Here is a 127,426-nt window from a genome sequence, read left to right as displayed (position 1 = left end):
GGCTTGTGGAAAAGGCATTTGCCTAGGAGTCTGGAGCTGTGGTGAGAGTAGCATTGTGACCTGTGCAACAGATAGGGTGGGCTTCTGGCCAGGATGGGAAAGGAAAATCAATGAATCACATTATACGTGGGCCGTAGGCAGGACAATTCAGTGTATACAGGTGAGCAGACCTTTGGCTAACATTCTTGCTTGTTATGAGCCATGCCAAAGGGAAGAAGCAGTTTTATCACATGGAACCAAGCTGTCCAGCCACCTTGAGTTGTTTCTGATGGCACCTAAGGAATGGTGACCTTGCACATGTCCCAGTGAGAAGTCTATATCCCATCAACTTCTGGTATGGGAACTGTGTGCTGGGATAACCCCTCGGAAAGATCAGAGAAAATGGAAGGTAAGCATATCATATGCTCACAGATGATGAAGAAGGAAGGCCATTTTGCAGACCTGGACTGTCTCGTTAAGCTGATAGCTGAGAGTCTATATGAGAGTCTGTACATCATGTGAGGTCTGGTTTCACAGCAAGGAAAAGGGTTGTAAGCTCAGCACCCATGGCCTCATCAGCCCAGCCCTGTCTCTGCCCTGTGCCCTTTGGCACTGTCAGCTCTTCTGAGTATGAAAAACAGCGGGTGATGTAGAAGGAACCCAGCCCTTCCTCTGACAGCATTCAGTTCCTTCAAAATGGAAAACATGATTGTAGTTCATCGCCCTTCCTATAACTAGAGGAAATGTTTGGGACACCTGTACACATTTTAATGTTTGCTTGCGTTAATTAATGCCTTAACTGAAAAAGCAAGCAGAAGTTTTCTTTTCCAAGTTGGCCACAAGGTGGAAGCATCAGACAAAAATCTGTTTAATAGCTCCTCTTTTCCTCACCATTTTTTCCCTCATTTGGTTTCAGCAGAAGGACAGATATGCTGACACTCCAAATGCAGAGTAACTGGAGACTTTAGGGAAATAGGAGGTAGAGTAATACGTATGTTGTCCATCAGCTCCAAATGTTTGATTTGGAAGTACCTTGAACTTGTGTACAATAATCATAGCATAAGACCCATGGAAGATGCTCTTGTCTAAAGAATAAAACACATGCTCAAGTTTACTTGTACCAAGAAAAACTGGAACTGCACCATGGTAGACAGAGAAGTTGCCAGGTATATATTTGGCCATAGTTACTCATTTTGTGCTACAGCGTAAAGACCAAACTCAGCAAATCTGGAAGCTTTACTGGCTGCTGCCATGCTGTCTCACTGCCCTGATGGCTCTGTAAATATTAAAATATACTTCTGGAACCATTGTAATGCATGGAGCCAAAACCTCCAAACTCCCAGCAGGAGTCCAGGTTCAAATTTTTATTGCGTTTACAAACTATTCCAAATCCAGCAGCAATCTCATGTATCACACATTTCAGTATCCTGCCTGCAACTAGCAGTGCTGCATTCCACCAGCAGGAGCTTCACCTGCTCCATCATTTCTCCGTGGAAAGGATGTAAGGTTTGTAAGAACAGGGATGTGGTTTGTCAGACCAGCTGATGTAGCTGAAAAAGATACAGACGTAACTCACATTAGGACTTGAGGTCAGATTTGGTATCTGAAGCTGAACTGTACTTCACAGCTGCACTAGATGATCTAATATAAGACATCATTGAACCACCAGAACATTTTGTTTTCACATTTTGACTTGAAAGACTACAATGTGCACTTACTTCTGGGTGTCTGAGACAAGAGCCAGCAGCAATGTGTGTCAGCTGATGCTTGAATCTCAGAAATGCCGATTTAAAGTAAGTTTTAAGCTTTGAAGTCAGATCCACCTTGCTGAAGGTAAGCCAGGTATGGATGTACTACCGGTGATAGCTCTGTGAAAATGTGGCAACTACTAGTAAGTGTGTTTGGGTGTGCTTGTATTTATACAAGCATTGGTGAGCTCTTTGATTGATGGCTTTAAAAGGTAGAGTTTTATTTTGCTCACAGTCTACTTGGCATGCAAAATGATGGGTGCCTTGGTAGGTAAGATTGCTCCTGTCTCGATGTGGGAATGATGGCAATACTTAAAAGCCAATCTTCCATGATAAAAAAAAAGAGTCTGCTATCATCATTTAACCTGGCATTCTCTACGACACAGACCAGAGGGTTTTCCCAAATTAATTCCTGTTTGAACCAGAGGCTGTCATCTAGAAAATAAAAGCAGGCTTTTCTCATCTCTGTGAATCCTTGTGTAAATATCAGGTTTTGCAGCTGCTTACATGTGAGACAAGTGCTATTAGTTCAACACTCTGGGCATAAACCAAACCATGACTTACATTTCCATGCTGTTTGCTCAGAGGAGCTCAGAAACCCGTTAGCCATCCTTTAGAGTCTGGCTGGATGAGCGGGAGAGAGGGATTTCATCAACACATTGCCATCACTTTCAGTTTAGCTCCTCATTGCTATCTTTGGCAGTTTTGGCTACATGTTTATAATACTCTGATGCTCTGTATATGCAACAGGAGCTCCTCTAGCTGGAAGTTAGCGGAGGAGGAAAGGTGCCTTTAGCCAAAAAAGTGGTATGACATTCTGACCCTGAGTGAACTCAGTAAAACATGAAGGTTTTCTCTTTTTTTTCCTAGGAGCTCCTCAGTCTTTTCTGAGCTGCGCCATCCATTTGCATTGAGCAGAGCAGGAGGGATTCTGCTTGATGTTTGTCTTTCACACATGCAAATGAAGTAAGAATAGAATCACAGAATGGCTTGGGTTGGAAGGGACCTCAAAGCTCAACCAGTTCCAATCCCCTACCATGGACAGGACTGCCACCCAACAGATCAGGCTACCCAGAATGACATCCAACTTGGCCTTGAGTGTCTCCAGGGATGGGGCATCCACAGCCTCTCTGGGCAGCTGTGCCAGCATGAATAATAGATAGTGGACCTTCATTACACCAGTCCTCTATTCTCATCCCCTGGACTGGCTGGGAGAGGCACTCTGGCTGCAAGGTGGCTGAGGAGATGCAGTGGCATGGTTTATTCCACTTCTGTATTGCAAAGACAGGGTGAGCAAGGTTCCAAGCACTGCTTGAAGTCACTCCTAAGAATCAGCAGAGCTAATGCATTCCCACTGCCCTTTCCTGGTTCCTTGGCTATTCCTCTCACAGTGAGAAGCCCTCAGAATTAAATACCATGAAAAGTGTTATTGAGAATGTTCAGTGAAACAGCATTTGAAAGAAAATGAGTCTGAAAATGTCAGCATTCCGTAAAAAAAGAAGAAGAAAGAAAAAAAAATAGTGTGAATATATGTTGCTTTACTGTCAAAAACTGAGCAACCCAAACCTGTCCTAAGCTGCCAAAACTAAAACCTTCATATTTTGGCTCGAATATTTTGGTATTCAGATTTTCTCCTGAAAATGCCACGCTCTCTATGGAAAACGTAAGCAGAGGGATTTTTATTTATTTATTTATTTTTCCTAACGAAATCCACTCTTGGCCCCTCTTTCCAAAAAAGATCCCTCTTTCCCTTCTCCTGCTGGGAGCTGCTTGTCTGCTTTGACACCTCGTGCCAGGACTGAGCCCACATCGCTGCAGAGACTAGTGGAAGGAACGGCTGCCAGAGGTTGCTTAAACAGGGACACTCCTGGACAGCATAGAAGTACAAAGGGACAACTGAGCATTTTATCTTGAAGAAACCCCAGAACTTCAGAGAACTGTCAAAGCTTCCACTTTGTCCCAGCCCTGCACTGAGAGGACTCAGAGGGCTTTTTGTTCTGTCTTGATGTTGCTCAGTCCTGTATGTGTCTAAAGACATTCTTGTTGGGATTTGTGCATCGATACCTCTTCTAGGAAGCAGTCTGAGGCATTTTATGGTCCTGTCTGGAAATAAGAATGATGGGTAGGCTAAAAATATCAGATTAGTCCACTGCCCCATTACACATAAGCCAAACAGCTGTCAGGTGGCAACGGCAATGGAGAATCCATTATTTCTGTTGGCAAACTGGGCTGGATTTGAACAGCTGACAACTTATTGTCCTATCAACACTCAAAAAACACTCACTCCTTCTCCCATTTGGCTAGTTTTATGTCACATAGACATGCAGTGGCTAAAATATCAACAAATCATTATTTTTTTCATTCTTATGTTACTGAAACTAAATTAAGACAATGTCCTGAGATTAGATGGTTCATATTTCTGAAAGCATGTATGTACCTGTATCTTCTTTGCTCTTTGAATGGTCAAACATTCCAGATATCAGTTACCTTCTGCAATGAAGACAACTGCATCTTTTTTATTATTTTCCATTTCTTTAAAATACCCACAAGAAAGTCTTATGTGACCCAGAGCCTGAGCTTAGATCAAATCACTTTCATAGAGTCTTGCCTTTTTCAATAACCTGTTTTTTTTCCAGCTTTAGCATTTCTGTGATTGAAAGTGCTCAGAGGATGAACTTGAAGCATAAGAAAATATTATTTTATTGCAAAAGTTACACATCTTCCAAACTTTTCAATATATCAGTGACTGAGTCAAAAGGATTTGCGGAAATTTTGCCTAAAATCTAGACTTGTGGTGTCAGCATATCAACCTTTGCGTGCAGTTTGTGTTCTAAGTCATTCAGTAGGACTGATTCTGAAGAATACATAGACATATAACTATGTATCTACTCATGTCTTTCTAAAAGGTGCATTTTCTCTCCTGAGAAACTATTTTTATGGAATTTGAAGCTATTGCATTGGATGGAGCAGTAGAAGCAAAGGATGTGAGGTAATTCAAGGGCACTAGGGAAGTAGGAGGGGCAGGATCTATCTGCGCAGTGATTTTGATATCTGTGTTCTCCCAACAGTGTGTCCTGTCCGAGGATAAGGCTCCAGATTAGAATTCAACTAGCTCACTTCTATTTTTGTAAAGAGAGTGGCAGAAAGGTCCTTTAGCATGCAACAAACTGAAAGTGGCAGCTGATATTATATATTATATATAATGATATTATATATATTACATTCCCTGCTTCCCTCCCTTTTAACTACGCAAACATATCATTAGGGAAAACATGAAAAGTTGTGTCTTTCTCCTCTCTTGTCCTTGCCCTCAATGAAGCACTGAAGGCTGCATCACCCCGGTGGTATGTCAGTGGTCAGTATTTTGGAAAATCAGTCTGACTCCTCTTCCGTCCCTGCAGGTGCTGTGACTCATTCACATCACCCTGACAGACTCTGAGGCTTTGCTCTGTGCTCACTGCAGTGTTTGGAATCACAGCTTGGTCTTAAGTTTGTAACCTACAGATTTTGAAGTGACATGCAAGTGAGTGATTGTCCAGAAACACAGATAGGTCCCCTCTTTAAAATAGAAGTGTTTTATATAAGGGCTACCCATCGGAGAAGGGAAATAAAAAAAAAAACCAGAAAAAAACAGCATGATAAAAACAATATGCACCTGCACCCTGCTACTATCTCCAGATCCCAAAACCATCACTCTGCAGTTCTTTGTAAACGAGGGTCCATTTCCTTCTTAGCTTCCAGTGTGGACTGATCCTCCAAGGCATGATCTAACAACGACACAGAATATGCTGCATTCTTTCAGTTCCATATGGTCAATTTTTGGGTTGTGTTTGCTTCATGTTACTATGTTGATCTGCAACCAAGAGAGTGAGAAACACATTGTGTGTGAATGGAAGTGAAAATGCTGTGATTCCAGGAACTGGGGCTGTATCACACACTGCAAAGCCATGGCAGAGCATAGTGAAGCAGCACATCACCCTGGCAGCCCAACTCCTCTGCCAGCACAGCAGTTCCACAGGAGTTCATAGGAGATTAGGGACCCCTTCTCTAAGACCTCATTCTCTGGGAAAAATACCAGCAATCTGATGATTTAGTATCATTGTGTGCACAGCTATATGCTTTGGCAGGAAAAAACATTCATTTCTTTCATCTTTTTTAGTCTGGTAGTAACTCTTTAAGGTGTGTTGCTAAAGAATCCATATTTTGCCTGGATAATTGTCTTTAATAATTAGCAGTAATTAGACTAATTCTGAAGGAAAGTTCAAGGGTTATATGCAAAAGAGACCCAGGCACTGCCTTCAGTCTTAATTATTCACATCCATAAAACAGGGAAACAACTCCTACTGGTGTCCCCCATTTTCACAGAGACCAGGTTTATATTCTGGCTCATGTACCATCATTAGCATGCAATAATGTAAATATCCAGGCTGTCTTATCGAGTTGAGCTTCTCATCTGCTTTTTGTCTCCTACAGGTTCAAAGAGCTGTGTGTACACAATCACAGGTGTACATACGGGGTCTGTTTGGGATTTGGCACTTCCTCTTCCACCTCATCCATTCCTTGGGATTCAGAATGGAGCATTTTGTATCTCTGAAGTCCATTTCCTCTTACTGCTCCTTGTCATTTCCCAGTGGGTTGTGCCTGTGTGTGTGAGCACGCAGCTGGGGAGAGGCTGAAGATCAGTATTTGAGTGAGACTTCAAGTTCTTCCCAGGGCACAAGTCCTTCCTGACTTAAATTTGGTGCTTCCAGTTTTGTGATTGCTTTCACTATTTGTTTCTTGGAAAAAAATAAAGAATAAATAAAAAGAGGAATAGAGAACAGCTAAGTAGAAGAGGTAGTAAAAGAGTGGGGATGAATCTCTAGGTACAGAAGATGCTGGAAATGAACTAAAGTCAATCCTGACCCAAAGTCTGAAGTGAAGGAGCTGCTGATGGTAAGGAAATGGCAAAGCTGATGCCAAACAGCAGCTCACAAATCAAGAGAAGATACTAATACACCTGCTTCAGTTTGTACCACACCCTACCTGACATTTAACAGTGATGTTAAATGACACTGAAAATTGAATTTAAAACATACTTTTCTAGACTGATTGTACAAAAAATGGCCACCTGTGCTTTGATGAGGCTGGAACTTTCCATTTTGCAACAGCATGGGACTGGGTCTCCTTGCTCTCTCCAGGAAGACCACGCCCTATCATGGGGCTCTGCAGCTTTGTATGCTAGAGGGATGCTGTCAAAATGATACTGCTTATTTCCTGAAATGAGTTAAAGGTAGCTTGAGGATTACACCTGTCTTTGCCAATATCTGTCATTGGACAATTTCCTGTCTCCAGCTTTGTGCTTTATTTCCTGCTGGTGTCTAAAGGATGCACACTGACAGCAGAAGACAGTGGCTGTTGTGAAACATGGGCGCTGCCTGTGGGGCTGTGAGCAGCAGCGGGACAAACTGGTGATCCCTGGTGAGGATGCTGCCATTGCTTCAATCAGCTGTGTAGTGTGAGAACACTATGTCCATGGCTGGTTTGGCCCTGCTCACTAATTGGGATGAATGTACAGACTGACTAAAGCATGTGCTGAAGGTTTGGGAGAGGCATGTTGAATACCTCCGTCTGCTTGAGGCCACATTTTCTGGCAGGTGCAGAGCCTCCCTTGCTGAAGCTGTTACACTCTGCATGTAAATATTAAATATTTATGACAGCTGATGGTCCCCTGTGTCCCAGCTCCCACCTGGGAGCCCTGATTGCTGCAATGCTCTCCCCAGAGCAATCTGTGTTTGAAAGCAGCACAGAACAAAGCTGGATCCAAAGGAGAGCCTGCAGAAGCCTTTCTGTACCGCACAACATTTTACAAGGCTGTGGCCAGTCTTCTGGGTAAAGGATGTAGGCAAAAACCTCTTTGTACAGGAGAAAGCAGGCCAGAACTGGCCTTTGGCCTTAAGACATGCCAAGCCCACGACACTATGAGGTTTTCCTTTGGGCATAGAGACTTCTCCATCTCTAAGCTACGTAAAAGGGTGGTGAAAAGAAGCCTACACCTTCAGTGGCGATATTAAAACCTCTGTAGCAAGTTTCTAATGTGGCAGCCTTTGGGGGTTTCAGTAGATCAGAAGAGCTGAAAACAAATAAAGGAAATGATTTTGTAAAGGGTGTGCAACATCCAATAGAAAGGGATGATCTAGAAATAGATGCCTTTGTGGCTTTTATCTGCTCAGGTGAGAAGTACTAAAGAATTCTGAGGTCTAGAGATAGCTACAATCAACAAAAATACTGCAGAATCAGGTCCTTCATTCAAATGTTCACAGGCCACAGCAGTAAATATAGTTCAGACACAAATATGTTTTTAGATTAAGAGTGTTCTTTTAAATCCTTTCTCCCCCCACCCCCTCTGTTATGAGAGTGCCAAGTAGTGCCAGTTTGGAAGCAATTTCTGAAATGTGGACATCTGTCTTCTGGGATTTGTACTGAAAACACCATATTTTTTCATATGGCTCACCAAACAAGCCATTCATTAGTAACTAGTTTCAATCTGTAATGACTTCGGGTGTGATTCATCCTTGTAACTCTTGAGTGTTGTACCACTGTCAGTGTGGTGTGTGTGAGCATGCATCTGAGGTGCAGAAGTGAATGTGGCCCTGTTTCTGGTCAGACTAATGATTCTCATGTGATGTTTCACATCTCTTCATCAATCCTCTGAGTCTGAGAAAAAGCTGCAGAGACACATCTACACCATAACATTGCTCTAAAAATAACAGTTAATCTCCTGTTTGGGATGTTAATTTATAGAAGGAAAGGCTTTGGAAAAAGCCCCAAATCTTGTAATTATGCGAGTGGCTTTTTTTTTCTTCTTGAGATATATAACCAGTTCTTCTGTTCTTAGCTTAGAAACCATGTGTTATGTGCTACCCCCAGATCTTTTTAGCACTAGCTACAAGGTATTTCGCACTAGTCCACAAGTAAGAAAAAGCTTTTCATCAGTCTGAGGTATGGTATAAACAACCTCAGGAAGTTTGGAATATGTTGTTAAAACTGTTCTGCAGTATCCTTGTTGCAGGGAGTTTTGGCACTGCAGACTTTTGCACAAGCTCACTATGAAATTCACTCATTGGCTAGCTTATGATCTGTCCCAGTCTCCCACCAGAGATCACTACTTTTATAAGCAGGGCATGAAAAGAGAGTATACATTGCTGTTCTTCTAAAGATTCATCCCTCTTGCTTTCCTCTTATTCTAAACCTCTTCTTTTTCCCAATTTCAGTCCCCTGCACCTTGGTACACCTTTGAGCACTTCCCTGAGCACCATGTCAGGACTGTACTGGCTTTTGGGCCATGTTGCCCTCAACAGGAAGGCTGAAGCACCCATTGCAGGTGTGTGCATCTGTCCAATTGATACCAGGTGTTTTTTCATCTCGGAAGTTGGGGGGGGGGGGGGGAGGGGGAAGGGGATGATGGGCAGAAAAACTGGCAGAAAAATACAGGTACTCTATCATTAATGTTGGAAAAGACTACTAAGATCAGCACTGACCTAGCCTCACTATGCCCACTAATGATGTCCCCCAGTGGCACATCCACACAGTTCTTGAACATCTCCAGGGACAGTGAGTCTACCATCTCCTGTGGTAGCCTGTTCCAAGGCCTCACAACACTTTCTGAAATGAAACTTCTCATAACTATATGAAAGAAGAGCTCCTTGGCTCCCCATTAAAGGGGAACTGCATTTCTTGAGGACATGGCCCTTTTCCAGCCCTGTAGGTAGCCATCTTCATGTCTCAAAAAGAGAGAACTAAAGTCCTACAGAAACTAGGAAGTGTTTAAGTGCCAAATAGGGAAAATCAGGCGCTCAGATATTTCAGGCTTCTACTACTTGATTTCTCTTACATTTAACACACTAAAATGAAGCAAGCCATAAGCAGACCTAGTGCCTGGAGGAGTCTGAAGGTCAACCAAGATGTCAGTCTTGGAAAATAGTCTTAGGCCTCATAGCTGTGGACATAACAAGAACAGTATTTATTATTGCCAAGGAGGTATAAGTATATGCGGTTACAGAAAAATATGAAACTATGGAAACATGAACATTCACAGTGTTATATGAGGAAAAGCGTCAGGCACTTATTTTCTCTGACAGCATAACTTGACCTGACTAGTTCAATACATTCCTACTATGATGTCTGTCCCACTACTGCACTCAGAGAGGTCTTCAAATTCTTCAGGTTTTTGTTAGAGGGCTCCAGCTAAAGCCACCCATCTCTTTAATAACCCCTTCCCTTTGCTCTTTCATCAGTCATGTTCATCAGGTTGAAAGGAGCAAAAGGTCATGAATCACCCCACAGACACAGAAACAGGGATGAATGCAGCCAGACTATGGGCAGAAGAGCACAGCCAGCACCACAACTAAATTTCGCTCAGGCATCCAGTGACGTTATCTGATGTGGCCAGGAGTCCCAGAGCCATACAAACTGGCCTTCATCGCAGCTTCCTGAACTGCCTATCAGTTTGTCAGGCAGCAATGGAGTCACAGAAGAAGAGGGGAAAGACACACATTTAAAAAATGCAGGTCTGGATCTACTTATTCCCTCATAGGAATTGCTTTTTCTTTTCTTTTTTTTTTTTTTTTTTTTTTTTTTTTTTGCTTCCACTGCTATAAATTTCCTAAGAAATCACCCTGCAAAGCCTTCATAGGAATTCAAACCTTTTTGGCTGATGGCACAATAAATAACACATTTCTTCAAGGTCAGATACATCAGAGGTGTTGTTCAAAGCTTTTAAAATAGCTAGCTTAGTGCTAAATCAAAAGTATTTTCTTGACTTGAGTTGCATGAAAGGCTTGAGTTACAAGCCTTATTCCCATTTATTTTAATCAGACACTCCTTCAGTTTGGCTCCCATCATTTCCTGGTTTTGCTTGTTTTGGTGGAAATCAACTTGCACAATGCCCTAAGGTGCACCTACAGTATAACATTAACCTTCCTTAAACAAATAATCCTTGCTCACCCACTACAGGCAGCAGATATTAGAGCAGATGTGGTAGCAACAGGAAGGGAGGACTCTGATAAGCTCAGGTGCAATCAGGTAAAGACATCTGAGAGACTTCCTCTTCTCCTAGGACAGCAACCTGACTTTCGAGTACATTGAAGTGACCATAACACCATGTAGCAATATGTCTTTTCCAAGGAAAACATTTTGTCCCAGTCTAAGAGTGCACTTAATTGATTCCTTCTTGTCCACATGCTTGCTATCAAGGGGCTTCAGGGTTTAATTACTGCCATGTAGTGCAAATGGTTTTTCACAAGAAATTATCACCATAATGTGTGTCTCCTTCACACAAAGAACAAGCAGCCCTTTGCAGAACCCCCAGCTTGGATCTTGCAGCTTATTAGTTCAAAATATCATTTTGGAGAGTGAAAGGGTGAGGGCAAACAGTTGAGGTGGTAAATGACAGAGGTGTGCTGGTGTAGCACAGGTTCTTTTGGAAGGTCCCACAGTCCTCTCTGAGCTGCGGAGCTCACTGGAGGAGGAAAGGGTCTGGCTTGACTCTCAGGTTGGTGTTTACAGGGCAGGCAGGGGAAAAGTGGATGTTTCACTTGAAATGTTTGAAAATGGTTGAGAAATAATGCCTGCAGAAGTCAGTTCTCAGAGTCTATTTCTGTTCATCTGTGATGAAAAGGCAGGCAACAGAATAAAAAATTCTGCAAATCCATTTCCTTTTACTACATCATCACACGGTTCATGAACTGAAAAAAGGAGTCTGAGAAATGCAACTCAGATTCTAAGTGCAATTATTAGGTTTAACTTATTTTTCTGCTCAAACCAATAAGGTCTTTTCCCTTTTCCCTTTTCTTTTTCTTCCTTTTCCTTTTTCTTTTTCTTTTCCTTTTCCTTTTCCTTTTCCTTTTCCTTTTCCTTTTCCTTTTCCTTTTCCTTTTCCTTTTTTTCTTTTTCTTTTTCTTTTTCTTTTTCTTTTTCTTTTTCTTTTTCTTTTTCTTTATCTTTTTCTTTTTCTTTTTCTTTTTCTTTTTCTTTTTCTTTTTCTTTTTCTTTCTCCTTTTCTTTCTCTTCTCTTTCTCTTTTCTTTCTCTTTTTCCTTTTCTCATTGCTCTTTTCTTTCTCTTTCTCTTTTCTGTTTGCTTTCTCTGTTTCTTGTCTCTTCTCTTTTTCTTTTTCTTTTTCTTTTTCTTTTTCTTTTTCTTTTTCTTTTTCTTTTTCTTTTTCTTTTTCTTTTTCTTTTTCTTCTTTCTTTCTTTTTTTCCTTTCTTTTTTTTAAGGATAAGCTGGGTTTTTCCCCCTTTAAAACAATAGTTAAACTCAATGCTCATTTGCTTGGCTAGGAGATTCATAGGAGCGAAATCTAAAAATACAAAAGATAGAAACCAGATTTTGTTATCTAAAATATACATCCTCTCCTGTCGTGCTGGTAACTTAAGTTCACACAGTGTAAACACAGAACTAACAAGCTCTGGTATTGTCATTTGGGTTACAGCTTTTAAATGTAAACTAGCTCCAAGCAGCTCACAAGGCTCTCGGAGAGATCAGGTACATAGATTTCAACACATCTTCAAGTCCACGAGTGTTTGATTGATATAGTACAGTACTCCCGTTCATGTAAATATTTGAAGTTGGAGAAACCTTCTGTTTTAAATTCTGTTAAAAAAAGCCAGTTTAAGCTAACTTCCCACAGCAGAGCAGGCCTTACACACACACAGATACGTGTACTGCTCTGCTTCTTGTACTCAGATCCCACTTGTGAACACGGATTTTGTTTCTAACCACCCTTTGCTGTCAGGAAGGCAGCAGGGCCTGATCCCCAGGATGCTGAGGAGCCCCGAGTGACTTAGGAGATCACTGGGTAGATGTAGCTGCATTGCTCACAAAGTACCCATCACTTTCTGAGTTTTGTGTAATCATTTCCAGGGAACTCAGCCATCATAAGGTGACTGCCATTGCACCAGAGGCCTCGCTGGGCCTGCACACTTGCACATTCGACTCTCGTGGCAGCATTCTTGTTACTCTCACTGCTTCCTAAAAACACAGGACCAAGTTTGTATCTCCTTGTTATAAAGCAGGGATGATGCTGTTTCTGACTAGAGATGGCCTTCATAAATGAACATCTGAAAGAAAGCAAATGAGGACGCTGTTCAGATTCTTGTCAACCCAGGGCATGGGCAGAAGCTTCAAATAAGAAAATCTGGAAGAGAATCGCCAGAAAAGTAAGAATTGCAGCTGATGTTAAAAAAAGATTTCTGAGATGCCTGGTTCAACAAATTCAGAACTGAGAACTATGTGTAAGGAGCTGCAAACAAAGAAAAGATCGTCTAAATGTCACAAAAATCAAAAGGCTGATCTGTAATCAGTGAAGGTAAAAGACACAGTGGAGTACAAGGCATGAGACATGATCAAGCACAAATGTTCTGGAATACTCTTGTCCTCAGGTTTGTACTTTTTCTTGTGGTTTCATAGGTCCTGCATTAGGATGCCCCTATGGCCACCCTTTAGCAGTGAGCATGTCTTCTGGCCACCCGTGGCTCCTACCACAGCACTCATTTGTCTCGGATGGTTGCAAAGATGTTCTAAACCCACTCTTCTAAGGACCTCAAACTTGAGGCAAACAAATCCAAGCAGTGGCAGAAATGAGAGGTGGTTTTTTGGTCAGATCATGTCTGATGCCAACAGAACTTCTGCAGGAGCAGATGAACGATGTGATGTGGGTGTAGTGATGCTGTGTTCAACACAGTGAGGAGATGCTCAGGAACATCATCACCACCTGCATGTCAAAGTCCCATGCCAGAGTGATTTGCAGCTCTCCTCAGCCTTGTACCCTTATGCCAGCCACCATTTTTTCCCAGGAGAAATTGTGCTGGTGGCAGAAAGTCTCAGAAAGGAGTCAGAGGGTCAGAAGAATTGAGCTAAAAAGCTTATGCAGAGGTTGTGTGCCTCCCGACACTCAGTATTGAAAAGAAATGCAAAGACTGCAAAGGGAGGCTGCTTGCACTTGCTTTGTGATCTTTTTGTTTGTTTGTTGTTTTGTTTTGGCTTAAATCTCATTTATGTAGGTGAAGACAGTCCATGAATTGGCTTATTCCTTTCTGCCTGTGGCTTAGTGGTTTAGGTAGTTGAGGCATATATTTTAAGACCATTTTCCTTTGCAGGAAATGGGAAGCTGTGGAAAGCAAAATATCATTTTAGTAAAAATAATACTGCCTAACAAAACTCGAATGATTTAGCATGTGTGTAAAATAGCAGATATACCAGAGAGACTCTCTTGGAAATGGTATTTGGTGAATAAACTTTTTTTTTCCACACTGCATTATTTAAAGTTAGGTGGATCCATCCAGAGAGGCTGACATCCAGAGTAGGCGGATTGTTGCTCATCACTTATTTCTCAGCCGTTGCTCCAAGCATACACAAAACATAAACAAATACTGCACCAGTGTCCCCAGCATCCCTTCCACATCCAGCAGAGCCAACTGTGAGCCATCTCTGCAGGGTTTTTCTCCATATAATATTGAATCGGCGTGGGCAGCATGAAGCCTAAGGAAAGCAGGCGGCTCCTTATCCTCAGGGACAAGTCACAGGTGGCCAAAAAGCAAATTCAAATGTATTAGGTATTCATTATTCACTGCTGAGAATTTTTTCCTTTTCATATGGTAGGAAACTATTTCTCTTAGCAGTGTATTCAGGCAGATGATAGAGAGGACAGTCTGTAGATTTTCTAATTACCCAGAAAGCAGTCTGTCTGCTTCAGTGAGAGTTGTTGGCCACATACAGGTGTCCTATCAGCTTCCTTCTGTTGTCCTGCAGGGTTGCCCCACACCTGTGCAGAGCGGGACAAAAGCAGGGAAGAAGTCTGCAAGCTAATCCTCCATATATGCTGGAATTAAACACTCACAGCAAACTCTCTTGCTTGGTTAATTCCCACCTGAGCGGTGAGTTTGCAGTCGGGCTGCAGGAATGCACCCAGACTTCACAACACCTGTAACTGAATTTTGGACACACGGAGCAATTAGAGAAAGTGCACTAAGTGAAGTATGCTTTAGTTTGCATGTTGCAGAACCTTCCCTTGGCAGATACTTTCACATGTATGTAGTAGGGTGACATTGCTCTGGTACACGCTGTGCACTGTAGCGCTGTCAGAGTGACTTTAAGGCACAGACAGGGACAGGCAAGCAGCCGGTGCTGCACAGGGCTGTGACTATCCCTGGGAGCCCTGAGGCTCTGTCTTGCTTGCCAGGGAAATGAGAGGGGAAGCACTGAATTGCATGGTGCCACAGCAGAAAAGGAATAATAAAGAAGCTGTGAATCCACTGACAAGCCAGGTAACAACACTGAGCATATCTCTGCGATGCAGCTGTCCTAATTTGGGGAAAATATTTACATTTAATCCACATCAAATATATAAAGCACACTGTTGTTTCCTTAGTAGAAAAAGGATGATAATTTTAATGGTGTAGGTGTGAGAGACAACTTCTTGTTCTATTAACAATTTTCCTATATGAAATCTTATAATAATACACTGGTGGGAAAACAGAGCATTACTGTGGCAGGTTGTCTCTCATTCTGGCCAAAGCCTCAGACAAATACAGCTGCCTAAGAGAGCACTTGGCTTACGATTTTGTTTCTCCTGGACATCAACTTAATGTTTTGAAAGAGGAAAAAAAAACATTTGCCTGCTGTTGTCTCATGGATGCCTCATGCCTATTCATTTCATTTTGTTGTTTGTCGTATTCCAAAGCAAATGCATTCTTCTTGACAGCACTTGATTCTTTTCATGCAATGGAAAAAAAAGATGACTGACGGCTGGTGCCTTCTCTTTCCTTGAAAAGAAGCCCAAACCTGCGAAGCTTTATGGCAGTGAGTAATACTCAAAACCAAATGTGATATAGCACAGGAATTATGGACATGAGCAATGCCTGCGAAGTCAGTGTGCGCTTATGAGAATACTCCCGGATCCGAGCAGGAAATGACAAAAATGAAAGTTGAAAGAGGAAAACACTAAGAAAAAGAAATCCTGAATGCCAGACCTTCAAATCTGAGAGTCTATCTACTGCATAGAATTTGAAGGTAAATGGATCACAGGCATAAATGTTACACCTGCGATCATATGCTAAGAATTAATTCCATTTAGCCACTGCAGTATTTGTTTTGTGGGTGTCACCTGATGACTGAAGGTTACTTTATTTCAGTTGTACCTGGGCATAAGCACTGGCTGTGAAAATTATATTTTGGTATTTAAAACACTGAAAGCAAAGGAGATGCAGGCATAAGGATGGTGAGTATCATGCCATGGTTATTTCAGAGTTACTAGTGAAAAATGCCACATCAGTGCCAGTTTGTTGCTTGTAGCAGACATGGGCAGTCATCATCATCACTGAGAGGAGGGCACTGTAAAGAGAAGTACCCAAACATTAACTGAAGATTCAAAGTGACTCTCCAGGGGGTTGGAATAAGATGAACTTAAAGATCCTTTCCAACCCAAGCCATTCAATGATTCCACTATACATACTGTTAGAAGCATCACATAAAACCTGCTGCTTCCGGTGAGACGACATGGTAAAATCTCTCACCAAGATCACTAATGGAAGGGCAGGATCCAAAACCTGCAATCAAGACTACTAAAAGCCATGGCAATGTAGTAGGAGTGATCTCTGAAGTGCAGGACTGTGCTGCATGTGTAGTGTGTGCTGCTTGGTGCCAGCAGGCATGCAGCCGTGCTCTGGACAGGGCTAGCTCTATTCTTGTTAGATGAGTGCCAGGTAATCTTCTGCTCACCTGCTGAGCTGCCTGTATTTTCACAAGGGTGCTGGTGGGGTACCAGTTTGAATAATTAAACTTTTCATTTTACTCATGAGCAAAGCAATTATTTTAAAAACAGAAACCACAAGGGTAGACGTTGGCTTTTCAGTAGCCTTTATTTAGCATTACCGAGCTGTTCAGATTCACTTAGTTATTCAATGCGAGGTCTTTGTTTAAAGCAAAGTGAGAAAACAAAATAATTAGATTTACCCTTTACTAATCCTTCTGAATGGAAGTGATAGAGGATCCCACACGCTTTTGAAATTTTCTTTAAAAATACGAATACAGAAATGTCAATAGCTTTTTATCTTGGCTTCTCTGCTTTGGCTGAGATGCATGCAGAGAGCCTGGAAGATGGGGGAGGGTTGAACCAGATTGGAGCTTCCCCTCCTCTCCTTCCCAGGACCTCTTCTCCCTCTTTGATCTGATAGTTTTGATCTGTGAGGCTTAGGTACCACATAGGTGAAAATGGGCTCTTGCCAGAATAAGACTTGTTCCCCCGAGGTCTTCTGCTACCACAGTGAGATACTGATAATAGGCTTCTCACCTTGGGTTCAGCAGCAGAAAACTGGAACAAGGGATATGTCCGAGTTTGGGTCTCCAGGACAGAGAATCGAGAATGCATTTTTAGCTAGAAAAGATTTTAATGGAAATGTTATTCAGTGTAAAGCAATCTCCCTTAAGAAAAACAGCTTTGTTGCACTAACAGCCCTGTGTTCTTTTTCCATCACAAAAATGTATTATTTTGATATGCACACCAATTTCAGTGCGTGTAATTGGTGTTTCTTATTCTTACTATTCAAGGGACATATTTGTTGCTTTATTTGCGTAATTCAGTCCCAACAATGTAAAACTAAGCTTAGGGTGCAAGGATGCAGGGTTTTTCCTTGGCTGTGTTCAGTTCTGCTTCCAGGTATGGAAGTCTCTGTACCTGATATGTATGTATGAAGAGTGCGGCTATGGAACATTCAATTTGTTGAAAAGCATAGCCATTGATTTGTGACTCTTTTCTTCTGCCATAGTCTCATCCATTGTACTCATGCAAATCAAATCACTTTCTTAGTGAAACAATAGCTTTCGTACAAGCACATGGCATTATTATTACAGCTGCATTTCACAGAAAGTATGGATTTACTTTAGAAATTCATCTTCCACGCTTTTTTTACCTTGAGTAATGAAGAGTTTAGCCCCAAACAAACATTTTTCAAACTAATTTTTGTTAACCCTGAATAGTTCTGGCTGCTTAAGTGTTAGATAATGAGAAATTTTTGTTCATAGGAGCATTCTGCCAATGCTGATGGCATTTGGTTCAGGTCATTGGGAAACTCTGAGGGAAGTTGTTGGTGATATCAGTGTGTGCACAGATGTACTGGGGAAATAATTAAAATAGACTTGTTCCTATAGCTTGGTATAAATTCCAAATTTATAAAGCTTCACTTTCAAAAACTATCCTTCTCGCTGTTTAATGACTGCCAGCCCCTGAATCCCTCTCCCTTAGGCTGGCTCCAAAGTTTCCATGACACCCGATTACAGTACCAGGAGAAGAATGCCTTGCAGATTCAATTAAAGCGTGAGGGAAGAAAGGTGAATAAGATGGGAACCTGCAGCCACCAGGAGAAAAGCTTCCGTGTTTAAAGGGAATCCAGAATAATATACTTAGCAAAGGAAGAATTTTACCATAAATACAAAATAAAGAAATAAATAATGAAATGGAATAGCAGTTGACTGAAAACGAAGCCATTGCGTATTCTCTTCGGTGTGTCATTTCTACAGAGTGTATCTTTTTCAGAAGCCGGCTAGAGCTGAGATGATAATTTGCATGTCAAGCAAACTGTCTTAATTTCCTCATTCTTGTTTCACTTGTAAGTTGTCTGTGGCGGGTATGTGTTCTAACAAACATGTTTGTCAATGAAGAAATCACAGCAAATGCTTGAGTTAATGATAGTGTTCACTGTTAGTTTGGCACTCTGCTCTGGCTCCATTGGCAGTTTTGTCTATAATGATAGCCAGGAACAGGCAAACTAAGGAGCTTGCTTAACAGAAGAACACAACAAGCAGGCTCAGAGGATGCACAGAACATGCAGAGTTCAATATTCCTACTCAATGTCAAATAAATTCTGAATTTGAAGCAATTTCATATTAACAGTTCTGATGTGTGCTCTTTACTTGCATGCACTGCTGGTCAGAAGCGCATACAAAACCTGGTCATATGACTGTAATTTAAATAAACTTGTAGCATTAGCCATTATTGTGTGAAACCTAAATGCACTGCATTTATAATAAATCCATTGAGCTTTTCTAACCCATTAAAAATAAAAATGAGAAAAAAAGGAGTTCTTCCCTTCTCCCCCTTCCACTGAGAATGAAGGGTTTTTGAACTGGGAGACAAATTTACATTGCAGGAGCTTTGAGGTGGTAAAGTTAATGACCTTATTGCTTCTGCTCAATAGCATCCTGTCATCGCAAATGTAAAAAGAGTGATAACAGACTGATCTACAGTCAGTAACACCACAATGGTAAGTAAATACCTTTGCCAAGAACAATTTTAATTACAGGAGTACCGGAATTGTTCAAATGGGGAAAATCTGAAGTGATGAAATGGGAAGGAATTTATTTTATAAAAAGCAAGTTCAAAAAGAGAAGGACAGATTTATAAGGGAAAGAAGGGCAGCAGTTTCAGAAAGTGATTGTAAACCAAGTAACACCTTCTCATTTCAGGGTTCAGTGGAGTTAATAATCTTGTATGTTCTGCTCATTTCTGGATCTTCATGGTCAAGTAGCAAATATCTAAACAAGGCTCTTTGATGTGAAACAACATTAAAATGCATTATATGCACCAGTTTTAATACTGCATCTCACCTATGGCTCCAAAGTCTCAGTCACATTTTTGTGCACATGTCTACAATGTCCTGGCTGACGTGCCATGCTTTTTAGGTTCAAAGCTCCTATCTCTATCAGAAAATGCCTCTTACAGATGGACCTTTGTTTTAATTAAAACAGGTGAATGAGATCTTCATGAATTTGGGGAATTCATCTTGACAATATCAATCTTCTGCAGTTGCATTGCTCAGATTTGAGAAAATGACTAGAGTGAGAGGTCGAACATTGCTCTGTCTATTTGTAACTCCCAGGCAAAAACTCTGCAGGTTTATGGAAGCATAGTTTTTATGTACCATGATACTTGTATCAACAAAGGCAGAACTTTGCAAATGATACAGGTAAGTTGTACTGCCAAAGATCACCAAAGTAAGTCAGGCCTGTTTCAGCCATGCATGGTCCAAATGAGTATCTGGCTCTCCATGTGCAAAATGAGCCTATGGAAGCGTGAAAGTCTTGAGAAGACATTCTAAAACTCATTTAATGTGTGCAGCTCTGCATTTGCTGTACAAAACTCAGTGGTATCTTGAGTCCTACTTGGATAGGACTTGGTACCTACACAATAACTTGTCACAATCAGCATCCCTCAGGTAACAGCTTGACTCTGAGTTTGAGGTAGGTCCAGTCAGTGACAGGCACTGTGAGTTCACTTCCACTCAGTTCAGAAGTTAGAAGTGCATTGGAACAGGCTTATTTCAACCAAAAAGTTTGGGCTTTTTTCAGTTTCAGAAACCAGACACATGATTTAATTCAAGTGCTCCTGCTCCCATGTCTGGGCAGTTTCTCTATTTTTCATCCAGTTGCATCAGGTTTTTCTGCTTAGAGTCTGGTTCAGCATTCCCAGGGTGGGAAAATCACTGCAAGAGATGTTTCAGCATCTCAGTTTTTTCTCCCTTCTGTGCTTCACCAGAGGGCACCTTGTTGGTGCCTTACATCATAGGGTGTGCTTTACGATCAAGATGATTACAGAAATGATGCGTTACAAGGAAATTCCCTTCCAGTGAAGAGAAGACAATGGGTTTCAAATGTTGTGTCATGTTTCACATAGCAGAAAGGCCTGATGTAAACCACTGAAGCATTACACGGGTTCTTAGCCTTAGTATTCATTTACAAGAATGCACCCAACGCTTGATGAATTGCTATTACTGTTAAAAAGACTGATGTACCTTGAGTGGTTTTGAGGTAGAGTTTCAAAAGATTAATTGGGGGGGAAAAAATGCAAAAGGCTGTTCTCTAAATGTAGGTAGGCAATGCATGTAGCTTTGAACAATTGCTATAGTGTTTAGTCTAACTCCCGCTTCTATGAAAACTCCAGCAAAACTAAGCATCCCATCCTTCTCCACACGATTCTACTAAAAACTGAAAGGCATGGAAGAATTAATTATAGATGAAAAGGATATATCTATGAAAGTATTGGGTGCTGAGCAAACATGCCACATATTTTATTTATTTAAAATAGCAAGATCCCATGTCCCTGAGGGCGATAATAAATATTTCACCACACAGATTTTAGGTGAAATTGAAATGCTCTAATTGAAAGTCACTGAGGACTTATCTATTGAAAATCCACCTTCCCAGAGAGTAGCAATGGGTTTCCGTGGAGTGGAAACTCAATTCTGAAATTTACTATTCTCAACAGATACTTATAAAGAAGAACATGTCCTGCAGTCAATCACTGCTTTATCTTCCTTCAAAATCTTAATTTTGTGCACATCTGTATTGGTGCGGATGTACATTAGCAATTACAGTCACTAGCAGCTGTGTGCTTTATAGTGTGCTGTAAAGATTTTTTTTCCTAAAGGCCCTTTGCTCTGCAGCTTGCTACAGCCGAACTGAATGAATCTCTCAGTGTCGTACTGGGCTCAGCCATTGAGAGCCAAGGCTCTTCCTCTGCCTTTACCGATGCTTGTGCATGGAGCATTGTTGCTTCATTTCCATCTTCCACAGATGGATTGCTAGGAAATGTGCGAAACTGCCTTGGGCACCAAGAAAACAGGGGCATCAAGCCAGGACATTACGAGAGTATTTCCAACAGATGCAGCTGCAACATGCTTTGCTCCACACTGAGCCTGACTCTCCTGCCCTGGCCGGGACAGCTCTCCTTTATCAAAGAAACGGGACACATTTCAAGTACAAACAAATTGGGAAATTACAGTAAAAATGCAAAATATAATCTCTCCTTTAAAGCATATTCAGATTCATCTCTCAGTGTTGAGGACCTGTGTTTTTCCACCTTTGAGATGAGTACTTCCATCAGATACCTCCAAGTTAATGCAGAAGTGATAGAAGGCAAAGAGAAGTACAAATACCAACATTAAACAGAGACTGGAATTGGATTTTTTAAAATCCACATTAATTCTTCCTATTTGTCACTTTTTATTTCTCATCATTTGACTAGAGTGATTCTTGTTGATACATTCTGAGAGAAGAAATTGAGAACAGAACAGATGAGCCAGTGCAGCATCATGCTGCAAGGAACAGAAAGGAATTACCCATGCAATCTCAGTACTCAGCAGACCTGAGGCACCTTGCAAAGAGATGAAACCATCCTTATTTGGCTCTAAATTAGAAGTGTGGGAGGCTGCAATCCCTGCTAATAGCGGACTCTTAGAGTTGTACCTGTCCCTGGAGGAAACAGCTGTCTGGGGAATAAAAGAAATCTCACAAACTGACAAAATTACAAATGCTCTCAGAGTTTTAAAGGAATTATTTAAAAGAAATAAATAAAAATCACACTAAAAAGAAATACCTACTATCTAATGCCAAGGGAATTACATGAATGCAATCTACTGCAGTGTAAATCATAACGTAACAAGTTCAGGACATAATTTGTATTGTTTTACAAATATCATCATCAGTGTACTCTCTGCATATTGCAATTCATGTCATCATTCTGCATCTGGAATGAAAAAAAAGCCAACAATATGGAAACAGATGGTATTTCCTCCACCTAGATGAATATTTACATTCCTAGCAACTTAATCTTGAAGAAATACAGGAGAAATAGAAGGGGTACAGGGAACTGACAAAATGAGAGGAGAACAGGGAAAAGTGCACTGATAAGAAAGCTGGGCAAGGGGAAGAAAAAAAAATAAGGAAAATAAACTGGTAAATCCTGTTTTGTGTTACAAGGAAAAGAGAGGGAGCCAATGGAACTGAAAATCAGTAATCACAAGCCTAATTAAATCACCACGCTTTGTCTTTACACAATGCATAATTAATCTATGTCACAGATGTTCTAGAGTCAAGAGAGATTAGATGATTATATACATAATATGAACATCTGCAGCTATGTGATATAGGATGGAAGCCCTTACACCATATGGCATCAACCAGGTACTTACTGCTGGCGTATGGATCAAACTTCTCTTATTAACAGGTTATTTTATATCTCCTTTGCAGTGAGCCTGTGGTATCTTCTAAATAGATGGCAGACAGCCACCACATCAAGTTCCTGAAGTGCTGAACTATTTGGCCTTTGCTGACTTTTACTGTTTATTACACTCTGATTTAATGAGAAGCATATATATATGCATCAACTTCAATAATAAAGTATTTTCCTGAAAGAAAATTAAACATAACTTACTTCTTCATGTGGTTCAATGCAAAGATTGCATTTAAAATGCTTTGATTAAAAATATACGTTAATTCTGCATATATTATACAGATTTAATCATATGGATGCACATCTCTTCCCGCGGAAGGCTGCCTGCCTTTAAGCAGCTTCTGCCTTTGAAAGCTTCTAACTCTGGATGTGACAAAATCATTAGTATTTTCAAAGAATTACAATGAACACTAAAGAGAGAACCCCCACTTCCCACATACAAACTTTCTAGTGATAAAGAGCCTTTTCAGACTGTATAATCCTATTTACTGTTCTTAATTGGAGAACTGTGTTTGTCAAAAAGTACAGAAGTCTTCAGTGGCTTGAAAGTGAGTCTGGCTCATCAGCTCCCAAGGGAAGAAAAGGACTATTTATTTTAACCGTTGAGCCTAAATGCAAACTACACAATAAATCTGTCTATCCAAATACTGACCTATTTCATGTAATGTCGGGGTGAGGCTGGCCTTGCTGTATGAGGCTATTGTTGCCGACAAAAAAAGCAAGCCCTGTTCGGGCACCCCCTTGCAGCTCCAAAAATGGGGATGTATGCTCACCCACCCACCCTCAGCCTGAAAAAGTCTGGAAAGGAACCTCAGTTACCCAGCTCCATCTAGTGTCTGGGAAGGAAATCACTCCTCACAACCTGCCTTCAGCCTTGAGATGAGGTGCCACTGGTTTTCTGTCCTGTTCTGCCTGGAAGCCATGGGAAAACCCAAACTTACATCATTTCTCTCTTGGAGAAGCTCACCTTGGGCAGTGGTGAGCCCAAGGGTCAGTGGACCCTTGGGTATCACTAAAGTATTTCCAAGGTGACCAGGTAGCTCATATGAGGTGGTTATGGACCTCGGCGTGCTCTGCTTGTTGAGACATCTGTACCTACAATGGAAAATATCAATAGCAGAAAGGCACCGTGCCACATCCAAAGGGATTGTAAGTAGGAGGTAGTTTGGAAACTCCTCAGAAATGCCACAAGGTATGGTCTGTCAGAGGAAAGTGCTCCTTGGGCTTCTAGAAAAAAATGTCCAAGGCTGTTTTCTCTATTTTCCCAAAGCAAGGCTGACCTATAGATAGCAGAACCCAGAGAAAACTCAAGAGAATATTATTCTTCAGGTCCCAAGGTAGCCTTTCTGAAGTGGAGGTAGCTTCCCTCTGCAGTTTCCCTGGCTCACAGGTGATGTCTCTGTGACAGCCACTAACAGAATTCCTGAGCAATATGCAGGAGATTGGCTGCCAGTCACATTTCTGCAGTTTGACATGTTTCAACTGTGTATCGTCACATAGAAACAATGTATGAAAAAGAAATCCATGCCACAACCCTGTCTGAGCATTTTGAATACAGTTGAGATTGAGCTGCTTAAATAGAAACACAGTGCGTTTCAAGAGTGAACAAACAATAAGAAAATTCCTGGAAATACTTGTAAAATTGCATTAAAAAATTCTGCTTGGAGCCAGCTAGTTCTCTTTCTGTCCAGCTCAGAGTTTTCTTCCTATTTTTCTCCTTAATACCTCTAAATGTCTAGGTTCACAGTGCACTCCTGCCAAGTTTCCTGGGAGACTGGGGGTCTGGTTTAGCAGAAGCTGTGTGTCCCTGCTCTACTTCTGCAGATGGGCCTTGATACTTCCACGCTGAGACTACTTTCTTCTACATCTTCTCTAGCTAATCTTGCTTTCCGACAGCTCTTTCCTCAAGTCCTAAAAGCAGTCGTAACCCCAAAGAAACAGTTGTGGAGGAGACCTTTGCTTCAGTGTATTCGATTTGCATCATAGCTGGAGAGATGGTTATTGTGGGAAAAACGGGCTGTATGCAAATCCCTGAAATTCAGGAGGCCAACAACCCTGAGAACCAATTACAGACAAGGGAGTTGAGCAACTGCTGCATATGTAATATTTTAGGGGTACATTGCCAGCAAGTTATTTTAAGGTGGCACTGCTCCAGGCCACCAAGTCTCCAGCCATCTTCAAGGGCCCCACTCCTCATGCTGTTTGGGGTCACCCAAAGAAGCCCACATGAAGGAGCCTCTCCACTCCAGTTCCCAGTGGCTTAAAGGTGCCAAATGCCCCATCCTCACCTCCATGCCGCACCACAGGCCTTCAAATGCACAGTTTTTCTGTCAGAGCAATGATATGCAGCACCTTGTCCTTCACCCCATGCACTGTCCCATTGACTTCTTCTCTAAAAGTCTCCTTTAATTAGTCCACAGCTAATCCTATCTATGTCTACATAAATCTAAGGTAAGATAAGCTGCTTAGATTCATTTAATGCCCCATACCTTCTCCCCCCAGTTTCCTCTAAACTCTCTGAGCTGAAAGCTAATTCTGAAGATGATCCATAAAACAAAGTTCTTATGTAGTCCATCTTTGCACATTTCCAGAGCTAACAGTATACCCCTTAAATGTAAAAATCAAAGGGGAACGTTCTTTAAAGCTATAATTTTGCACTCCTTTTCTTTTCCTCTCTGGGATTAAGCTAGCAGACAATATTTAGTCTGCTGAGACAGTAGCATGGGACATTTCAACAAGGAATTTTTTTTTGGCAGGGAATATGGAAGAAATTTGCATATTTTGGCAGCTGGACTTGCATTTAGCTATAGACTGACCTACCATGAGCTTATCAGTGCACAGATGAGGGGCAGTCAGCATTACTAAGCTTTTCTAACTACTGTCTCTGGAGAGATAAACATCGGTATATTCCTTTATCTAGAAAGCTACTGTAGGTATCATGAGACTTATTGACTCATGATCATTAGTAAAGTCACAAACCCACAGTCACATTTATCTCCAGTAAAACATTTTGCCCTCTATGCTATCAAAATATTGCAGAAGTCAAAAGAAATATGTGCATTTTTATCAGAATCTAAAATGTTTAGTAGTAATTACAATTAAGTGAAAACCAGATTGGAAAAAGGCTCACAGTTCTTAAGGTGTTTGAAGTCAACTTGCTTATAGCAAAGATGACCAAGGGTTGTTTTAACAAGGAGTATTATCATTCTTTGTTCATTCTGAGTTTTCTTGAGGACAAAGTTCTTCAAATTTGAAAATGATTATGAAAAACAAAACTACTGGTTGAAGTAATGAAGGAATTGGTTTGAGCTTTTGACCAAAACATGCTCAGAACAATTTTGTCTTTACTGGTCTGATACTGTATTCTTTTTCATTTCTAACCTTCTTGGTTAGAAGCAATGAAAGGGGCATTCTGAATGGGAAGAGAAGTGGCTTTTATGGTATTCTGTTCAGAACAAATGGGGAAGTGTCAGAAATCTAGATAAAATTCAAGTCAGAATGTAGATTTCCAGACAGATTTCTCAAGTATGATTTTTTGGATCAGTGTGGCTAACCTTAAAGTGAATATTTCAGTTTGTTTAAATTCTTTATCCTGTGCCCATTAAAACCGAATGGAGCTTTCGAACCTAGTTTGGATTGGGCTCTAGATCAGAGAATAGCTGTTGGAAAAACTACTTAGCTTTTCTAATCACCATGAAGGGCACATTTGTTGCTATTTTAATAGCTTTTCCAGCTTTTTCATAAAATAATGATGAGATAATGAATTAATCAAAATGATTAAACAATGTAGTGCTCTTATGTTAATGAGAAAAGTGAAATATTGCTGTGGCTGTCCATGTGCCAGCAATCTAGGTGATTCTAGAAACCCCGAGAGACTCAGTCATATTACCAGTATCCTTTATGTAAATCCAAAAACTCAGGAGTATGGCACCATTTCCCGGGTAGCTTCTTTAAGAAGACAGGAGGAGAATCCCCAGCTCTTATTCTCTCCTTGTCAAGAAAACTCACAGCTGGAGATAAGGAAGAGCATCTCCAAGGATGGGAAATAGCATTCCAATAACATCTGGAGGGTCTCTCCTTAAAGAGAAGAGCAGTTGAATGAATGAGAGAAGTAGTGGCAAACATTGGATGATGTTTTACTTCTGACAGCCAAAAGCTTGAGCTGCAGGTCTGATGCCTGACGTTCTCTGGGTGAGTACCAAAAGCAGATGATGGGAAGAAGATTTCTGCTGTGTCTGGGAGAAGGATTCACATCCAGTGCCAGAATGCAGGAAGAGACCTCACCCAATTTCCAGGGGCTCAACCTCTGACTCTGTAGCATTGTATCTCTTTTCCTCAGTTACAGTTCTCCTGTCTAGTCTAGGAAATTACTGAAGCAGAATGTGGTTGAGAAGCCATGAGAGAGTGCTGTGCTCACATCTTGCAGCAGCAAATGGATGGAGCGCTAGGTACCGCTGCTCCTCAGCAGAATGTGTCAGAATGAAATTCTCATTGCTGCAAGTGGCAAAGGGTGAAAACAAGCACTCTGGTACATGTTTGTACACCAGAGGATCAGCTGGTGTTGCACATTGAAGTATCGTAGCACATTCATTTTGTCCTGCTTCATTATTCCCTCAACAAGATTCCAGCACCACTAAGTGCTCAAGGTTCAGGATGTGACTTTGGGATGCTACAAGGAAACTGGAAGTGTCTCTTCAGTGATTAATGTGTTGATTATAATATCTGCCTGCTCAATTTTGCATAATACATGTGAGAGAACTACAGAAGAGGAAGTCAATAGACTTGGATCAATGTGTATGCAAACAGCCAGGTGATGCATGGCTGCCACACTTACACGGATTTGTACAAGACAAGGCCATCGTGGTGCAAAACTGGGCTTGTTCTTTTACGTATGTTTTCAGACCAGTGCTGGGAAACTGGAGCTAGATGAGTGAAATTAATGTTACATTTGGTTTTAAATATGGAAGGGAAAAAAAAAATAAAAAAGAGAAGAACTAATTATATGTTGCTGGCTGGATCTGTGCTTTACAAATTTGCGTTTATGAATTTTTTTTCTCATGATTAGCAATTTCTATTTGAAAGGGTGAGGAAGTGCTTGGAAGAGTGAGTTACTGTTCACCACCGCTGCCAAGTTTCATGTTTTAATTTCAAGTTTCATGATTTTTGATTCATTTCTTCGAACTTAAACTCTTGGAATAAAGTCACTGTAACACTTCCAGCTTTTTTAAAATGCAAAACATGAAGCAATTTCACCTAGAAGTTCTAAAAGGCAAATAAAAAGATTCCAAAATGTGTTACTTGAAGCACACTTCATGATTTTAGGACAGACTGATGAGACCTGGAAGGCACAATTCCTGAGGTTTTAAGGAAATTCTGTGCTTTATTCATATGAAAAATGGTATGTCATTTATACAGGTACTTTTTCAAAGCCAGCTGCAATAGCCAACCAAAGAGAAACATTTGCAATGACAGGTACAACAGAGCTGTTGTTTGTTTTACATTTTCATCAATTTCATTTAAGTTAGCTCTCAATTTTCCTTCTCTTCAGTATGATAAGCTGTATGAAGGAAGGGATCTGGGATGGTGAGAGAACTGCAGTTCAACAAACATGGTTCTTTGCTCTGTCTGTGGACAGGTCATTTTGGACAGATAAATGTTATGGACAAATTATTAAGAAATCTTTGGAATTCTGGAAGTTTTCATTTTGTCAGCATTACTCGGCCAGTTCCCTACTTTCTGCCTCAAGCTCTGCATTCTTACAAATGTGTCCTGCTCAGAGAAATGTTTTTGATCAGAGCTCAGGTTCATCCTGTTGATACATAGACAAGAATTATGGCTTTGTTTTCCCTGGATTTGGGATTTCTTTTCTTCTTCTTTTACAGCTTCAATTTGCCTATGCCAACCAAATATCTTGGCCAGTGATTACCATTAATGTATCAGCCATTACAGTGTAATCAAAGAAATTAATGCAGATTAAGGAGTTTATTGACACAGAAACGTTCCATTCAGTCCTGAAAAAGCTAAATTAATGTAATAGAAAAAGCATTTTCAGGTCATTCCCAATTTCTTGTGGTGCCCTTTCCCATTTCATTAAAGGTGGAAGTGCATTTAGAGTGCAATACGCAAGCATGCCAAAGGAGACATCTGCAAAAAGTAAGATGAAAGGAAAGAATTAAAGGGAAGAAAGAAGAAGGGTTAGAATGTTCTTTTATCTGGGCTGTTTGTGTACTGTGTTTTAAGTCAAATGACTGTTAGGGTTGCAAATATCTGCATTGCATGTCAGGCTGAGGTCAGTCCTTGGTTTCTCACTGTTGTTTTTCTTTAGGTCGTTGTTGATTCATCATGCCAACAAGCTCAGATTTTCTTTTCTTTTATTCTTAAAGGTCAGATGTAGATGTGATATGCTTTACTTCTCCACGTTCTCAGTATAAAATGAGGCTATTCTACTCCCTTCCCTTTCATATCTGTTTCAGCAAGCTTTTCCTCTAACTTTCTGACATTTTTTTCCATAGCAATAGTGTGCTAGCCCTCAAGCTGGATGCTGTGCAAGCATTTGATAAAACGTGATCCCAAGAGCTTGCAGTGTTCGTAAAGCAGGATTATGATACAAGAAACACAGTTGGCAAGCACTTACAAGAAAGCAAAATCCAAGTTTCTTCATTAAGGGATGACCAAAGCAAAAAATGTATGATGTGTATAGATCTCCTCTCTTCTTGCTGCTTCTCTTCTGAAGGCTCAGAAGAGAGGTCACTTAGCGTTGAGTGGGTTTTATTTTGCCACACTTACAGGCATGTCCAGAAGGGTATTGACTTTGAGGGTTTTCTAAAAACATGGCCATGATCTCTAAAGTTTGGGACTTGAAAGAAAGACTATATCGATGAGATAAGAAAATGTGGTAAAACTGTGTAAATACTGAGGTCAGGACAGGTAATATTCACGATCACATAAAGAAAAAGATTGCTCCCCTTGTACTAGGCACATGGGTTTCTGCAGCGTCTGCGGGATCACCAGACCTGAGCCCTTATTTGGAACAGAAAAGTCCCTGAACTCACAGCTAATTAAAGACCCATGTCAAGAAGTCTAGAAATATTAAAGTAAAACAGTCAGGTCTTCTCACCTCTGTTAAATTACAAGGTTTTATGTTTTCCTTTCTTTACAGACTCTTCAGTTACCCTCTTTGTTGTGTGGATGACCCACACAGAGCAACAGGGGAAAACAAGCCAGATAGCAGATATACAAATGACACTATCTGATGCTCAAATCTGAAAAGTCATCTTTTTATACCATTTCTCAGAACAATCTAAGCTCCATGCAGTTCCTGAGAAGTCACACGAGTCTTGTGAGGGCAGCAAGAGCAGAGCTCTCCTGCTGTCCTCTCACCAGGAATGAGGCTAATGGGGGTTCCCAAGGCATTCCCCCAGTTTCTGAACTCCTGCAGCAGCTCTGCAAAGACAGGTGAAGGAAAGAGAGTGAATACAATTTGATATTGCCAATGGAGAGTAGTTCAAAAACATATCACAGAATAGAGAAATAAAAAGGAATTAAATCTTTACAATGACATCCTCAGACTTCACATTCTGTGACTTTGGGTGGCTGCCTTTTTCATCTGCAGCAAAGTTTTCCTTGCTATAACTTACCTTGTTCAGTCTGTAAATACCATGGCAACCACAAGTAGGGATTTTTGACAGAACTGTTTAGGGACTGAACATTTTTCCCTTTTCAGCTTTGGTGTATGTATGTACTGAGGTATGAGCTATACTTTTTGGACAGGGAGGGGGAGATCACAGCACGTACATGCCTTTCTTGTTTACACTGATATTCTTGCCCGCAGTTTGCTTTATGTTGGGCTGCAATATCTACGGCTGAAGTTAAAGGTCACTCTGCACAAAAAATAAAACAAAAGACCAGCCCAGCTCTGAGGATCGCACAGTCTACATACACAAGGCAACCACAGCATGGGAGGATGACTGTGCTGTCATTACTCAAATCACATATGCATGTTTTCAGAGAACACATTTCCAAACCACTGAACTTCAGAACATGATATTTCTTGCTTCAGAATTTCATACAATCATAGAATCAGCAAATTGCTTGAGTTGGGAGGGACCTTAACAGCCATCTAGCCCAACTCCTCTGTAATGAGCAGGGACACCTACAGCTAGACCATGTTGCTCAAAGCCCCATCCAGTCTGACCTTGGATGCCTCCAGGGACAAGACTTCCACTATCTCTTTGGGCAGAGAGTTCCAGCGTGTAACCACCTTTATCGTAAAAAAATGTTTTCCTCACGTATGAATTTATTTGACCTCCTCACTTTATATATTTTTTTCAAAGTGGCTGGAAATGTCGGGCGTCTCTCCACTGGAGTACTCACACAGAGATATTATAAGAAAATCTGGTAGCTGTGGCTGGAGTCGTGTGAATGTTCCTCCAGGTAAGCATCTGGAATTGCTTGGCCTGTTTCACCAACTTTCTGATATCTCCAGCACTGGATATACTTCTCTCATACCAGTTGCTACTGATGGTATTAACACTTCACTGAGCCGAGCAAGATTCACCCCTTTCTTTGGCCTACACTATGCTTACAAGGTGTTGCCAGCATGGACATCAGATAGTAATGTGAAAGAAATAATCAGATTGTAACAGGGTTTGGAGACCAAATGCAGAAAGCTGTCCAGTTAAGTCTGATGAAATTAGATGAGAACATCACTGTTTCCTAGATCAGGCCTTAGCATAGTTTCTATCTGCACATTCACATGTGCTAGCTAAATATGCCAAAGCATATTTCTAAGAAACCCCAAAATAATCATAAAATCAGGATTGTAGAATACTAGGGAATTTCACTGGGAGTCCTTAAATCTTCTGACTGTGCACATACTGCTGCGAGCTTTTGAGCTTTTGGTATTCTTGCAGTACCTTCCTTGTCTTCTTTGGACAGTAAATCTCATCCCTTAGAGATTGCATCACAGAGCATATTCCAGACGGGAATGGAATTGCAGGTATCTGTGCAACCTTGGCATTGTCATTTTGTCTCTTCTATGTGCTCCATCTCCTGCTCTAGGCTCCTAGAAATGTTTCCTCTTCTCCGTTGCTGCAAGAAGTGACTACTCAGGGATGGATTTCTGAACCAAATAAACAAAAAATCCCCAACCCAGCACAAAGCAGGAGGCTGAAATTGCCTGTTTATGATTTCAAAGCCCTGTTATAAGGAAGATTACTGGGCTGCCTGGAAATGCCACGTCTGCTGCTTTCTGCATGCAGGCAAGCGTTTCCTCTGATCACACACTTCTGATTTGTCAGCCATTTCCCCAAAATTGGACAGAGATCCCAAGAGGCAACAAACTCGAAACTAAGCAGGAATGACTGAAACAGAGAAATGAGAGTGGTATGCTTTGTGGTTAGGAATCCCTTAGCTGAAGTTACACCCCAACCTGTTGTATTCTGTTTTCAGTGCTCAAATGTAATCTAAATGGGGAAATACAGGTACCTAAACATAATGCCTCTGTAGATGACTGCGGTTGCTAGAGCCATCTAACTGTGTTGGCAGCTCTGACACAGGATTTATGGGAGGATCTATGCCCTGCTGGAGCAGCAGCTGCAAGCCAGATGGGCTGCTCAGAGCATCTCCAATGACATTAGACAGCTCTTACGCTTAGGCACCTGAATCTCTCTAAATGTTCCTTTCTTGGAAATAAATGCTTTAAAATCCATCCAGCACTGCTTCTAAGTTAATGGTAAAATGGTATAATCAAATACAGATTGGAAAATGACTGAGAAGAGTCACCTCAGGCAGTCTGACACGACTTCTTGCAGTGTGCACTGGGACACAGCCCTTATGAGAGCATACAATTTTTCCTGCAAAACCTATCTCTCATTTGGTTTTTGGAAGCAAGAAACTTACACAAACTTTTCCCTCTTTTAATTACTGTGTATCCTTCAGCCTTTGCAGTGAATACAAAATTATTACTTTCCCCGCACAGAATTAATAGTGAATACTAATGAATACAACCTTACAGCATCTCTCCGTACAAAAAAAAAAAAAAAAAAAGATCTCGGTTCCCAATTACTGTAGCAGTTGTGATGTCAAAATCCTTGAACTGAAAACAGGAACCAGGTAGTGCAGGCAGAACACGTGTGGCTGCGTCTCACAGGACCTCCAGCATGCTGAGAAGTTCACAGAGTCACCAAGGCTGCAAAAGACCTTCAAGATCAACACTGATTAACAAGTTTGACCTATTAATTTGCTTCACAGCCACATGATGTATGCTATGGTAAATTAATGAAGGTTTCAAAGGGTGTGTTATGTCACCTTATCCTAGAAAGGAATACTAACAGAAGGGGTTATAAAGTTCAAGTCATTACATTTACATTTGCACTGTAAGCAAATTAGGAGCAGGAAGACAAAATAATGTGATATGTGAGCTATGATGTAGATAAATGATTCAGCTGAGAGGAGGTGGGCAAGGAGAGGGGACAACAGAAGATGGATGGCTGTGGGAACACTCACTGCTCATCTTCACAGCCAGGACATGTCAGTGAGACATGCTGAAATGTCACAGAGCCTTCTGAAGTGTAGAACACACCATATTTAACGTTTTATTTTATCCTAGAATCTCTGTTTTTGATACTAATGTGATTAGTCCTAAAAGCCAAGTGTGCCTTATACTTAAAAGGCAGGGTGAGCCTCTGGGAAACTGGAGATGATGGGGTGCAGTGTCTCATCAGCAGTGAATCAGCAGGAAGGAGGGAGCTGAAGTGCCCTCTCTGAAGCCCAGCAGAAGGGACTGGGAGAGAGGTCTGAGTGGTGATGACATGCAGTGATGCTGGTAGAGCTCTGTGCTGGTGGAACAGGAGATTCAGCCAGGAAAGGGTGCTTCTGCGCTGTCCCCAGTGCCATGGAGATATTCTGCAAGGCCCTGAGTAAACCTGAGTTGTTATAAGCATCAGGTCTAGAGTGGATGGTGATGTTAGTCAGTAGAGATGTCCACTGTAAGACACATCCTCCATGTTTTTTCTGAGCCTTTACTCTTTTGCTAACATTTGCAATTGCGACAGTGCAGATCCTGCCACCTTCACCAGCTAAGCTGAGAGCCTGGCAGGAGGCTGCAGCCTAACTAGACATTGCAGTGCTGCACAGAACTGGCTCACATCCTTTGTCAAACATGTCCCAGTCCTCTAGGGCAACATTCTTCTGCCTCTGATACACATCTGCCCCTTTTTCCTGCAAACTGCTGTCTCCTCCATCGTACCTCCTTCCAGGATCTCCAACAAATGAAATGGATCCTGTGGGGTAAAAATAAAGCATGGTAGAGACCAAGCTATGAAGCATGTGTATAGAGGGAGTCAAATGAAGACTGTCCAGGATCTCTTAATTTTGCCATTTCCTAATTTCTTCATTTTACTTTCTTGTAATGTGGTATTTAGAAAAAAAAAGGCCATTTCCTATTTTCCTTCAAAAAGAGGAAAAACAAAAAATTATCCAGACAAACCACAGAAAATATTAATTCTGTGTTGTGCCTGTCTTGACTCATAGTAGTAGGGTTGGGACTTTTTGGTCTACCATCTGCATTTTTGTTTTTATGTTAAGGTGAAGAAAGTCATGCTGCTTCTGCCCTCTGTACACTCCAAGCCAGGAAGGACATGTGGTCTAATGGACATAAGATCTCTGTATCTCATCATTCTCATCATCTCCTCTTCCATTCCTGCATTCTTCTTTCCCCCAGTCCTTGTTAGCTCTTCCTGTAGCCCTTTCCAATGACTTTCTGGTTCTGTTTTTTAGCCTATCCCATTCACATCACTTTCTTTTTTGCCTTCCATTCCATGAAGCTGCAAAGTCCCACCTGATGCAAGAGCAGCTTCCCATCGAATATGCAGGTGGAGTTCAGTCTCCGTAAATGCAAAATTTTCAGCATAGAAAGGAGATCTTTGCTTTGCAAAGATGAAGCAACGAGCATTGTGGTAGCATGTGTGGGTAATGGAATGGAAACAGATAAATAAGAGATAGGATGTTTGGGTTAATGTAGTTCCTGCTTAAATTGCTATAATAAATTTTGTTGCATCTGTGAGGTAAGATTTTATTCCACGTGTTGAGAAAAAACTAAAAAACTGTTAGATTTCTGTTTTCTTTACAATGTTGTGCTGTTGGCTTGGCAAGAGGAGCACTGTGTTTGCTCCAGAAGCACATTTCCTGTGGCAAATTTAATATTGAATGAACTGGGAGCTAAATCCACAGAGAACAAAGCTCCACAATTTTCAATGACTAGTCAAATCCTAGGCCCTTTCTGAGACCCAGAACAAGAGTCCAAACTGTTATTGCAGCCTCTTGGACTGAACAGTTTGGTTGTGTGTTTCAGTGGGTGCTACAGCCAAGTGGGCCAGGAGCTGCTAAACCTCCTCCCAAAGCTCATCTCAGTGCTGCAGTGTATGTTAAGTGCTAGTTGCAGCTGCAAAGCTTGGCATGCACAGCCCTGAGAAGTTGCAGGAAACATGCTTTATTGCATCCTTGAGTCTAGGACCTGAGCCAGCTTCCTTGCTGTGGATTGCACTCTTATCACACGCTGCACACGCCTGTTGCAGAATTATAGTTGTTTTGCTGGATAAGCCAAGCCTGCTTCAGCAACCTTTTACTTCTGGTTTGTGTGGGAGAGGTGGGTTCATGTCTCTTTTTCATCCCAAATAAGGTGGGGATTTGTAGCTCTTGCCTCATTGCCACAGTAGTTTGTCTACTAATACCTTGCAAGTAAAGTTACGCTCCTTGCTGCCTTCTATTTAAGGGTTACTCACACCCCCACTTTTAAGGCAAGATAGGAGAGACTGTGCAGGAACTCTTGTAGGAACTTTGCCTTAAACTAGGGCTGATTCTGAGCATCTTATGGAAAACTGTATATGGTCACTGGGAAATAGGCCTCTTCCGCCAGCAGGCTTCAAACTAATAGATACACACTCTAAGATCCAGATGCAGGAAATAACGTGATCAGGTTGGTGAGTTTTGAAACACGCAGATTTTTAAAGGTGAAAGTGGTTAACTAACATAAAACCCTGCCAGATCTGGTGGATCCAGTCTTAAGAATTATTATTATTTTTGAACAAAAATACCAGTTTTCTAAAACTGTTGCTCTAATCCAAGCAAAATGTGACTTGAAAAGATTTGGCAGTTGGTCTGATGGGTTATACAAGACGTCAGGCTAGTTGATCACAGCAGACCCATGCCATTCTACTATTAATGGAGAGAATACGTAGCTATTATCTGGCTATTTATATTTACTGTGGGCTAGACAGGTTCTCCTTTGCACTCTGCATGCTGTTATGTGAACCTGAGACATGTAAATATGTGATGTCATTCTCCTGTCTTCCTGAAAAATCCTTCAGCATTTCCTTTTGAATGTTCTTCCCTGAAGGTAGATGGCTTACATGTGCCACCAATTACAACATGCACATTTGATTCGGTTCTTAATGACCAAAGTTGGTTGCATTTAATTACAATACAGGATGATTTTCTCTCTTGCCTCAACATGCCTTGCTTACTCTGTTTCTTCAAACTCAATTCCAGTTTAGTCAAATCCTGTTACATAACATCTTTCTTCCTTCGATATGAAGTCACAAAATACATTATTGAAGAGCTCATGGCAGTTTTTAATTGAATAAAAACTGCAGGCAGATTTTTAAATGTATTATGCTGCCCAGTTTTGTATTTCTTCCCACAGCTGCATATGAAATGTTTATGTGGGTACAGGTAACAGCGTCGTAGCTGAATTTGCTACAGACTGACTGATCAGGAGTCAATGCGTCATCACAGGACTCTGCAAAGAATTTCCTGAATATGAAAGATATCATATCAGCCCACGTTTATCATGTTAGTGAAATCTGACTGTGATATTTTTAGATGCTCTTTTTTTAAATTATTTTTTGGGGGGGCATATAATCCTGAAGTTTGTTGCATGAAACGTTATTTTTTTCCTCTTCAGTTCCCCACACAACAAATTTCTGCACATCATAATCCATCCTGTCCATTTTCACATCAGTCATTCAAGTTTTGCTCTCTGCATGCTGTGGTATGGTTCCAGGTCATGCGATAGTTTCAGCAGATACCTATTCAAAGCCATATCCACATCAGAAAGCTATTTACTTGATCCAGACTGTTAATTGCCACATTTTAAAGCAGAGTTTAGGAACTAGACCAAATCCACAGGTCCATTTAGTCAAAACTCCTGGCTTTGTAAATAGTCACCATTGTGTATAGGAAAACAATGGAAATCTGCAACAGATAGTGAGGTAACCAATTCATCTTAATAGTTCTCACTACTTGGTGTTAGTATAAATTGCAGTTCAGGACACAGAGCAGGAAGGGATGCCTGAACCATTTAATTAGCTTTTGGACAATCATGCAATCACATTCAGAAAAGAACAGAGCTCCATCTTAAAATCAGTTTCCTCTTTCCCAGCAGCTCAGCTGCCTCTTCATCTCTTTTAGCATTTTCACTGGGCATGTCCACCCTAGGTCTAGAGAAATCGCACAGTTTGATATGAAGCCCCTGATTGTTCCCATTTACTTTGTGTTATTTGGTTTCCTACAGGGGTTTTGATGCCTGAAATGCCTTTTGATACCTTCCACGCCTGCGACCTGTAGGCTGAAGCTGCCTTGAGATGTGATGATCACTGTCCTTCTCCAAATGTCTTCTGTCTGCATAGTGGATAAGTGCACAGGGGTTGGTCCAGGAAATGTTGAGAAGCCAATCTTGATCTTTGCTTTACGGTCACAACTTTCTTTCTTACCTGTTCTACTTTCTTCCAGGCAGCTGGAAAATATTTTCCTGTTTCTTTTAATATCCTCTGCAGGTCTGACTTAGCTTGACTTTCGGCAGCACTCCTGTTATTGAACACAGATTTTGTTGCTGATCAAATCTTTCTGCAATACTTCTGAGCTCTCTGCTGGTCTTAATATGACTTCTGAGATGCTGACTCAGTTTGCTTAGTCTGGAGTCCTTCCCAAAAGATTTTCTTTTACTTAGGATAAAAGTTCCAGATAGTACAGAAACTTTGGCTTAAATACATTTATTTCCATTCATGTCATCTATTTCTTCAGATGGTTGAATTTGTTTCATTACACAAGTGCCCTTTCATAATCGAAAAACTTTTAAGTCTTCCACTGAATTTAAGCTGAATCAGGTTGCAATCGTGAAACACTTTATAACTAGTAAATATAAAGCATACTCTACATTTTTGGATGACTTCTCTTTTATCTAAGCACCATTACTGAGGAAAACCCTATGATAACAATAGAGCCTCATTTCTCCCTTCCTTGCCCCATTATGAGTGGCCAAGACTCCCCACGTTGCACTCCTCAAAGGTGTCCTGTGATTCCTCTTTGCTTCTCCCAGTAAACCCTGCCCACATGCCTGACCAGAAAATCTGGTGCAGAATCTGCTGTTCCTCCCTCTAGCCATAGTCTGGTAGTGCTTAGTCTCTAATCTACATGTAGGAGGGAATCAGGTAGCACATTTCTCAGACACATGGGTCAGCCGCACCTAGTTGCTGTGACCCATACTCACATACTGACCTGAGTGTGCTAGGCTTGTAACGTGAAGCTACTGGAAACACCTTTTTTCTCCCAATAAACATCCCTGTAAATCCCCTAAGATCTCCTTATTCAGGTTTTTCTGCTTATTTCCTGCAGTCCACTCAATTGGTTTATATACACTCAGGCACACCCTTTCCCATCCAAGCATGGTTGAAGCCCAAGACGGGAATGAGTGCTCTAGCTGCTAGACAATGCAGAAGGGCACGGTGTTTTTAACTTATTTCCTGATGCATCTAGTAAGTCCCTACGGAAGATTGTGATTCCGAGGATGATGTCTCATCGTTAGCAAATTAGATGCTATAATCTGCTTCTAAATGAATCTTCTTAGGGGGGCATTACTCAGGGTCAGATTAAAATTAAGTGAGGGAAAGACTGATTAAAATGTAAGGTGAGCTTCCGTTTTGCGCCTCTGGTGAGTGCAACACAAAACCCTTGAAAGGGTAAAGGCATTTTTAATCCACCTTATTTATTTTTAAATGTGACAGTCTAGTCTACTCTGTAACTGCCTCTAAACCACAATGCCTTATAGAGGTGCATCTCCCGCTATCCTCTGGGCCCCAACTCTTCTGCCTGTAGGAGACAAAGGATTTCTTCTGTTGAAACTGTGCCTAGAGTAGAAAAAGATCTTAACTGCAGAGGGGTTGATAGCTGTTTCAAGCATGTAACCTGGTGCTGCAACAAGCATCATGAGCCTTTCTTATTCTCTTCCAGCCATACTACCACAATCACGCCAGGTTAAGGGAAGCTGGACTAGCCAGAGGGTTTGGCTGCATTGGTGATGTTTCTTTTAAAATACAAGATTCCAAATTAGATGACGTATTCTTGAGCAAGGTCTTATTAGCCTATTTGTTGAGTCTTGGCTTGGCTTCTGAGAGGAAAACAAGCCAACCTCACAAGAGTCTTCCAGAGGCTGGTTGAACCTCACCAGAGACTCAGGGGCATCGCACGGCCACTTCTGTGCTCCTTGACCCAGACCAACCTCTATTTACCTTTCATAATCTTGGATTAATTCTGTCTGGATGCAGATAACTGGGATGACACACTGATGCTGTTAGGGTAATATGGTACACTATAAATGGGGCAGTAAAATAATATTTGCTTTTCATTCTGACTGAAATAGATGACTTAGTGAGCCATTGCATTTCAAAGCTTTGCTATAGCAGATCAAAACCATCCTGTTAATTAACTGCCATGTTAATTAATTAGACGTGTTTGGCTGCAGAGTATTTATTTTTCTCATGCTTTACAAATGGCATTAGCATTTCTAGTTCCTTGTATCATATCTGTTATGACTGAACATGAAGGGAGCTTGTGACAAATATCACTTTAAACCATTCTTTCACACACTCCTTTCTGCTTCTGCCCCATCCACTAGCCTGCAAGCTTCTCCTCATTTACCTCCACTCACACAACCCCAAGGCCACTGGGACAGCCTTATGTATGCAGCCAAACAGCCCTTCCCCGCATCTCCTTTATATAGTATTGTTTGCAATGTGCTCTCATGTTGGTCACTACACCAGAGTGAATACTGCAAAGCAGAGGGACCAGCCTTCTTTTTCCAGGTGGGTAAACTGAGGCATGGAGCAGTTGCCTGCGATTATATAGCAGGGAACAATTGCCACCATAAAGAGATGTTATTTTCTCCCTCAACACATCCATGAGGCACTAATTCCCACCTCAGCATTAAATTCTATGCTTTGGTTTTATTGTTTCTGTTCCATCCTGAAAGGTACTCCATAGTCTTGGTAACTAAAGGGGAAGTTGCTCTTCTTCACTGTCAGGTCCACATGAGGCTCCTGGAGCCAATTAGTGATGTCTTCTTGAAAGGCTTCCTTATCTAATTAGGCATCTCTCATGAACATACAAACAACAGAGGCCAAATAGCCTTGCACAAAACAAAGTCCATTTGGTTATTTTCCTGTTCAGGGTTTCTAATTTCAGAGCTCCAGATTCACTGGGAGATACATGACATTTTCATGCCAGGGAAGCATGATCCAGTCCCTACTACAGTCCATAAAAGGCCCCTGCTGACATTTGGCTTTGACTCAAGACCTACATCTTTATCAGAAAGCACTGCTGTCTGCCCAGTTTTGGAGTCTAATTCACATACACAGGAAAACACAGGAACAGCTACAAGACTTTAATGAAACCGGGCAGGTATTTCAATAATCCAATTTAGGTCTTTTTAGACAAAAATTTGGCACAATAGGCTGTACCATGATAGATTCTTTCCTTTTCTCTAGAAAACAGGTTCAAATTACAGCAGATTTTGTAGACATTATAACAGCTTTGGTGTTTATTTCCAGGCTCTCCAAGATAATTTGGTTGCATGTAGGAAATGACAGTTACTCAAAAAGTATGTGTTCTGTCACTCAGACTCCAGGCTGGTCTGGTAATGAAATGAGGTGTTAGTAAGCAAAAGCAATGTCTCACCAGGAAATACTGACAGTTACTTATGGTGCAGTATTTTCTTATCAGAGTCTGCTGGAAGTATTTTACCTTCACTGGGAGGTCACAATAGCTTTTGCTGTTTCTCCTGTCTTGCTTGTAAGTGTAGATTTGAATTAGATAAAAATTGATCATGTTAGTAAAAGTCATTACATAGGGTCAGATATCTAAGTAGCAGATATAATGTGCATGAGTATATCAGAAGCCTCTCTGTAGGTCTATTTGAAGCACAAAATTAAAAAACAAAAACAGGGATATGAACTGGCAGAAAAGGATGAAGACAAGTTCAGATAAGTCTCATGAAAGCAACAAATGGAGACGGACAAAGCAGGCTGAACACATTCAGAATCTTAAGACCGTAGGAACTACAGACTTCTGAAGGACACACTTTAGGTAGATTGTAAATCAACTCCAGGATACACAACTATATCCTGTCAGCTAAGTGAGAAATGGCTGGGGTGTCAAAAGCTGTATTTTGGATACTTTTTTCATCATATATTTTTGTGAATGTATAGAGGAAGTCAATTGCAGAAGACATGAAGACATCTCTCACGATCAATTAATAAAAGGTGCAGGGTGAATGAGCCTTCTTTGGTAAATGACTGGAAGAAGTTATGGGCCATTCTACTCTGATCTCCAATTGTATGACATGTGAATAACTCCACTAATGTCAGCGGGCTAGATTAGCTAGAATGGAAGAATGAGGGCTTTGAGAGTGATTCTCTGTTTCCAAGTCCTTCTACACTTTAGTAGTGCTTCAGGATCTAGTGAGATGAAATGAGCAGCATGGATGTAAATGTGTTTTAGTATTAAGTAGCTGCTAATTTTATCATGAAAATGACCATTGCTGCTCTGATTCCAGCTGTGATCTGCATAATCTCAGGTAAGTGAATAAGAAGCATCTTTTAAGAAAGAGGCTACACCATAAAGAATTGAGAAAGGGCATTAAATTATTCTGAATTGCAAGATGCTTTTGTTTATATTTCCTCTTTCCAGGCACATCTCACTACAGCTTGGTGAAAGAAATGGAGGACGGGGGGAAGATGAAGAAACAAGAAGCAAACAGCATATTTGAAGGAGAAATAGAGCATTTATGCCCTTCTATCACCCTACTATGCTCTGTCTCTCTCTCTAAGCTGTGGTCAGTAGCAGCAAGCAAAACTACATAGGCATTAGAAGCTGTCAGAATAAAGAAACTTGAAATCAAGGACTGCACTCACCCTGCTTTGACTTCACTGAAGTCAGAATCATCCAGGAAATAAAACTACTGAACAGAGCACAACCTTTCACATATCTTTGTTGCTCACACATCAACAAGGCTGTTTTCTCTAGAATTTACATATGGCAAAATATCTGCAAGAAGCAGGGAGAAGGAATTAGCTAGTTTCAAAGTATTTGAGGTTGAGGTGAAAAGGAGTGTCCCTATCTCAAGGCAGCTGCTCCTTCAGCAGCAGGTGATGTTCACCATCATTGACAAACACTTTTTTGTTAACCAAATGTTGCTATTTCTCTTTTGCCTGCATTCTTTTAAAAGGCAAATGCAGGGTATATATTATAATAATACTAGGAAGTTGTACTCTTATTTAGTCATAACAAGCCCATCTTTAAAAAACCTAGATATCTTGCTTCCTTATTCCAAAGTTGCTTCTGTGTTTTCTGGCTACCTCTGATTGATCCCATTCATCTGTGGCTGCCTAAATACTCTGAATGTCCTTTTGGTCCTCTCTTTATCCTGGTAGTTTTGCATTTGTATGTTCAGACATTCCAGCAAGGATGACATGAGGTATAAGCATACTGTGTGCAGTCATTGAGTTAGCTGCTTTCATCCCAGTCATCTGCCAGGCTCTGGAAAGTTCAGTCCAGCCAGAGAAGAAATTGCCCACGGAATGAGGCATTCCCTTGTTGTGGCTGCACCTCTCACAAAGGTCACAGACAGTTCCCATTTCCCAGAGCCATACCAAGAGGGATCACACATGAGAAGGCAATTTCTGCTTTCTGTTCCAGTCCTATTTTACCGAGTCTTCTCCTAGTGCTTTTCTATGGGCTGCACAGCAAGTGCTGTCTGTAGAGTTCATTTAAACTTACTTAATTTGTTTGGTTTATTTTATTTTTATTTTTTGGCTACTAGATTATTTTAGCGCTTAACATGGAGCTCCCACAGTGTTCTCCACCTCCTGCACTTGCATATATTGTCCTCCAGTGAAAACTTTCTGTCCATGTGAGCAGTCTTGCTCCTGGACTGTCTTTGTGGCTTTTGGTCTTTATGCAACTCAAAGAGGAGTTCTGTTATTCCAGGTGAAAAATGTCTGTTATGGGAAATCATGGAGGCCAAAGAGGCTTTGCTTACTTTCATAAGGGCAGAACTGCAAGCTTGGGAAGAAATGCATTCTCAAAATACTATACTGAACCCTATGTAGCTACAGAAGATCTGATATAGGATCATGTTTTATAGGACATTCTTAGCGTCCAAACAGTGTATACACGCATGTGCTTTTGACACATGTATAGAAAAGGAAGCCACTACTGTGAACAAATTGGAGTTCAAGGAGACAAACTAACTCCAACCTCCCCAACCCTACAAGGGATCCATGCTCACAAGACCAGAGGTAGGATCAAGGTCCTGGTATTTTCAGTATGGGTACTTTCTTTTACAGCTGCATCAGTCCCTGAGGGTGTGACCACTCTTGGTTTTCATGCTCTACCTATTGAGGAGGGAACTGCAGAACTGGGGGCTCACAAATAATGTGCTAGAAACAGACAAGCCAACACTGCTCTACTAGCAGCTATGAAAACATAGTGTTCCTGTTATTTACTATCTGCTTTTTTTCTGCTCTTTGAGGTTTGTAGTATATGCGTGGCACATATTTAAGCTTTTATCTACAGCCATTAGGACTGGAACTTTCTAAAATGAATGCTGAGATTCTCACATAATGACAAGAACTGGGGAAAACATCAAATATCATGAGACATGTGAAAAACATCTTAAGTTGGCAGCACTGCACATAAAAAGAAAGCGCTCTTGCCTTGAAGAGCTACAGTCCAAACACATGAGACAGAGTGGTAGAAAGTAGCATTACCACAATTTTACAGACACAGCAAGATTAAAGAAGAACTTGTCAAAGGTGAAACTGAGCACAAATCTGTGGCTAGAGCCCTTGCTATAGGGATACATTTCTTATTTGTTATAGTTTTAGTTGTCATAGAGAAAATAAAATATTTTGAATGTTGCCAGAGGACTGTTTTCCTTGCTAAAACAGGCAAATTATGTTACTGTTGTGACAAATCATACTAACATATTGCTTCAGTGGGCCATAAGCTTCATAAATACAATTTCTTGCAGTATGGAGTATTCATATTTTTCAGTGAAACCAATGAAAGCAACATTATAGCACCCAGCGAAAAGTAATTTTGAAATAGATCCAGTGTGTATTTCTCTCAGATTATTTGTGTGGGTGTACAGAAAAGCAAACAAAATCACATGCCCTGCAATGCTTAAGAGCATCAGGAAGGTGATAAACTGTGAACCTTCTTTTTGCACTGCTCTACACTGACCAGAGCAATGCATGGAATAAGCCACTTTTACCCACTGCGAGTTACAGCATCATTTTCCCTATGGGGTTAATTCCCTTCAGTTTGCCAGATCATTTTAATCAGAAACCTAACCAGTTCTCTGCTGTAGCTTATTTTGACAGTCAGCGACAACAGAGTGTTCCTTCAAGTTGCGGGAACATTGATTATGGTGGCTATAGAGATGAGATAAAGCTATATGTACTTGTTCTGTATTATTTAATGAGTCATTGAAATTAATAACTGTCGTGTTCTTATCTTGCATTGCAGTTGAGAAGCACACTGGTTACAGCCAACAGTAAGTTGAAAAGCTGGTTGTTTTGTTAATAGATCTGTTGCACTTGTGAGCTGTACAGTCATCACCCAGTCCCCAGAATTTTACTGTCTTTGTATTCTTAAACAGTCTTGTAATATCCAGAGGCTAAATTTTAATTACTTGATTATACCCTACTTCCAGTTAATAGAAATGACTATTTCTGTGTTAGTATTAACATAATTCAATTAATCATAATTTATTTGGTTGTAGTTGCATGGAATAATGAATTGGTTAGCATGGCAGCATATGCCATCTTTGTCAATGACTGACTTGAAAAAGAAAACCAGTACTGAAGTGAGACTTTAAGCTTTAATTCTTATGAAATTTCTCAATATTTTATTTATTAATGGTATTTAAATAAAGCTACTGGATTAAACACAACTCGAATAATACTATAGCACTTCCTGGCACTTACTGCTGTGGCTTTTGTCACTCTCTGACCCTATTCCATTTAAGTTTTTATTGTAAGTACAAACTGATGAGTGTGTGAACTAGTTGATAACTGAGCATGAAAACTACTTGATAATTGCACTGTTCTGCTTTTTCTTCGCCCTCCTGCAAAACTGTCTTCAAAATCTCAGGGTGATCATGGAAGAACCAGTGCTGGTAGGACACAGCCTATGAGATGTGGAGAGCACGGAGTCCACCAAAAACATGATCTTCTTGGTGACACTTAGTTTGCTTTGCTGGCTTTATTCAAGGGAAGCAGATCTTCTGAAACATGCTGTTGCCGTATCTGTCCCTTACTCATGAGCAAGACTCGTGGCTCTGCACTACATTCCCTGATAAAAGCACATGGAGAAAGACTTCCAAATGTAGTAGAGAACTTTCAAGTTCTTTTTGAGGTTGGATTTGTCTTTTTTTCCCTCTTTTTTCCCCAAACTTAATGGCTAAGTACTTTTGCAACTTGTTTGTTCAGTTGCCATAGATAAGTATCATAAAAATGTTCACAGGTAGATAGATGTTTCACACCAGTGATCACTGCCCTCCTAATTTTCTCAGCTCAGAACTATTTCCATCTCCCTCTTCCCCTAGCAACACTGGTCAGTCAGGAAATCTCATTGTTACAAAGTAGGCCAAAGAATCCACTTCCCTCAAGAAGTCAATCCGATTGATTTTTCTTTCTGCCTCTATTGATTACAAACTTCAAAGAACATTGCTATTGTCATAGTTGCCTCAATAAGAGAAAACGGAAGGGAGATATAATAACTGTCTTCAGGTACGTAAGAAGAATGACAGCGAACTTTTCTTCTCATCCCTGGTGGATGAGGCAAAAAGGTTTAGGAGGCTAAACTGCAACAATAGCAGTTCGTGTTGGGCGACAAGAAAACTGTTCTTGGTGATGAAATGCTGGAAGACATTGCTAATGGAAATAAGGGGTCCTTCAGTTTGGTGTTCTTCAAAACGCATCTGCACAAATGTCTCTGGCAAAGCAGCTTAGAGGCTGCTGACATCTCTGGGCACAGGCAGGGTGGTTGAGTTACCTTCTTGTACTGGTCAGTGCTACAGGTGAAAAAAACAGCCACTAGATAATTCAGTGTACTGCAAATAAATATCATGAGTTAGTTAATGAAACAATAAAAAATAATCATGTTAATTAAGCAGTACCAGTCAGTGCAACTTTTCCCAAAGGAGACTTTTGCCCACAGCATGAAACAGAGCATTTTTAAATGTATCATTTTCCTATCAATTTACATGGGCACAGGACAAGGAATCTAATGAAAGTCTCCTTCCATGGTCTGCCAGATAAAAGCAACCCCACTACATGTGTCAGACCATCCCAATCCTGTATGACCCCAGAGACCATTCTGACTTCTTCATATTGCAGTGGGAGGATCTTGTAAACTACATGCTTTGTGGCATCCATGCAGCTTCACAGGCAGCCTTAGCCTGCTTCTTCTCCAAGCCAAGCACAGAGCTTTCCCACACCTCCAGCATCCAGACTGATATTTTTCTGTGTTACACCACAGGTTGAACGTCTTCATATTCAAGGTGTCCCAGTGCTGGCAGTAAAAGCAGCTGAGACTCAAGGCGGTTTGGTGGCTGTTGTCAGACGTCTCAGCACTGCGTGCTGAAATGACATCTCGTCATCACATGCAGACAGGAAGCAGCAAGCAGGCGAAAGAGAAAATATAACAAAAAGGATTTCTGCGCCTGCCAAGGGAACAGTCCATGTGCAAAATCCTGGCTGCTGAAAAGGTAGGCAGCAGAGTCAGAAATGACAGCTTGGGATTTTCAGTACTCTCTTCTAATCTGAATTTTCATGATGTATCTATTAACTAACAAAATGTAGGTGAATGCAAACGTCACACGAATATCCTTACAGGTTTCCACCAATTAGCTTTTTCTAACTGGCAAATTTCTACATCTGCATTCACGCATTTAGGTTTCAGAAAGCTCTATCACACTGCAAGCACATCACGTTTTCTCTCTGTTTTTCAATGGGTTTTCTTTTTTTTTTTTTCCTTTTTAAATAAGAAAGTTAAAATGTGAAAATTAAAACTCCCTCTTTAGCGCACAAAACTACCAACGTTGTTCTTCATTTGTTTCACCTCTGGATCTAAATTCGCACTCTTTTACTCTTAAAAAAATAAAAAATCAATACATTTACTTTGTGACAGTTGTAGTAAACTGTAGCACATAGGGAAGACCTTCTGTGTTCTCTTTTGACATAGATACCGTTCCCAGCAAGAGTTATGCATAAGGAAAATGGAAGTCATGCTAGCTTTTGTGGTTAAAAATTCCTGCAGATTTTAAGCGTTAAACTGATCATAGGCTGAAAACTTCTACAAAAAAGAAACTCTCACGAATGTTGTCAAACGTAGAGCTTTCCAAAAATTGTTGCCATCTTTTGAAGCAGCCAATCTTTGAAAAAATATGACTCCATTTTCCTGATGAGAAGGATTTGGAAATTTACATTTTTCACCTGCCTAACCGGTTCCATAGGCACATTAGGAAATCATTGCTTCTAGCCACAGATGCTTTCTCCTGTTTTCTCTTACTTTACTTCAGGATGCTTTTCATCCATAGCAACTAATCTCTGTGAATGTGCAGGTCCTTCAATAACACTCAGAAGACAGAAACTCTAATATCATTTTACACAGGGACCTTTAAAGAAGATGAGCACATCAAACTAGTGTGGGACCATGGGCAACGCCTGCAGCAGCAACAATGTGCTATAGGTGAAGGGCAAAGCAAACCAGGTTTGATGCAGAGGAGCTTACATTCATATTACAAACAGTTATTAAAAAGTTTTCCTTCAGACTAGTTCTGATCTGGCCCCTTCCCCCTTCTATAGCTGGGTTCCAAGGGATGTGTTTCTGTTCCAAAAGAAACAAGTCTGTGTTCTCCAACACTGCTACAGAAAGCATGCTGAACTGACAAGTTCAGCATGAAAGGGCACTCCTGATATGAATGGAAACACTTGGCAACAGCCTGAACTGGACTTGGTAACCTCAATGAAGAAGTCATTCCAATATAATAAAATCATAAAATTGTTCAGGTTGGAAAGATGATTAAGATCATCTGGCCCATCCATCAACTCATCGCTGCCAAACTGCTCAATCACGTCACTCAGTGCCACATCTAGATTCTTCTTGAAAGGCTCCAGGCCTGGGGACTCTGCCACTTCCAAAGAGTCCTGTGGCAATATACATGTCATTCTGGCTAAAGTCCTCCTTCTTCCAGTCTAAGCTGAGTGTTACTGGAACTGACTAGTGTATTTATCCTGGCTGTTGCAGTACAGCTAAACTAAGCGATCATTCCCTGGCTTAAGAGGTTATCCACAGTGGTTTGGCTTCATCTCCAGTCTCCAGTGACATTCATGCAAATCAGTGCAAAGCAGGTGTAAAAGCATCTCCACGGATCTCAGATGTGGAACTCTCCAGTGAGGAGAGGTAGCAGCAGGCAGTGGTTAGAGTACTGGGGATATGACTGCCCTGACCTTGGGCTTTTCAGGCCTGTGGAAATTGGAAGTAACTCCACATTTCCACCATTCATCATGGCAAATCTCAGCCAAGGAGCAATAACTTTTTACAATGTGATTATCTGATTATTCCTGTTCTTTGGACTGTGGTTATTTCTCATGGGATCACACACTCTGGGAAAAACAGGCTTCAGCTAATACAAGTTTTCAGCTGAGGTGGAGAGATGGCTACTCCACCTGCCAGTGAATGAAATTAACAAGCAGTAAGACCAATTTTCTTTCACATGGAAATGCCTATACAGGATTCTAACAGGGATTCCTTCATCTTTTCTTAATTTGCAGGTCTGACGACCCTACATCTCTGTGAATGCAGATGCAGGCTTACTCCCACCCACTTCAATACCAGTGTGACTTCACTAACCTCCTCTACTTTCTCTGACAGCGGGGAAATGCAGCCATTCTGCCACAAATTAATTGCATCCTTCATAGATAAAGCAGCCACTGCAGCTTACTGCATGGAGCCCAAAATTTTCATTCTATTTAATAATCAGATACTGTAAAATGTCACTTTAAATTTATTCACAGCTTTCAAACATCTGGTGCACATTAGTGATGTACAGTAGACGACTAAGTTGTATTTATTTTGGAACATAATACCACAGCCTGGCTATTTAAGAGAGAATATAACACAAAGAACATCCCAAACAAAGGCTTATTGGTGAACTTACCTGCCACTGCCCTTTATTCATCTGTTGAAACAGTATGTGTACGTTTGCATTACTTGAGCTACTCAGTGGCAATCAAAGCCATCAGCATCCTGCTATCATTGGTTTTGCCTCATTTATTCAAAAAACCACTTACATGGGTATGCAATACAGAACTTTCTTGTGTTTCAAAACTGCTGGCAAAGGAGAGGAGGTTTTGTCAGAAGCATTTAGTCATTTTTGAACCTAATAACTACTTCTATATACTTTGGCTAAGCAATTTAAATACCTACTTTTTTCAGTTTCAGTCTGAACATAAAATATTTAATGCTTAACAGTTTATGGAAATATAATAGTGCCATGTCTTTTCCCTTTATTTTAATTGATTTTGCAATTGATTATTTGAATTCGTGTGTGTTTTAAAGATGTATTTTAATCAGAGTGGGCATTAAATTTGACAGATTTGTTTTTCATAAACTTATTTGGATTGAAATCAGTTTTATCTCTATCCTTAAAAATCAAGTCCTATGCTCCTGATCCAACAATTTGTTTTGCCTCTATTATAGTGCTGATACACGTGTAATATCTAAGCTTCCTGCTACAAGTTTTTTCCAGTCTTCTGGAAATGGCTGGAAGTTTTCCAGCACACTGAAAATCACTGTTTCTGCTCCCCATTTCTCTTCAGTCAGCTGTCTTAAAAATCACAGGTGCAGTTACCCAGACCTGCTGATTTTAGATGTTTTATCTTTGTAGCGGCTGTTTAACTTCTGGCTCCATACTTGGAATGACAGTCCACACACAGAGATGCAGATTCACCACATTTAAAACAGTACAAAGTTGTACACATACTGGACCAAAGCTTTATCAGCTTTAGCCCAGTAGAAGGATTAGCACTATATCTCAGAGCTTAGACTGGGCTAATACACTGACCTACAGCATATACATACATCTTAAAATTGAGCTTGTCTTTCATTTTTTATGAAAAAATAAACTTTTTGCTGTGAAAGCTGAAAGAAAAACCTATGAATGTGAAATGGATATGTGCCTGAACGTGGAGGGAGTCATAGGCAGCTGTTTGGAGAAGCTGGGGGTACTTCAGCCTGTCACAGTCAGATGTGAGCTCTGATGGCAAGGGATGCTAATCCTTGTCTCACAATGGGTAATGACCTTGCCCTGGAAGAGGAGAGACCACTTTACTTTTGTCACCATGTTACAACAGCTATCCCTCTGATGTCTTCCATGAAAAGAAGCCATAGGAGAGTCATGGTCCTGCCATATCCTGATCTCAGACTCTATGGCCCAAAGTCTGACCCCTCCGTGATGTCTCCACACTGACACTGACTCTGAGAAGATAGAGCTGAACAATTTCAAATGCCACTTATATGCAAATTAAAATGGAAAAAGACTGATTTGATCTGGAGGGGATACCTCACTGTCCTCTAACCTAATTACTGGTGTTGTTTTCACTCTCTCTTCCCATTTGCCTTTATAGATATGTTTTACTCCTTAGTGAGGACATGAGTAACCCAGCACAATGTTGTCTTTGCCTCTCCAGTCACGATGGCCATGTCTCTATTTGCAATACATATCCAGAGCAAGGGATGCATTCAGATTTCTAGACAGAGCCAAATAGTTTCTGCCCTGGTTGTGCTCAAATACACCTGCAAGGTGGTATTTCAATAGCTAACTATATGGGTTTAAGCCTTATTACAGACAGCCAACGCTTTGTTAACACCACAGTTTACGATGAGAAAAAAAAGTAAGACCACTCTGGGTCACAGTCCAGGTAATGATAAAAGTTGCGTACTGTCAGTGGTATTTTAGTTTAATGTGGTTTACTTCAAATACTTAGTGCTGGGCACTATGTGTTGCATACAAAACCGAAAAATAGCTCCTTTTAATATTCGAGACAAGACATCTGACTTAAAAATTTCCCAGTATACAGATCATGCCATAGCATTTGCCTTTGAAGTGGAACATAACTACAACTGATAGGGAATCCTTTGGTGGAGCAGTTTCTCTTGAGAAAATGCATACGTATAAGCATGGAAATTTTTCATGGAAATGTATAGGGTGAGCGAATAGTTTATGACCAGGAGAAAAACTCTGGGACAGAGGCAGACCCTCAAACGAGGGTGAAGAGCTGGCTGGGGTAGGAGAGGAGAGTGTTTCTGATGGTATTGGTGATGTATCTTGGGCAATGAAGCAAAGTCAAGTGCTCATTTGGAGACGGAAAATGGCAGCAACATTCTTAGACACAGGTAAAGTTTTTCAGTACAGAAATGGCTGTAGGTGTTACTTTTCAGAAGCGGGTATGTTTCTGGGTCTGACAAATGAATTCTGACTGCAGTGACTATTATCAAGCTTCCACAGTGGATAAGCTGTTGATCTTTTCCCGGCTAAGGGAATTTACCATGTTGAATTATGTTTGTCATCTATAATAAAGGAGTAATGTTTTTCTTGTCTGCATTTGCAAGTTACTCAACCATATGCCATTATAGCATAAAGAGGCTGTTCATCACAGAGCTTAAAAGCCATAGTCCAGAAGCACTAGAGTTGTGACTGAAGGTGTTTGTGGAGAGACCTAAAATTTTACTTCACCAAAGGGGCTGTGGGAATGGGACAAGAACAAATATGCTACGATATTGCCACATCTCATGAGAGAGAGTTTCTCTTCCAGCCAATCATGCACACTGGTTCAGCCATGGAGGTGGCTGAGCCCTGGCAGTGTAGCCTGGGCTGTATGTGAGTGAATAGCCTGGCAGAGGAGCAGAATGATCTGAGAGATGGGGGTTATGTTCTGCCAGCTCTGGGTGCTGGCACAGCTAAAGTGACAGAGCCCTCACAAAGCTGGCAAACCCACAGATCATCATTAAGTGGCATCTGTGTAATAAGTCCCTTCTGATAAATGCTAGATCCATTTAAACTCTGTCTTCAGACAGATTTGCCTTTTTTCAATCAAAGGAATTTGGAAATAGGGCATAAGGTTGCAACTTATCTGAGTCTTGATCCTGACAACTCTCGTTTGTGACAAAAGCAGAGGTAAAACTTTGGTAACTTCTCTCATAGATGGTTCTAATTTTATAACTTAGCAAATTTCAGACAGGGGTACTGGTAAATGTTTATCCACATTCAAAAATCACCCAGCCACAGAAAACTCTCCCTAATCCTTGAGACATTCCTGAGCATTATCCCTAATTGAAGCAATGTATGTTGGCTTGAGGTGAAGTTACCTGGTAGGCTGAGGGACACACGATGCTCTACCTCCTTCCACATCAAACTTGTCATGTATCTGAATGATGAGCCCTTAGATGTGCTAAAGATTCTGAACTGCATCTGGAGGTCAAAGGGCCAGTCCCAAGTTTCAGAAACGGTTGACCCCTTTGGCCCCTGTGCTTTACAATACAAGGGCAAAGGTATCATTCCATTAGCTTTCTTTCTCCTCTTTTTTTCTGAGAGGACACTTGTATAGGAGCACAGTGTTTGTTTTCTCATCCCTACAGACAAAATGATGAGCCTTTTCCTCTAGGTAAAGCTGCTTAATTGCAAGTAGCTAGCATCAATCATTGCACCTCTATTAGTAGCAACTTGCCCTTTACCTGGCACTGGGAAGACTCGCACTGTTGTACCCCAACAGTACCATCCCAGAATGCTGACCATTCTTATGACTTCCTGCTTTGTTTATTTACACTACAGAAGGAATGGATTAATTCTTCAAACACTTCAATGGTGAGGAATCTCTCTTTTATTTACTTAAACCATGGTTGCTGCACTGCAATATGTTTCCGTCCGAAACAACTACACCTGAAAATGCATGTCTAATCTGACATATGTTCACAATGAATTGCACTTAACTACAAAGCCATATATGTCTGAAGGTATAATTGTTACTGGAGGAATATTCAAGCCTTATCGCCACAGGCTCTGGAGATCTAGAAAATGCTCGGCAGTGCAGTGACATAATAGTGATAAATAATACCTGCATTTCTGAAGTATATTTAACACACTTCAAAGGGGGTATCAAGAAAGGTCCTTCCTTTGAAAATTAGATTTCCTTTTCAGACAAGCAGACAAAAACAGAGAAGCGTATACAAGAAACCTTGGCACTTTGTGCATATTATTTATTTATTTACTTGTACTTGCCATAAATTATGATATCAACAACAGTTCACACAGAATCAAGTAGACTAATCTGATGTAGGGAGTCTTGAGACAGCAAGAAAAATGAATGAAAATAAGGCAAGTGTCAATCAGAGGCCGGAAGATGATCCAAATAATAGAATGCCAGTAAGTCTAGGTCTCGTACAAGGTCAGGCAGTATCAACATGGCTGAATAGCAAACCACACTGCAACTGCTTGTATAGAACACTTACGGACTCTGTAAGCTTTAGAGAAGCCTTGAGTTCTTGTGTCAGGACTCCAGCCCTACAAAGAAGGAATGAACATTTTGGAAAGTTTTCCCCATGGAGGAGGAGAGGTTTTGGTTGTGAAAACATTATAAATGTCCAGTTTGGTTATGCTTTAGACTTTCAGTTTTCAATCTGCATAGCAATTTTTACGTCTAAGTCAATTTGGATTCGAGAGTAAGACTTTGTAAGGTGCTCTATCAAATGTTGTTATTTTAATTCAAATCACAAACTACCATGTTTTCCTCAGCTGCATGTTTATCAAAAGAATTAAGAGCCATGGAAGAAAAGCCATCAAGTTCCCCAAGTGAGTTTTGATTTGTGTGAGAAAATGCCTGCAAAACTTTGTTGTTATTAAGTGCTGCTGAACATGAAAAGGTAATGAAAAATCAGGCGACGTCTTCCTGATTTCAAATGTGTAACTCAGAGACGAAGGGCGCTTTGAGGACACATCATGCAGACATTGGATCTGTGAGCTTGACATTAATCGTATTTTTTTCTGTCATGCTTCATGCTTGTTATATTGCTGCATTATTTGCATTATGCAGTAAGCCACAGTCATAAACAAATATATCTGAAAATCTGTATTGAGAAGGCTTCAGGAACTCCTCGAAGACATAATTCATACTGCAACACTTAAAGGCATCAGAAAACTGCTGGTAATTGTTGGAAACACTTTTAACATGGCAGCAGTTTCACTCTTCTCTCACCTTTTCCTTCACAGTCACTTTCCTTTAATTGAAAGTCTTATTATTTTAGAGTTGCTTTTAAAAGCAGTCTGCAAAACCACATTAGAAAGGTTTCCTCCAAAACTATGTCTGCCAGAGACACACAACATACACAGAGGGAAAGTTAATAAAATATTGCATATCTGAATCCAAAGGTTCATGTTTCTTTATGTATATATATATATATATATATATATATATATATTATTTTTTTTTTTTCTTCAGGAAATACACTCTGCAGAATCCACCAGCCCCAGATGTATGACAGCTTAATGAGCAGGAAAACATAGGAACCTGGAAGCTAACCAGACTCCCCTCAGGCTCTCATTTTTGTTGGAATGAATGCTGGGCTGAGCGGTGGCTGCCTTGCTTTCAGGGCTTGGAGGGCCAGGGCCAGCCTTGTGCAGCACTGCATAGAGTGACCTGCACTGAGATCTGAGAGGGGCTGCCGGAAAGGGTCTCACCTCCCCAGTTTCTATTTAGAAATTATGGAAATTCTCTCAAAATGTGGCCTTTGTGGTGCAAGAGTTAAGAGAAAAGTGAGGAAAGCCTGTGCAGTTTATATGCAGGAGGTCATTACTGCTGCCCTTTCACATATGGATCTATGCTCCTGTCACTGGCCGCAGTCCTGTTCTTTAAAATGACCCCATACAACTCCAATCCGCTTGAATAAATTCGACTCAAGCAATACACTTGTCCACAGGCTCCTCTATTTCACCTAGAGGAATACATGCAGTTACTTGCCTCCTTTCTTCCAGCCCTAAAACAGCAGTGCAAGAAAGAGGTGAGGACAGACGACAGTGGCTCATTTACAGCACAGTGCTGCTTTCCAGGCTAGCAGCAGCTCTTCACAGGGTCACCATGCCTGGCAGAAACTCAGCTGTTTTTGCTAATATTTGAGGTTGCGGTGGGATTCTCATGGGGGAGCTCCTGCTGCTCCATCCCATGATATTAACAATGAAACAATGCTGCCAAAGTACATCAGCCAGAAGAGGATCTGCTAGAATCATTATTTCTATAATCTGACATCAGTTTTAGTAAACTTTGCCTGTCTAATGTGCCCAGCGGGATTTTGCAGGGGTTAAATCCTTCTCACATACAACTGCGGCCTTGGCTTTTGTTTGCAATTTAGAACAATGTGACTAATGCCACAGCTTCGTACTTAACAGTCTCCGAAAAACTCAAGCAGGAATCTCACCACTGACATATATATTATATTGATGTAATCGTAATGTATATCATAACGCTAAATTACCCCTTGTTCTTTTCATCTGATTTGCGTGTTGCCACTTTAAAATGCGTGCCAAGTTATTAGCATGCAACTTAATCTTTAGCACATTATCCACGAGATTTAAACACCATGCATGCTCTTTTAATTTTGGTTATAGCTTCTGCGACATTTATACTTACTTTCCCTTTTTCCTATGCTGATAAGTTAACAGTGCCCCCAAGCACTCTACAGTTTATGTCTATGTGTTTGTTTCCATGGAATTACATGTCACGTGTTACGAGAAAATATCTTTATCTGGAGACTTATTAGCTGTTTCGGTTTGGTTTTTTGGTTTTGTTTTGTATTTTTATCTTGCAGATATCCATAAAACCAAACCTCTCTGTTTCCCTCTTACATTAAAAAATAAAAAGCAATTCTCTTTCTGCTAATGATCATTTTTAGTGGTGTTTTCCATCCCTCAATTTAATAGTCACCTCCTGTGTTTACAACTCTTTCCTCGCAGAACAAAGCATCTCATCTAGGCTGAGTCTATGACAGATTGTCCCCTTGCTAATGGGGGCTCTAGATGTATGGCTGAAACATTTGCTTCAGAAATGGATTATCTGAACCTAAATTTTTCCCACTTCAAAGCCTGGGGGTGACCAGATCAATTCACAAATATATCTTCCTTTTTTTTCCCATTTCCTTGCAGAGTCATCATCACATGAAACTTTTAAAGGGTTAGATGAGAAATAATTAGGAAAGTCTTGTTAATAATGGAGTAGAGAAGCAAAAAAATAATAATGACCCTGAAAAAACCTCAACCCCAACAAACCAAGAGATGAAAGAGACCAAAAGCAAATGGGTGAAGTTTCCTCTGCTTAAAGGATAAGAAACAGGTCAAACAAAGCAGTCAATTCATGTGTGCCTGGGAAAGTTTTCCTTGGGTTTGCAGAGATGCAGATTTGCTAGGAATATTGCAAACAGGACAAGTTACTGTCTTCAAGTTGGATGTACACCACAAGTCACCCTCGGGAGCAGTTCCTCCCATTCAGTTCTCAGGAGCATCCCACCCTGAATACCTACAGACCTGTTATTTTCTCTCAGCAGATGTAGTAACCTGGGTAAAGCCATCATTGCTTTTAACTTTTGACAGTTATTAATGAAGACACTGATTTTGACACCAGTGGCTGGCAACTACAGCACAATGACTTTTAGGGGCAAAACCGAGGTATCTTTGCAACAGGACTGTTTATACTTATGTTTGTCCAATTGAAACCAGGCCTTGGTCTTGGGCATGGGTCAGCCCTTAGTGTGATCAACAACCCAAGACAGATCTGGGAAGAGATGTATTTTGGCAGCAGAAGCTGCAGAGACCCCAAGTTCTGCAAGACCTGCAGTTATGGAAGAGGGAGTTGAATGATCCTGTGAGCCTTCCCGTGAGTCATGGCTCATATAAAAGGTAAAGATCTAAGGCTTAATTTTAAACTCTAAATATCTAACTCCTTCTATAGCTAACCAAGCACAACCATGTGCCTCTCATTTAGCCCACATGCAGTCTTTAATCAGTGCTGACTACTGCCAGAGACATCAAAGTCCCAGATACGGTAGCCTTCCCCTGGGTCATAGGTAATGCTCCAGTTCCTTAACACCACGTGGGGGAAGAATTTCAGACTGAGCTAAGATATGAGCCCCTCACATCTTAGCATCATTCTGAAGACAGTACTTTCACAGGGGATGAATTTTTGACCTCGGTTATCAATGGCTGAGAAGTCTTCCACGATTAGTTTTGGGAGAGTTTTTAGCTAAATGCTACATAGCTAAATGGTTTTCAGCATTCTATGCTAACTGAGTGGGAAGACTGCAGCACTGTTTACAGCAAGAGACACTGGTCATATGTTGTTTCTTTGTCTAGGAAACCCAAGAAGTTGCTTTTCAAAACTTCAATTTTGCCACAGGCTGTGTTGTCTGAGAACAACGATGTATTTGAAGGAAAGTTACATACATGCAATGTGTAGACCAGTAAAGGCATACTGTAAAGGAGTTCAGGCCCTGCACATAGTTTTGCAAAAGTAACTGGAATATCTACCTACAAATTTAATATTCTAAAAGGAAAAAATAATATTGTTGCTCATTTTCTGCATACTTTTTCCATGTGTAAAAACGAAATGTGACCTTGTATGATAATTCTGTTGGTTTAAGCTCCTAATCGCAGTGTTTATCTGGGTCCCAAATTTTCACTGTAGTAATAATGTCAAGGAGGGGTGAATAACACGCAGCACAGTTGTGCTAGCAAAGGCTGCTTGGTCAGCAAAATTGTTCTTGGTGTTGCAGCTTTGTTCAGCTAAGTGGAATAAGCTCTATTGGGAAATCATTCATTTTGGTGAAAGAGTTGGGTTGGGTTTTTTTTTTGGGCACATCTCTGCCAAAAAAAACCAACAAGGCACTACTGGTGTAGATGAAGACTTTGCAGTGAATTCGTTTCTCGCAGAGACGCCTTACAATTCTGCATTGTATTTGCATGTCTTGACTCTAATGACATTCTAGTTAAAAGAAAAAACATTCCCCACTGCCTGGTTTGATTTAGCACAGAAATTAGATACAGTTTGTTTAAAAAAGAGCTTTTAATTGTAGCTCAAAATAGAGTGAAATGGCATAAAAACTGATGTCATGGTCCAAAAATATAATTCTATTTTAACATCTAAGTGGTATCTTTTCTTATAAATGTTTAGATTATCATAAAAGTAAAAGAGAATCAGAAGAACAGTGAAACTGCTCTTTTATAGATTGGGAGAAATCTATAATAATTTGCTTAACAAAAAGATGCCCTCTAAAGATACACTCGCTTGTTAAAATTGAAATACCTCTTGTATCTGTTGCATTTTTTGTCTAAAAAGGAGTTAGCAAACAGTTTTCTTTTTATCCAGCTGCATTCAATCAAATAGTTCAAGAAGGCCATAAATGAATATAAAGTTGTCTGTGGATATGAATTAAAGTTATCTGAAGAAAACATAACATATAGGTTGAGGATTTTCAAAAACACTACACCTGAGAATATTCTTATGCCTACCAGCTCAAATGATGCGTTTCCAAGACAGTTTTACTTATGACACTACTTAATGTAGCACCACATAACCAGATCATAGAGCTGAGGGGACAGCTTTCTGGTAACATCTTGTACAAGGGTGACCACGCAGACAAGGCACAAGTAGCTGTTACGGGTTCTTTGGCGTATGTTGGAGCACAGTCAACAGCCAGCACCAGGGAGGAACTGTTTTTGAAACATTTAATACTGCCTGCCTGTTGTGCAGAGCTTTCTGAGGTCAGACCCTAGCTGCAGCTGTAGGAAGGGTAATCCACTGGTGTTTCTAACTGCTAGGGGAGCCATCTCCATATCCTCCTGCCCCAGAGGACGAACAGCTGGGGAATTCTATGCACCATTGATTATTCAGTGTGGATGAGATGGGAAGAACATTCCCTGTGCCTGCTTTCTCTGATAGAATTCCTGTGAAAGAGAAGCTGAAATTTATCTCAGTCATCTTCAGTAGAAGGAAATTAAAAAGTCTGTGTGGGTCCACTGTTTCACTGAAGGAAGTGAAAATTTTAACAGAGGCAGTGGCCAAATGTTGTCATATAGGGCATTTGTGGAAATGGCATGAGAGGGCATCTGCTACCCACAGACTTTGTGCTATGTTCTCCAGTTGGGAAGTGCTGGGTGCTCCTAAATCCCCGTGCCATAATGCAACTGCAATGCCCTTTTCATGTCCCACTGAGCAAGGGGACCCACAAAGCTTCATAGGGCTGTGCCATCCACAGCTGAAAGCTGTGAAGTGTTATGAAGGCCACACAGATAGTATTGGTGCAAGATTTGGATAAACCTATGTTTGCGATGCATCCTCGTCTATATATTCTGTTAGCACCACTTCATATTTATACACAGAGGAAGTTCCTTGTTAATAATGTAGCCCACCTTACTGTTCCACCTAAAGGAAATGACTGTTAACTCTTGAGACTGAACAACATATGCAACTTCCATCTCATTTCAGCTCCCTACTAGCGAAGTATTATCAAATGGGTTGTTTAATTCCCTCTGTGAAGAAAGAGATCTCTGGAGGCTGGTTTGTTCCCTGCTGCAGGTTGGGTAACCATCACCCCAGAAGCATCTGCATTTCTGTATTGGATATAGAGAGCCCCTAGCTGGGACTCAAACAAACCTCAGCCTCAGCTGGCTTTTTGCAAAGGGAATCCAATGTAGCTGACCACACAGCAGTATGACACGAATACAAAATAAATGGGCATTTGACACACTGATCCTGGTCCTTGTTATCACTCTGGACATAGGCTGCGGCTTTCTATTTTACCAAGGCAGATAGTATCAGCCAACTATTAAAGCAAGGGCTGAAGGGTGTTGCTAGCTCTAGATATCTTCAGTATTTGTGGAAGGATTTCTGAAGTGTTTGGAAAGGAACTTGAGATAGCAGTGTTCTTCCAGGCTTTCAGGGGTCAAAATGACACGTGCTTCATCATATGATCATGTAAGAGAAACTGAGAGACCATCCGTGAAAGAAGATGAAAGAGGAATTCTAAATATTGTTTACCACATTTTCTGTGCATTTCTGCTTATTGGCTGTACAGTGGTTGCACAGTGAGAATTATTAACACGACATCAAAGTTCTACATATGAAATGGGCCAAGATTTAACCCCAGGTTGATACCCTGACTCATATTTAGTGAACAGCACCTGGTAAATTTGTCTTTGAAAGGAGCTACCCTACCATGTTATTTGACTTCTTATCACCATCATAAATCCTGTGCATGTCGTTATAGGCTAGTGAGTGGACATTTACCATCCTAATTGCTATACTAATTTCATCCCCGAGACCCCAGATGAATGATCCCCTTTCTGACACATGAACTCAGGCAGAAGCTGGGGGGGAAGTTCTCAGCTCTCTGAGGTGTAGCTGGAAATGCAGGCTGCTCCTGAGCTGACATCTGTGTTAACAAAGGACCATATGTGGCCTGCCCAGAGAGGTCGATGACAGCAGAGACCACACACTTCACAGATTGCACCTACATCTCATGTAACAATGAATAAAAGAATAAATGCAGGTGGCAGCGGCCTGGACTGGGCATGGTGCAATTGACTACCTGACACATGGCAGGGGAGAAAGCTCCATGAAAAACAACAGGCATAGCCTGAGGAGGAGGGATAGCCCCTCCTAAGTGCTCTGGCTGCTCGGGTGTCCATCTGAAATGGGAAGTCTCCTGTAAATACCTTCATGCTTGTCCTCAGGCAGAGACACTGTGGCATTTCCTTTGGTATTAACAGACTCACTCCTGTGGAATAAAAAGGGTTTACCTCTGCGTGGGGCCAGCTCTGGCAGCAAGCCAGCCCAGGTTACTCCTCACTGCTTGTTCTCGTCATTTGTACTCCCTCACACTGGCAGCAGAAGTGTTTGTGAAAGACATGCAGCAAAACAGATTGTGGGCTAGATTAAGGGCAAAAAGCAGCCTTTTCTGTGGTTCCACAGAATAGCTGCAGCAGCAAAACAAAGACAAAGCAAACTGAAGTGCCGCAGCAGGGACAGAAAGAGGGACAGAAGGGTCAGAACCTACTTAAGCCTATTTTGCAGCCAGTTTCTTGCAAACCTATGTGACAAACACAGATCTGAGTGACACAGGTGTGGTTCAGAAAGGAGGCAAAGGCAGATCCTGTGCTAAAGAAAGGGTAAAAGGCTCCCGAGGTGAAACAAAATCTGACTTTTACATTTGTGTGATTTACAACCAGGAGCAGATGGCAAAGGATGCTGTGTATTTCTGTGTGAACTCCAAGGAATTCCAAACCTCCGCTTTAGCAAGATACTTTCCTGTCTTGTACCAGTCCTGTGTGCTGCCAGGTGACATGTGCTTCCTTCCCAGTGGCAGAGCATTCTACATCCACTTTATAAGGAGTTTTGGCACCTGGAGTAGGGGAGGGAGGCTTGCTGGTAAAAATTCCTGCAAGGTTTAAAAGAGGTAGAAGGGAAGGCAAGGCTTTTATGCTGCAAGCACCAATACCTGGTGTCTGAGGATGCACCTGGGTCCAGGCTCTGAAAGTCATGTCCTGGTACAGTATCCTTCGAGCACATGAAACTGCACACAGACAGGGATCTGGCCTCATACAGGACCACCAACTGGAACGAGGGGTTTGCCAGTCGTGTTCTTGAATCTGGGAGTGGAAACAACATCCAATAGAGAACAAGATGAACATATCAGGAAAAAATAGATGTGGTGTTTAGAAGATATTTTTTATACTAATGTGGTTGCTTATGTCAGATACATACAGAAAAAAAATGTGCAGAAACATCTGGATAAACACTGCACACCTGGGTAATGCATCATTTCAATACTGACTTCCAAAAAGAACTGAGATAAAATAGGAAAAGGAAATGTATCCTAAAACTCTTTTGACTGAATTTGAGTATAGTAAACTGTTATGGCCCCACTAAATCTTCTTAAACTCAGAACAGGAGGAGAAAAATGGAGAAGTGGCCACCCCATTTGACAGAACATTGCTTCCTAAGGTCCAAATTGACAAGCTTTCTAAAACGAGAGGATTTTATTAATATCAGCGGGCTTCACAACACCTGTCTCACAGTGACAAATAACATTTTGATTTCTGACCATCTTCATGAACAGAGTTTTTATTTCTGGTTATCCAGCCTGAACAAACTAAGCCGTCACAATGCAAATTCATCAAGTGACAATTCCAGGCATCCTTCCCAGGGTACTGGAACAGCCAACAGCCAATGAGGAGGTGGTCAAAAGTGCCTGCAAAAACTCACTTGCATTGAATGTGGAAATTTATGAAGGTGATGGAATCATCTCAAATTGAAAGCTCTTATATATACCAAAAAGGCAGACAAACACTTCTCCAGGTGAAAAAAACTGAGGATTGGATGGCATGATCTTCCAAATGGGGATGTCCCCTCAGCTGCCCCTTAGTCTACCTGTGGCATGTATGTTTTTCTGACATTTATCAGCGTTGGGAGCTTAGGGATCATAATATATACTGCATTAGCAAAAATACATAGCTGACAAAAAGCTCCAAAGGCCTCTGGCAGTACGAGATAGCTGTATGAAAATGAAATAAGACTGATAGGAGAATAATCTCTTAGAGACTTTTGGTTACGAAGAACTGTGAAGCTAGATTGCAACGAAAACATAAATATGTGGAAACATGTTGCACAGTGCTCCAGGACACCAAGGCACTGCCTTGCTATGGTGTGACAGTGTCTATGGAATATACCTAAAGTATTTTATTTTCATAGGAGTTACTCAGAAAAATTGTGGAGGTGGAACAGAGAAAGGTAACGGAGAAACCACTTGCTCTGCAGATCTTCCATGCCACCACCTCAAAGACGAATATGGTAATCGAAAAATATATTGGTTTTCAATAAGCTCAGTTGCCCATGACTGTCTTGGGAACTTAAAAATAAAACCATCAGAAACTGTTCAGTCTTGTAGAGAGAGCAGATAGGAAAAAGGCTTCTTGATCTGTCTGTGAGAATTATTGAGCCAGTCACATGAACCAGCACTCCACTATTTTGAGAAATGCCTTCTCCAGAAGGCTTTGATGCTAATAAATACCCCTTGTTTTTAGGGACAGACACTGGTATCCTTGTTCCAGACAAAGTGGTAGAGTGGTGACAAATCTGTCCTGGTGTGCCCACTGAGCCTAGCAGGACCAGCACTGGGGTGGGATGGAGCCTTCCATGAGCCTCCCCTTGCTGGAGCTGAGGCCTGAAGGATGAGAGAAGCACTGAGTGAGGGAACTGGGCCCTGAGGTACAGCCCAGGTTATGAACCCTTCAAGGTGAGCAAAGGGCAGCCGACACATTTCCCTAAACTGCAGGGGGATGTAAACAAAGTGAGACCTTTTGAACTTGGGAGATGTCTGACAAGGCTCCAAAGGATCCAAACAAGGTCTGACACAGCTCAACAGTGATAAATTAAAATATGGTAAATAAAGATACTTTGAGAAGTGATGCAACAAGCAAGAGATAAAACAAACAAGCTTCTCAGTCCATCTACGCAGGGAATGCAGAAATGACAACCTCCCTGTTCCTCAAAGCACACATTTTGACACATTTAATTGCAACCAATTGGGTCTTATTCTTCTAAGTCTGAATGCAGGTGGATGTGGATTCTCACTTGACCTCTCAGTTCATACAAAACACTGCAGTTTAATGAAGACGTCAAGGGAGTCAACTGGATCTCACGTGGCTTTAATCACCTCAGAGAAATGCCTGACAGAGCTTTTCTCCAGCCATTAGATTTCAGATACAGCTGAGAACTGTGAGAGAACATAGAGGGATTCTTTATGAACTGCAAAGCAAAGTTAGTTCTTGTCACAAGATGCAGAGCCTGGATATGTTTCCAGCAACCGAGAAATTAATATCCTGTTCAGATCATGCAGAGGGAGCAAGAGAAAGGCTCCTTGGGTTTGCAGGTCCAGCTGCCACTAGTGGGAGAATGAACAAAGACAAAGAGCAGCTAGATGGGAAATAAGACTTTCGGGGAAAACAAACCACAGAATCATGGAATCATGGAGTTGCAGAATGGCTTGAGTTGGAAGGGATCTTAAAGCTTATCCAATTCCAACCCTCCATCATGGGCAGAGTTGCCATCCCCCAGCTCAGGCTGCCCAGTGCTCCATCCAACCTGACCCTGGGTGCCTCCTGGGATGGGGCACCACAGCTTCTCTGGGCAGCTGTGCCTCACTGTACCCCGAGTAAAAAATTTCCACTGAAGTTCTAATCAAAACCTCCCCTCTTCTCATTTAAAACCATCCCTGTTTCCTATGAGACATTTTTCTCCAGTTCTTTTGATATGTTAAGCTTACTCGAAAAACATCCCAGAAACAAAATGATATAAGACAAGAAAATACTTGAGAAGACAGAGTCACAGAATCAAAGAGATTGGAAGGGATCTGTGGAGATCATCCAGCTCAACCTTCTGCTAAAGCAGGTTCCCTGTGGCAGGTTGCACAGGAAAGCATCTAGGTGGGTTTTGAACATCTTCAGAGAGGGAGACTCCTTAACCTCTTTGGGCAGTCTGTTTCAGTGCTCTGTCACTCTAAAAGTAAAGAATTTTCTCCTCATGTACGTATGGAACTTCCTACATTCCATTTGTTTCCACTGCCCTTGTCCCATTGCTGAATACCACTAATACCCCATCCACTTTACACCCACCATTTTAGATATTTATAAGCATTGATGGGATCCCCTCTCAGACCTTTCAGACTAAGTTAATGCATGGGGTGACGGTACTTTTACAGACAAATGATGTAGCTGCAGCTTTCAGCATTGGTCTAAGCAAGTAAAGCAGTAAGTGATAAAGGCAGTAACCATGCTTTTCAGTTCATAAACACAAATCTCTTTTCTTAGTAAGACTGTGGGCTATAAAGTAACAAAAAATGTTATCAGGAAGATTAGAGCTTTTATTTTCCACTTAAGCTTATACTGATAAGACAGCTTTTACAATAGTGTGTTATGCATGTGATAATACAAGTTGTCTTTTAAAACAGAATATTTCAAGCTTCAGTGGTGATTATATCTAGGCTCTTGACATTTGATGCTGGAAAACTCTTTAATTAATTGGGATAGCAGTGCTGATTTAAGATCACGGGCACAATGGGATTTAGTGAGTATTTTACAAAATTGGATTAAAAAGGAATAAGAGATATTTCCCACTTCAAGTAAGACCCGATGCATTCAGTCTGAAGGCTCATATTCCTGAGGGGAATGAGATAAGTTGTCCACTTCATCTGCATTAATTTTAGAGTAATTCCTGCTAAAAATAAAAGAGATTTATTCTGTTAAACTGCATGGAAGACATTAAAATCCTACTACACAGAGATGAAGTCTAAGGACATATGGCTGTCAACTCATCTCTGCACTCACCCAACCTTGCGTTCTAGTGTGAGGATGCAGAAGGCTGGAGTTTAATAAAACTGAAGATGATAGGACATCCAGAAACCTCCAGCCTTCTACAAAATCATTCCAGCTGGAATACACCTTGCTGTGCCAACAAGTTAGACAGCAGCCTTCACACTATATCTTTAATTAATAAAAAACAGAGTCTTGGGAAGTTCATAGTTACAGTTTTGTAGGTTAAAATTAAGATACAGCAGAGTAATGAGTGCAGATGGCTGCACCACGGTCCTATGACATCCCTGACAGCCAAGCTTCAGAACTGCTGTTCCAGATGAGCACAAGGAGCAGAAGTTGAATGGCTTTTCACTTTAAACAAGTTTAACAAACTTTCATGCCAATGATTAGACAGCTTTTACAACAGCATTGGTAAATCAATAGACATTTATGGTAATTTCTTAAAGCCTGCAGGAATCACAGATGAGTTAATTCTGGAACTGCCTGCTTTGCTGGACCTTCCACTTTATACAGAATAGCAGTGCTCCAGACTAAGATCTATTAATCTGCAATTTAGAGACAGAAAGTATAGCCTTTATAGAATAACTCATTATCACTGAGTTTATCAGGCAGGATTCAAGCTGGTTGTATCAGAAGGGCTTTTTCCTCTCTTCTTATTGGATACGTTGTGTTGTAGATAAAACAATTCCCACAGAATATTTATGCTATAAGGCTTTAGAATAAAAAAAATAAATTCATAGCCCTGCAAATAAACTGCTTGAAGCCATTGCACCAGTTAATTTCCAAATGGATTTTCATTCAGATACAAAGATAATGCAAGTCCTTCGTTAGGTCACCAGTTGTTCAATGACACTGGCTTAATCTCACCGATCAAATTGATCTATGCAATGTTTATCTCAGTTTGCAGCAACATGGTTGTGTAAAAGCAATCCTGGGAATTGACTAGTTGAAGGATCTGGTCCCCAAACATTCTATCACTTCAAGGATTTCCAAAATTGGATTTCATGTATTTCTCCAAGCTTAAAATTTGTATCCAAATCTGTGTCCATTCTCTGCACAGTTTGCAAATCTCTGTTCTTTCTCTAGCATGTCCACCTACTGCAAAGTGGTTCTAAGCAGGTAATGAGATGAGATGGTGCTCCCTCTCCTGACACACAGCCCCAGTGTGTCTGAACAACTGAAGAGGGGAAGATGTGAGGCCAGCTGCAAATGCAGGCAAGACCCATGTTGCCTTCAACCCACATATCTTGGACAGGAGTAGAAAAAAGACATAAGAAAGCCCTCCACTGCTTGAAAAACTTCCTTTTTCTTCTACGATGCAAGCAGAACACGGACAAGAGAACTTATATCTTTCAATGCAATACACTGGGGTGATGGAAAGGTTAACTACATTATCATTACGATTATTAAAAAGAAATGAAGTGGCAAGGTTAAAGCCAATCCACCTATGTCTCCCTCTTACTATAGCTATTTATAGCCAGGCAAAATAGATGGAGAATACTGATTCCATTCTGATCTTTAGACATCTAACTTTCAGCTGATGCTGGTGAAAATGAGGCACATGATGCTGGGCCACGTAAGTGGGGCTTCATGTGATCGGCATGATCGGCGACGTGCAGGACTGCAAGGCAGGCCACTAACTGAAACAGCGCTAATCAAGCAGAGCAGGGAGAAACCTGTCACGAAAACAACATCACGTGTTCCTTGATAATGCTTCAGTGGAAACCTCTTGTAGTATATTCTGCACTGCTTTGGCACCCGCAAGAAATTAAACTATAAATGCCCTGAGAACTTATGAAAATATATATATATGTGTGTGTGTGTGTGTATCCTTTTCCTTCTACAAGAAGAAACCTGGAAAATCTGGAGAGCACTAAAATGTTAAGTATTTTGGCCATTCTGTTTTCTCTGCTTATAATTAATTTGATGAGGCAAGCACCCAGTGAGAGAGATGAGTTTAAAAAGATGTTTGATTTTGAAACTGTCAGAGCGCTAACAAAAATGCACTCCGTTTTGCAGCCAGGGAAGGATTCACCCATCAAAAGAGACTGCTGTCAGAGATGAAAGAGAGCAAAGAAATGGAGAGAGCCATTTTAAACATATAAGACAAGACTTTCATCTAATGGGGGACCATATGGGACTATGCTATTAACCTTGAAAAAAATCTGACAATAGTGAAAAAGGAAAGAAGTTGAGAAACAACACACACACACACACAAAAAGGGAATAATTTACCTTCAGTAACTTTTCTGATCTGTACTGCCATGTTTCACAACATCTACATCTATGTTTTTCCATGGGTAAAGGCTGTGTCATGTGTCCACTCCATCTTTCTGTACGGTGGGAGCTGCTGCCAGGTGTGACAGCCTGCATGATCCATCCCCACTTGTGTTTGCACACACCTGGGCAGCACACACCACATGTGTGGCACTGACAGACACAGCAGAGCCAAGGCATTAGTTGCTGCAATTTGTACGGTTTCTGCCTGCAGAGCTCTGCCTCTCTAGCTGCATATGCAAGTGCTACTGGATCCTCCCTGTCAGTTGTCTCACCCGTACTTAAAAAACTCCCTCTGCGGGTTTCCACCACCTCCTCTGCTCAATTTGTAGACTAAATTCGCCCTACTCTTTGCAAGTGCTTTCCTAACATTTAAGCTATTCCTTTTTCTTTTTGCCGAGAACTAAATGGATTACTTTTATCTTGCCCTTGAGGGACGTGAAAAACAATTGCTCGCAATCCTCTCTGTAAGAACCTTTTCCACGTTTAAGCTCCCTGTCAGCTTTCTCTTTTCAATACCAGTTCTTTCCATCTTTCCTTTTGTGTCGCAGGACATGCCCTGCATCTCACTTTTATACTCTGCCCGATGCATAGCGCCGGGTCAGCTCCATGCGGGTCCAATTCGCGATCCCCGCCGGGCAGAAGCACCGTCCACTGAGGCTCTGAGTGCGACACAAAGCGCTCTGCACCCACCTTTCGGGGGATGCATCCTTCTCCCCCGAGCCGTGCGCCCACCCCCACGCACCACGAAGCCTCCTCCCTTCCTTAAATATTATTTTATTTGGGTGAGCGGGTGTGCGCGCTGCTGGTTGGGGGGGAGGTAGGATTAGGCTCGCTCTTTTCACCGCCCCCTTCGCCACCCCCTCGAGGGGCAGCTCCTCACCTGCGCCCATCCCGGCGCTGCGGGGCGGGGGCCGCTCGGCGCGGCGCGGGGCGGGCAGCGGAGGCGGGGCCGCTGTTGGCGGCGGGGCCGGCAGTATTCCGTACTCCGTATTCCGTACTCCGCAGCCTCCCGCGGGGTTCGGGCATCTCTGCGCGCCGGGTGGTGCGAGCGGCAGCCGCGGAGCGGCGGGCTCGGGGGGGCGGCATGGAGGGCGCGCACCTCGCCTGGGAGCTGGCGCACGCCGTGCTGCTGCTGAGCCTCATCCCCGCAGGTGGGAGCCGCGGGCGGGCGCGGGGCAGCGGGGCCGGGGGAGGCTGCAGGGAGCGGTAGCGGGGCCGGGGGGAGGCAGCCGGTTTGGCTGGACGCGAGAAAAAGAAAAGCAAAAAAGAAAGTCCTTTGTTTGTGCGGCGCGGGGCTGGGAGGGGGGCCGGGAAGGTGCACACCCCCTGCTCTCCGAGCTGGGCTGTTTTGACAATAAACTCTCTCTTCATCGGTACAAAATGTCCCCGTGGTGAAGTGCTGCTGGAACAATAGGCGGGGGGCGGCCGCCGCCGTCAGGTGTCCGCGCTGCCCGGCGGGGCCGGAGCGCGCCCGGGTCGGAGCGGAGCCGCGTCGTTTCATTACAGCCGCCTCCAGGAGAAGGGTCCCCTGTCCCTTCAAGGGCACTGCGGACAAAAAGTTTGGTGTGTCTCTTGATGGACTCGGGGTTCCCTTCCCTGCAAGCCGGAGATTCCCGTTCCTGAGTTTCTTAAGTGCAACACAGAGCTGCGGCGCTGGATGGGTTCGCACATGGCTTTTGGAGCGGCCGTGCTGCTTACAGCACAGTGGCGCCCGAGGAGCACACGCAGCGCGGAGGGCGCGCAAGGTGTATTTCTGAGCTGTCAGCTCAGCGAGTGCTGGGGAGGTGCGGAGGGATGCCGGGCGCCGGGAGCCCACAGCGTCTGGCTTTGGTGTGAGCGCTTTGCCTGTGACGCGAGGCAGTCGTGGAGCTATCAGCGTTTCTGTGAATATTTTGTTTGGGTGATGTTCCTGTTTTGCTTCCCTTTGTTGATGCTCGCAGGTAGAGCGTGATTGCTGACGGTTAGAGCTTTCCTGTTCAGAGTATCCACACGCATCCGCACACACAGCACAGCAAAGGAAACACCCATCAGGGGGCTATTCCTTGACATTTGTCTCTGGAATGGGTTGCATTCATTCATTAATACCCACAAACTTTCCTTACTTCGAGTACTTGAGCATGAAGGTTTCCCTTCCTCTCTCGGTTGCCAGCTGGCATGAAAACTTGGGCAACTGTCAGTGTCCTAGAAGTCATGGGAGTACGTTGGGCAAGGAGAGACTTTCCTCTCCATCCTTCCTCTGGTTCTGGGTCTTTTGTGGTTTTGTAATTCTTGTTGTCGGGATTCCACATCAGAACATCATACAGAACAGTGGCAGTTAAAAGAGTTCATGTTCTGGTTCCGTGTTACATTTTGGGGCATTTTGGGTTCCCGGAGGGGAGGGGAGGGGCGGCATCCCCGGAGGACTTGGCACAAAGTGGAAGTGGGGTGGGACTCCGGACCGGACCCCAGCCGCTCTCTGCCTCTGGCCGTCTCAGCTCGCCGCGGAGAAAAGCACGTGCTTCCCTCGCACTGTCGTGGTTTGACTCGTACTTTGGGGACTTAAGTCTCTCTCGTTTTGTCTGATTTGGTTTCATTTAGTCAATCACCGTTCCTCCTCAGATCGTTGCCATTGTGTTTTCTCTTTGTTAAAACTATCTGCTGGCTCTCTGCCCTTCCCCCTCTCCCGGATCGGGTGGCTCGGGGCGACCGGGTCACAAGGCAAACTCTTTCCTTTTTTTCTTCGTTCCTTTGTCTCCTCTTTTTTATCCTTTTCCCCCCCTATTTCCCGGTCCTGTGCCCCCTTGTCATGGACTTACATCTAGAGATAACCCCGTGACAGGGTCAGACTTGTACCTGTGGGAGATGTGCCACCTCGCAGCCACATAAGACTAAGTGGTGTAGACAAAAATACACGGTGATGCAGGTGGAGGGACTTGCAGAAGACAGGTGCTTCTGGGTAGATGTGTGTAACACCTGTTTATCACACAGGTGTAGGATATTAGAACTAGCTTTGAGCTGCAGGAAGCATCACAGCGGATGCTTGTGTCCTGTTGAGGGGACACCAGAGGTGACAGGGAGGGCAGAGCTGTGGGACTGCTCCTGTATGTCCTTGCAGACACTTGGACTGGGTGAGCTCTCTGTCGTGTTGTTTACTCGTATGCAAACTTATATTAAGTATCTTTTCTTGGCTTTTAGTCAAGAGCTTCTTCTTTTGGTTGCAGATAGGAAAGGAGGATGTAGAAAACAAAGCTTTAAGTAACTTCTCAGAGAGTAAACCATTCATCTCTTCTATCCACAGCTCCTTCCTATTTTTTGTTTTCCTTGCATTTGCTTCCACCTTTCCTTCCATCTGGGGCTGCAGTTTTCTGTAATGATCTCTTCTATGTTCCTCTCCTGTCCCCTTAGGGCTCTCCCTGTCCCCAGTGCTCCACCAGAGGCTGTGCGGTGTTTCCATCCTATGGCCATGGAAGGCTGGGCAAGGTTCCTTTCAGCATCCATCAATCTCCCCTTTTGGCAGTCAGCTGCAGAGTAACAGGAGGCTCTCTTTGCCCAGAGGGAAGAATGTCTGTTTCCATAATGCTTCCCATACCTGGCAGCTGGGAGGGAGGACTGATGGAGGAAGATGGAACCTGGTGTGGGTTCATATGCTGTCGCTTAGTCACTACCCTGACCCCTCAGATCATCCAAATATCCTGCCCTCCCTGCTCCCCCATTTCTTTCTTCCTCCCTCTCCTGCATATAAATGTGGCCTAAGGCCACTGCCAAGAGCAGAATGGCGATTTCAAGGATTGCTCAATACTTGACTCTTTTCCTTCCGTTACAACCCGGAACCTCCAAGCAAGTGCCTAATTGATTTTCTCTTAAGGCTTCATGACAAAGGGTGTGTTAAATTTGGCAAGGATTGAGGCACATGTCCAGTCGAAGTACCATTTGCAGGGACTGAAGGCATTCCCTGTGCTTTGTTTGAAGGTAGAGCTTGCTGCCAGATGTGTGCAGCTGTGTAGTGCTTGGGTAACGCTGGCTCACCATGGGCTTTCCACCAGAAACTGATTGATTGTTGCCTTCTGGAATAACAGCGCTGCTTTGCAGGTGTGGATCGAGTGAAGGATCCTGACTCACCTCCAGCAGGAACACACTGCACCAGGACACAGGTGGAATCATAAAGGACATGTCTTAAGCACATGTAAACAGCAGCTAGTGGCAGAGGATGGGACTGCTCTCAGAAGAACATCTGAGTCACAGGCAGGAGTTTCTCACAGTTACAACTTGCCCTTTCTCTGTGTGTTGTGAGAGGCTCTGATGATACCTCTGTGTTCTCTGCATTTTGGCCTGCTGTACTCTTAAATGCTTTGTTAGTGCAAGCTGTTACAAAGATTTCTAAGGCATAGCTGTGGTTGTTGAGCTACATACCAAATGTTATGAGCTTGTAGTTTGAAGGAAAGCTTCCTTCCAGCCTGAACTTTCAGTGATCACCGGTGTAATCTGAAGGCAAGGATTAACAGATTCTGGATGAAACAAGTACTGCACTGTACCAAATTGTTTCAACAACATATATATTTATCTACAATACATGACAACTGATCTAATCTGATAGCAATCTAGTAGAAGGGAGGCAGTAATTGCTCAAGGTTAAGGCACTTTTCAGCTGTTTTCTCTCCGTGCTCATGAGGATGAATGCTTCAGCAGAGATCAAGCGCTGCACATTGTCTTGCTCGACGTATGTGACACGCATTACTTTACAGATGTTGTTTTCTTTTTGGTGTAGTACAAACATCTTCCAGGATTTTGACTCATTTCCTTAAGTCTCTTTCAGCTGTTCAAAGAATGGCTGGAGGAAATGAGGTCTAATGCCCTAATGCATTGCATTTACTGTAAGAACCCTCTCCGTTTAAGTATAAAACGTCGTCTTTTTGTAATTTCTTAATGTCCTTCTGAATATTCCTCTGCACAGGAAAAACACTGCGCTTGTTTCTGACCTTCAGAAACTCAGTGCCTGCTGTTGAGTCTCTGGTCTTAGAGCCTAAAGTGTTTGCTGTATGTTACATGAAAGAGGAGATCTGATGCTAAAGGCCAAGCTTATTAGAAGGTGGTGATCCATATTCAGTAAGTTATGTATTTGGGATATTTATTAAAGCAAGTGTGAAGAGAATACACTCACAAGAAGAACTCGAACACCAAACATTCTTTTTCTGTGTTGCTTTACTGCAGAGGATGTTGTGCTTTGTTTTTTCAGTGAGTTTTAGGAAACAAGAAGGGATTCGCCAAAAAGGTGCCTGACCCTCTAACGGTGCAACCTGCAAACAAGGCACAAACGAGCCCCGTTTTAGACATGTGAGCAGTCCTGCTGGCTTGTTGCCAGGCACAATGGCAACTGAAGAGCATTGTTTGTCCACCGGCCAAGATTGCTGCAGTTAGTGATAAAGGCACAAGAGGAGTGTAAACATCTGTGTTTGAAGGGAGAAAACGACTCCTGTTTTCTAGGCTGTTCCAATTAGAAAGCGCTGTAACTGTTAATCTCTCCCCGGATTTACTCATGAGGATTGCATTGATTTATTCTGTAAACATAGGTTTTCAGATCTACCTTTAAATGGACTTTTAATGTTCATTTTAACATCACAACAGAATTGTTTTGTAGAGCACTTAAGCAGAAAAGAAGCACACAAATAACAGATGAGTTTCTAACATTGCTAACATGCCATGCAACTCTTGGGCTGCTCTGTACAGATCCTTCCTGGAGACCATAACTAAAATAAAGCATCATCTAGTAGTGTTATCAGCGACAGCGAGTTTTGTCACTGGGAGGATGACAACATTAAAAGTCTATGATTTGATATGTCATCTGACAGCTGAGTCCCTAATCATGTAATACAATCATTAAATATCTGATCGGAGAGGAACTCGCAAGTCAGCTAGACACTGACAGCTGTAAATCAGAGTGATAAAGAGGATGCATGGGTTGATTTAAAGTAAGAAAATGTGAAAACTCAAGGGAAATCAGGTAGACAGATATAACACACCTCTTGTAGGTTCCTTGGAACCCTGACAAATGCCAGGTTAGCCCTTTATTTCCTTTCCTTTCCCATCTGTCATTGACTTATGGCAGGACTGCTCCTCCACTCACGCTGGGTGACTGCCTAATGTCATGGAGTGGACTTGTAGGAAAAGCTTTGTACAAAGCCACTCTGGAAGAAGTAGTTAAACTAGCTGAGTAGGAAAGACACTGCAGATGTCCCGGTCACGCAGAGCCTGCATGTTTGGGAGAGGGAGAAGCAGTCTGGGTCAGCTGTGGGATAGTCAGCACTGTTTTCTGCATTCACATTCGTAGGCCATTCAGAACTAAGGCTCCTGCTGAACAGCGTTATGAGATAGATTGAAAACCAGCACTTGGCTCTCTTAATCTGTTTCTTTGTTCAGGATTTAATGGGTGCACCTACTTCACAGATGGAAACCTTTGTCTTCAGCCCTCAGGACTGGAAACTTCATTCTTTGCTAGATAAGCTCTGCACCTTACATCACATTAACATGACTCCAGCTGTTGGGTTTCTAAGAAATGGAGCAGGTACTAGAAGTCCCCGCAGAGCTGTAAGAGTGAGGGGGGGTGGGGGGGTGAGTGGGTTGTAGCAATCATCTGATCATCCCTGCTCTTTCTGGGCTCAGATATGGTACATCTTGCCAGTCAGGCTCCAGCCTCACCTCCTCTAAGAGAATTGTGGTACAGATTTTCCTACCTGTTTTTGCTGCTGCTTAACTAATTGTTGAAGATCAGATCTTCTCTGCTGTCTAACCTCTCCCTCCTTGCTGTTGCTTAATTCCTTTTTCTTTCTGTCTTTCTGTCTTTCTGTCTTTCTGTCTTTCTGTCTTTCTGTCTTTCTGTCTTTCTGTCTTTCTGTCTTTCTGTCTTTCTTTGCCCTGTTCTGGTGGATACAGTGAACTGCTCATCACCTTCCTCTGGATAACAGCATTTTACATATTGACAACTAATATCACTTGGATTTTTCTGCAGTAATTAAGTACAGTTTCTTTAGCCTCTCGTTTTTTTTTTTAAATCTTTTCTTTTGGTACATCTTCTGTAGCCCATCCTCCTCCTGTTGTCCTCAGCCTTCTCTAACTTGCTTCCATGTCCCCCATAGAAGATGTGTAAAGTCAACATCTGATGCCAGATGAGCCATGTAGTGCTTCCAGGTTTAATGAGGTGGTTACCTCCCCTGTAGCGTGCTGCAGTTTGATTCAAAGCATTGTAAAGCGGATTTTAATCATGATTTAAATCAGCCAACAGTAAGCCTCGTTTTAACTGTTTTGCATTTGTACTTAATCATTTTGTAAAGAAAGGTTTAACCTCCTTTATTACCATTGAGAGAGTTTTAATTAAATATTGCCTTTGCACTTAGTGTTATACTCAGTTTGATTAATCACTGTGCATATATTTAAGCAATTATGTAGCTTGTTGTATACACACTTATTCTGATTCTTCACGTGTGTGTTTTAGTATGGAGACAGAAAGTGTTGACATTTCTTATGTATTAGATAATTGATTTTTTACTTACGATTTGCATTGATTACAATGGAGGAGAACAGAATTCTGAAATGTTCTTCTGTTGAAATAAATAGCAGCACTTAGAAGCCGGCCAATTCCAAAGAAAAAACTCATTGAGAAATGTTTTGAAATAAAGAATTAATGTCTGAAAGCCCTGTCTGTAGTCAAAACTGGCGGTCCCTCATATACTACACTGCAACAATTTCAAGACTAGTCCATCTCATCCTTTTTAGACTTAGAATGGAAATGGGAAGAAGCATTTCATTTTCAGCAGCTCAGCCATGAATGGATGAGTTGCTTCATTGAGTTGTACTGCATGAGCTGAAGTAAGGAAAATAGTTTCTCTGCACCTGCTAGGAAACTCCAGATGCCAGAGACTGCTTGGTTCGTCACTGCAGCACAACCTGCCTGGAGGTGCTCAGCTGCTGGCTCCCATCAGTTCAGTTGTTTGATTATCTTTAAAATATTGGTGGCAAATGTAAAGCTTGAGTAATATTTTGCCTTTATTTTATTTTATTTTATTTTATTTTATTTTATTTTATTTTATTTTATTTTATTTTATTTTATTTTATTTTATTTTATTTTATTTTATTTTTTTAATAGAAGGTGTAAGTTGTACTTTCTAGATTCAATTTTTTTAAAATATTTTGATTTTAAAAGGAAAATATGCACTACAAAATGCTGCACTGTTATTTTCAATGGAGTATTAAAATACATGTGCATCATAATGTGCTGATTCTGATGGAAGTGAGTTTGCCTTAGAACTGTAGATGTTCCTCTGCACTAGCAGCTGGTGCTGGTGCCTTCTGTTCCAGCTTCTCAGTGACTGCCCAGTTCTTTCTATTACTATTGCTGCACAACTCTGTTTGCTGTTTCATATGGCACAGAAGTACTGGGTATGGATGAGCATAACTTTTTAACTTCGAAAAGAAATCACATTATCTTCAATAAAATAAAAGCTTCCTTCCAGCAGTGTTCATAGTAGCACAAGCTGTTGAAGTTTCCTACTCCGTAGCACGTCTGACTTCCAGGTATTATATATGAAACTACTGATTGAGCAGTAATGCTAATGCCATCATACCTAGGAGTTGGGGTGTGCAGCACAATAAAAGAGGTCAGATTGAAGGAGCAGAACTAAACTCTGTTTCTCTGTTCTCCTCCCTTAAACTAAATACCATCAAAAAAGATGTTGAAATGGGATTTCCTGCTTAAGCAGGTGCTCAGACCATACTCACTGCAGGGTGTTGTTTCATCCACCAATCTCTTCCAGAGGTGGAAGGAGGACAACTTCTTCAGTAAGTACCTACCCACATATATACCACGTGTGCAGTTTGTGGTAGGGCTATGTTGATAACTAGGAAAAAAAGTCCAGATTGCAGGTAAGATATATAGGACTTCTGCTGATGTTGGAGATAAAGTTACATGGCTGAGTTATGTATCTCCTTGCCAGAAGACTTGAGAAATGAAACTGGATTGCCAGAAATATGTCCTGATCCCTGTATTCTAGGCACTTCCAAGATGTTGTCATTGACAGATCTCACTGGGTGTCAGTGTGATTACCCAGGACTGGATTAGTTCACCCTGGAGGTTCTGAAGAACCTGCCAAGGAATCAGAATCATTTGAGTTGGAAGGGGGCCCTAAAGGTCATCTAGTCCAATGCTGATCTTCCAGAAGCCTTCCGACGTGCAGTATGTGTACATGAAAAATAGCTGTGCCTTTTCTGCAACATTTGGTGGACATGTTTATTAGTCTGAAATTCTTATTTATTGCTGTAATTTCTAGGAAAAAGTACCAAACTAAATATCTAGAGAAAATAAAAAGCAGAGCTGCTCTTTGTGGTATTTAATGTGTTCCATCATAAGAACAATGATAACAGAATTATGCAATTATTGGTAAGTTTTCCTCCCTAGAGGCCTTATGTAGATGATTACCAGTGCACCTTTTAATGAAATTGCTACTATTTGATAAAATTACTGCCAAGACTTGAAATAATTATAATTCTCATTGCCAAAAGTCTTACATCTCCTTCCTCAATTGAGCCTTTTCCAAATAGGCATTAGTTCAGATTGCAAAACGATTCATTTTCCTCCAGTATCTCATTTATCTCCTTTAAACCCACCTTTCTGATGGATTTCAGAAAACACACTTTCAAACCTATGTTGTTCATTACAAGGAGCATTCATTCAAAATGGAAGTTGAAAGATACTGCACCTTTTAATGTAAATGTCAGCAAAAAGAAGTGAGAAGGAAAAGCTATTAAAGAAATAGGCTGGGTGAGTGACAGCTGCATTTGAATACCCTTTGCATTAGTGCACTTCTTGATTCCTTTTAATTGTTTTCTATACATACTTTATAATTTGTTTATTTATGCATCTAACAGCTGCAAAACTGTAGGAACATCTGTTTAATAAGTAATTTTGGAAATTAGAGGGGTAAAAGGAAATACTTCTGTAGAAGTAGGAGTCAGTCTATATGTTTAAATCTCTGAGCTGACAAGTGTTGTGGCAAGCAATTACTCTTTTCTTTTTTCTGTAAATTCTACTTAAATGTGTGTACATACACATTTATTTATCTTTCCTTTGTAATTTTACTTTGAACAAGAATTAGCAGGTAGTTGTTCTAAGCTCAGCCCATTCCTTATGTTTAGAAAACTGAACTCTGGTTTTGTTCATGAACACGTTGCCTGTTGCTTCCTCCTGCGGTAGGAAGTTTGGCTGCAGCAGGCTGTAGAGTGTCAGGATAGCCTGTTGCCCATAGTATGGCAAGATGAGTGACCAGACTGCTATAGCGCATACTATGCTCTTACAGACAGAAAAGACCCAAACGCATGACTTCTCAGAAGAAAACTATTCAGACATTGTTATTCAGGGCTATGGGAAGGAGCTTGGTGTTTGGTGCTGCTGTGGCTTTTCAGTATGTGTGCTGAACTAGAGTTATGTTTAGCTTTGTGTCTGCCTTTGCGAAATGCCTTTTTTGACTGCATTAGCAGAGTAAGTTATGTCAGTCAGAAAGGGCTTGCTGCTTGGTGTCCTTTTGACATGGCTTGAGTTGCCTCACTTCAGCAAGGAAAAACAGAGCTGTGGAGGAGAAGGTTCATCTCCTATCTCTGGCAGATGCAGGTACTTCCTCCAGCCTTCTGCCTCAAGCAAGCTATGCATTAGCTTCTAAACCAGCTCGTGCACATTTGTGTTTTGGGTCATGTGCAGCACTTTGTCTGCACAGCCTGCTTCTGAAATGAGAAAGCCAAGTGCAGTTGGTGCATTTGCTAATTGCTGACCTACAGCAGGACCTGCTGGCTTCTACCCACTTGCTCTTGACCTGACTGAAGCTCCAGTGAATGTTTCTCTCAGAGATTGGTATCTGCAGAGGTTAGGGGGTGAACTGGCTTTGTCTTTGTTCCTTCTGTGTACTGCCACCTGGCCCTGCGCTTGCTGTTTCTGCTTAACCATGTGTTATTCAGAAGGCAGGTAACCTCCGTTTGCCTGTGGCTGGGTGTCTTCTCAGCTGTCTGAGCTGTTCTCAGTGCTTCTATGTGACCTGTGGAACAGCTTCACAGGGCATGGGATATTTGGGGATGCAGATCTGTGTAAGAGCAATACCAAGACACAAAGCAGACCCCTTCCTGTGGAAAGCCTCTGCAAAGAGAGGTGGCATGGCAGGGTGTTCCCCAGCCCAGGCTCCACTGTTCCTGTGGTTCCTCACACTTCTGCCTCTATGGATGATAAAGACAACCTCTGTTCCAGGCTCCAACCATTTCCTCTCTGGAGTTTGCCTTGGGTGAAATTGGCTGGCTCCACACTTGCTCTTTGTGTTGGAAGATATCCCTTTTTCTGTCATGCTGCCTGTAGAAGGCTTTTTTTGTCGGCTGCATTGAGCACTAGAGAGGCGAGCTCCCAACTCCTGCTCTTTCCAGTGCTCCACTGCTGCTCCCTTCCCCTTGGGGTGAAGGGCTTGGGGCACTGGGAATGCTATGTGAGGAGGCAGTGATTGCCCTCATGCAGCTGGGTAAACATCAAAGTCCCCACTCATACTCCCTGCTTTTCTGCTTCTTGGAGCCTCAGTTGATCCACACTGACTCACACACTGGAAATGTGAGTATTCGTGGGAGTTCAGTGTCTGCGGATGGCGCTGACTCTCTCAGATGGATTATAAGTGAAACACTTGGGTCTGAAGGGCAGTTTAATCAGTTTAGACCCTAAAATACATGCTTGGTGACTGTTTAGTTAGCTTTCAGCCTCCAACATGAAGATGGGGCAGGTCAGCATTTCTGTCAGCTAAGATTTGTGTTCATATATGCTGAGGTTCATAGATACATGCAGGGAACAGTTGTGTCCTTGGTCTTTTTTGATCTGTGTCTTTGTGGACACTAGCCTGGGTGTTGGCATGGATGGTTTCTCCTGCAAAGAGGCCATACTGCTGGCCTTGTTTTCCCCCGCAGCATAGCTGCAGTGGTGTGTGGTGTAGCTTTCAGATCAAATCATTGAAAATTGACATTTGCCGTTGCTAAACTTTACATCTAGCATAAGGGAGATTGTCTGTTTAGTGAAGCGGAACAAAACAAGTAAGCATATGATAGCATCTCTCCTTTGAAAAATCTGGGAGATTTATATACACCAGAGTAAATTAAATTTGCTTCAGCGTGATTAACATGTAAGTTTTACACTTTGGTTTCTTTGGGGCATAAAATAGAAGGACAAAAAAGAGAATCTAATTGAAAAGGTCTTAAATTCAGCTTAACCATAGTACGTGTCAAGAGTGGAGCAGCTTTCACAAATAAGAAAGAGTTGGGACAGCAGTACTTTTCAGTTAGACCAACTGGTACTGCGCAGAAATAAATGGACAGCCTTGTCTGTGACTTGTGCATGTGAGTTTGAGTTGCTTTTGCTTCAGCTTGTCTTTCAGACAAGCAGGAGACTTGTGTGTCTGAAAACATGCTCATTGTTCCAGCAGCACTGGGCATGCTGAAAGAGGATATTACCTCTCTGCAAGCCATGCCTTGCTGATATCCCCAGACCACTGCATCTTCAACAGTGCTACTACTCTAACTGACAAAGCCTATCTCTTGTTTCTGCTCTCTTGTGTTGTTGCAGATGAGAAACTGAAAAATGCGGTAAGTGAGGTTTGTGCGATATCCCTTGAAACAAAGTCAGTGCCCAGAATGATCAGGCATGAAAAGAGAATGGTGTAATTGCATCCAGGCTCTGCAATCTTACACAAAAGTCACTTTGTCCTTGAAGTTTAGATCCTCAGCGTGTTTGTCATGCAGAAACGTTAACCGGCACATAAGTGAGGGCATTATGTTCACTGGGTGATATTTCCACTACCTTTGGGGGTGGACCAGAGGCTGTAGAGGTTGTGAAGGGCCACGTGAGGAAGAGGCAGAAAGCTATGCAACCCTTTGCACTTGCAGTACCTTCAGTCCTGGGAAAGGCCAGGAGAAAGAAAGTGCTCATTTGGGGTAGCAGTGAACACACTGGCAGGTCACTGCCTGTGTCCTGGGCTTGGCAGATGGGATGAAATGGGGCATGGGTGACTTTGGGGACCTGCCATCTCTGGTTTCCTTTGTGTCCAGGAAGTTCTGAGGGGTAGATATGAAGGGTGGGGAGCAGAAGACCCCAAGCTGGTCCATGCCTTGGCACACATTGTGGTGATGATTGGGACAGCTTGGTTCATGCAGGGCCACCACAAACCCAGAGAGACTGGCTGAGTCCCGAGATTAATGGGGGGGCTCCTTAGCCAATAACCATCATGGCAATAGAAACATAATGAGACATCCCTACAGTTAGGTGTTGATATGTGGTGGCTGTACTGTGCTCAAGTCTTGGAAGGTGTTGAAGATAAATGTAACGTGGAATGGAATGGGACAAGGCATGTTTGGTGCGTTGGGCTTTTTTTTGCTTACTTGTTTTGGGTGTTTTGCTCTGAAGGCAGTCTGTTGTGTTATAGAGATACCACAAGCTTCTTGTCCTTTTTAATATTTAGAGTTGAAAAAGGAAGCAGGGACTAAGCTACTGGCCTACGGTTGAGGTCCAGCTGGGAATAAAATCCACACTGCCTGACTTTTCATCTTATCCCATAGCAGTCCAATGTCCTTTGTTTGTTCAGCAGCTGGAGACAATCTCCAGTCACTTCTGAGTGTGATGGAGTTGTGCACCTGATGTGCCTTTCCCTGCAATAGCAGTGTTGTGGCTGAGGCCAAGACAGCTCCCACATAAGCCACTTTTTTTCCAGAATGGTACACTCCTTAGCCAAAGCTTTTTTGTATGCACATCCCTTAATTGTTACAGGAGCATTCTGCTGTCCTTAATCATATCCCTGCAATTTGACCTGAATTTCCTATCAGTATTATCTAGAGCTGTTTCATTTTCTAACTCCTCCAGCCCAGTTTTCCAGATGTTCTTTCTGTATGCCAAATTTACTAGTGCTATACTCCCCCTCATTCCTCATTCTCCCTCCGTTTTTAGGACTTAGGAAGCTCCTTGTAATATATTCATATATTCTGCTTCTTTTTTTTTCAGTTACAGAGCCTGTTTCACAAGTGATCCCAGCATTGTAGTTTTCAACTCAAATTTGTTAGTTTATGAAGAGAAGCTAGGATAGTAGAAGTGACTTCTTGTAGTTGTAGGACAGAGATTTAGAACATCCAAAATGAGCTGCTTCTTATTCTGCAGGGTTCCTGTGGTAAGGTGGGTTTTCTGTGAGGCTGAGGTGCTCAGGTGAATAGTGGGATTGTGGTTCATGTCCTGTTCCAAGATATAAGAAGGTAAGGAGAGAGTGGAGACATGCCAGGATACATCCTCACTCTGTATCTGCCCCACACCTGGAAATCCTCAGTTGTAACATAGCTGTGCGTTCCTTTATCCTGTTGCTTAGAGAGTTGGCAGTTCCACTGGTGACTGGCAAAGTCATGTTTCTTCCTTGGGTGATCATGCAGCCCCAGGAGGACAGCAGACTCCCTGTCTCATCCCCAGCGTACAGCCTGCAACAGACGCAGTTCCCAAGTTATTAGTGTTACCATCATGGTTATATGTTTATAGTTGGTATTACTGGAGTGCAGAAGAGTAACAGTGAGGCTGAAAAACACTCTCATGCTTCAGGTGTGGTGTAAGTGAAGCAGTGTTAGACTGAGGCACTAGCAATCTGAGGGAGATCAAGAAATGGCAGATGAACATCTGTTCTGGGGATTAGCACATTGGATTACAAGTTGTTGGTTAAACTCTCAGATTTCTGCTACTTAATTATTCCTCCGAACGGAAGATACAAAGTCATTCCCATCTTTCCAAGCACCTCTCTAATTCTCTTTTAAACATGGTCAATATTTAGGAGCATAACACTAAATGCATCTCATGATCCTTCCTTTTGCCACCTTTTGCTCTTAATGCTGCTGTATTTGCTTTTGTAGGAGATACCTTGTTTTTGGAAGGTGACAGAAAACCTTGGACTGTGCAAAGTTTTTTTTTGCAGAAGATGTTGGTTAAATGTGTAAATTGTTTTGCAGAGCAAATGCAGGTTGCATAAAAGGACCCGTAAATGATTGCCTTGAAATGTGCACGGCGGCTTCAACTGAAATACCATGGCTTTTGTTTTAGGATGCCACAGTGTGCTTATTCTGTTTTTTCCTTTCTTTCCTCTGTTCCAGTGTGTAGTATATTTCTTGTGCCCCCAGACATACTGCTGTTTGCAGCCTGTAATAACTACCCACCAACTTGCTTAGATGGTCCTGCTAATACAAGTTAGAAAAACTCTTAACCTGTATGGTGACCAATGCTGAGGAAAAGAGTGGATAAAAGTAACAAATATTACATGAAAGTATGAAATAATGTGCATTTGTGTTTTGTTTTGTTTTGTTTTTTTAATCTTTCTGGCAAATATTATTTCTAGGATGCTTGTTTATATATTCAGTTGTGAGTTTGTGTAAAGGATTAGTGAACCTCATGTGGAAAATTTCTGGTGATGCTGGAAAAACAGGCATTGATGGACTGCCTGCCTGTAGGATTGTAAGTAAATACGTAAATCAGAGAGAGATGGGGAGGGAACAAGGACTCCCCCCAAAGCCCACACCACAAAGGAATTACACTGTAGTGGTCTGACCTTCCTTTGTTCCCTCGGATTTGTCAGGAAGAGGGGCAGTTACCTGAGCTGATCTCAATCCAGTATGTACCTTAAGAACAACTCAAGCTGTGAGATAAGTGAATGAAGTCTGAACTACATAATCTTGTCCCAAGTAATTATCCGATTGTTTTGCTTGAGCGTCTGTTGTCATCTGTGTGGGCAGGGAAATTCAGCCTCTGAAATGAGCCCTAGGGAGTGTTTAAAGACTCAAGTGGTGATGTTTTTTGAGACATGTTTATCTCTTTCAGATATGAATACTGTACATCAGGTCCAATTGTGCAGTATTTTGCTACACATTAGAAGGGCATGAGGTCATGGCTACTGGTAGGATTAAAGAGCTGGTCTTTGGAAAGGGCAGGTTTGTTGCTGCATCACACCTCAGCATTTGTGCCTATCACAAGTCATGCATGTGGTTTAGACATATCCACACTGCTTTTGTAGGTTGGTTAAGACTTCATTCTGTGCAACACCTGCCTGCAGTCTGTCCCTTACCTCTGTGAACCTGTGGATTAAGCCTTACATTTCACCTCCATGCACCCTTGTGCCCTAGGGCAGTGGGTTTGGGAAGGAGGAAAGCCCCATGTCTGGCTACACAGCACGTTGCACTGCAAGCAGGTTGTGTGCGGACAGTTTGGAGCCTGCGATCACTGCATGTTGTTAATCTGCTGTATAAATACTCCTGGGAGAAACAGAAGCAGAAGGAGCAGTTCAGCAAGCCAAGCTGGCTCAGTGTTTCCTCAGGGGCAAGTAAATGAGTTTACTCTCCGTATAGTTCTTGAGTTCCTTAAATAAAGTTATCACTTGCTCCACTGAGTGCTTGTCCACTGATGTGTGGGAGATGCAGAGGCAGCAGTGAGGACCAGTGAGGGAGTGTTTCTCTGTTTCATGCACAGACACCTGGCTTCAGTGTTTCTGCTGGCTGCGAGTACATCTCCTTTCACATGGACATGGTGTCATGTTAAGATAGTAGTTGTTGAATGGGGAATGTTGGGTCAGGGTCTTCCCAGACCAGGAAGGAATTAGATCATGTTGGTCTGATTATCCTTTGCTTCCCACTCTGTTCTGGCTTCTGGGATTGCCAGGAAGGGGAGCAGTTACCTGAGCTGGTCTCAATCCAGTATGCACTTTAAGAGCAACTAAAGCTGTGAGATAATTGAATTAAGTCTGGACTACATAATCTCATCCCAACTTATTATGTGATTGTTTTGCTTGAGTGTCTGTTGTCAAATGTGTAGGCAGGGAAATTCAGTCTCTGAAATGAGCCCTGGGTAGTGCTTTTGAGTGCATCTAGTGTTTTCAGAGACTTAACTCTGCTACTAGATACAGAGGCTGTACAGTTTTGCACAGTTGTGCTTTACATAAGAGGGACATTAGCTGTACTTACTGTAAACTAAGGGTCATTTGTAGGACTAAAGAGCTGCTCTGGAAGGGGAAAGGCTTGTTCATTAACACTACCTCAATATTTGTTTACATCATTGTGATGTTTGCACAGGTCCATGCCAGTAAGAATTTATCTGATTTTTCAGCTGTGAACTCTGTCTTGTACGTTCACAGACGCTTTCCTATCAGGGTATGCTAACACAGCAAACCCCTTCTTGATGGACCTAAATAATGGAGCCACAGAAGCCTGAAAGTGCTTCTTTATCCAGGTACACATTGTAATCTGGGAGGTGATTGGGAGCTGTGAGTTGAGGCTGCTGATTTTACACCAGTTTACTTCCTTAGAACTTTTATGAAGTGTTACTGTATATTCAGTGAAAGACACGGTAAGAGCTCACATTGAGCAGCTGTGATGGCCGGGAGATTGGTGCCTCAGTGACAGTCATTCAGCAATGTTGGTATGGAAGCTTGAAGGAAATTTTACATGGTTTGTCTGTTTGTTTGTTTGTCTGTTTAATAAATGACAAATTACTACCTCCACAAAAGAAATAAGCAAGTGTGGAAAGTATGTGACAGTGCCTTCATTAAAGTGGACATTTCTAATTGAGTGGAGCTTCTGAGAGAGCAACTAGAAATGATAACTGTTGAGCAAGGAAAGTTTAGTTCTTGGCAACATACTGAGTAAATGACAAAGAATGATTAAAAGTGCTGCCATGTAGAATCAGGCTCATATGTTCTTGAATTTAATTTTTAAATAGCTTGGGTCTGTTCCCATTCAGAAGCCAAACCATTGCAGAAACCGATACATGGTTTTTTAAAGACCACTTTCCATCTGCGGTGGTTATTTAATGTGTGTACAGAAGGTCGTACAATGCAAAAGGGGCCTGTAGAATTCTACAGCTTATTATTTTTAAAAATCAACCCCAAAAATATTAACGGCGTGTATATAAATAGCAATTTCATTGCAGAAAAACAAACAAACAAACAACAAAAAAACCACAACCTAGAGAAAGCATTGTGTTGACAGGCTTTGTATTCTGTGCTCTTGTTTTTTTAGGTGGTTCAGTGCCTCATGAAGAATCCTCACTGGTTGTCAACAAAGGGGAGGAATTAAGGCTGAAGTGCAATGAGGAAGGACCGGTGACTTGGAATTTCCAGAACTCAGATCCATCGGCAAAAACAAGGATTTCCAATGAGAAAGAGTGGCACACCAAAAATGCAACCATCAAAGACATAGGCAGATATGAGTGCAAAAGCAAAGGGAGTATCGTCAACTCTTTTTATGTTTTTGTTAAAGGTAAATATTAACGAATTATTTTTGCTTTCCTCATCCTTTCTTGTTCTCAAAGTAACAGGGCAATAAATGCTGGAAGAAAAAATGAATTTGAGACACAGGGAAAGAACATAGTCTAATAGAAAATTTCTACCCTGTCCAACAGACAAAGTCATTGCTTGCAGTAGCTTTTTCATTGGTTTTAAGTTCTGGATGAGTTTTGTTATACGTCACTGTTGTTATGTGGTGAGATATAATACTAGAGCTCTCTATCTAGAAGCCAATCAGGTGACCTAAATCAGTTGTGTGTGTCAGTCGTACTGTGAGGGAACAAGCCTTATGTATGGAAATGTATTTTTTTAATTCCATGCCATCCATCAGTATGGAGTCACGTAAGGTTTGTCCCCAGGCTTTTGATTTATTGAGACAGTTAGCTAAGGGATTTGGCTTTTTGAGGCTGCACTCTCAGGGTTAAGCCAGCAGGTAACAAATGCCTCTAGCTCCTGATCTACCTTCTGCCTGCTCAGAAATGTCTTGAGGAAAAATGCCTCTGCTCTGATGTTCTTTCCCAATCCTTTATTACGCCTCCTTTTTGTCCAGCATTTTATTCAGATTTCTTCTGTACTTTTGTTGGCTCTTGATCTGTGGCTTCATCAACTGTCCTCAGGATGCCAATTTACTGACAGCTTGGCATTCCTGGCATTCTCTTTTCCTGGCATTCCCTTTTTCTTTCTAAGGAAGACAGTTGTTTTGTATCTGCTTGACCTAGCTCTGGAAATGTTGATGGAAAAAAGTTCTGCAGCTTCCACCTACATTCCTCATCCAATAGGGGCTACTTCAGAGAGCTTCCCTTGAAATCTGCCAGTCCTTTAGGAATTCCTGCAAGGTATCTACCATCACAGCACAGTGAAGAGTGTCTTCTCAAGGAGAGATTTCTGACATACTGACATACAGTTTACACAACTGCATAGCCCCTGAGTTGTCCAAATAACCATGCAGCTACCATGGATGATTTTTCTTGACCTTTTGTGTTTCTCTTAGACTATGACCAAAGGAAATCTGGCGTATATTTTACCCATACGTGACATTTGTTGTTGACTTTATCTTTCATGACTGTTTTATGAAGGGCATGGTAATTATACCAGACAGCTGTGATCATAGATAGATGGACACATACATTTGTGTCTTCCATTATGCCAGTGACTCCTTCACCTTAGTGTAGCAGGCAGCCCTCCCACTGAGCATGATTACCAAAGCATCAGAGAAGCTGTGTAGTCCTCAAACAATACGTTGTTAACTTCTTTGTCTTAATGGTGTGAAAAATGTTCAAGCTTCACTTTGTGAGGTTCTTGACAGTAAAATAAATGTTTGTGATACTGGCCATAATTTTGCAATAGGATGGCCATTGTAGTGGTGGTTCAGTAACATCTCAGGGCACTTTGAAGATGGTGCCATGAGCTCAGATACTTACGAAGTTGCTATAGGCACCCTATATGCATTGTGCTTGTAAAGCTGAAAATGAAGTGAAAACAGGACCAAGAGTAAAGCTCTAGAAGGAGAGCCATAGTCCTGCACAGCCCCAGGTGACACAAAAAATGGTGACAGGTCTTTATCTCATATGCTGATCTAGATCTACTTGATCACAAGGATGATACAGTGTTGACAGACTGTAGGCATGTACGTCTTTCACCTCTCTGCTTTGGCAGAAAGTGGCTATATTGCATCTACAGTAGCAGCCTGTGTGCCTGTCTGAGTAAGTTCAGTGAAGATTCAGTTAGTTAAACACTTTCATGAGAGATCAGGTTGTCTATTCTTGATTTCGAGTCTTTTCAGACATGGGCAGTGTCTGACATGACACATGTGTAAGCACTTCCACATCTTGTGCTGGAAATCTGAGGTAAGCAAAGAAGGCACATGCATCACAAAGTATGCCTTGGGTGGTAAGCTTTGAAGAAAGGAACATGATTACAAGCAGCCTTATTTATATCAGGATTCCCTATGGAGAATCCTTTCACGTCTTCTGAATGTGAGATTTCCCTTCTGGGAGGAGATGGAAGATGAGAAGAAAGCTTCTTAGTGAATCTCCTTACACCAACAAAGCCTTTTCTGAAGTTGCTGTGTTCTGCATTCAGAAACACCTGCTTTTTTTCCCCTAGGGAGCCATGCTTTCCATAGAGTGAAGATATCTTGGCTCTCTTTGTACTGAGGAGGAAGTGGACTCTGAGGAAAGCAATCAGTTATGTGTCCATTTCTGTTTGTGGTCTCCGTCCTAGCTCTGGACTGATGCTTCAAAGGTTTTAGATTCTGCATTCTTCCAGTATCAAAAGAGGCTAAATCTATATCCTCATTCTCTTGGAAAACACTTTTGGTAGTTAACAACCTTTAGCTAAACATTGTACTTTCTGTTCAACCTGATACTTCTTGTCTTAAACCAAATTAATATTGTTTGTCATCTGAACTGGCTTCTCTTAAGTCTTCTCAGTTATGTCATAGCTTGTTTGATTTGTAGCCACTGAAGATATACCAGGCTAGTCTTGTAAAAACAAAAACTTCTTCCTCTGTTTCTGAAGTCCTAATTCATGATACATTGTAGGGAGGGCAGGTGAGAGTTGAAATACGCTTTTACGGGGTGTTTGTCATCTCATCATTCTTTTTTATTGTGTTTGCTATGAATGGTCAGGTTCTTAGCATCTCAAGGTCATCAGCCGTGTGGTTGGCTGAGATGAAATGCTTTAGAAAAGTTATCTTGGGAAGAATTACCTGATGATTTTTCAGTCAGATATGCTGTTTGTATATCTAGGTTCTTCTACAGAGGCTAAAAATACCCCTGGTTTAGAGAGGAGAGAGAGAGAAATTATTTGGTGCTTCCTCTGGTAGCAATGTGTGTTGATTCAGATTATGTGTTTTACAGAAGTGAAAACCGTAATTTTGGTGCTTTTCAACTTCCATTTGCTCATAAATTTCTTCAGAATCCTCTTGTGGGCATGAAACCTTACAGCCCTGCCACAAGCTAAAAGCAAATTACTTTTAATGGTCTGTGAAAATCTGTTTACTGTTGGTGAGGGTGGATGGTGGGGGTTTGGAGCTTAAAAAAAAAGTAAAAATCCATCTCCAAACAAAGAAGCAGTAGGATTATTTTTAGTGCACGTTATTCCTTACTGTGCCTGGTACTGAATGCTACTGCACATCTCCTGTTGTGCTGCTCTTTTAAGACAAAAGTTAATGTCTCTCGGAAAACTTGAATTGGGTAATGCTGATTTTTATTGGCTAAGTGTAAAACTTTTATTTGAAGAAAGTGCCTAGTTGCAGTGTTAGGATGATCAGAAATACCCTCTACAGTGTCAGCTTTTCTAACAGGTCCATGTGTTTCCTACAGATCCGAATGTGCTCTTCCTTGTTGATTCTCTGATCTATGGGAAAGAAGACAGTGACATCCTGCTGGTGTGCCCACTAACAGATCCAAATGTTGTAAATTTCACCCTGAGAAAATGCGATGGCAAACCTCTCCCCAAAAACATGACATTCATTCCCAATCCGCAGAAGGGCATCATTATAAAGAATGTACAGAGGTCATTCAAGGGCTGCTACCAGTGTTTGGCAAAGCATAATGGAGTTGAGAAAATATCAGAGAACATTTTCCTGAATGTGAGACCAGGTAACATTGGAGTTTTTTCTTCTTGTAGAGCACTTGATTTTCACCTTCCTTTCCTAGGAGCTGATGGAGGTGCTCTGATGAGAAACTTCCCCTTGTGTTCTGACTTTCCCATGGGTGGCAGTTCTTCTGGGGACTTATGGAGTCTTCTACTCAAAGCCTGATGTGCTTCTGCACCAAGCAGTGGCTTTGTGGCACGTCTGATGCTGCAGACAGCAGTTGTGTGAGGGCACAGGTTGTCTTGTGACACTTGGGTTGTAGCTATTCTGCAGGTTTGGCCACAGTCACTCCTGTCTTCTGTTTAAGGTGATTTCCAGATGTTTTTTTCACTATTTAAGAAATGTAGGTTGTGCTGTTTAACTTGGAGGACAAACCATTGCCCTGAGGTTTGAACAGGCTTGTGCAGGCAAAGTGGAGATTTGTATGCCTGACTCACATGTCTTGTCCATAAATGACAGCATGAAGAACCTGGGAGAAGGAGGGAGACTGAGCAGAGGCAGAGCTTGAGGGAACACAGGGACATTGTTTGTCTCCATCTTCATGGTCATGACAGCAACTGTGCTCCTAGGTCACGAGTGGGTTGTGTTGCCAGCTTGATGCACCACAGACCTCTGCAGACCTGTAGATTAATCCTTACATTTCACCTTTGCACGCCCTCGGGCAGTGGGTTTAGGAAGGAGGAAATCCCTTTGCCTCGCTGCACAGTGTGTTGCAGATAGGCTTTGTGTGGAGTTTGGAGCCTGTGATGACACTGTGTGTTTTTAATCCACTGTGTAAATACTCCCAAGGGAAGCAGAGGGAGTGGTTCATTAAGTCAGGCTGGCTCAACTACATCAGTTTATTCTCCATATAGTTCTTGAGCTCCTTAAAGTCATTACATGCTCCAGCTGCACATGTGTCTTTGTTGACATGTGTGGGAGTTGCAGAGGCTGCAGTGAGGCCTTGCCAGGGAGAATTGCTTGCATGCAAAGATATTTGCTGTGCTGCTTCTGCTGCTGCAAGTGCATCTCTGTTCACATGGCCATGGTGTCACCTTGAGATGGTTGTTGTTGAATGGGGAGTGTTGGGTGGAGATCCCGATGACCATCCCTGTGTTTTCTGAGAGGCTTCCAGTGGGCTCTCCCTCCAGTTCAAATGATGACTGATGCTAGGAGCAGTTGATGGGCAGCCTCCATGAGTATAGACCCTGCTGCTTGTGAAGGAGGGCTGCCCTTCCAACAGTGAGAGAAGGGGATATGGAGTTGTTTGCTTTGTGGCTGTGGTGGTTTGACCTGCTTGGACCTGTGCTCCTCAGCTGTGGAGTGGTCAGCAGAGACTGTCTGAAGCCTGCAAATTGATATGGCAAATTGAAGAAGTCTTTTTCCTGCTTATATGGCAAATTGAAGAAGCCTTTTTCCTGGTTATTTGGAAATTAATACTGAGAATTTTAATGTATTTTAATGATAAATAAAAGATTGTAATTAATGAGAACAAAAGTTTAATCTGTGCAGGCATCTCTGGCATTCTCCTTTGTCTTTAAGAACTCAAGTCCATTCTTGCTCTCTCTAGTGTTTGCTCTGTAACAGGTTTTTTTCTAACTCTTTTTTCAGGGATGGCCAAAGAAGGAAACTGCTTAACAGTTGATTGACACAACTGACAGGTCTCTGACATGGGAGAATGCAAGTTGTCCTATTGGTATATTTCACTTTTATGGGCTAGAAGCCTGTACTTGCTGGATCTAGCAGTGACTTCAGACAACAGGGCTTGGCATCTGTTTCTGGCAGCCCTGTGATGGTGCAGAGCAGTAGGTGGCCTGCAGGACCCAGGCACTGTGTTCCACTTCTGAGGAGAGGTGTTTAGTGAGTGGAAACATCTGCTGGAGGCCACCAGCAGCAAAATAGTGCCATGGTGTTGTCATCCTCCCTGTTGTCATTATTGTGCTGTAATGCCAAATCCATAACAGTGAAAAGTCCCACTTTATTCTTATCTAAAGTTTGCACTTCTAGTAGGCAACACTTTTGTAGTCATAATCATGGCACTTAAAGCCCCCAGCCTGAGCTGAATGAGAGGGGCCCATGAAGCAGGGAACTGTGCTGCGTACTCAGACATATGCTACCCTGATACTCTGACACAGGGAGTGCTTACGTCCAGCCCTTTTGTAAACAATGAGGGGCTTTATGGCTTTTTTTTTTGGTCCTTAGATGTTGCTGTCGGGTGAGAACACAGCATGCATTCTGCACTGGCTTCCTCATGTCCCCTGGGTACTGCTGTGGGGTGATTTTTTTATATGGGCATTTATATCTGAAGAGAGCAAACATGGTTCTTTGTTCCTTCCCATAACTGCTTACAGCAATACGAGGAAAACATTATTGTTAAAAAATGAATGGATGCAAAACATGGCATTTTTCTAAGTTTTATATAATTTACTTAATACAACTACAAAGTCTGTGTCGGAGGCAGGAAGAGAGTCTGGAATGCCTTATCTGATACATTGCAGTCACAATTTGAAAGTGAGTCTTGCTGCATAAAAGCACCAGTGAGAAGTTTACTTCTCCTAGCACAAGCCTGGAGTCCTACAAATGAGAAAAACTTAAAGAAGGTATTAAGAAAAGTAAATTGTAGAAGATCCAAAGAGTCAAAGAGCTTTATTGGGTAGGAGACACGTAGTCCTCAAGTATACTTGAGTTATGACTAGGGTGTAGCTAACCCACAGGGCTGTAGATGTGTGACATTTTCCTGAACAGACCATCCCAAGTTACGTAAGCACCTACCTTTCAGGTGACTGAGGTGTTAGTGACCATGGCTCCTGCCACCCCTGTTTCAGTGCATGCTCGTTGTGAGCAGAGGTTGTGGTGCTGTCAGAGGAAGGTGTGCTGAAAGCCTTGAGCTGCATGTGCCCTGCCTGGGGATGGAAACTTCCAAGCAGGTGTACCAGGTGCTTGCTATGGACCTGCCAGGCAGTGCTTTGTGTCAGCTGCTCCATTTTGTATTTTGAAGCTGCAGTTAATATAAGGCTGCAGTTCTTTGGTGTCTGACCTTCACTGCGCTTTTAGAGTACAACGTTTTAATTGCTGTCGAAGAATGAGTTGTCTCACTGATGGTTCAATGTTTTCAACTTTATCATGCAAGCTACTAAGCTCTAACAAGTATTACCTAACTTGAAATTTAATTTGAAGGGAGATTGAAGCAGAAATGTGCTTGTTGTGAAGAAACAAGTGTGTAATATGTTAAAGAAATTTGAATGCCTCTCGGAGGCCTGAAATTTTATTGGAAAGTTAATGACTGTTGATTTTTATCCCCCCTTGGAAACTCTGAAGCTAATGAAAAGTAATGCACTTCTAAATTGTTTTCCAGTTCACAAAGCTCTCCCAGTCATTACCTTATCCAAAAGCTATGAGCTTCTCAAAGAAGGAGAAGAATTTGAAGTTACATGCATAATCACGGATGTGGATAGCAGCGTACAAGCTAGTTGGATTTCTTACAAAAGTGGGGTGAGTGCCTTTAGCCATGTCTTCTGTGCTTCAGTGCAGTACACAAACTGTGAATGTTCATATTCTTGCCTTGGATCACTGGCATGGGGTTGATTTGGATTTGCTGCCTTCCCAAAGGGGCACATCCTACAGACTGGTGATAGTTCAATGGCTGTCCCGTGCCCGTGTGGGCCTTCACAGTCACTGAGCATAGCTAGAGGGATACTATCAGCACTGTCTTCTTTTTATAAACAGAAGCTAAAGTTTGGCTCTTCAATGTGAAGTTTAGGTGACCTCTGTTGGGCTGCCTAAATACGGAAGCACGGAGTGCCTACACATCACATTGCAATCAATGGGAGCTGCAAATATCAACACATGGACTGCAAATTACATATTCTAGTCGTTATCATTAACAGTAAAATACCTGCTAATTAGCATGGGATTGTATGTGACAGGAATAGTAGTAAGCAGTCACAGGAATGATTAATTCATTTAAATTATATGGTGCGCCTCACTAACTAGGAAAGTTAGTGAGAAAAATGAACTAGTGAACTGCCTGTAGTGATCACTGAAGTTGCCGCTGACATGATGGAATTAAATTATTGACAACTTGAATATGCCAGGGGTGTTGGCTGCTGGCAGCACAGCTACGCTGAAGACCATCAACAGAAAGGTCCCCTCCCCTGGTCACCTTGGTGCCTGAAACACAGGGCTGGGTATCTATCCATAAGAGAGTGCCCAGGAATCAGCAGGCACTGGTTTGTGCTTAAGGATACCTTCTACTCTTCTGAGTATACCCCAAAATTTAAATGAATTAAAAGCCCTTGTGAAGACCTGTTGGAAACTTCCTGCCACATATGTTCCCATGCTAATTGGCTGGAACTTTACTATTAATACCAGTAACTAGAATACATAATTTTCATTCTACATGTGCATGAAAAAAAAAAAAAAAAAAAAAAAGCTTCTGTGATTGTGTGATGTTTGGATAAATAGCACAACCTCAGGCAAATAGCAGACTATGAGTCTTATTCCCTGGGGCCACGTATCTGGCGCAGATTCTCTCACAGCTTCTCTCGCTAAGTGCTTGTGGCTCCCATCACCCAGCTCCAAGGTCTAGGGGGGCACTAGCAAAGATAGCATGGGACCTGCAGATGGAGCGTCTGGTTCTGTGCCAAGGTCAACAGCAAGTATTTCATTTAAGGACTGTGCTTCTTTTCTTGCTTCTCCCTCCGTTTTTCTCTGTTAGGATGTGATGAAACTGGAATCCTACCTTAAGTTTTCACGCTTTTTCATTTTATGAGTAAAAGTCACAAGGAAAATGTTTTTGGCTAAATAAGTTTGACCTTTCTGTTCCTTCTGGTAAATAACAGGGGATGCTATTGTTTAAATATTGACCATCATCACATTACATTTGGTACAGAAACAGAAGAGACATAAAATTCACATATGCAGAATTTTTCCTGAATAGGTTAAAGGAAAGAAGTTGAATGGAGCTATCACCATTTTGAAAACTGGGAAATTGCTGTAAGCAAACACTTCCACGCAGAACAGATTTCTATTGGTGGTTCATATAGCTCAGAAGGAATCAAAACTCCATAGAGAAAAGAAAACCCAAACTGTACTGCATGATTCTGTGATTCATTTGTACAAGTAAAACCTTCTGTCAAATCTCCACCTTCATTGTCATTAAAAGTCCAGCCATAGTGAGCTAGATCTGGCTTGGACACAATACTCTTTTCTCCACAGGACTGAAATATTTAAAGAAATCAGGTTTTCAGCTCTGTGTTTTGGGCTGGTCTCACTCAGGTGGGTTCTCCAGGTCTTTGTGGGGCTGGAAGCACTCTGTCTTGAAACATCAGATGGGAAAGCAGTGAAGTGCAGCAGAAGTGTGCCCCAGAGTGGGGTTTGGAGACTGGGAGAACAAGGGGAAGGGGTAGAACTTGGGAAAGGACATTGTCTCTCAAAGACAGCTGATCAAACGCTTGTTTTGCATGGAGAGATTCTAGTGACAGGTTTGTCGTGATGGCTTATTATTCCGGTTTAAAGTTATGAATATTAATACAGTGAAGTCATAATTACTTCTATTTTTAATTTATCGAGGAAAGATGCTGCATACACAGTGTTTTAGATGTTAATTGTTTTTTTCTACCGACAGATTGTTACAAGCAAAAGCAGAAATTTGGGTGATTATGGATACGAAAGGAAATTAACATTGAACATCCGTTCAGTGGGAGTTAATGATTCTGGAGAATTCACATGCCAAGCAGAGAACCCTTTTGGAAAAACCAATGCCACTGTAACCTTGAAAGCACTAGGTAAATAGTTCATATAGAAATCTTAACATTTCTCACTGTGGAAGGTGGAAAGTGAAGATTCTGAGTATTTTTCCCTTCCTTCTCACTCCTTTTCTCTAAACCTGAATGTGTGAGTTACTTCATTACAAGGTTAATGCAGACTTGGTGCCATATGGGGGTGGTTCAGGAAGGGCTATGTAGTGTGCAACTACTTTAATTTCTGCAGCCCTGTGCATGTTATTGGATTGCAATATTAGAACCACCCAACAGTGTATCCATCTCTCCGTTTTTTTCTCACCTTTCCTGGTTTAATTTAAAATTTAATCCAGTCTTAATGAAGCAAGTAATTTACCTTTGCCTAGTACTTTTCCTACGCTTTAGTAGTTTGGCAGCAGAAGCACAAAGCATATCTTCAGTACCTGCCTTCCAAGCATGGGAAATTTCACTGACATTGGCATGTCAATGTTTTTTTATTCAGGAGGTGTTATATATGTATTTGTATTTAAAATAATGCTGTGGGGAACACTGAAGTGTGTATAGGCAGCATGAAATGGCTCTGGAGCTCAGCACCGTGATAAATCCAGCATCCATCACTTCCCTAGTTTGGGGGATCATATCCCTTAATGGTGAGCAAACTCCCCTCCTCCCATTGTTTAACAGTGTCACTTAAACCTCTGTTCATATTAGCTTATATGATATACATTGCCATTCAAATTTTCAAGCTGCCAAAAAATGCTAACTTGATGGATTAATTAAGGACATATGCTTGACAATTCTGACCAAGTCTGTGTAGTTGGTTAAAATAGTTTCAGTTCCTTAACGTCAAGACAACCAAGGGCAACTGAGATACACCTGCAACGCTGCTTGATTTGCTTTCCCAAATAACCTAAAGAAAACAGAAGCACTTGATTTCTGTGGATGGATCTCCAGCCTAGCTGCAGCAGTCTGAGTGCACTTAACCTTGCTATACTGTTTGAGGGGGTAGGGCTCATGACACATTTTACTCTTTTTTTTAAAGAACAGAATAGACTAGATTCATATGTAAAAGAGCGAAACTGTATTAAGTATGAAAGAAAATCTTTTCCCCAAGGAGAATAATGTGAAGGCTTTTGTTATAAGAGGAGGGAAGTCCTTACCTAGAAGAATTCTTAGGACTACTATGCATGCAAATATGGTTTTAAAAAGGACTGACTTTAGGAAGTCTGATGACTAAAATAAAGTGCAGCATTGTAGAGAGCAGAAAATAAACCAACGAGCTTGTATTTAATAAAATATAAATTTTGTGCTTAGTAAAAAAATAACAGAGAAAAGCAGGAATATTTCATTTTTGGGATGTTTTTCTACCCAAACCTTCTCAAATTTGTTTTAAAATAAATAAACTCTTTCTCCTGGTTTCTTTTCGTCATTCATTGTCAATTTAGTTGTATCTTTCTAAGCCGTGCATCATGGGAAGTGATCTGCAGAGCAAACTGGAGGGACCCTCGGATTGTATCAGAATCTAACTCACTGTGGCTTTAACATTAGCCAAAAGGTTTCAGATAAATAAGGTTATGCTGGTACATTTCCTGGTTACTTATAAAAACTGTTGGTTTATGTAACCATAAACAGTGTCTAGAACAGTGTTTTGGACATTGACAGAATGAAAATAAATTCTTTTTTGCAGGCTCTTGGGTACTGTTTTGAATATGTGATTGTACAGGAAATAGAAAAAAGGCCTCAAAGGGAATAAAAATCTTAAGTTTTCAGGTTTAAAACCACCTCTCTCTCCCTCTCTCTCTCTCTTTTAATAACAGAGACTATTTTATATCATACCTGATTGCTGTGAGTTTACATCTTCCTTTCTTAAAAACATCTGTCAAGTGCTCTGTCAGCTCCATATGGTTTCACCAAGGCCCGTTGCCTTCGATTTTCATGAGCTCAGGTGCCCAGCTGGCTACAGCAGTTTGATCACCAGAAAGTGAGAAGAGGCAGAGGTTTGAGATTGATTGGAGGCTAAATTCAAGCTTTCCCAGCTTTTTCAAGCTTTTTTCCTTGTTATTGCAGTCTGTCTGTCAGACTGATAATTCCCGTATGAATTTGTGTAATAGGACTGAAAAAAATTGTCTTTCAAAGTGAGTCATCCTGAAGCTGATGAGTTCATTAATGAAATGATAACCACCGCAGTAAGGATGCAGCTCCATGTAGTATTTTGGAATGGAACTACACAGTGATAAATGGTATCTGCCAAAGAAAAAATTAAGACCCAGCAGTAGATGAACAGAAATGCCTTAGCTTGAGACAATTGCTATCCAGGCCTGTGGACTTAGTGCATTTTTCTCTAATTGCAGTCTATAATAGCTTCATTTGTAATGTCATTCTTAATTACACTTGACAAAGAATCGTTGAGTATTCTACTGTTGTCATAAGCAATCGATTTATCTTGCTCTTTTTTAGTGTTTCTTTTGTGCCATACTGTTAGTGACTCTGATTTTTTGAAGAATGTAAACACTGGAGTAGGATCAAGCACATGTTTGCATTCTTCCAGAAGCATATGAAGGCTATTTAGCACCAGGAGATGGAATCCTTTCTGTTAAAGCATACTAGGTTGCTTTCTTCTGTGTCTCACTGTTAAATATATAGCTAGTGGTTTCAGCAGGTGAGGGCCTAAGTTCTTCTTAATAGATTAGGTTTCCTGTTTCACAGTTGAATGTGTGATCACTGATCTTGAAGCAGCATAAGTGTGGTTAGAGTACCAGCAATCTCCTAAATGGCCCTGAAATTGTTTTTCTTTTCCTATTATGGCTATCAGCTAAAGGATTTGTCCGTTTGTTTGCAACAATGAATACCACAATTGACATAAATGCAGGACAAAATGGAAATTTAACAGTTGAATATGAGGCGTATCCAAAACCAAAGGAAGAAGTCTGGATGTACATGAACGAAACGTTGCAGAATTCATCGGACCATTATGTCAAGTTCAAGGCTGTGGGCAATAACAGGTAATAAGAACAGCTTTAAGTGCTATTGATTTCACTTTGAAACAGCAAATTAGAGTCCGCTCCAAAAAGTTGAAATTGGAGATGGCAAGAAAATTGTTTCTGAAAGGTCTTGCCGAAATGAGGCTTATCGCAGTACCCGGTGTGAAGTCTTCCTGCTGGGGTGTGGAGTAGCGCTGAGCTGAACACACCATCTGAGGGACCGGCGTGCCTTCCAGCTCACCTACATGATTCCATTGCTGCCTGTAAGCTAAAGTAAGAATTCAGTTTGAGCATGGAGGCCCTCCACCACCACACGGTGTATGCAGAAGATGGTGCCTTACTAATTTCTATCTTAGCTTTTTGTGCAGCGATTGATGGCAAGTTCTGAGCATCACTAATGCTTTTTTTTTTTGCTCTACAGTTATACAAGCGAACTTCACCTTACCCGATTAAAAGGAACAGAGGGAGGCATTTACACATTTTTTGTGTCCAACTCAGATGCCAGCTCCTCTGTAACATTTAATGTCTATGTGAAAAGTAAGTGAACAGTCTGAAATATTTCATTATCACAGTAATTGTATTTTATACAACATAATGTATGCACAAGATGTCACAGCGTGGTTCAGCATATGAGAGGCTTTCTGAAGTGAAGCACATGCTGCAAAACTATTTAAATGTCAAGATATAAAAGTGCAGAGTAGTTACACAAATCCACCTACTATCCAGCATGACCTTACGTTCTGGCAAACATCCTCCAGAGGTTACTGGAGAGCAGACAGATAATTTACACAGGAAAAAAAAAGTAGCACCTGGAAATATGGTCTCAAAACTGAGAATGTACTATAAACCTTTGATAATTTAAGGTGGAGCAGGAGGTACAAGGATTGCATACATATCATTTGCATTTTTGGCTGCAAAGTTGAGCTACTAATTTTCTTCAAGTTGTTTCAGTCGGATGTACAACTTGAAAATTGTAAGTAGAACTATTCATTTGTGCCTTCTGGCATGGAAATACTTCTGCATCACAATGTAGATCTCCATTGTTTAGGAGAAATCTGCAGAGCTTTACAAATGCACATGCTGTCATTTTTATGTGCTTATTAAAAAAAAAAAAAAAGGGCATTAACCTCAGTTCCAAATAGTATTCTTAAAGACAAAGGCTAAACTTGAAAATGAATTAAGTGAAACCTTCAGGAAACCGTCCTTTGTGGCAGAGCAATCCTGTTAGAGAATGTCTTACTCTCAGATATTGGCAGCTGCTAAAGGCAAAGATTAAGGACCGCAGGCACACTGGGAAAACTAATACAAGGTAGACAGCAATGCCTTCAACCCTGGACAACAAAAAGTATAGTAACAGTATATGCTGCAAACACGCTATTGCAATGCTTTAGCAGTAATAGTCCTTTCTCTGGGCATGGGCTCATATAGAGGAGCACCGAGATTTCTGCATGTGCACAAAACCCTAGATACTCATTTCTGAATTCTTCCCACTTGACAATGAATGTCATCATCTGAAGTATCAGTAACGTATTTGCAGTGCTGTAGTTTGGGTCTAGAAATATCATTTGGACTCCTTTTAGAACATGGCATTTCTTCTGTTCTCCATGCATGCAGTCATTTGTGTTGTGAATTCACTTCCCTAGCTGGGATTTTTGAGGTGAGAGCAATGGCAACCTTAGCTATCCTTTGCCATCTTGAATGAGTGCGGATCACAATCAGAAGGGGGAATTTTCTCAGTGTAGAACTCCATGTTGCTCCTTTTGACTACTACTTGACAAAGGCTGAAATTCATGCAGTCATGGTTAGGAAACCACTCTAGGACCAGCATGGTGAAGCATTATGGCCATGGTAAGAGAGAGTGTGTATGATGTAGTTTTGAAAGGCTTGCCTGTGCAACCAGCAGCATTCAGGTATCATTCATTCTTGTTTCAACATGGAGTTATCAACTTGGAAGTCTTGGAAGCAGTAAGGTCAGTCCTGTGATGAAATGAAGAGATTGAAGCCACCTCAGCAGAACCTTGGTTACCACGTAGTGTGACCCTGGGTGGGCTACCAACATTGCTGAAATGGATGGATTTGATCTACTTGGCTCAGAAAGAGTTTCTTTTGGTATTTTGATTCAACTACTGCAAATATTTTTTTTTCCTTTCAAAAAGGGAAGTCGGAGCAGGTTGATCCCTCAAAGAGATAAAAATAATGTCCTCTTTTCAGTGGTGTGTAATATGCTCATCATTTAGGTATGAAACACAAACTGCACAACAACATAACATACTATTTCAAATAGCAGAGTAACTGCAAAAGGTCAGTCAGGTGTGGGTGGGACAGACGCTGATCTAATCATGTGTCCTGACTTGGCCTTGTTGTCACTGGGAACTTTGCATAAATAGCTGGGATCTAGCTTCTGCTGTTTACAAGTCTGGCTCAGGCATGTAATCAGCAGAAAGCAATCAAACAGGTAAAACAGGATTCATAATCAGGGGGATATCTTCATGTAAACACAAATCGATGCTGAAGCATTTGCTGAAGGATGTGAGAGACTCTGTGCAGAAAGACTTCAGATTCGAACACATTTAGCAATTGCATATGCTAATCTAAAACAATACTAAATTGCTAAAGTAAAATGTAGTCAGTCATAGAGAGTGTTACACAAAGTGGGGAAGGAAAGAGCTCTGAAATTAGGAGCCAAAGGGAAAATTACAACTTGACAAGCAGTGAGCTGAACTGAGTTACAATTAAGAAATTGTACAAATCTCCAGAGTGGCAAGTTACCATGCATCTAACAATTAGTGGAGGAATCTTCCAGCTATTATCTGAGTTTAATGCAAAATAATATCTGGCTAAATGTATAGTCAACAAAATTCTGTCTGTGCAGGTGGGGCTTATGCTGCAAAGAGAAACCTGGTTGTGGTGTTAGAGGTTACATGAAGCTCTGTGTTCTTCCTGTCATTGCTGTATGCACTGGACAAATGAGCAGTCACTGTGGTGCTATGGAAAGATTCAGTCCAGTCCAGAAAATGGGGCTGTGGAAGGAAATGTATTTCTGTGCTGGTAGAAAATAATACCTATTAAATGTTAGTTTTTAAACATCTGCCTTCCTGTGCTAATCATGAAGAAATCGGTAATAAAAAGCAGCTGAACCCACAATGTTGTTATACAGAGCACTGAGCTGAAAGAGAATTGACCTCTCTCAAATCTTTGCTGTGTTCAGAATCAGCGTTGATAAGAGCTGAAAATCAGTTCAGATATGGTGAAATGAGAAGTTCAGGGCATCATTAAGAGAAGACTGGAGGTGCTGGGACGTAGCACAGAGTTGTGTGGTGTTGTGACACTACCTGACACACATCGTATACCTAAACACACAGTTACAATTTCACAATTCAATCTTGTTGATAGGAGCTTAGGAAAGCTGAATTTCTTACAATCCATGAATGCTAAGACTGTGCGAGATACTGCCTGCTATCAAAAAAGTTCTACTCCAAATGAGTAATGCTGAAAACCCGTCTCAACATTTTGCAACAGTGTTTGGTTCTGGGTGGTTTGCATAAGACACAGCATGTGGATTTGGAAATGAAAGAACATTCAGTTCTTGTAACATGACTCATGAGGAGATGCTACGTTATTGAGAGTGTACGTGTGTTTTATTGCCTCCAATTTAATCAGCAAGTAGAATATTCATTAAAAACGGTGTGCAGTCTTGGCACGTGGATTTTATCTGAAATAAGTTGCATTCTTCCACAGTTGTCAATGCAGTCTCACAACTTCCTACAGTGTTAGAAGCTCATCTTAGATCTTTGTAAAGTTATATTAATGGTTAATGGACTATTAATTTGTGCCAAGTGAGCGACATCTGTGGCATATAGTCTGGCTTTGCCATTAATGCCTTTTTTAATTTTTTATTTTTAATTTGCAAGGAAGCTAATATAGCTGTGGCTTCTAATTCTAGTTCTCCAATAAATAAATCTTTCTAATATCTTCCAGAGCCATGTAGGTGTTGTCCTTGCCTGAAGGCCTGTGACATTGGGCTACGCCTGCAAAGTCCACCTAATTGCTTTCCCATCATACTTACCACAGCAGCTCCGAACTGCATGCAGCACCAGCCTCAGTACAGAGACAAGGAATGCAGCGTCATAGCATGGGGCACCAGCTGGCTGCCTTGCTTTGTAAACTACCAGAGCAATCAGAAATTACAGCTTGGGCAGCTAATACAGACAGCCAAATATTAGCTTCCTCCACATGTGGCATTTCAGATGGTGAGCCTGTTAGGCCAGTGTTTTACTGGGACGCGTGCCCTCTGTGGGACAGGGATACGCATTGGTTGTATTGTACTGCAGTTTGTTTCCTGACTGTGGTGGTAATGTTTAATGGAGGGCAGATGCAGGAGAGGTGCAGTTTGACACACAGCTGTGGAGAAACTGACCTTGTTAGAAGCTGGTGAAATTCCTCTGCGAGAACTGGAACTGCCTTCTTATTTAAAACACATACTTTGTTCTGTACAGCTTGTGGCTCTGCTGGTTTAGGATCTTTCATCAGATCAAAAGTATGGAGGAGGTAAGGAAATCCAATGGAAGCATTCAGTGTAAGAACAGAGATTTTCACAGCTTGTCAGTGTTGCGGGACCATGGGAAGTTCAGTTCCCCTGACTCTATGGGTAATAACACACTCCAGTTACTGGAGTGATGAGCATGCGGCAATGCGAATTGTGTGCTCCTTTAACATGATACTCTCATTTGTGTGTGTTGCAGCAAAACCAGAGATCCTTACCTTGGATATACTCAGTAATGGCATTCTTCAGTGTGTGGCAGCTGGATTCCCAGCCCCTACCATTTACTGGTATTTTTGCCCAGGAACTGAGCAGAGGTGAGTTAAATAACCAGAGTGTCCAAAACCTATTCTAGATACAACACTAATATACAATTAAAAATTAAGGCTGAAAAATGACATGGTAGCAGTTACATTGCATCACTGTTTTCATCAGTTTAGGTATTGCATTATTTGCAGTGGTTTGAAGGGAAGGGAGCAGTACACTTCAATACTCCCTCCCCTTTAAGGGAGAATAATCAACATTTTCTGCTGTGGAAAAGTTTAATCCAAGCTTTCTCTGGGCTGCAGGATAGCTAATGTTTATATCAGTTTGGCCCCAAATGACACACATTCTCTATCCAATTTCACAGAATGACAGTCACAGAATCACTTGTGAATACAGCTGTTATCTTTTGTCTTATTGTGTAATGATATAATTTTTCAAGACATAAAGTAATTAGATTTCTATTCACGTGAAGCGTCTGACAAGTAAACAAGTCTAAAGTTATTATGATGTGTAAAACCTGATGCCTAGTTACCACGTTTCCAAAAGGCCTGCAGAGTTCCACTGTGAAGTGAGCGTCTGTGAGGCACATTTTCAGATTTATGTTGGCTTGCACTGTGGTTGCAAATCTTATACTAGCAAGTCATGGGTCTCCCACCTGCATCATTTCACTGGAACAGGTTGCCCAATGAGGTTGTGGTTGCCCACTTGCTGAAAACATTCAAGGCAAGGCTGCACATGGCTTTGAGCAACCTGATCTAGTGCAAGGTGTCCCTGCCTATAGCAGGAGGTTTAGAATGAGGTGATCTTAAAGGTCCCTTCCAACCCAAAGCATTCTGTAATTCCATGATTTAATGGTTACAGGTTTAATGGTTACAAAACCCATGGTGGACTTAAGAGTATATATCCCTAGCCAACGGCATGTGCAAATCTCAGGGTATCTGTACAGCTTGTTCTGTCAATTTGAACCACTACATGGAAGATAAGAAGGCACTGTGAGTGGTATAAGTTTCCAGGATAAGATCTTCAGCTGAGTCTCATTGTGAAGCCATGTTGTTTGAGTTCCTGGTGGTCTAGCTGCCTTCCCAGCATCACCTGCCATTCTGGGAAGGCAGTCTTCAGCAGGTAACTGACAGCTTTGTTCTTCCCAGGTGTTTTGACTCACCAACGATATCTCCCATGGATGTGAAAGTCAGTTACACTAATTCATCTGTACCATCCTTTGAGCGGATCCTGGTCGAGAGCACTGTTAACGCCAGCATGTTCAGGAGCACTGGGACCATCTGCTGTGAGGCATCCAGCAATGGTGACAAGAGCTCAGCTTTCTTCAACTTTGCTATTAAAGGTAATCTCTGGAATGAATGCCGGTGCTGTCCGGCTCTTGCTGTCTTAAAGGAATTCATCTTTTAAGATGAATTTATTTCGCAATAACATTTCTGTGGCAGAATGTATGATAATATATTACCGTACAAGTTCTGCCTATCAAAGCTTTCTCTTCTCAATTAATATTTGTGATAACATCTTCAGAACTGCAGAGCAGTAGTTAGCTGGTTTTCTTCTGCCTGTGTAGTGTCTAGACCAGGGATACACCACCTGCAGCATGACACTGGTCTGCCTTCTCTCTATCATTTTTTCTTCTCCTGTCTTTGTTTTGACTGTCTAGGTCCTAAACTGTATGCCAGGATCTCTTTCAAGATAATCTGCATTTTTGTCTGTCTTTTACTATGTCTCAGGAAAGTGTGGTCTCAGCACTGACTGGAGTGTAAGGGCTCTGCTTTTGTGAAAGGAGTAACACACTAAAAAAGTGCATATGAATTTTGTAGCAGTACTGGTGGGTTTGTAGGGGAAAAAAAAAGCACTAGAACACAGATGAATCAAAATGTGTTTGTAAATCTCCGCTTGCTTTGGAAAAATCACGTTCTGCTCCTGCTTTTTTTTCTCTACTACCCAGATACAACATACAAGTAAACTACAGTCAGGGTAGAGCCATAGTCCTTCTCAACCCTGTACAACCTCTGCTTTCAAAGACTGGGTTGTAGAGATTGTTCTTGGGGGAGGAAATTAGGATCTAGGAAAAGTCCCCTGACTAAGCTTCCTTCTTTGACTGTAAGTACATACTAGCTGATCTCAGTGTCACACCTAGAGCTGAGGCTCTAGTGAAGCAAAGGATGTGAATTCTGTGCCAGGTCTTTCCAACCATGTCCTAAAGATGGATTCTGATGGACTCAGAGCACTTCTGGAAATGTGGAAACCTGAAAAGATATTACACAAAGAAGACTCAAGGAAAGCTTTTTCACTTGATTGTTTTTAGGGTATTTTTTCATTTTCAGTATTTAGGCAGGATTTTCTCTGTTTTTTTTCTCTAGAGCAAATCCGTACCCACACCCTTTTCACACCTTTACTAATCGCATTTGGGGTCGCCGCTGGATTGATGTGCATCATAGTCATGATCCTGGTGTACATATATTTGCAGGTAAAATCAACAGCTCTTCAAGTCAAGTTAGGAAAGAGTGGGAGCTGCCTGGGAGAGCATCAGTAGTGACAGCTGTTCTCTTTCCTTCCCAGAAACCCAAATACGAAGTCCAGTGGAAAGTTGTTGAAGAAATAAATGGAAACAACTATGTTTACATAGACCCAACGCAACTTCCTTATGATCACAAATGGGAGTTTCCTAGAAACCGGTTGAGTTTTGGTTAGTTTATATTGATTTAATTTCATCTGTGGGATGAAACCTGCAGGTCTCATATGAGACCTTGGTCAAACATAGCAGGGTTTTCTCAAAACAATGTTGTGCAGGAATGCAAATAGTGATAACTGCTCATACTTACCTTGGGACACAAAGCAAGCAGATCTATCTATGCTAGCATCCCTAATACCAGGAAACAAAACTCTAATCCCTTCCTCGAGAAGTGCTCTAATTTGCTACAGAGTGTATTGTTTTACTTTATTAGGTAAAACTCTCGGTGCTGGAGCTTTTGGAAAGGTTGTTGAAGCCACTGCTTATGGCCTATTTAAATCTGATGCCGCTATGACAGTAGCAGTGAAAATGTTGAAACGTAAGTGGCTGTCATCTGCTGCCCAGTTTTTTCTATCTTCCTTCTGGTAGGTGCTATTTACTGAGCATTGCGTTTTGCCTTGCAGCAAGCGCCCATTTAACTGAAAGAGAAGCCTTGATGTCAGAGCTAAAAGTTCTCAGTTACCTTGGTAACCACATTAATATCGTGAATCTACTTGGAGCTTGCACTATTGGAGGTATTGTATCAGAAGATTATTGATTATCTCTGCTCTTTTATTTTTATTGTTGGAAGGAATAACCTTGCGAAGGAGAATCCATTGCTGCTAAGTATAAAAACCTTAAAAACGTGTCTTACCCAGGCGGGTTGCAGATCATCACAACTGTCATCTGTGAATTACTGAATCTTGGTTTAAGGCTCATCCTAAAAACAATGATGAGACTGCTGTTGCAGCAGCTGAAAATGACGGGTGTTATTATTCTCCTTGCGAGCCATTGTGTGGTTGTTGTTTTTTATTGAGAGACTACAAAACTTAAGGTATTTTTTCTCCCCCACTGTTTCTCACAAATGAGAAGAGCTGTGAACTTGCTGATATCCAGGGTGTGCAGTCAGCAGCCCTGCTGTAAGCAGTGTTCCAGTCTATGTGGATGGCAAGTATATCTGTTAAGGTACCACCAGAGTCACAAAGTCTGAAAAGCAGAAAGCTGAGAAAAAGAATTTCCCAAATAAGCCTGAGAGTTTTGTATTTAATATTACCATCAAAAATAAATATAAAAATAAGAAACTTTAAAAAGTTTATTCTCATATACAATAAAAGATACCAAACAGCTGCAGTGTCTGATACAGAGCGATGCTGTCCCATATTTTTGGCTTAGGTGCTTTCAAGTATGAAAGTTGGTGTTTTTTCTTACACAGGTATTTGCTCTTGAAGTTTTTTTTCCATCATTTTTCAAAGAAAATGAGCTTTAAGAATTTGTAGCTTTAGACAGAGGTGAAATGTTTCTTACTTTCACTTATAATGATTTAAAAATAGGCTGAAGCAGTTTCAAGTAGTCGACAAAGCAGAGCCGCTGGCCCGAGTGCACATCTCTGACAGCTGAAGGAATGCGGGTCTGGGAGCAAATCCTGCCACAAAAGCTGTGTTCTCTATTACGAAAGCTGTAATTATGAACTGCAGAAAAATGGAAATAAACTGTTGACGTTAAGAAATGGTGGTGCAGAATAACCTTACAGATGAAATAACACGCAGCATGATTACACATTCAAGGGCCATAGCTGCAGTCATTCACTCAGAAAACATATATTTGATCTATAAACATCCGTGCTGGAGATGACTTGATTCTCCCTTCCGATTTCATTTTAATATTCTAAGACCTTGTGCAGTGTAGTTTTCTGTCTCAGCAGGCTGTTCTATTTGAATGATTTTTCCTATTATACTAAGGAATATAACACTCTACATCATTTCCAAAACATTACCGAAGGAGTGTGAAGCTCTACTGTAAACAGAAGTGAATCAAAAGGATTAATGTTTGAAGCCTGAATTACTCGAACGTTTGGAACAAATAACTTCCTTCAGGAAGTGAGCAAAATCAAACAGATGTGTCTGGCCAGAAACATTATCACAAGAAGAAGGAGAAAAAGACTTATTTGTTTAATTTTTCGTATAATGCAATACTATTGGGGAGGGTGGAAGTTAATTGGGAGTGACGCAGCTTTTGCTGGACAATAGCTACTTGCCTGTGAAAGAGAAGAGGCTGGGTTGCTTGTCGTAACTTTTCATGTCTAGTCAGTGTAAGGCACTGTGATTGTTAACAGACCAGTCTGTGTGCTTTGCTGAATGGTATCTTTATGTAAGGTTTGCTGCTTTGGAAATAATGCCCACCTGCTTTCTCAACGTCATGTACATCTACAGGGCCCACGCTGGTCATTACAGAATATTGCTGCTATGGTGATCTCTTAAATTTTCTGAGGCGGAAGCGAGATTCATTCATTTGTCCAAAGCATGAAGAGCACACCGAAGCAGCTGTTTATGAAAACCTTTTGCACCAGACAGAACCCACAGCGTAAGTGTGACCTGCTGAAGTGTGCGTGTGTTCAGGAGATTGAGAAGGAGGGGATGCTGAGGTTCATTAGGAAGGAGGAATTGGGAGGACCCTTTCATGCGTCAGGCTTTGAAGGTTCTTTGCTGTGTAAGGAAACAATTTAGTTAAAGAGACGATTTGTACAGTGGGTGGCTTATTCTAACAGAGCTCAATTCATTGTATACACTCTGTGTTTTACTTCTTTGTCAAATTTCCTGTAGTTATTTCATGCAGCTCCTTGGCTCTGATCTTCATATCTGTTTGTGTTTATCATTACTGTTAAACATTGGCAGTGCTCATTTAGCAGCTTGAATAACAATCCCCCCAGTGTTGTGGTGTTAGTATTTTGGGTTCTTGCAAGTTCCTGCCTTCAGAAATGACTTTCAGCAACAAAAACAGTGTCTTCCAGTGTTAAAGGCGAGCTGCCACTGGTAGCCCATTAGATTGTGCAGTGCCTTAGCCCATGTCACCATTCGAAGAATGCTCTTGTGCTTCTATTTTTCAGTTACTTCATCTGTATATTTGTAGCTCTTCTGTTCTAGATACAAGCCTAAGTTCTTTCTGAATACATTTCCAAGCAGAGTTCCTGCTAACTCCTTTTTTGCAAAGGGAGGGATATATAATTTACCAACTTGGGGGCTGTGATAGTACCTACCTATTTTTATTTCCAGTCCGTTCACTCTCCCAGTAGGCCCATCACTCTTGATAGGCAGGCACAAAAGAGCCAGGAAGCCTCTCAGGAGATGTTAAAATCCTTTCTTACAACTGGGCCTGATGCTGGTGAAGCTTTTTGTGGCAATGTGTGGATAACTGGTGATGCCAGGGGTGCTGGTGACAAAGTTACCATGAACACACACATTTGAGTTGCTGCAGGATGTGTGTTCTCTTCTCAGTGCAGGAATCTCGCTGCTTGAACATGTTTTGTAAACTGAGGTATTAACTAGAAGGTATTGTCCAAATTCTTTTGTTAGTATTTACTGCAACATTGCAGCTGCTGAATGCTTTCAGATTTGTCTGTGGTTTAGTGGTGGCTAAAGATGTTTGTGATCTCATTGCTACTTTCCATGTTAGCTATGTGGCTGCATGTATTGTTCATAAACTTGAGGATCAAGAAGGACTATGTGTATGAGTTCTAATGGCAATGAAGTGAACTATGCTGATATGCATCTGCCATTCCCAAAGGGGCGTATCTATGTATGTATAAACCATATGGCTTGAAAGCATGTATATTTGAATTATATATAACAATAAGAAGACCTAAAAAATGTAGCAGATAACTGTCTCAGGACTCATCTGATTCTTTGAAATGCATGAATCCCCTCTGGGACTCAGGAAGATCCAAACTAAGTATTTTTTACCATTCATCTTCTGCATTTCAATTACCACCTCATTTGCTGAAACATGTTGATAGAAGCCAGCCTAAGCAGAAGAAGGAAGCATTAACAGGTCCTGTGAAACATCTGGTCATACATTTATAGACGGAAGGCTATATGAACAGCATAGATACAAAAGATTTTGTTTGCTTTTCTGAGCCAAACTCCTAACTTTGAGGTGTTCTGTTAACTGTACTGATAAACCTCTGTCTCTGTACAAGCCTTTTGTCATCTTCATTACATGCCATGATTCTCCAATCATTTATAAAGCATTATATTCAGAAGGTTGGTGCAACATCAGTTTTTATTTGGATGCCTTTTGAGATCTTTTTCCCCTAAATCGTGTTTCATTTCATCTGCTGCCTCTGCAGGGATGCTGTCAATGAGTACATGGATATGAAACCAGGAGTGTCTTATGCAGTTCCCCCAAAAGCTGATAAAAAAAGGCCAGTGAAATCTGGTGAGTACAGTGATGAGAAATTGTTTTCTTCTAGAAGTGTAGAGAGGAAGGCTTTATGGATATTTTCACATGAAACTTTCCTGTAGTAGATGGGGAGAATTAAAACTCATGAAGTGGTATGAGAAGGCGTAAAAAAGAACAATATGGTAAATTACAGTGTAATCTATTTTTCCACACTCAAATGGAGTGTAAGGATTATATTTTGCTTTTTGGCAATGGGCTATTTATGTGGCTCTAGTCTAGTACTTTCTCAAATGGCTGATGTGTTTAATGTAAGATAAAACTGTTCCTAAATGGTGGTACCTGGTCCACTCAAAAGCTGTTGGTGTTTATATTGCATAGGATCCTATACCGATCAGGATGTCACCCTTTCCATGTTGGAAGATGACGAACTTGCTCTAGATGTTGAAGATCTATTGAGCTTCTCTTATCAGGTGGCAAAGGGCATGAGCTTCCTTGCCTCTAAAAACGTAAGTTCATTTTTTATGTTAGGAGGTAGCGGACGAACCCTTCTGATCCTGGGTAGTGCCTCCTGGGGGACTTGATCTTCAGCCCTTCACTTTTTGGAGCACACAGATAGTTTCATAAGAACTCATAATGGCTTTGCAGACACTGAAGCCCATGGGAAGCTTGAGGAGCTATTTTTTTTCAGGCTTCTCTGCTGTATAGCAATTGGATGGAATGTGTGGCAGAACCAGAAAAGCCTAACATGTGGACATCTTCAAAAACAATGAAATCTTAAGGCTTTTCAGATTTATTCTCTGCTGGAGAGTTTACAAACTAAAAAACAGTGAAAAGACAGCTGAAAAGCTATCTGTTTGCTTAAAAGCGCCTTGAGTATCTGTACAGTTTTAAACAAAGCTGCACTTGTTACTTCTCACGCTGCCTTAAACAGGGGAGTTATCACACCATGTGCTGGTTGTTTTTAGCATTATGGCTTAATGTACATGGTACATCTTATTTTTAATTTTCTGAAAAGAGGATCAGCCTACAGACCCACATGCGATCTTTGGCTACAGGGAGCGTAGCAGACACTTTCTGGGTTCCTAGGAGAGGTACTGCCTAACAGAAAGGGTCTGGTAAAGAACACAAGTCTTAAATGATTAATGAGTATGATCATCCTATAGTATTTCCTACATTTTACTTACAAAATATTACTAACCGTGTAAACATTGTGACAAGATTGTACAGGTGCGCCTTCAATAACATGCAAAAAAACCCAGTACTTGAGCAATTTAAGGTAATCCTTTGATCCTGCACTGATATTGGGAAATGTGGCGCTCATTCTGATTAACAGCAAGCCCATGTTGAGAACTGCACTTCATTTTTCCCCCCACTGTTTCTTTCTTCAAACCCTTTACAGTTGTTGTTGTTGTTGTTATTGTTGTTTCCAGTCTATTGCCAGCTCCAGAGCAGTCCCAGTAGACAGATTTTAATGGTCTTTACCAGACTGCTGCATCCTGCACTTTTCAGGGCATCCAGTGCTTAGCGCACATATTCTTTATCTCATTTTCCTACAGAATAACACCAGGAGTCACTATGCCTCATTCCCAGTGATGTTTTTTTTTATATTTTTTTCCACCAATATAAAGAGGGACTGTAGTACTCAGTGACAGAGGCAGTAATGAATATAACGCCACAGCCCCAAGATCCTGGGAAGTAACACGCAGTATCTGTTTGGCAGTGCAGAGTTACTGGCTTCGTTGCAGCATTAAGTTACAGTGTGCTAACAGCTTACTACACTTGGTCTTCTTTGGGTATTGTTGTCTAGATTGGATGGGGCCACGGGGATGCCTTATCTGGTGGGTGGCAACTCTGCTCATAGGAGGGGATTGGAACTGGATGGACTTCAAGGTCCCTTCGAACCCAAATCATTCTGTTCATGTGCAAACTAGCCGGGGAGCTAGAGTGGCTTGAGGTGATGGATAAAATGCTTCACATTGCCTTGTGCCCTCAGGGATGGTGGCCCTCAAAGCCCAGCATCACGAAGTGCACCTAGCTTTCTTCTACAACTCAACTGTGTGTCCAGGCTCAGATGCATAAAAGTGCCTCTGTGAGGGAGCAGGGATTGGAGTCTGTTCTGGGGTTATAAGCCTTTTATTGACCACACGATGCCTTGATCACAAGACCACCTCCAATGGACAAAGCCTTTATTCAATGCCAATCGCTCTGCTTTGGGAGGAGTAAGGCAGAGATGCTGGACATTTGGCTATTCCTGCACTTTACTGCTTCAGTGAAGTTGCTTTCTTGGCTTTATATATGCAGAGTGGAGATACTGGAGGGGATGTGGATGAGAATCCCTTAGGACAGTAATCGTCCTTAAAATCAGTTTCTTGTGTAAGCATACCACGGGACAGAGATCATGTGATCTGCAGCTACTGTTTTTTGCGTATGATTCTCTTAACTCTCCAGATATTTATATACATATATGTATACATATTGCATATACATATACATGTATATATATTTGGTTGGGAAATCTACAAGTTTTATATTTTAAGGAAAAAGAAAAGCAGATAAAAATGGAACCATCTACAGCTATTTCTTAGACAGCTGTGCCTGCAGATTGTGTACCGTCAGCACAGCAGGAGCTTAGCACTGTCCTTTCTAGATGGAAAAAGAGATTATTTCATTAGAGAAACACCTCAGTTCTCTAGCAAATACAGATGGGCTCTGGCAACATACAAAGAAAACATGACTGGTGGAAAACTCAGCCACCCCCCTGGAGCTGCAGCTACAAACACACACACAAATGAGTGCTGGAACATAACCTAGCAAGGTCATTGAATGTGTGGCAGTTCCTAGAAAGATTCTGACATGAAGATTGCCACCATTTTCAAATATTTAGGCCTACTTCTAAAACCCTCCTCTGTACTTAATGCCTTTCTAAAGGAGTACGTTTGAAGTGGGATTCAGTTTTCTAACTTATCTACCTTGAAATTGTTACTGTAATTTTCTCAATTTTCAACTTTTCAGTGCCTTTCCCCTCTGTCAGAATGGCTTCTTTAAAAAGGATTATTTCAGAGACAAACCGCATTCTCTCCTTACTCTTCCTGTATTAGGAAAGAGGCCAATGGCTTCTTGATTAAAAGCTAGAGAAAAATAAGTCTGTCCCTGGCATGGTACATGTGTGTTAAAATTTAGCTGTAAATGTGAATTGCACATTGCTTCATTATGACTTTCAGCTTGCCACAAAATGCATTATGTAGTAAGTTTATGTTAAGAAAGCATGTAACCAAGCAACAGGCTGTCATGAATATTAAGAAATAACTTTGTTTGTTTGTCTGTTATTTAGTGCATTCATAGGGATCTGGCAGCAAGAAATATTCTTCTCACTCATGGTCGAATAACAAAAATCTGTGACTTTGGCCTGGCAAGAGATATAAGGAATGACTCGAATTACGTGGTTAAAGGCAATGTAAGTACGTGGTACTTTATCCTCTGGGTTTATATTAGGGTCATTCCTGTTGACTTGACTTGCAAAGAATCTCTTCCTTACACAGAGATCTAGATTTCCAAGTTCTGATGTAGATTTGTTCTGGTCAGGAGTGTGAAAAGGGGCAATAGCTGATGGAGATTTGTGTATTAATACATACATGTCGTTACCCTGGATAAAACAACCAAATCCATGTCATGAGGGAGGAGACATTTTTGTTGTATCTGTAGAAATGCACCATCTTCCTGTTACATATAAACATTTAAGTTAAAGCTCTGTTAGAAACCGCAGGCCTTATAATTGTGATATTCTGATAGGACAGTCCTAAAAATAATGATTTTATGACTTTTGCTGTATTTGTACATTACCAAAATATCGAAATAATCGGGGTTTGCATCCTGATTTTTGCTAAAAAACCCAACTCAGAAACTGGATTAGAAAGTCTGAATTTACTGATTAGAGCACAGTGGGAGGCAAAATTTCATACATAGATCTTAACCTCATGTAGGTTAAAAATACAGCTTTAATTTGCAGCTATAGGTCAAGCCCTTTAACAGAACTGGAACAAGATAACACATGAAAGATGTATAATACCTCCTATACAGATCAGTACCCGTTACATTAATGCCTGCCAGCCTTCTGCAGAAATACAAAGATACACTGTTGTGATGCAGATTGCACTGGCAGAATTTGAAGTCCCCTTTTAAGTCCTACAAGTGCTACAAAAGAAAATCTAGTCTGTCTGAGACTGAAACTGGAGAAGTGTGCTATGAAGTACAGGACATTTGCATCTCAAACTGATTTTTGCTGCCTGGATGAAAGTTTTAAATCTGTGTCAGATACATGCAGCTATCAACTGCCTTCAAGGTACCCACATTTTTCACTTGCACCATTTTTTCCTGCCCCAGCTGGCTCTATCAGCTGCTAGGGACATGACACATACCCAGCCAGGCTTTTTAGCACAATAATGAAGAGAGTAAGTTCCTCCCCTGAGTATTTTTTGCTCAGTTAGCCTCCCAGTTACTGGCACCTCAGGTGTCTGAAGTATCTCTGCTGTTCTGTTCTCAGCCTGCAGTCCTCTGATGTCCTGGGTACCTGCAGCATCCTTGTAGGCTGCAGGAGAGAGGGCTGTGTTTGTTGCATTCAAAAACAATGTTCATACCAGCCGCTGGGTGCCTGAAGGTTGAGGTTAGAGAACAACAGGAGTCCAAAGAATTCAGGAGTGGCTGTCCTGGCAAAATATGGAGTGGTATTTAGTGAAAGAAAGCTGCTTTTGGGCTCAGGGTCAGACCAAGGGCTGCTTGATCAGCCAAGGCTGCTCAGAGTGGGAGGTACAGACCAGCAGCTTAGGAGGGAAGTGAGCAGTAAGTAATTAAGTTTTATGCGTCTGGGCTACACTTTAAGTTTTGTGAGTCATCTGACAACAGGATTTTACTTGGCTTGGAAGGGTCAGAGGAGGATAGGCTGCATCTGCCCTGCAGAGGAAGCAGTGGCTGTGGGAGGCGGCTGGGTGCAGCTGGCTCCATCTTAACACAGAGGCTGGCAGTTGGGGCAGGGCAAATCTTAAGGGTAGGAGCCTGGCTGGCTCCCACAGGCAAAACAGAGTGGAAAGACAATTTGTGTCTGTTCACACAAACATGTGAAAAATGTCGGAATATATTTCATGCGAATTTTTGGTGAGAAGATAAAGCAGATGTCTTAACTGTTAACTGAAGCTTTGAAGCATCCTGGGGATGGTAGCCAGTCCACAGAAGACTTGTGTGTTTGCCTAAGGAACCACACCATATCCATGTAGATTATTTTGGTCTCGCTTCCTGCCATCCCTTGTAAACAAGAGGGATTCACACAGTATACAAAAAATCAGAATACAAGGAACTGTGCAAGTGTGGTGAGCCTGTAGAGAGGTGAATTTGTAACAGTGCAGCACATGGAGACTGAAATGCAGGGATTTCCATCTTTAGTTAGATCCTTCTTTTGATTCAACATGTATTGAAAGCACATAATAGGTTTAAAAGGTTGATTCTGTGTTGCCCATTGTCTTAATTTAATCCCTCTTCCCTGCACAGGCTCGTCTCCCTGTGAAGTGGATGGCACCTGAAAGTATTTTCAACTGCGTTTACACCTTTGAGAGTGATGTCTGGTCTTATGGAATATTGCTTTGGGAACTCTTCTCTTTAGGTAAGTTCCATCAAAATCTGAACTCTGGGGGGTTTTTGTTTCACCTTGGATTTACTAGATCTGCAGCAAAACACACATCTCACCTGTTCTCTCAACAGGAAGCAGCCCTTACCCAGGGATGCCCGTGGACTCCAAGTTCTATAAAATGATCAAGGAGGGATATCGGATGTTCAGCCCCGAGTGCTCACCCCCTGAAATGTAAGTGAGCAACCCCTGCTCACCAGACATAAGCAAAGATGCAAAGGAAGGAAAGATTCTGCATTCACCTGAAGACTTTCTGTATTCACCCGCTGTCTTTTGAAAATTCTTTGAGTCTTAAATAATAAATCTAACTAATGTAGCAAATGCAGCTGTAGTTAAAAGCAGAGTAACACACTTGTGCCTCATAGAATCTGATCACTTTGTCGTGGTATGTGTAAATAAATTATTGGCAGATCGGAGCACGTATTACACATATTTAATTCTGATAAAGCAGTCAGTGAGATGTATCATGAGGCTGTATGTTTGTGCTGTGCTTCCCGATGGCAAGGGGAATGGCTCCTTATCTTCCTCATGATCTGTCTCCACTTCTCTATGTTGGAAATGGCTCGGCACTTAGCAGGCTGTCAAAGAAAACTGTCCAGATGCTCTCATTAGCACCGAGGCCTTTGTTGTCACTTCACGGCTGTTAGCAGTACTATTCTTTTCTTAAAACTCATTTAAGGAAGCTAAACTGTGCAAGTGGGTCACGTTTTTCTGTCAAATGATAATGCAGGTGGGATAAAAGCTCTCAGGCTGTCCTTCTCGGCAGTACTTAACTGCAATATCTTTGCAGGTATGATATAATGAAGAGTTGCTGGGATGCCGATCCCTTGCAGAGACCCACATTCAAACAGATCGTGCAGATGATAGAACAGCAGCTTTCGGATAATGCCCCCCGGGTAAGTTTGGGCTCCATATAGGTCAGCAGTTCTTTGGAATTAAAGCTGTTTCACCTGAAACGTTAGACCAGAGTTGGGAGGAGCAAGGATCCTCCATTAATTTTCCAATATCCATTATTATTTATTCATCCTTGGATGGTAAACGTAGGTGATAGGAGGGACCAGCTAGACGAGGCTCTTTGCATGGTTGGTGTTTCTCACTTAAAATACACTTGACAAGAGTTTTGATGTTATACAATGCAGTGGTACTGCCTTGATTCATCTGAACCATGAAAAAGAAATCTGTCAGTCTGAGAAGAATCTCAGACATTTAGTATACTTACTTAGAAAAGCTTTCCTGGAGGAAGAGGTTGAGCTTTTGGTGCCCTCCTACCTCTTGCTACGTACTTCATCTAGCTGTATTTATTTAAGCTTGGAGGAATGTTGTGATCAAGTGTACATTCACTGTTCTTTCCACCATTCTCTAGTAAAAGCCTGTCCAGAGGGTAACTGGACAAAAGAGTTCAAAGAGAAAGCGGATCCAGCAGACTTGGATTTTTTCTCACAGTAACACTGTGTGCAACTGAGTTTTATAAAAGCAAGTTCAAGATCCGGTTTAAAAATAAGGCTTCCTTTCACCTTCTAGATGTCGTGTTTGGGTAGAGTGTAAGGCTTCCTGACAATCTGAGAAAGAGGAAACTGAAAGCTGCTGGTGTTCGATTGCATCCTGTAGCGTATTTTTAGCAGGTGCAGGCATCATTAAAACAAAAATGAAGAGTGTGAAGTAAACATTAGAGAGTTTTCTGGGGGCATTTTAGGAATAATCGGAGGAGTATTTTTTCAAGCTCAGTTTAAATTTAGAGTGCAGTTGTAAGATGAAGTGTTTTTAGTCAATGAGAATGAGATTCTTGACTCTTAAAAGAGCTGTTAAGCCCACAACATGTTGAAGCAGCGTGTTTAGGTTTGTCAAGAATCCCCTGAGTCGGGTGCCCTTCATGTCAGGTAGCACAGAGAGGGAGATGGCTCACTGAGGTGTGAAAGGATTGGGCCATCTGCCGGGTATTTTGACAGCAGTGTTTGGCTTCTGCAGGTGTATGCAAACTTTTCCACTCCACCTTCCAGTCAAGGCAACGCTGCAGATCATTCGGTGAGGATTAACTCAGTGGGTAGCAGCGCTTCATCTACTCAGCCCCTTCTGGTACGCGAAGATGTTTGAGTGGCATCTGGAAGAAGAGGAGCCCAGCTGTACTTGCTGTTTGTATTGTGTAGGGAGTGAGAGAGGGAGGACTTCTATTTCTTTTACTTTTACTCACTACTACCACCGTGTAGCTGAAATGTTGTAATACTGTCCTTTACCACACACTGTTACACATAAACTTAATGTGCTGAGCACGGTTACAGGCATCATTGCAATGTTAACTGAAGCTGTATATATTTTGCTATATTGTGTGTATTTGCAGTAGAGAGCCAGATGTGGAGAAGAAAAACAACAAAAAACCACAAAAGAGACCCTGGGCCAGGGTGTTGAATGAGATGACTACAGATCAAACCAAATCTGCAGCGGTCCTCCTCTGGATCCATGCTTGGAAAGCGTGTAGTCATTTTCTAGTTAATTTTGTTTTGTTGAGTTTAAGAAATAAACAGATATAAAGCAAAGTGCTTTGCAAACCCCTTTCCATATCCAGCCACACCTGAGAGGCTTTCTGTGGCAGACACCACAGGTTGGAGGCCAGGAGGGACAGTGAGTCCCTGGGCAAGAAGTGGGCAGCCAAGGGGTGGACATGGGCACCACAACAGAGAACTTACAGAGGTTCTGGGGCGTGAAGCTGTTCTGGAAGTGAAAGACCTCAGTCTTGATTTCCTACCTGGGCTTTCAGCAGTGCAGAGCAGTCAGCAGGTTTCTTTGGGTACCTGCACCACATCCCAATGGCATTCCACCACAGACCATACCCCACAGTCAGGACTGCAGGGATGAGATGCTTGGTTTGCTAAAAGCTGTGTCCAAATGCGTTCACCAAAGATAGGTGGGCCCTACTGAGCTGGTCAAATGACAGTAGGAGGGTTGCTTATAGTAAATGGAATGTCAGAGGAGCAGAGGCCGTTTAACGAGACATCTTATCTTGGCAGGAGCAGAAGCAAAAAATTCTGTCCTGAGGGCCCTTTGCTTATCTTGTGATATGCAGGTGAACATTTCCCATAGGCTGGCTTGGATAATGCACTCAGGAAAAGGCTATTCCTCCCACAAGTCATTACATCTTTCTATCTATCTCTGTAGTAGTGCTGAGATCCTGAAGCAGAACTTAACTGGGAAGCATTGAATTTTTAAATGGAATAGAACAGTGAATACCTTCAGTCTTGTTTGGTGGCACATAAGAGGCTGTGGGGTCAGTTTCTGTTGGCCTGGGATTGTGCTTAAGTATCTTATAACTCCTTTTCTTCCTGTTGGAAACACTGTTGTTTTTTTATTTTTATTTTTTTTTAACCTTTGTTCTGTCACCATTAAATTCATGAATGCCTCAAGAGAAGCATTTTGTTGAGACAAAGAGTACCACTTAAGTACCTATTTATTTACATTGCACTTAAGCACTCTGTAACTTATGTTTTACCAGGATTTTGGTTGAGTTTACATGCATTTTAAATGTGTAACTAACTGCCCAAAATGCAAGACAATTGTAAATACACACACTGGTAGTACATTTTAGGTAGTGTTGAATACCGCACTCTTTGTATGCCTGTGCATTTGGTTTATTGTTACAGGAATTCATCTTTCAGAGTTAGTCAAGAAGTAACCATTTGCACTGAACTTACTTAGGCTGTTGCACCTTTCCAAAGTTAGTCAGTTGTTTGGAGGCACTCTTATGCATACTTGTTGTTGAGCGTTTTCAGTTTAATGCTATAAAAGCTCTTTCGTAGTGTGTTGGCTTTCAGAGCAACTGTAGACAAACTAGTTTTATAATCATAGATGTCTTGGTACTTTATGGACATTTAGCTGAAAAAAAAAAGTTTGGGTTTTTTCTTTCTTAAAATTTATATTTTTATAATTTTTTTTGGGGGGGGGGGGATTGAAACTTATTTTGCAATGGCTTAGTGTTTGAATGGTTTTATGCATTGTTTTTTTGTAAATATGGAAATGTAGCAATAATGTCCTTTTGACTATTCTCAGTCCTTGAGTCTCAAAAATATTTTTATATATATATATATATGCAAAAACTATATGTATAAATATGTAAGTGTTCAAAAGTTTATGAAACACTTATGGATATGTTGCTCGGTTGTAGAATTGCAGTTCAGAAGAGTTCAAATAAATCTGTAAATATGTATTCAGATGCTATCGATGTGTACTATGTTAAGATGGAGTATTTTCATGTAAGTCTTAATAAATTCTTGGGTTGAAGCAAAATATTGATGTCTGGCCACACAAAGGTCAGGTTGGGTATTCTAAAATATATTTCACATATGTGACAGAAAACCTTGATGGTTTTTCATTAGAAAAGTTCTTTACTTGTATAATATGGGTATATGGTATATGGGATAATGGCCTGGATGCAGCTTTATGCTGAAGAAAATTTGCAACTTCTTTAATGAGTCAGTTCTATTGTATCATGTTGTTTTCCTAGTGGTATGGAATGCAATTAATGACCTGCATTTTGTGATGTCTATCTTAGTGAAATCACAACTGGACAAATGTCCATTAGACTGAAAAAAATGAATGGCAACTGCATTATATACCTAGAACTGTCTGGATTTGGAAGCCATAAAAAGAGAAAGTAGTAATTCCCTTGCTGGGCCAAGAACCACATTCCTAAGGGGATACCCTCTGCTTTAGTTACTGCAGTACTGAAATCTTTGACTCCAGACCCAGACCTATGCTGGTGTACGTACTGCATCAGCAAGGTTGGTACATGATTTAATTTGAACCATTGTTTTTCCTGTCTTACCTGCTTCCATGTTCAAGCAAAGTAGAATTCGTACCGAGACATCCCCATTCATGAATAGGTAGAAAGAGTTCATGCATTCTCTTTCAGCGTCTTCTGAGGAGCTATTTCATGCGTTCATTTGCAATAATTATACCACCTCAGTTCTGGTTCATGGTCACACGGACTATTTCCTGCTATATTGTTTTCCTGTGCCAATTTTAAGTAATTGCTTACACAGAAAGGCACATTAGGAAGGTATTTAATGGATATTATATTTGTCCTTCAAAGCATTATTGTACCCACATATAAGGGCTGCTAGCATGGATCATCAAATGCTGGAAGGGAACCTGTAAAGGGAATGTAGCCAGGCTCTTCCCACTAGTGCCTGGTGTCAGGACAAACGGCACGAAGTAAAATGCAGGAGGTTCCCCTTGAACATCAGGAAACACATTTTGATTTCAAAGGTGCACTGGCACAGGCTGCCCAGAGGCTGTGGATTCTCTTCCCTGGAAAAAGAGGAAAAAGAGGTCCTGGGCACCTGCTCTGGGTGTCCCTGTTTGATCAGGGCTGGGACCGGGTGAACCTGGATGTCTCTGTCAATCTCAGCCATTCTGTGGTTCTGCAGTCAGTAAGGGCACTCTGGGGAATCTCAGCTGTAACATTTACTGGGCTAGAAGTTGAAAACAAAATCCCACTCACACTGAACACTGGAGAATGACTCTTCATTTGCATTACTAGCTCAATAAGGAAGTTCTAGGATGATCTGTGAGAGAGATGAATAATCATTGTGGAGACACTACAGTATATATGGAGGTTCTCACCAGTGCCATATGCATCTCCACCACCAGTCTTTCAATTGCCAAACTAGAGACAGATGCAGCTGAGTGATAGTAACTGAGTGCTGACTATATATAATGCATATAGTCCTTGTTTAGCAAATGCAGTTGAGATAATGAAGAATCCATGACCAGTTATGGTTGGAATCAATCTCACACTTCAGAGTTCTGAAAATGAAATAATTCAGTTCACCCATGCATTCTGCTCCTACAAGACAGAAATAACTATGAACTTTTTCTTGCCTATAACTGAGTATATAAGGCAAGTAGAAGGCTGTCTGCCTGTGGGCTCTGACAGCCAAATGCAGAAGTTATGCTGGGGAAGGAAGCCAACAAGTGGTGCTGGATTTATTAACAAACTGGCAAAGCCATACCAAAAAAGAAGAACAAGGACAGATGAAGGGCTAGCTAAGTGAAGGGAGCTTAGGGTCAGGCCTCACACTATGATCACTGTGAACTCCTTCATATCATTAACCCATATAGATCTTTAGGAGGATTGTCTGTAAATGGAGATATGATGCTGCTGGCCAAGTCACCGGAGAATGTGACCTGTCACATTCACAGCAATCACTGGAAAGGCTGGACAGCAGAATCCTTAGTTCTACTGTGTCATAGGCTGAAATGGAGAAGGTGGAATATTTCTCTCTTCCTGTGCATGGATTAGGAAACTTCCTACTTGTCCTGTGGAGAGGTCTATGTTCCAGCAGAAGACAAGGATCAGTTGCATAGATTTTTTAATCCCTGGTTTAGGACTGAGAATGTAGTATAGTAGAAATACGAAAACTATTCTGCATTTCTATTGTGATTTCCACCTTTAATTGCCATGCTTCCTGAGTACTAATTTCTTAAGAGATTGCTCCATAACTAAGAAGCTTTTGTCTAAAAATTGCTGTGAGGCTTTTCTTTTCTGAAATATTGTCTGTGTTTCTTCAATTGATTATCAGTCACTCTTTCCGATGGTACTATTATCTGTCAGCTGCCAGCCACACAACAGAGATGATTTACTAGCAGCAATTTCTTCAGTGCCATGATTTTTGTGTCCTGCAAATAATTTCAGTTGACTTGTAATGGGGAGCAGGAACCAGCTGACCTGTGTGTGGTGGGTTTAGTGCTATCTGACCACATGGGAGTAGCTTCTGCAGTAGATGAGTGAAAATCAGTGTGAGCTGCAAATTATTCCAGTATTTTCTCCAGCTGTCGAAAGTGCAAAACAATCTTTGACTTCTCCTAAATATATATTCTGAGAAACACAAGCACCTTTGTGAGTCACACTGCTCTGGGCTGATCTAAATGTCCTTACCAAGCTGAGGGGCTTCATGTGGATGTGGATGTGGTTTGTTTTAGGGTTGCTGTCAAAAAAGAAGTTGGCTTGGTGGGACAGCTCGGCTGTCTGGGTGGCAGAGGAAACATGTGACATCTGGCTTGTGAACTCAGTGTAAGGAATGCTGAGCAGGGAAGCCAACGTGCTCACCCTGCCTAGTGGGCTGGGGGTGAAGGGAGTGAAAAACTTCCCTCATGCCTCTGGGGCAATAACAACCCCTTGAATGCCGAGTTTTTCATTTATCTTCAGAGTTAGAATAGCTAAACAATTCAAACTCATTCATTAGATGAAAATTTTTTCGTATTTCCTACTTTCAGTCATTATTTATTCAAAAGCTGTTTGCTATATACTTAGCAGGAAGGCAGTAGGGACGCGGAAGGTTAGCCTTGTGATCCCCATGGCTGCCCTCGCTCTCCTCTCTCTTGTCCCCCTTTTGTTCTTGCCATCTCAGAGATGACAGGTTTAATTACTAATGTGATTGTGATTGTGTTTGTGTTTCCTAGCCAGGTACCAGTTCTTGCACTGAGCCAGCTATTTTCCTGTGTTCAACTCAACTGGCCAGTGTGAAGCCATCAAGTGCCACCAAGTTTGCTGACCTTAGATTTTTAGGTCACTTGCTGTGGTGAGCTATTCAGGCTGAGAGGAATAAGATAGTAAAGGGGGGAATTAAGTAAGTTTTAGAATACTTTCTGTTAAAAAAATAGAAATTACTAGAAAGAATAGAATAGAAATAAATGTTTGCACAGCATATCTGTTAGTAACCTTTAAACTATCTTGATGAATCCAAGTAGGGTAAAATGAAATTTCTTTGTCTCAATTAGTTATCTCACTCATTTTGGAAGTTTCATTCTCTTCTTTTAGAGCTTCTAACCTTTATGGAAATGGAGATTTATATAAATATGAGCAGTGTTGATACAGATCCCCTTGGGAAATTAGTAGGATCCTGGGGTTATGATTGCTTTCCAGAAGCGCCTTGGGATCTCAGCAGGCCGGAGGCACTGCCTGGGGATGCCGAGCTGCCATGCAGCACAGCTGGGCTGCAGGGGGGATACTCCCATAGCAGCCAGGGGACATGGCTGAGTGCTGCAGAGCAGTGCCTTCCTGCAACACATGCCATCCACCATCAGCTCTCCGGAGGCTCTTCAGGCTTCTCAGGCTCCTTTGATCAATTAGCAGTTGCTGTTTGGGCTTTACTTCTAAAGCTGCAACAGAAAGATCCAAGCTGATTTTGGCTGCATAAACAAAAGCAAAACAAAACAAAACAAACCTCTGATATTTGTTGTCATAAAAATATCACTGCAAGGTCATTCTGGTGATTGGTGGTCCTGCTACACTGCCTGCACTCTGAAGGACAGCAGGAGGGCTGGGGGCCGGGCATGGGGAAGGCCATCTCTGGAGCACTGATCCCAAGCTTTCTTGTCAGTTTGTCTCTGGGGCTGCCTGCCCCAAAGGTCCAGGTGCCCACACGGCATTTCACCAGCATATTACCTGCTTCTTTGCAGGTTCTGTACCAAATAACTGGGAATAGAAAAAAATACATCTGTAATGCTTCATTCCTTTCCTTTTTCTTTCTTTCAAGTTTTATCAAGTTACCTCTTGCTGTGTTAAATATATTTTATTTTTCTATTAAGGCCCAGCTATGCAACCCCAGGGAAGATACTGTTTTCAGGAAGACTCTTCAGTGTCTCTCTAGCAGCTGGGAGGCTCCAGCTCTCTCCTCGTGCTGTGTTATTTTGTTCCTTAATGTACCGCAGCTGCAGAAAGCACCATCCCACAGGCAACTGCTCAAGGAACAAATCCCCCTTTAATCGTCTTTCTCAACTGTTGTGATTGCGTGGGGTTCCTGGGCCGTGTGATCATCACGTTTGCTGCTCGCCACCCAGGCACTTTTCTAATCACAAGTGATAGATGGATCTACTCCTTGGGATCAAAGCGGCTTTGCCCTGAGCAAGGCATTTGTGGATGGCCATATGACAGTGGTTTGGACCTGCTCTAATCTTTCACTCAAAGCAAAGACCGCTTAAAACATCAGATCCTGAAGAAAAGAAGGGAGGTGGAAGGCAGCAGGAGAACAGAGTTTTGTCCCACTTTTTCACTGCAGAAAATAATTCAGGGCTAAATACAATTCACCTGTTTTCTCTTGTACTGCTCTTAGTTCAGAGACAGGAGAGAAAAATGTGGGTGTGAGAGAAGTTCAAAGTGTTTTGCATTGCACAGAACAGGGCCATTATCAATGAGATCATAAACAATGAGGGAAATAAATGCTAACCAGCTAAGAAGAAAGATTTTCAGAAGCCACCCTGACTGTCTGGTGTCTGGACAGCCATAAGAGCCCCTTACGTAATGATCCCCTTAACAAACAGCATGGCAGTATGGGTGAGGCCATTTTCTGACCTGCTGCAGGGCAGTACACAGATGGGGTCTTTTCATAAGGTCCACAGATATGCACAGTTAGGGTTGTAGACAGGGATCAGCACACTTAGAATCACTAAGGTTGGAAAAGACCTTTAAGACCTTTGTCCAACTATCCACCTACCACCAGTATTGTGCACTAAATTCTACTTGCAGTGCACAAGAAGCACACAAAGGCTGTGGTTTTACACTTGTGCCTGACCAGTGTAAAAGCCAAGAAGGTGTCACAGCAAACTGTGGACTCCACTTGTGCTGTGCAGAGTGATCGTTACAGTCATATGACAAGCTCTCTAGGTTGTTTGACACCCAAATGGTGATCTGCGGTTCCTACAGCCTAACCACAGTGATACCTGCAAATGTGGTTCAAGCTGATCTACAATGTATCAGCTGGAGAAGGAAACGTCTCTGCTCCTTTGCACAAGGAACTTGAACAAACACAGTTTTGTTTCTCCCTCTGTGACAGAATACAGCCTCTGGGGTTCAGTGGAAGTTTTTGAAAACAGTCTAAAAACAGCTTTTTTGTACTGAAGCACTATTATTCTCTAGGATGGACACTCCTCCAGCTGTAACTACTAAATAGCTCAACCATCAGATAGATGGTTATTTTGTATTAAAAAGAGTAATTTTTTTTTTTTCTAGTAGCAGATGAAACTTGAATTATACACTGACACATTTGTCCAGACTCAAATTCATATGAAATCATAAAAGATGTGAAGAAGAGGGAAGAAGAGGAGGAAAGACAAACTTTCAACCCATGGGATGAATTGCTGGGCTGGGTTGACCAAGAGTGAGCAGCAGAGCTCTGTCTTGGGGTCTGGCAGCTGGCAGGTCAGATAAGCGACCCATACCAGTGCAGTTGGGCATCCTATATAACCAGCATTGTCGAAGATCATTTCCAACCTTATAGGGAAAGGAGTACAACTTCTTATGAAGACATGTGGAAGAGGAAGCCACACAGCAGCGCCTTGCAGGAGGGAAGGAGCCCCACATGAAGGTCCTTGTGTTATGGCAGAGTTGTGAGGGTGGTAGTGTGTTGGAGAGTGGGTTCTGCTGAGCTGAACACCCAACAAAAAACAAATACCTGGGAAAATGAGCTTCAATACATCATCTGCATTGACAGGTTACATCTTCATGCACTGGGCTTGGCACCCCAATCTGGTGCTTTTTGCTTGTCCTTGTCCCTGGTAACTCTTGACAGTGACACAAACTCACAGGGATTGCTCATTTGGCTGCTGACTCCAGCACTCTACAGTGCACAAAGCCAAAGTGTAAGAGATGGCAGCGTCTTGAATGCTGGATCTTGGGATAATTACCCATGTGCATCCCTTGAGAGCCCTCCTGACTGGCAAAGCAGGATGGTTGCATCGTTTAACACCATGACACTTATATAGCAGCATCTGAAACTCCAGACATTCTCTTGGAGGGATGAATGATGTCTTTCAGTGCTGCAGACTTGGGCAGCAGCCCCATCAGCTGCTCCGGGGGAGGCTGGAAACAAGTCACCCATCACACGTACCCTAAGAAGAGCTGCCTCGTGGAGGGCTCCTTGACCAAGGCAGCAAGTGATGGTTAGCACCCTGCAGCATGAGGCTGGATCACTTGAGCTTTCAATCCTGCCCCGTGGTGCTGTGGTTCTTTGTGATGGATATCTTCTGTGAACTTTCTCTTTGAAGAGACCAAAAGCAAGCTAGGCCTCTTTCAAAACAAAACTAGTCCAATATTCTCCCACTTCCCTGAGCAGTTTTGTGCAGATTGTATGCAGTTGGTAATGAGGTTCCAGGTCATTTCTTATTTTGGGTACCATCTGCTGCAGTGAGAAATAACCAAATGTATTTTCTAAACACCATACGGATATGGTTCATTTTGCCTAATAACGTCAAAATCCTCTCTCACGGCAAAGTATATTTGAACTTGAAAAGACCATTCCTGAACGTCAGTGCAGCTCCAGAAAGTCTATCACTTCCAAGCAGACGCATCCGATATAATTCTTTTGCAATATATTTTAACATTTTACCCAGAGTGTAGAAAGTGGGCTGTATAGGGCTGCTATGACAGCCAACTATGAGACTGAATTATAACTTATGCATATCATGCATATTATGACATGACTATGCATGACAGCCTTACTGTGGAGACTACAAAGAAAAAGGAATGCTTCAGAATTCCCATTATTTTCCTACTTGTGTTTGTGCAGCATTTTTCA

General features: G+C 41.6%; 1 protein-coding gene across 2 annotated transcripts; it reads left to right on the top strand.

Moving 5' to 3' along the window:
• The first annotated feature begins 68,837 nt into the window (after positions 1-68,837).
• KIT (KIT proto-oncogene, receptor tyrosine kinase) lies at positions 68,838-120,066 on the top strand. 2 transcript variants are annotated; one of them, XM_015862359.2, is made up of 21 exons: positions 68,838-69,012; positions 85,925-86,164; positions 89,517-89,795; positions 93,126-93,262; positions 95,397-95,556; positions 98,324-98,513; positions 98,914-99,029; positions 103,235-103,349; positions 104,448-104,641; positions 105,663-105,769; positions 105,862-105,988; positions 106,248-106,352; positions 106,438-106,548; positions 108,223-108,373; positions 110,136-110,224; positions 110,567-110,694; positions 113,520-113,642; positions 115,727-115,838; positions 115,937-116,036; positions 116,653-116,758; positions 117,828-120,066. In XM_015862359.2, the coding sequence occupies exons 1-21, from the start codon at positions 68,946-68,948 to the stop codon at positions 117,951-117,953; spliced, it is 2,883 nt and encodes a 960-aa protein (XP_015717845.1). In that variant the 5' UTR covers positions 68,838-68,945; the 3' UTR covers positions 117,954-120,066. The 2 variants fall into 2 exon arrangements, with proteins under 2 accessions (XP_015717845.1, XP_032300289.1); XM_032444398.1 differs by lacking the exon at positions 68,838-69,012 and adding an exon at positions 76,189-76,405.
• Positions 120,067-127,426: the final 7,360 nt, after the last annotated feature.

This window comes from Coturnix japonica, chromosome 4 (assembly GCF_001577835.2).
Source record: "Coturnix japonica isolate 7356 chromosome 4, Coturnix japonica 2.1, whole genome shotgun sequence".
NCBI lineage: Eukaryota > Metazoa > Chordata > Aves > Galliformes > Phasianidae > Coturnix > Coturnix japonica.
Note: the sequence above shows the minus strand (reverse complement) of the source record. Positions and strands in the feature narration are given on the sequence as shown.

Excerpts from the sequence above, each read along its gene's own strand:
- KIT (XM_015862359.2), top strand. The coding sequence starts at position 68,946 with ATGGAGGGCGCGCACCTCGCCTGGGAGCTGGCGCACGCCGTGCTGCTG. Across the intron at positions 93,263-95,396 it reads GGATTTCTTACAAAAGTGGG|ATTGTTACAAGCAAAAGCAG; the intron begins GTGAGTGCCTTT and ends TTCTACCGACAG. Across the intron at positions 116,759-117,827 it reads TTTCGGATAATGCCCCCCGG|GTGTATGCAAACTTTTCCAC; the intron begins GTAAGTTTGGGC and ends TGGCTTCTGCAG.